The sequence below is a fragment of the Microcebus murinus genome, chromosome X (assembly GCF_040939455.1).
Source record: "Microcebus murinus isolate Inina chromosome X, M.murinus_Inina_mat1.0, whole genome shotgun sequence".
Taxonomy (NCBI): Eukaryota; Metazoa; Chordata; class Mammalia; order Primates; family Cheirogaleidae; genus Microcebus; species Microcebus murinus.
The window spans coordinates 40,438,728-40,582,906 of NC_134136.1; the positions used below are offsets into that span (position 1 = coordinate 40,438,728).

Genomic DNA, 144,179 nt, shown 5'->3' on the forward strand with positions numbered 1-144,179 from the left:
AGCCTACCTTTTGGTGTCTTGCCCATCTGGAGAAAGGTTTCAGCTTTTAATTCGGCTTCCAAGACTTCTGTTGCTGTTTTCAACTAGGGTTGCTGGTGGGGTGGTTCCAGAGCTTGCTGGCATCCCTTTCACAAATCCAGCAGTCCAGCCTTCAAGATATTTGCCTCTATATTGGTAACTGTGCAGATTATGGTTGGCTAGTCACTATCTGCACACACCTCTATTCCCTTCAACATCTGATCAATGATTCCTAACTACCTGCAATTTCCTGCCCTCTCCTAGCTGCCCATGTTGCTTGTCACTATAAGCTGTTCATCCACAATCTGGATTCCCTGACTGCACATTTGCCTGCTTTCCTTTTCACTAAGAAAGCAGATTTGCTCTCCATTGTAGTTGGACTTTCCTATCCACTGACAGATTTCTCCTCCACTCCCTACTGTATTTGGAGTTTCCTGCCCATTTTAGCTGTCCACTTTCTTTCCCAGGATAACACGTTGTTGCCACTATTCTAGACTTCCCTACCCCCTCTGAGAAAAGACTTCCACCACTTCTACCAGAGCTTTCCGCCACCCTGCCACAATATTTTTCTTATACTAGGAGATTCTTTATCATCCTGTCTTTCATCACCAAAATGGCACTTTGAGACAAAAAATAATGCCAGTCGCATCCGCATAGTCTTTTCAATAAATCTGTGGTATATAATGCAGCTTATCGGCCATGTATTTGGTGATGGCATTTGTCCCCCTCTTTCTTCAGACAAGCATTTACTTATATAGATCAGACAACACAAATAACTAGTCTAGAAAGAAACATCACTGTAATTCAGGAAAAGGCTTTTCCCCCCTCTTCCTTCAAATCAGCATTTACTTATAATGATCAGACTCCACAACTAACTTGTCCAGAAACCTGCTTCACTGGAATTAATTTTGGTTTTTGTCCCTCCCCCCTGCAGATAAGCATTTACTTATGAGGGTTAGACTATACAAACTAGTCTAGAAATAATCAGCACTTCATGTAATTTTGAGAGTGGCTTTTTTCTCTCTCCTGCTTCAGAGAAGGGATTATTTATATGGATTAAACCCCTGACTAATTCATCCAGAATCTGATATCGCTATGATTAATTTTGGTGATTTCCCCCTATTTCTTCAAATAAGCATTTACTTCTATGGATGGGACAGCACAGACAACTATTAATAGTAGAGAAACAAACTTTGCTGGATGTTATTTTGGCAATGACTTTTAATCCCTTCCTCCTTCAGATAAGCATTTAAGTATATTAGCCAGACCCCATAGCTCTCTCACTCAGGATTCGATGTCACTGGAATTAATTTCAGTGTTCAGCTACAGCCTAAGCTTTTCCCTGGGCTTTGGTGTTTTGTTTTGTTTTTTTTCTTTTTCTTTTTTTTTTTTTTTTTTTTTGGTCAGTTTCATTGCCCACTCTCAACTGCAAGCCTGACCTTTTTCTAGTCTCTTTCTCATTATTTCCCTTTAACACACCATTTCCCTTCTCTTCCCCATAAGAATTAAAGATTCTTCAACTTACTATCTATAAATTACTTGACTGTCTGGTTTAAAGAACATCTGAGGTATACACACTTTAACATTGGAACTGAATGTACAAAGTCCATATTTAAAAATATAAAGAGAGAGAAAGAGGAAGCAGAAGGAGAGCAAGATAGCTCAAAGAAGCTGGTCCCTTAATGTGGCTTATACTCATAAAAAGCTGAAGAGTGCTAGCTTTGATTGGGAGAGAAAGAAAATCCACAGAATAAGAACAATTGGTCCAGTTGGTCTACTGTCTATCATTTATGATAATAAGTCTCTCCATGTCTTAGTCCATTTGTGCTGTTATAATACCTGAGGCTAGGTAATTTATAAAGAACAAAATGTTATTTTCTCATAGTTCTGGAGCCTGGGAAGTCCAAAATCAAGACACCAGAAGGTTTGGTTGTCTGGTGAGGGCTTCTCTCTCATTCCAAAATGGTGCCTTGTTGCTGCATATTTCGAAGGAGAGGAATGCTATGTTCTCACATGGCAGAAGACAAAAGGGCAAGAGATCCAAACACTGTCTCTTTTACAAGGGTCTAATCCCATTCATGAGGGGAGGAGCCCATACCACTTAATCACCTCTTAAAAGCCCCATCTTTTAATACCATCACATTGGCCATTAAGTTTCAACAGCTGAATTTTAGAGAGAACACATTCAAACCATAGCACTCCCTATCCAGAAACAGCCTCTGATAGGCTCTGCCTTTTATCAATGGCTCTTTTCCAGAAAGTTATGTCTTTATCCCTCCACCCTCAGAGGAACACGGGGGGGGGGGTAGGGAGGGAGGGCTTAATTCAGTTATGCTTCAACCAAACACATCTGACAATCTACCACCATTTACTGCTTCTAGAATGTTCTGTCTTCATGTCCCTACCACTGCAGAAACTCCCAGAGAAAGGGAGTTCTCTACTCAATTCTCCTTCAATCAATCATTTTCTGAGCCTACCCCTGATATTTTCTTTAGACCATACCTTGCAATCTTTTCTGGTTAGGCTTTTCCTTCTCCCATAGCCCAAGTGGTCTAGCCTCCCGTTCAGAATCCTGAGCCCAAACAGTGCCCTGAGAAAAGCTGATTTAGGGGCTGTATCAATGGCAAAAGAGGGCTGCGTTTGGGGGAAGGGATCTTATGGGCACTGTCCAATAGTTGTCCCTCCCCTCAAAACACACTATGGCTGGATACCAGTATGTAAGTTCTGGGGAGTGAGCCATGGTCATAGCTCCTCAGGGGAGCCGCTGAGAAGAGGCATGCCTGAGGCTTGAGCTCTAGTGGCTCTGTCTTCCTGTTTCCTTCACAGCTCCATCAGTTCAGCTCAAGAACTCTGGCCACTCATCCAGACCACATAATATCTTCCCAAAGTGGTACCCTAAAGTAATGTATGAGTAATGATGACTCGTTTTATTGTCTTCCAACAAAACAGTCTTATTCCCAGTGTAAGCAGTGATGCTATTTTCGTTAACCAAAAAGTGGGGCCCATGTTCTGACTTAAGAACTTACAGCCAGAGATTTTGGAGTTGAGGCTACTTTGGGGGAATCCAGGGCTTTGGGTTTCCATTAAGTAGGTCTGGATGAGATTTTGGAGGTAAAATCCCGTTTACCAAAATGAACATAATTCAGTCACCTGGACATTATTAGGTGCCCCAGTGATCAGTGTTGTGCACTATCAGATCAGATCTTCCATTTTCCTTTTCCTTGAGTGAATGGTTCCACCTCTGACATGTTATAAAGGGCACAGAATTTTCCTTAAATGCGAGTACATGTAACAACTGGACAAGCAGGGATTCTTATGACTAAAATGTGTGAATATCAAGTAAAAATGCTCAGGGTGATTATTTACAAGATGTAAAGGTTTGTTTATACACACCAACTGGCAATACATATTGCAAATATTACCAAATAATGTCATGTAGAGGCATGGGTGACAAAAGCTATGAACTGGTAGTCAAGAAACCCAGGCATTACCATTCACTAGGTGTGTCACCTCAAATCGATATAAGATGCTTGAAACAGGTTATCTAAAAATCTTTCCCAGTTCTACAAGGGATCAGAGCCTGAGCCTTTTCACTTTTCAGAATCCTACAGAAATAAGAATAGCAATAATTTGGTACAAAAAAATCTTTCTTTGCCCCATTGGCTCTCTTCAGGTCTAGATCTATCTGGAAATGTACCAAAGGTATCCCAAAGGAGGAAAAACTCCTCTCTTTCTCCAGAGTAAGAAATGTGCTGTGGTCTACACTGTTATATTTACTCAAGTACAAATGTCCACTTTACTCAATAGAACCCATAATGAGGTTCAGGCATTTTTCTATTTTATCCCAAATGAAACATGTACTGGTAAATGTTTACAACTGGCTCTCCAGGGGGAAAATGGGTCATGATTTATAGTATTTACATATTTCCATGGTGTAAAAATCTCCTGCCATGGTTGATTTTATGCCACCTATGTTAGTCTGGTTTTTATTGCTATAACAGAATACCACAGACTGGGTAATTTATGAACAATGGAAGTTTATTTGGCTCACAGTTCTGGAGGCTGAGAAGCCCAAGATTGAGGGGCTACAACTGGTGAGGGCCTTCTTGCAGTGTCATCCTATGGCAGAAGGGTGGAAAGGCACAAGAGCACATGTGTGAGTAAGAAGAGGGCCAAACTCATCCTTAGTCAGAAACTTGCTACCATGATAACAGTATTAATCCATTTATGAAGACAGCGCTCTCATGACTCTCACCTCTTGAAGATCCCACTTCTTAACGCTGTTGCATTGGAGAGTAAGTTTCCAACACATGAACTTTGGGGGACACATTCAAACCATACCACCACAAAAGTGATGTCACTGAATGTGGAGCTGGGAGGATTTGGAGATGCACAGGATTTGCTCTCACAAGATGATGTGAGCTAGCCAGATCTCTGAACAGAAATGTAATCCATCCAAAAGAGAAGAGATAGTTAAAAGGATAATGAGCAAAAGCTTCCAACTGCAAAGGACTGAAGGGCTATCATAAGAGGTGATGTTTACTCATTCTCTATTTCGATACTATACAAAACAAGTGAAATAATCTATTTCAAAGAGATGGGTGATTAGTACAGAACACAGAAATGAGAACCATTCAATTTGGATCCAAATCCTGGTTTGGTCATTACTAATTTGGGCAAGCTGCTTAACCTGTTGGACCTTTAGAATACTTGTCTAGAAAAATTTAACATGATTGCACTTGCAGAGTTCTAAGAACAAAGTCTGGCATACTCAATAAAATATTAGCTCTTATGTTCATCACTATCATCATTATCTTCGTCTGCAGAATTGGTATAACATCCAGCCAACCAGTCTACTTTCCTCAGAAGCTTTGAAAACTGAAATATTGCATGTAAAGTAATTTGTAATCTATAAACACTATTCCAATGTGAGATATTTCCATGATTATTTGCTGACATGAGAGATGCAAGAAAACAGAAAAAGTTCTTAAGGGAAATGTATGGTAACTTTTTCCAGAAAGCTTTAAAAATAAGAGAGAGAGTCTTATTGTATGTGAAGAATTCTGTTAGAGTCATAATCACAGGGGAGTGTATTAGACTTTAGAGATCAACTGATCCAAACCCCTCATCATGTAGATGCGAAAATAGTTGCTGAAAGCTTAAGTAACTTCACTATGAAGTTAGCCATAGAGTAAGGACTAGTATCATTTGACTCACAGTATTCTTTGCATTAAGGGCATAACAATATTGCACTCTACAGTCACTTGCAAGCCCTGCTGTCACAGAGGGATAGTAAATAGCAAAAAGTTCTTAACTTGTATCCCAAGATTAGAAACTAGTAGAAGTTTAGACACAGGTTGAATGCTTAAATGAGTATCAGGATTTAGGATTTACACACATGATTATTTTCTCACAAGATACAGAAATTGAGGGATCTGTGTTAATTTAAGTTCCATTTTTAATTATTCTGGGGTCACTTTGTCAGTTTTTTTCAGAGGCAACAGAAAAGTACCCCAGTCCACCGGGGTCCAAAATGTAATCCTGTCTAAAAAGTCCCATCGCTTCCCTGGTCTTCTTTATTCGTAAAGATAGATAGTTGGACTAGATATTCAATTTTCAGTTTGGAAGGCATTTGTTGAATGCCTATTATGTGACAAATACTGTGCTAGACTCTGGAGATACCAGGAGAAAGTGGATAAGCCCTTATCCCTGTAGAACGAAGGAGTCTAGTGAAGGAAACACATATATAAATTATATTACAAATATAACTGTATGACCATTTGCATGATAATGGCAATATGTACACAGTGCCACAGAGGAGAAAATGACCTGTGGTAAGGAGAAAGGTCTCCAAAAGTAGGTAGTGTTTGAACTAGGTCTTAAAGGGTGCATAGGAGTTTAATAGGTGAAGAATATGAGACAGAGGATTTCAGACAGGAGGAACAGCATTCACAAAGGTAGAGAAGCAATGAAGTGCCTAGTAGCTTCGAGTAACATCAAGAAATTTCAGAATGATCAGAACTGAGTGTTTAGTAATCGTAGCAGTTAGCATTTATTGAGCATTTCATGTGAACCAAGAGCTTTTTTGTAATCAGTATGAAAAATATTTGCTAATGAAAAATTTTGCTTTCTTTGAAATCTGGTGTGTGTTTTACATCTACTCTCCATCTCAGTTCAAACCAGCCACATTTTAGATGCTTAAAATCCACTTGTGATTAGTGACTGCTATATTGGACAACCCAGCTTAAGTGAAATGTTTATATATATATATATATAATGCTTCACGAATTTTTAAGTCATCCTTGTGCAGGGGCCATGCTAATCTTCTCTGTATCATTCCAATTTTAGTATATGTGCTGCTGAAGAGAGCACTAGTGAAATGTTTTGTTGTGCTGTAGTGCTTACAGGGTTTTTGTTATTGTTTTTGTTGTATTGTTTTGTTTTTTTTTCTTCTGTTTCAACAAAATCACAGTTCATCCAAGGTGAGCCTTTGTGGACTCTGAAACCTCAGAAATTCCCTAACTAACCTGTTACGTAGTCTTTAAATTTACTATCCCTTGGGTCAGACCAATTGATCGTTTTCTGGGCAGCTTTCACATTCTTGGGTTTATCTAGTAGACAAGTGAATATGCATATCTTGGGCTCCGGATAGACTTACTAGCAGGAGAGATGCATGATGACTTCTTTAGCAGCACTAGTGGTAGTTGAAACCATGAGAAGTGAGGTCAGGCAGGGAAAATGTGTATATATTGCAGAATGAGAAGACAAGAGGACTGAGAGGCTAAAGGAAGCATCCACACTTTAGGGAAGAGCAAAGGAAGAGAAGTGGTGAAAAAATTACGAGCAGAAACAGGGACAGAGTGGTATGTCAGAAACCAGGAGGGAGAATCTTTCAAGAAAGGAGTAGACAACCATATCAACCACTGTACAGAGATCATGATGATTAAGAAGCCTGCCAGATATATCATTATACAATTCCATAATCAGTTAACTAATGTGTTTTCAAAGATAACAAAGTTAAATTTGTTAATGAAAAGAAAATAAAGATGGTAGAACCTACACGGAACTGCCTACATTAAAACTTTTCATTTTAGCTAAAAGCTCCCTCTTGTGTCCAGAATGGGGATTTTTCTTGACACTTGACAGAAAAGCTTTAAGAACATCATCTGGGGCTGGACGCAGTGGCTCACTGCATCCAGCACTTTAGGAGGCTGAGGTGAAAGGATCTCTTGAGGGTAAGAGCTTGAGGTCAACCTGGGAAACATAGCAAGACCCCTGTCTGTACAATTTTTTTAAAAAAAAATTAGCCAGTCATTGTGCCATGCAACTGCAGGTAGTCCCAGCTACTCAGGAGAGTGAGGCTTGAGCCCAGGAATTTGAGGCTGCAAGGAGCTATGATTGTGCCACTGCACTCCAGCCTGAACAACACAGTGAGACAACCTCATCTCTAAAAAAAATAAAAAAGAACATATACTGATCTATATTATTAATAATATTCATTTTGCCAATAAATGTGTATTAATTTTATAATCAAATAGAATTACAATAGTTAAAAAACAAGACAATGTTTTCCCTCTAGACTTAGGGCTGCTGTAGAAAGAAAATCATCATGTAAACACAAAAATTCCATTGAGTATTTTATACCTTTCTCAAGGGATTGTGAGAGTTTATTGAGAATCAGTGACTTCTGGGAAAGACTGACATGTTTAATAATCAGCTCAGGTAATTCAGATTCACTCTATAGTTTAAAAACTATCTCTCTATGCCCTCAAGCTATCATGTTTCCACTAAAAAGAGAGAAGAAAATGCAGGAGATCTGAAAGGCTCACAGTCCAGACACAGGGAGTAGTGTAGCAATGGAAGGTGCCAGAAGCAAAGCCCTGATTTGTTCCACTGGTGGAAGCCCTGAGGAATCAGGGAAAGAACAGTGTCCTAGGAAGCTGGAGGCCTAAGGGCTAATATCCCAGCTCTGCCTCTAAATGACTGTGTATGTATAATCTTAAAACAAGGCCCTTCCTTTTCTGGACCTCAGATTTTCCTTTGATGGGATCCTTCTATTCCATAATCTAAGAGTCACACTACCAAAGATGCAAGACTATAAAGCAGGTGATGTTTCTCATTCTTTCATCTCACCTGTTTTCAGGGCTATTACTCCCATGAGATCCCAAGGTCCTGGTGCTACCTACCGTAAACTGTAGAGTACCCTCTATTTCAAAACCCTGCGCAAACCAAAAGGAACTCGGACCAACCTCTTCTCCATAGTAAAGTTTACCTGTCAAATAAAGAACAGTTAACAATGCTTACATTTGCAAAAAGAGCTAAGGGTTGCTGTGGAGGAAGTAGAGACCTTTTACTGTATTCCTTTTGTTATGAATGGGTTTTTACCATGTGGGTGTTGTGTGTTTATGTGTGTGTGTGTTTTCATATGTGTGCGTTAAGTAACAACATGCTTTGCCTGTCAATTGGAATCTGTTGCCCTCATAGCAAAACACATTTGAGAAAGTGAGTTCCAAGTGAGACACTACTGGTACCACATAATGATAGAACAATATATATAGCCCAGGAGCATTGTCATTGCTACAGGGGACTCAGATACAAATTTCTTAAGAAAAGGAATTCACTTGATATTTTGGGTCAGATACTATGCTAAGTCCTGGTATGAGAACCTAGGATGAGCTGATTCCAAAGCCTGTCTTTTCTCCATCATATCATGTATTTTCCTTGACCCCACAGTAGGGAATGGAAAGGCTGTGGCTCAAAGAAACATCACTTTCTTATTGAATTCCTGACCAGAGAAAGAGGGAAAGCCACATGATCTAGGTGTGGAAACTGGGGACACTTGTTTCAGGGTTTATCTTTATGTCTTTTTTTCACACTTCATATTTCATTTCTTCTTTTCATATCTTCATCTCTTCATATCTTTCGTTTTCTTTTCCCTCCTATTCTTTTGTCTTATTCTTTCCTTTTTTACCTTTTCTTCCCTTTTCTTCTTATCTCTTCTTTTCCAAAGGGTGTAAAGAAAAATTTCCCTTATCCTCATCTCCTAGAAACAGAGATCGGTAGAATGGCAGTAGCACCAGGAACTTGGTGCTGATGAAAACTGATGTATTGGGTGTGGTAGCCTATAGCCTGGCAAGGGGACAGCAAGATCACCTCAACTGATCAATTAAAGTCTTGCCTTGGATGTGAGCAAAGCTGTGGAGCAGCAAAGAGCAGCAGTTTTGTAGGAGAAGGCAGTAAAGGGTAGGTTATCCAAACATTGACTCAAGTTTTTAAAAATCCTACTCAATAGTATACTAAAAAAAGAGAGAGAGAGAGATGTAGAAAACAAAGGACTCTATCCTCTACTCATGAAAAAAAAAATCAAGGGTCACATTTGGATCAGACTGTTACTCCTAGTCATTGGGAAGCAAATAGCTTCATGGGGTTTAGGACACATCTGGGCATTAACCGTTACGAATACAAAGCACACACACAAAAACAGTGCATGTCAATGACACTGTATATTCTCTTATCTCTTTCTCTGTCCCCTCCTCTCTCTTTTTCTTCCTTCTTCTTCTTCTTCCTTCCCCTCCTCCTCTTCCTTCCTGATATTTTTTCTTTTTGTTCCTCTCTCTCTCTCTCTCTCTCTCTCTCTCTCTCTCTCTCTCTCTCTCTCACACACACACACACACAAACACACACAATCTCTCTCTTTCTCTTTGAGGCAATCCAACCAGAGACCCTTCAGAGATTTCTTATTAATACAATGAAACTGAGAGAAAGCAGAGTGGTTTTGTTCTACCCCATAAAACTCTATGCACAGATCACAACTCGGCATTCACCAGAGAGTTCTCCAACTTCCCCTCTCCCTTAGGAAGGAGAGGATGTAAGCAGCCAGTCAGGTCCGCCTGCTGAACGGAGGCCAAGCGTGGGGGAATGACTGAGTAGCTACTCCTGTGCTGTCAAATGCAGTTTGCCTTGAGAGCCAAACCCACTAAAATGGGGTCTGGAAGCTATCAGAGAAGAAATCTGATGCATGTATGTTTTTACCCATAGTCGTCCATCACCAGGGATTTTTGTGTTTGAGGCATGTTGCAGAGAACTCCGGCAAGCTGCTGTATATCAACTGTGATCAGTTTTTAACATGCTGTAATAATCTAAAGGGAAACAACCCCTAAAACCCACATACCAATATTTTTTTTTCTTTTTCTATTTTGCCCTTTGGTGCCCCCCCCCATTTAAACAGAAACCTGGAAAGTAAGACAAATTGAGCAATCACTATTTTAGAAAGACCAGGCTTACTTACATGTGTCTGTGACCACAGGGTAAAGTGGGCATATTTAGGTAATGATAATGAACTTGAGTAATGCCACTTGAACTGTGTTGGATACCTATTATGTTCTAGGCACTATTTTAACATATATATTTTAACATATATAAAACTTGGTACTTTATATATGTTAAAACTAAGAGGAAAAAGAAATTCTTCCTATCTGTTATGGACTGAATGTTTGTGTGCCCCTAAAATTCATGTGTTGAAACCCTAATCCCCAATGTGATGGCATTTGGAGGGTAGTGGGAGGTAATTAGGTCATGGAGCCCTCATGATGGGATGAGTGCCCTTATAAGAAGAGATATGAGAGAGATAATCTCTCTCTCTGCTATATTAGGACATAGAGAGATGTCAGTCTGCAACCAGAAAAAGACCCCTCACCAGGAAACAAATTGGCCAAGACCTTGATCTTGAACTCCCCAGCCCCCAGAACTATGAGAAATGAATGTTTGTTGTTTAAGCCACCAAGTCTATGGTATTTGTTACAGCAAACCAAGCTGACAAGACACTGGGTCAAAAGAGATATGATACTTCAAAAGCATTTTAGGTTAATGGGATGAAGAAAATAAATACAATTTTCTGCCTAAAGAGACATTCAGTTAAGAGACTCAGAAAGTTTTATTATGAATATTATTGCAAAGCAATTTGCAACAATACTTAGAAAAAGGTACTATATTAGAAGTTGGAAAATATGCAGTCCTAAAATTTGTTACCATTCTCAATCATGTCAGCCACAGAACATTTTTAGAAAGTTTGAACAGAAAAGATTGGGGCTACTATGTTGGGGTTTCTCATTCAATCTCACAGTTCCCAAAAGATATAGTCCAAGGCAAGCGCCAACCATTCCTGGCCTTCTCTTCTGTCCTCCCTTTGAATGCTGACAGTCCTCTGAGTTTTTATGTTCAGCCCTCCTCTGTTCTCATTATACGTCTTCTCTCTAGATGATCTCATCCTCTCTGAAGATTTTTACTGTCATTTATGTGCTGGTGCTTTCCAAATCTAAATCTCCTGCTCAACATCCCTCTGGATCTCTAGATTCATATATCAAAAAATGTCCACCAGACATCTCCACTTGGATGTCCCATAACCATCTGAAACTTGAGATGCCCAAAACTAAACTCATCACTTTTCTCCCAGAATCCATTCTCCATTCTTTTTCTTGGTTGGTAAAACCAAAATTCACTTATCATTAAGGCCAAAAACCTGAGAGTCTTCCTCAACTCGTTTTTCTTTAACCACCATATCAAATCAGTTACCAAGTTCTGTCACTTTTAATTCCCTAATCACTCCCCTCCTCTCTAGCACCCCTGCCTTGCTTAGTCTAGGCACTTATCATCTATAGTATGATTTGTTACAATAACCTCCCATCAGGCTTTCCTGCTTCTGGTCTTGCCTCTTCTAATCTCATCCTTTCCAATACTATCCTCTATGCTGTTACCAGTCTAATAGGTACATCTTTGAGTCTGGTAGGTTGGCTACTGAGTAAATTATTTCAATGGTTCCCTTTCACCTACTAAGTAAGTCCAAACTCCTTGGCATGACATACAAAGGTCCCTTAACCTTGGTGCCCACTTTCCCCTCTATCTCCATCTCTCCTGCTCCTTACCCTTGATGCACTTCCTTCACTAACAATATTGAAATACTCGTAGCACCTCCCACATCCCAGGTTATTGTATACCTATGTCTTCACCGCTGTTATTCCTGCTACTGGAATGACAACCCTATTCCTATCCTTTTTATGCCTGGATAACTCCTCTTTACCCCTCAAAACTTAGTTCCAGGGGTCCCTCTTATGAGTGATATTCGTGAACCCCAACCTACAGCCATGTTTTTTCTCTGTGCTCCTCTAGTGCTCTGTCTGTGTCTCTCTGTCACAGAACATACCACATTGTTTTGTAACTGTTGGTTTGCCTTTAATTTGGGGCCTGCCTTCTGCACTGTATTGTGAGCTCCTTGAGGGGAGAGTAGAGACTACATTGCAACTCCTAAGCAAGTATACGCTATATATTCAATTGATTTTTAATAAAGAAATAAAAGTACTTTACTTTTTAACCCTCCATTTGAATTCATCTATTCCCACTGCTACTATGTTAATACAAACCTTCATTATCTCTCCCTGTATACAGCCTGAACACAGAGCCTTTGATGATTATCTAAAGGACAAAGTCCAAACTCCTTAGTCTGGCATACACAAACTGATCCCAGCCAACCTTCAAGCCTATTTCCTGCCAACACCGCCCCTGGCGACATCCATACTCCAGCTCTGCTCAGCTATCATACATTTGCCTTTGCACATTCTCTGGCCCTCTTGATGAACTCTTATTTATCTTTAAGATCCCACCTTAAATGTGCCTTTCTCTGTGATGCCTTTCCCAAATTTCCCCAGTTAATCACGTCCATCTTTGGATTCCTATTGTACCTGTCTATTATAGTATTTTCTATACTCAATTATAATCATATACTTCTACTCAGTTTCTTCATCTGGAAAATGGGGCATAAAAACAGTATCTATATTATAAGGGAATTGGAAGAACTAAAGGATATAATGTATGCAAATCACACAGCAGAGACAGCACTGAATAAATAGTAGCTGACATCATTTGAGTTCTCAATCTGTGCCAGGCATTTTACATGTAGAAGCTCATTTCACCGTCCTTATATGGGGTAGGTACAACTACTGCCTCCATATTCCAAATGAGGACACAATGACTTGGAGGAGGCTGAAATGACTTAAGGCCACGCACTTGGTTAGTGGAAGATCTGGTTGAACCCACGTGGCCTGATGTCAGAGCCATGCTCTTAACCACTATTCACCTGTGTATACCTTTCTCATTCCTACTAAAGGTGAACTCTCCTAGGACTGGGACTACACCTGCGCTCATTCAAAAGTTAGATTCACAGTCTCTAACTCTCTCAAGTCTGTTCCTGACATGAGATAGGAATGCAGGTTTCCAGCCCACAATCAGCACTTTCTCTCTCCTCCCTCGATTGGTCCCTGCTATTCAGCCACCTTGCCCTAAAACAATGTGCTTTACATTTCTCAGTCCATCTCTTTGTCCCTTTCCACTGCCTCAATGACTTTAATGCATTCTGGATCCATCTGGGGAGGCCTGAGTGTCCTTCAGATGAACAGAATATGTCTCTACACTGCATAAGGGTTTTGATCAATGTTCATTAATTGTTTTGAGCATAGTGTTACAATGATTGCAAACAGAACTGCAAATGCACCATCCAGGCCGCTATTCTGATTAATAAGTCCAGGCCACAATCTGGGACCTACATATTCGAGCTAAATTCTACAAACATCCCAGTATATCCCAAAGATGTTAAATGTTGGTATTGTTTTGCAGTCTTAAAAAAGAGAGTAGCATACAAAGTGACTAGCCAGCAGTAGCTCCAGAATTTCTGTATAGGGAAGCCACACCCACCCTCCTCCCATATATCATTTACTGTTTGTATTTATATTCTCTATATGAAGAGGTTTGGTGGGGCTGGTGAAGATTGAAGGATTTGTCTTGAAGGTGTGTTTGCAGAGCAGACATGCTTTCTGTAAGCTTATTTGGTATACCGATTAATTTCGGCTAATACCCCCTTCCCCAGGCCACATGGCGCTACCACTGAGAATGGCTCATAGTCACATACTGAGTCTTTGATAAAAGATAGATTAGAAGTTTCCATTTCTTGGCTTCATTTGATGGGTTACAGAAAACCTAATTCTACCATCCTTTCCTGATACCTACTAATTTGGGAGAAGATGAAAACCCTTTGCTGGTGAGAAATTCTAATTAAAAAGATAAGAGAGTCAAGCTAGGGAAGGAAGGAGTAGGGAAAGAGTAAGATAGGAGCCAGGAAGAAGGAAATCACACCCACACTGGAGTCAAGACAAAGTTTGTAGTTTCCACTAAGAAACCAGAAATCTCAAAACAGGAAGAAAGAGGTGAGTTGCATTCCAAAAAGCAATCAGCTCACTGACATTTTATTTATTTTTACCTGGGGAAAGCACAGGGAGGGGTGTTCAGCTCCCAGGCTGACCCAGAAGCTGCAGCTGCTATAAAGGAAGTGGGTGTTTGGGGGAGGGGGAGAGGGAACCAGGATGGGGGCCTGGCCTGTTCCTTGCCCCCAACAGAGGCCCTGAGATTCTGAAGGAAGGAACCTGAGACTGTGTGAAGCCCCAGGGACAGGAGATATTTTCCAGCCCAGCAGAAAAGGAAGCCTCTCTCCAAGGACATAAAATCTATCCCAGTCCTGATCTGAAAACCCAGAGGAAACCTTCTCGTGCCCCCTGCCTTTAGATTGCCCTGTTCACTTTGGCCATTTTAAGCACAGATGAAATCAATGGAGTTGCAAAGGAAAAGGAGGAAGAGTACAGGAGATAAAAACAGAAACTGCCAATAAAATATACACAATTAACAGAAAACAAGACTTTCCTGGGCCTTTTCCCTGATTTATAACATCTGGTTTCATTTTTCTTCCCAGAAGAAAAAAAGAAAGGGAGAGAAAAAACAGAGGTGGGGGGGGACAGAGAGAGACAAAGAAAGAGAAGCGAGAGGGAGAGAGAGAGAGAGAAAGGAGAGAGAGAGAAAGAGAAGAGAGAGAAAAAAAGAGAGAGCAAGAGAAAGAAAGAGAAAGAGAGAAAGAAAGAGAAAGAGAGAGAAAGAAAGAAGAGGTGGGGGTTGGTGAATACAGTACATATGTTTTCAACCGAGTCCTTTAAGACATGCTCAGGAAGCTGGGAGTTCAAGCCTTAAGGTGGAACTCTTATCACTGATGGAGTCAGCACCACCCTGTCAGCAGAGTATACAGGACTTTACATGGTCCTGAGCAAGTCATTTCATTCTCCCTCCCAGCTTTTGCCTCAAAAAATGGGTAGTGAGACTTTCAAAAGAAGTAATAAGAGAAAGTACACTGAGAAGTGTAACAATAGCAGTAACAGTTCCTGGAAGCTTTGCTGTGCTTTACTTGCATTTTCTTATTTAATTCCCACAATACCTGATGTGGTAAGTGTTATTATTTCCCCATTTTATAGATGAGAAAACTGGATTACACAGAGGCTGGCTTGTGAAGGTCAATAGCCAGTAATTGGGGGGATTTGAACCCAGCTCTGACTGACTCCAGAGTTTTGAATTCCTAGATTATATAAGGTAAGATTGTTGGTATTATTATTAAATTATACACTTCATGGTTTCCACATTTTTGTCTGGAAGAAATGTTCAATTTGAATATGGTTTACTTCTCTGAGTTTGAGAGATGGGGACTAGGATACTTGTTAAATGGGAATTGAGAGAGGGGGGGGACATTTGATGCCAGGGCTCGAATTCCAAACTTATAGCTGAGGCAAGTGACACCTCCCCATCAGACATTCTGCACTTAGTAATGTCAAGTGTGAAGAAAGCCACCCTCATCACATTCCCTTGAAGGGCTTTGACATTTCCAAACAACACTTCTGTTTCAAATCGAGATCACATTCATTCTGGCTGGTTCAGCCTCCTAACCCAGCTCTCCCATCTCCAAGTCTCCCTTCTATGGATGTCTACTGAGTAGGTTCCAATACTTCTTTTAAAAGAACCTCCCAAAGAAAGAAAAAAAAAGGTGCATGGAGATCTTTCCAGCTGTGAAAGATGTTGCAATATTGGAATGGGCAACTGAAAAGGGGAATTGAATCTGAAAGGCTTTAAGAACAGGAGGATCTCAGAAGCCTGAGCTGGTCAAGGGGTACTCCTGCTAAGAGGCAGAGGAATGGACAAGCTTGCCTTTTAAACTTCCCTCCAACACACTTACTCTGGCCAAGCTGGCTCAGGAGAGCGACCTCAGAGGCTTAGATTGCAAATTCATCTAGCCCAAATACGTCCTCTTAAAAATGAATAAATTTGCATGTTTGGTATGGCTTGAGTGCAGTAATCTTTCTGTATGCCTCTAAGACACATAACTGGTCACCGAAGAGCACCATCTACCAGCTGCTTCCTTCCAACTGCAGCCTCCTAAAATCCAAATCCGCTGGATGTGGTACAGTGGAAAGATTTCTGAAGCCAAGGATGGGATACCTGAGTTCTACTTGTAGTTTTGCCTGTCTCTAGCTGTATGAGCACGAGCAAATCACTTGCCTGTGAGCAAAGGGGGTTAATCCTACTTGCACAGTATACCTCACAGCTGTAGCCTGGGGGCATGGGGAGAGAGACAGGGGTATAAATATAAAGTTCAACAGATAGTTCTACAAGCCACACCTTGACTATGCCTTGTAATATCAAAGGATAAAAAAAGAAAAGCGTTCTGAGAAATTGAAAGTAGTGTTTTAACAAAAGGATGCTAATATTTTTCATTGGCATTTCACATTGCTTTTCAATGAAAGACCTGGATTTCGTCTTTGTCTGTACTGAAATGAGTGAGTCCCCTTCACTTTCTAAATCTTAAACGTATGTGTGAGTGGCTGCTGAGAGAACATAATGATCAGAGGCAGCCACTAGAGGAAAATGTGACCAGCCAGGAAATCACCTTGGAAAGTAAAAATGCAACTCTCTTTTCTGGCTATGGCTTGGCAAGTAAATATAAAAAGGGAGTGAGAGAAGTGAGAGACAAAAACAGATGAAGGAACAGAAGGCAAGAGACAGAGCTGAGACAAAGGGGAGGAAGGCAGGGTGAAGGACAGAGTTGAAGAAATCCAGCTTGGAGTCTTGGGTTTTAACACATCCAGCAGATCCTTGACCCTGAAGCAGACATGGAAGGGATATACAGATTTTTTTTATTTCCTCTGTAAAAAGGACAAAATAAGCATTTGGCTTACATGAAGATAGCTTGTGATTCTTTAGTCATCAATGCTTGCCTTAGTTCAGACACCAAAGGGTGTTTTTCTGCTGTGAACTGACTATATTCCTACTCCAAGCTTTTCCCATTACCTAAGCTTTGGGTCTCTCAAAAAGTATTGAAGTACTGACTGGGGGTAAGGGACTCTGGGAGCAAAGAAGTGGACAGGGATTTAGAACAGATGTGAATTGCATGGGAGGGAAATTCCTGGCCTTCACAAGGATTCACTGAACTTAGGCAGACCTAGCCTTGAATTCTGATTCTGTCAATTACCAGATATGTGACCTTGAACCAGTTGCTGCCTCTCTCCATACCTCATTTGTCTCAGTGCTTCATTTGTTTCCCAGTAATGTAAACATAATAATAGCCTCTGTCTCTTAATGTCATTGGGAGAATTAAATGAGTTAGGGCGAGTAAAAGGCCTGGCACAGAGCTCAAGACATAGTAGTAGGCACTTAATAAATGCTTGACGTTGCTACAATAGTTTGGTACAAGAAAGAGCTGCCCCCTGAGCCATGTTTTGCAGAAATGCCCTGTCTCCTTCACAGTAATTGCTGGAACCAGACTAGCCTGTACCCTCCACACTTTTTTCAAATGCATTCTCAAAATACTGAAGAGATTTTTCTTTTATTAATCTCTCTCCCGCCTTAGTGCCCTCTCCAGCTCTCTCACGCTCTCTCCTGCTCCTCTCTCCCCACACCCCTCATTGCCGCCCATCACCAAAGAAGTCTCCAATGCTCCAAATAGATAAAAGGATGTGGCGGTACACAGGCCCCGCTCCATTTGAAGCTGGATAGACTTGTCCAAAGGGGATGACAATATTCCTTTTGTTTCTCAGATACTAGAATCTCCCATGAATCCTTAAGTGGACATTCCGGCGCCTCTTCAGTCCACTCTTAGCTACTTCAGCCCAGGCTCTCAGGAATCTAACAGTGCCACCTTTAAGGCCTCTCTCACAATTCTGACACCTGCATCCTGGCTCCTATAGAAACTCTTTCCCTCTTCTCAATGTATGTGATGTTGAGAAAACCGTAGGATGAATAGGGAAGGCATAATCATAATGTCAATGGGACTTTAGACATGCAAATGTGTGTCCTGAGCATGGATGAGCTGAACAAAGTGGATGCGAGGGACAGGAATGGACAAGTGCCATCAGAGCCCCAGATGTGCGACGCTGGGAAGAGGGGACCTATAAATGATGAAAGGAAACACAGGGTTATTTAGAAAAATGAGACATTTGAAGGACCCAGTGAGAGGTGTGTAAATGGACGGACAGCATGAGAAACTAGGAGACAGAGGTCTAAGTGTCTGTGAGGAGCATAGATCAGAGAATTCTTGAAAGCCAGAGGGCAGGATAGGAGGAGGCTGGGTGGGAAACTGCTGGCGGCTGGGAACTTTGTGCTCAAAGAACTCTAAGAGAGGAAACTATGGGAGTCTTGTTTGATCAGGCTGCCAGGTACACTGAGGGTAGTTTTAACCTGGGACCAAAGGACCCACCTAGGAATCAGGCCAAAAGGATCTTGCCTCCCACTGATAAGTTAAGCTAGTCTATGAACCTCGGCTTCTCCCATCTGCATAGCCTTTGGACTTTGAATTTCTTCCCACTGTAATAACGTATTTCAAACAGCTAGCTGAAAGTCCGGGCAAACAAGACCAAAAGAGACTGAAAGGACACAGAAAGGGCCCTGGTCTTGCATCTAGCCTACATCAGTGTCTTTTCTCTAACAGTTTGCTCTCCTCTTAACAATGTTTTTCAAACTGTCCTCTCAGAGAACATTGTGTTCTGTGAAAAGTCAGAGTATTCTGCCTCTAAAAATGAAATGATTTTTTCCCGAAAATTTCCAAGGAAAAGCAATAAGTTAAAAGATGGGATGTCCCCCCATAAATTTTGCTGAAACTCTTGGTTCCTGCTCCCATGTGCCTATACTAAAATATAAAAATTAGCATCTGATTTAGTATAGAATAATGTTTATGGATATTTTATGATTAAATATGAATATTTCATGATATTCCACAAAGAACTCTGTGATTTCCTGTACTGTGTCACTGGAACAAGTTTAGATGCTCTAGAATTAAGGATTGAGGTCATTACCTTTATTTTGCCTGATGACTTTCTCGCTTTCATTTTTGCTTCCTTCTAACTCATTCTCCACACAGTAGCAAGCATGATCTTTCAGATATGTCAACTAAAGATCACATCATTTTTCAGCTTTAGCCTCATTAGTGGCCTCCCATTGCCTTTCAGCTGAAACCCAGACTCCTGAGCATGGCCCACAGGCCCTGCATGAGCTGACCCCTGCTTACTTTTCCAACCTCATTTTGTCCCACTGTCCTGCTTGCCCACACATTCCAGCAACACTGGCTTCTCAGTTCCTCAAATACATCAGGCTGGAGTCTATCTCAGTGCACTTTTACATCACGCTGTTCCCTTAGCCTTCAATGTCCTTTCCATCTGTGGTAGGTAGAATTTGGGTCCCATAACCTTTGCCCCCTGATATCACACCTGTAGTCATGTCACATTACATAGCAAGAGAGATTGTGCAGATGTAATTCAGGTTACTAATAAGCTAACCTTAAGATTGAAATATTGTCCTGGATTAGCTAGGCAGGCCCAAAGTAATTACACAAGGCCTTAAAAGCAGAGAGATGCAGCAGAAAGGAGCTCAGAGATATTTGAAGCATGAGAAGGTCTCCAGACACCCTTGCTGGCTTGAAGATGGAAGGGGCCATGTGGAAAATGCAAAAAGGAAATGAGCTTGGAAGTAGACTCTTCCCCAGAGATTCTAGCAAGGAATACAGCTGGCCTACACCTTGATTTTGGCCTTGGAGACCCTAAGCAGGGAATCTACCCTAGCCACACTGTGCCTGGACTGCTGCCCCATGGAAACTGTGAGATAATAAATCAGGGTTCTTTTAATTCACTAAGTTTGTGGTGATTTGTTATGGCAGCAATAGAAAATTAATATACCACCCTTCCCTGTTCATGACTATCTCCTTTCTATCTTTTGGATCTTAGCTTAAATGTTACCGTGTCTGAAAGTCCTACCCTGACCATCCTGCTTGAAATTAGTCTCCTCTCCCCCACCCCCATTATTCTCCTTTTCAGTCCTCTTTGTTCACTTTATGATTCTTACCATAATTTTAGCTATTTTATTTATTTGATGTTTTAACTGTTTTTTGTCAGTCTCTCTCACCAAATTGCCATGAAACAAGGGGCCACATCAGTCTTGTTCTCCATCTTAGCCTCATTGCCAGCACAGTGGATCACATATAATACGTACTTAATAGAAATGTGTTGAATGAATGAATGAATGAATGAAAGTGCCTGACAGAGTAATATTTGCAGTACAACCCACTGGAATGTAAGCTCCATGAGAGCAGGGATTTTTGTTCACTGGGTCATAGAAAAATGAGTGGGATAAGCACTCAATAAATATCTGTTGAATTAATTAATTAATATTTGTTGAGCATCTATTTTGTATCAGGAACTATGTCCTACACTTTACCTACTTTATGTCATTGGATCCTCACAATACCAATTCAAGTTGGGAACTATTATTTTCTCTATTTTACAAATGGTGCTCAGAGTGGTTAAGCACATTGTTTAAGATCACATGGCTAGTAAATGGGAGAGCCAGAATTCAAACCCGGGCCTTTCTGCAAGCCTATGCCTTTCACTGTACCTTACTGCCTTCCAAGTATTAACACAACCCACTACCCTCTGGCCTGATAAAAGCTTTGCAATGGGTAAAAAAAAAAAATTGCACATCTGGGCATTCACATGAAACTGCGTATAATTTTAGGGTATTCATATAGCCTACTGATAAACCTCAGGTTAACTTAAAGTATTCTACCTGCATTAAAGGATGTTCACGCTTTCATAGAAATTAACTGGGTTAGACCAGATGAACTTTGGGTGCCCTTCTAGTTCTTCTATGACGGATATTCTTGAAGATGGAAAAAAAAAAAAAACTTTCAAGATTCAAAGACATTAAGTGCCCATAGCAGACAGGCATTGGGGACAGGCTAGCATTTTAGGGATTAAGCTCTGTCTAGTATCCCCGATGACTGAAAACCATGTAAGTTTCCAGCCCTGGCTGTAACAGTTCTTCTGGTGGTACCTAATCTTCCAAATATTTGTGAAGTCACCAGAGATTTGAAAATAGCATGAAGCTAAAGGCATAAGACAAGTAAGAAAAGCTCTGCACAGAGCTGTGAACTTAGAGATAGGGCAGGCTTCCTAGGCTTCAGCTCCTGTGACTCAGGGTCTGAGAGCTGTGGCAGCTTCCCTTTGGCCAAAAGCCCCCACCCAGCCCTGGCGCTGAAGAACTTGCCGATCTCTCTCAGAGCACTATTTCATCGAAACCAAGTATTTATGTTCCCTCTCAGCTTTGTGTAACACTTGAAATTCCTTCCAGATAAACAACAGGATTGTGGCCAAGAAGGAGCCATGAAAGAAGTTAGAGATAAGACCTAAGGCTTAATTTATGAAGCCAAGTTTCTGAAAATGCTTATATCCCTTAGTGGTCGGGCAGCAGCTGCCAGCTCCTTTCTTCCAGCTTCCCTGCCATCACCCAGGGCTTGCCAGGGTTCTTCTGGTGCCCACAGCCAGGGAATGCCACTCTCCTTTTCCCTGATCTCCAGTCCCTTTCCTCACAGTGAGTCATTATGATAGCCACAGGCTTTCAGGCCCAGCTTCCTGAATCCAACTGAAACTACTCTGGGGCAGACAGCAAGGACAGCATGAACACACTCAGTTCACATGCAAGGCTTGCTTGTTCTTCACTGATATGGCCCACCCTGAAGCCTGTATTCTCTTAAGAATCTGGACACTCTCCAGCTAAATCACCTCCCATTTTCTAAGTGGCCTCCTTGCTCCCCAAAAGCCTTGCCTGGAGTTTCATCTTCCAATCTGCAAGGGGGATAGTATAGTTGCTAAGAGTTCAGGCTCTGGAGCCACACTGTCTAGGGTTAGATTCCACTCTGCCACTTGCTAGCTAAGCATGGGGCCTGTGGCCAGTTACCCAACCTCTTTGGGTCTTTTTCTTCATCTATAGAATGGGGATAAAAATGATAACCCTGAACTCTTGGTGGTATAAGGATTCAAGTTAATACAAGTAAAGTACTTAGAACGTCACCTGTCTCATAGGACCCAATGAATGTTAACTATTAATATTATTCTTTACCTATTCTGGGAGGCAAGGTATCCTTTTGTGTATCCAAAGCGCAAATAGATACCTTGCCTGCTGCTATTTATGTCGTTAGTACGTACTATACAAAAGCAATGTGTGATGGCCCTAACTTGGGGCTTTGCAATGCCGCACTGTGATAATAACAGATAGGACTTACTGAGCATTTGCTATGCTTCAGGTACTGCTCTAAACACTTTACATGCATTATTTTATTTAATCCTCACTAGAAACCTAAGAGGTGGGTACTGTACTCTCCTCACCAAAGCACAGACGGATTACATAACTAGGTAATGTGAAACTTAAGTGAACTTTGTGCAAAGGTTAATTATCATGGCTTGTGGCTATAATAGAATGCCTTGTGGAGAAGACAGAACACTAATTTGAATTTGAGACCCATCATAGAACTAGAATAAGCAGAGGGAATGAGGAAGGAAAATTCCAAGTAGATGAAACCAGGAAAGTAGAAGGTGGAAATGAGTCTTGTGTGTGGAATAAATTGACCTGACTGTTCCAGAGGCCACAGAATGGAGAAGGGTAGGAACTCCAGCTGACAGAATAATCCTTCCCACCTAACAGATGGAACAATTGAGCTTTGGTACTGGAGCAACACTGCTCAGTGACTCAGACCTAGAAGCAGCAATCATTTGGTGTTGACCCTACTCCATCCACTTTAGATGATTATGTTTCTAAATCATCCCTCGAGGCTCCTATCAAAATAGCTCCATGGCCATGTAGTATGCCATCAGTTTCCAAGGTCATGATCTCCACCTCTCAGCTAGGCTATCATTTGTGTCTCCCTTCGTGTACCCCACTGAAATATGGTGAAGTGTATAGATTGGATCAGCAGAATGGGCCTTGTGAGGACTGAGTTAAACTTGGTCCATTCTCTACCTTAGGATTCCAAAGCAATTCAAATCTTCTCCAGAACCTTTCCATAGCCCCATACCTGTCCTCATCTAAAGTTCCTGCTTCACTGTTGACTCTTGGAAAGAACCCTTTAAGAATAATAACATTTATTTTTGCTATAAAAGCTTGTGAATCTCTCAGGCATGTCAGACTATTGGTGGAATCCTGTGGCAGCATATGGAATCAGGAGAGAAGAGTAAGATGAGCTGGGTTTCAAAGGAAGGAGATATAGCCAGAGCAATTTTTTTACAGGCCAGGAAGGGTTAATGGCAACATAGCGTTTTACATTACAAGCAAAACACCAATGAAGACAAAGGCCTCTCCCCTCTCTTCCTTCCTTCCTCCCTCCCTCCCTCCCTCCTTCAAAAATGAGAACACCGCAAACAGAAGGGGAGAATGTCCACTTCCCCATTCCCCCATCTCCCCCCTACCAAACTTGACAATTGGAAGCCCATTCTCTTGGAGTGATGAATCATATCTTGACAGAAATGAGAGGCCAGGCAGGAAATGAGAATTCTGTCTTCTCTCTTGAGCCTGAAATGCGCACCCAGATGTTGCCATGGTAACTCACTGGTACTGGGACTCTGATCTACGCAAGCCAGCACTATGCTTCTCTAGTGACCACTCAGCTCCACCTGCTTTTATGCTTTGTTTCACCTTTCCTGGATGTCAATAACATGCTGGCATCTTCCCAGATCACAGGCTAGTCTGGGAAATGAATGTATCATCAGTAAACACGGGAGGTGGGGGGTGGAGAAGGCTACAACAGGCCTGTAAGATGGAAGACTGGGTTTTATTTGGAGCTCTGCACCGGCAAACTATGTAACTTGGCAAAATGCTTTACCTCTCGTGACCTTGTATTCCCTTTCTAGCATTTGAGGGGGGTGGGCTAGTTGATTTCCAAAGGCTTTTCTCTCCCCAAAATGATTCTGTGCATGTCTTCTTTTTTAACACGCACAGAAATGTCAGTGGTAATTATTTCTAGAGTTGGGGTTCTAAGAATTTTAAAAAGTGGCTGTTTAATGAAAAGCCTATGAAGGAAGTGGAAGAAAGGAAATAAATGGGTTGGGGATGGGTAGAAGACAAATGGTAACTTCATACCTTCCAGTCTGGTGGTAGCTATATTCCATGAGTGCACACTCAAGGTCAAATGTAAGTGAGGAATGGGGCCACCTTTATTCTTCCATCCTTTGTGCCTTCAAGTACCTTCAAGGTAGGTGGCCTCCTCCTAACTTAGTCTCCCAAGTTTCCAGCTGACAGTAGTTCATTCTCACTTTCTTGCCTTTATGTGGACTGCCTTCCCCATCTGAACTCCCTATCATCTACCAACCAAATCCTACATAGGTGTAAAGTCTAGCTCAAGCCCCATCACCTCCATGAAGAATCACTGGATCTCTCTCAGGCTACCGGGACCCCTCATGCTTCTATGGCTCATGGGATGTGTACCTCCTAATTCTTTTCATAGGCTGTTCCCCCATCTTAGCTACTTTTATCTTTATTGTTTTAAATGTACTTTCTTTTAAAAATGTAATTATTTTCATATTGATTTTAAATATGGAGAGAGAAAAAGAAGAAAACCAAAATGGGCCATAAACTCCCCCTTTCTACCTCTGTTGATTTTTTTTTATATATAAAGGTAACACATGGGGGAATGGGGATAGGGGAGATGTTGGTGAAAGGATACAAAATTTCAGTTAGACAGGAGGAATAAGTTTAAGAGATCTGTTGTATAACATGGTGACAGTAGTTAATAACATTGTATTGTATACTTGAAAATTGCTAAGGGTGTAGATTGTAAATGTTCTCACCGCCCTCCCCCCAAGATGGTAAGTATGTGAGGCAATGCACATGTTAATTCACTCGATTTAGCCATGCCATAATGTATACATATTTCAAAACATCATGTTGTACACTATGAATATACATATTTTTTATTTGTCAATTTAAAATTTTTAAATAGAGACAATGCATATGTAAAATTAGAAAATTCTAACTATGGAAAAGTACCAATCCTCTCCCCATTATCCCTAGTCCCTTTCTTAGAGATCACTAGAAAATATTTCATGAGGCATTATCCAGAAAAAAAGAAAACAACATACACCCACATACATATATGTATCTATACTAGGCATAATCCCTTATCCCAAACACTTGATGCCAGAATTATGTTAGAATTCAACATTTTTAGGATTTTAACATGGTGATATAGTGTCTATGACATTCAGTATGTCACTACCTCAGCGGGGTTTGGCATAGCAAAGACATAAATTAGACATGTCCAATATTAATCAAACATACCAGAATTTATAGAGCAAAATGTTTGAATCTTCACTTTATGTTGGATAAATGAATATTATTTATCTGATGAAGACTATAAATAGCCACATGTCATTAGTATCAGGGTTTTTTTTTCCCCAAATGAGTTTGTGCCAGATTTTGAAAAAAAAATTATATTTTCAGGGCTTTTAGGATTAAAATACTGCAGACAAGGGATTGTCTTTATATTCATATTCTCTCTTTCTCTCTTTTTCTCAAACATACACACATACAAAGAGGGTACTATACACACTCTTCCACCCTTGCTTCTCTGTCCCCTAAATAATGTATACTAGCAATGTTTTTGTATCCACCCATGCAGATTCTTTTCAATGTTTCTTATTCTTTTCAATGTTTCTCCCAACACTCCAATATATGACTATGCCAATATTGATTTAGCAAGTCCTCTGTTAGTTGACATTTTGTAATTTATACATTTTTATTTTTTGTCATTTTTGTTCTTTTCTTTCTCTCTTTCTTTTCCTTCTTTTCTTTTTTATTAGAAAGTTGAAGTGAATATCCTTCTTCTCCATATCTCTTCGTGTAATTTTACAAGTATATCTGTAAATGAAATTCTTGCCAGTAGAATTTGGTAACCGTTTTTGTGTTTGGATCTTGTCTTTTCAGAGAGACTACAAGCTCCAAAGTGCACAGTTTATATATTTAAATCCTTTGTATCTACCTTGGAGCTCTGACATATAATAAGTGCTAGTAAATGTTTGCTAAATTAGTAAAAATAATGAAGATGATGAAATTAAATAATGAAAATAAAAGTAATGGGGGTAATGAAAACCTTCATAAAGGCCCTTATATAGATCTTAAAAATCAGACAAAATTATTTAGCAAGAGCTTAAAAATATCATACCATTTGACCCTGCAGTTCCAATTCTAGTTACATTTTTCCTAAGGAAACCATTTAATGTATAAATAGAGATTTATGTATAAAAATATCATTTGGAGCATTATTTATAATAGCAAAACTTTTGAGAATCCCTGAATGGTTAACACTGCTGGTGCTGGGGTGTGGGGTAGGAGAGTGAGGGGAAAATATATACATACATATGCACATATATTTACAATTTACAAAAAGCATGTTTGCAAAAATTTTTAAGGATATGGAGAAAATTTTAAGATCCAGTAAAAAAAGCAAGCTAAAAATCATACATATAATTCTCAACTATGTAAAAGTGTTTTAAGGGCACTGGAATCAAACTAAACTCCAATATGAACCACTGTTTCCACACTGCATCTAGGTGGAAGAATAATAAGGAATGTTTTTTATTTGCTTTTTAGTACTTTTCTATACTATGCATATTACATTTCTACAATGAGTGTGTGTCATTTTGATAATCAGATAGATTTTTTAAGTTAACTAGAAATAAAGGACTCCCATTCCCATCCCCACATAGAGATAGATGAGGAGACACCTTTTGGTACATGCTCAGACCTTACCCTACCTGGTACCATTATGGAGTCTCTAACAAGGTCCCAGGATGTGTTATTAGCTGTAAGATGTGCTCTGACATGTACCATTTTATAAACTCCAGCCCAAGCCAAATCATGTCTTGCTACCTTTCCTCAGAAAGCCTCTTTCTTCCCCTCCTCTACCCCCCACACATCTACCCATCAGACTCATTCTAATTCAGGTCAGTCAAGGTGACTACTTCATTGTTTTGACAGCTTTTCTATTCTTGGTATTGTCCCCATAAGGGTTGGCTGGTCTCCCTCTCAGGTGCCTACCCACTCAAAGTCCCCTAAAACCCAGAGAATAGTCACACCATTTATCAGAAAGAAGAGAGGCCAAGAGGTTAACTAGAGAGTCTGCCTGATTTGGGTCATTGTTTGTCACTAGCTTTCTTTTGCCTGACTGGCTTAAGATAGTTGTCTTTTTCTGGGTTCTTTATTCTTGTCTTGCCTTTGGAACTTTCATGGAGAATAGAGGCTACCTATAAAGTCAGATCCTTTTAGTATCCCACCCCTAGCCACTCAAAATGATGTCCTTAAGCCAGCCTTGCCTTTCTCATAGCCATATGCATATTTTCCCAGCAATTATGCATGATCACATGCCCTAATGGGGAAGGGGGCCTCTGAGCCACATGCTACCTATCCTGTTAAACCCTCTGATTCTCTAGGCCAGGGTCAGCAAACTACAGCCCTTGGGCCAAATGTGCTTGGCAACCTCTTTTTATGTGGTCTATGAGGTAAGAATTTTTTAATGTTTTTTAATGTTTAAAAAAAAATCAAAAGAAGGAAATATTTGGTGATCATGAAAAGTATATAAAATCCAATTAAAGTTTTATTGGAACACAGCCACCCCCATTAGAATACCAATTTGTCTATGACTGCTTTCACACTACTATGGCAGAAGTGAGTAGTTGTGACAAAACTGTATGGTCTGTAAACCTAACATATTTACAATCTGTCCCTTAGCAGAATACATATAGGGACATAGAGCAACAGGGAAGGGTGTGGCAAACTAAAAAGCACATGTCTCTCTAAAGACAGCAACCAGGACTTGCAATCAATCATTCATGATGCAGGCTCAGCTTTGCCAAATCTTCTAAATTTTTAAGAGAAGACAGAAATCCTGATTTTTATGTGAACTCTCCTGGTTTTTATATGTTGACAAATACTGCTCAGGTCAAAAAATCATGTCTGCCCACTACAAGATCACAGCTTCTGTTCTAGGGCTCTGAATATGCAAGGAGCCAGTTCAGACTGGAAGTCAGAGCCACTCATTCCACCATCCTTGCAAACCAAGGGTGCAAGCAAAGAACAATTGAGCTCATTAAAATAACCTGCTCTACTGCAGATGCTGCAGTGTTTGGGGTTGAGGATCAGAAATGAAAAAAAAAAATAAGGAGAAAAGTCCAGCACTTCCCTCTGCTACCATTTCTTATGAGACTTCTCTTGTGGGCTTCAACATTGGTGACCAATCTCTTCCTGCACACCCTCTGGGTTTTTCTCCTCCCTCTCTGGCTGTCCTATTAGCCTGTCTCACTATTTCTTTGTTTGGCTCCTCTTCTGCACTCTTGTATTTTCTCTTTCATTAAACTGGGGTTTCTCTCTTTCCTATTGCCACTCCTTCAGGTACTGGTGGATAAAGAAATCACAGAGGCCCGGCGTGGTGGCTCAGGCCTGTAATCCTAGCACTCTGGGAGGCCGAGGTGGGCGGATTGTTCGAGGTCAGGAGTTCGAAACCAGCCTGAGCAAGAGCGAGACCCCGTCTCTACTATAAATAGAAAGAAATTAATTGGCCAACTAATATATATAGAAAAAATTAGCCGGGCATGTTGGTGCATGCCTGTAGTCCCAGCTACTCAGGAGGCTGAGGCAGCAGGATTGCTTGAGCCCAGGAGTTTGAGGTTGCTGTGAGCTAGGCTGACACCACGGCAGCTCACTGGGCACTCACTCTAGCCTGGGCAACAACAACAAAAAAAGAAATCACAGAATTTGCTCCTGGCTTGGTTGTGCTTGCAACTTCTTCCAGATTTTAGATATGTTTTAGAAAGAGGTGGAAGCCCTACTTAGGCCTCTAGTCTAAGCTATGTAACTTCAATTTTCCTAGGGAGCCATGCATTGGGTTTTCAGCTTTTCTATTAAAGCAATACTTTGTTCACCATTTCACTACTGACCCTCACAAATTTTTCTATACAGAATCTCATGAGGGGAAGGGCTGATTGGCAGGGCAGGATTGCAGCACTCCCAGGTTCTATAGAAAAATGCCATCTAAATACTAGCAAAATTCACCCCAGTTCCTAACAGATACCTTCTCTCCTGGTTCTTTTCTTTCCTTTCAGGCTGTTACATCCCAGGCTCCATTACTAACCCCTCTTCTTGTGCTCACCTTGTAAATGCTGCTGTGACCCAAGGTTCTTTCCTTGCCCCTTTTCTCTTTGCACTCTATGCACTCTTCCTATGCAATCTCAGCCAGTCCTGTGGCTTTAAATACAACATACAGATTGATGAATCCAAAATCTTTATCTTCAGTCTAGCTCTCTCCTGAGCTTCAGACTCATATATCCATCTGCTTACTTGTTATCTCAGCTGGAATGTTGCAAAGGGAGCTCTGATGTAACATGTCCCAAATGAAATGGATTATCTCTACTCCCTCCCCCAACAACCTTCCTCCTGTGTCCTAGTAGTGCATTGCACCACAACCCCTCCCAAGTCACTCAAGCCAGAAACCCAAAATCATCTTAGAGTCCTCTTTCTACCCTCCCCCACTGCAATCAATCACTCACCATATCCTGTGAATGCTACCTCCTAATTATCTCTGAAATCCATTCGCATTGCTAACACTTGCCTCAGTTCAAGCACTCATAATTACTCATTAAAAAAAAAAAAAACACAACTATTGTCACAGCCTGCTGCAAGTCTGACCCCTTTCAATCCATTCTCCAGGCTGCTGCCAGGGTGATTTTCTAAAATGCAAAGCTGGCCACGTCTCTGTCCTGCTTAAAATCTTCTATAACTCTCTAGAGGGTCAAAACCAAATCCCAGTGTGCACAAGTAAGACTCTTGATGACGTGGCTTCTGCCTACCTGCCTTGCTTCTGCTTTGGACACTCTTTCTCAAATATATTCTATCCCAGTTGTCCTGAGCACCTTGCAGTCCTCAACTCCAAACACAACATGCTCTTTTCTGTTCTGTTACATACAGAACTTTTCTTTTCTTTGCTTTTCTTTTCTTTTCTTTTCTTTTCTTTTCTTTTCTTTTCTTTTCTTTTCTTCCTTTTTTTCTTCCACAGAATCTCTCTCTGTCACCTGGGCTAGAGTGCCATGGCATCAGCCTAGCTCACAGCAACCTCAAGCTCCTGGGCGCAAATGATCCTCCTGCCTCAGCCTCCCAAGTAGCTGGGACTACCGGTGTGCACCACCATACCTGGATAATTTTTCTAATTTTAGTAGAGACAGGTCTCACTCTTGCTCAGGCTGGTCTTGAACTCCTGACCTCAAGCGATCCTTCCGCCTCAGCCTCCCAGAGTGCTAGGATTATAGTCGTGAGCCACCGTGCCCAGCCACAAGATGCTATTTCTGATCTTTGTGCCTTTGCCTGGAATGTTCCTGTTTATAACCCCTCCCCCTTACTAATCCTTTAGTATGTCTTGTCAGAGCTTTGCTAGGTGACAAGCTAGCTAGTACCTGATAGACATTCATACTGAGATGTGTGATGATGGCTGCTTCTTTTCATATGAAAGAATAAAACTAGTAATAGCTAATATTTATATAGTGCATACTATGTGACAGATTTTCTTCGAAGTATTTTTTTATATTAACCCATTTAATCCTCATGACAGCTCTATGAGATAGGTACTGTTATTCTCATTTTATAGATGAGGACACTGAATCACTATCACACAGCTCATAAAAGGTAGAGCAGACACAATCTCAGGCATTCTGGCTCCAGAGTACATGTTCTTAATCACTGTTCTCTTGGTGTCACATTGCCTTAATTGTGTCACCAGTTTGTGGAAAGCAATATGAAATAGCAGTTAAGAGTATAGGCTTTTCAGATAGAACTTGTTTCAAATCAAACTTTGCCACTTACTGGCTGTGTGACCTTGAGCAAGTGAATTAACCACTCTTATTCTCAGCTTCCTCCTTTTAAATGAGGATAATTGGTGTAAGGATTAAAGGAGATAATATATATTAAATGCTTATTACAGTACCTGGTACATATTAAGACATTCATAAATTCTACCATTATTTGTTTGTTTGTTTGTTTGTTTTTGTGACAGAGTCTCACTCTGTTGCCAGGGCTAGAGTGCTGTGGCGTCAGCCTAGCTCACAACAACCTCAAACTCCTGGGCTCAAGCAATCCTCTTGCTTCAGCCTCTTGAGTAGCTAGGACTACAGGCATGTGCCACCATGCCCGGCTAATTTTTCATATATATTTTTAGTTGGCCAATTAATTTCTTTCTATTTTTAGTAGATATGGGGTCTCACTCTTGCTCGGGCTGGTTTCTAACTTCTGACCTTGAGCGATCCGCCCGCCTCGGCCTCCCAGAGTTATTTATTGTTATAATGATTAAAAACAGTGACTCTCCAATGGTAGGGATTTCAGATATCAAAGGGAAGGGAATGTAGTAGCACAGTGGTTTAGAAAAGGATTTTGTATCTTAGCTCTGCCTCTTAATAAATGAGTTACTCAATGTCTTTGTGTCTGTTTCTTCGTCTGTAAAATGAGGACAATAGTACTTATTTCTTAGCGTTATTCTGAGACTGAAATGAGTTAATAGATGTAAAACACTCAGAATAGCACCCTTATCTACGGTTTTGTTTTTCACAGTTTCAGTTAGCCACAGTCAACTGTGGTTCAAAAATATTAAATAGGAAATTTCAGAAATAAAAAATTCTGAAGTTTAAATTGCCTTTCTGTGCAGAATGTATTCAGGGAAAAGTTTAAGAAAAAAAAAAGAAAAAAAATTGCCTGCCATTTAGAATGGCATGATAAAATCTCTCGCTGTCCCACTTTGTCCCACCTGGGATGTGAATCCTCCCTTTGTCCAGTGTATCCACACTGCAGACCCCACCTGCCTGTTAGTCACTTATTAGCTGTCTTGATGATCAGCTCGACTGTCATGGTATCACTGTGCTTGTGTTCACATAACCTTTATTTTACTCAATAATGGCCCCAAAGTGCAAGAGTAGTGATGCTAGCCTATTGTTATAATTGTTCTATATTATTATTAGTTATTGTTACTGATCTCGAACTGTGCCTAATTTATAACTTAAACTTTATCATAGTTATGTAGGTATAGGAAAAAACATAGTATATATAGAGTTCTACCTGCAGTTTTAAGCATCTACTGGAGGTCTTGGAATGTATCCCCCTTGGGTAATACTTTACTACATAGCTATTGATTTATGATAACAAAAGACTTCTTTCAGGCCTTTGCCTCTTCTGTCCATGTATATGGTCCACTCTAAATACAACTTTGTTTTGGTAACATCTGTGCCACACTGCTTCTTCTTCTTTTTTTAAGTCACTAGCACTTTTAGAGACAGAGACTTGACTTTTTCACTACAACCTCACCGCCAGCACAGTCTCTGGGGCATAGTCTGATGAATGAATGAATGAATGAATGAATGAATGGGTCTGGATCAAAACATCAATAAGGAAACAAAAGAATTAAAAATTGTATTGAAGTTCTGTGACTGGTATAACATCGGCAGGTGGGACCAATTTTTCTGACCAAACAGTAGAATGGAAAACTGCCTCCTGCTCACTGTGGGGATTCATTAAATATTTAATAAATGACATTTAAACAACAACATGCAAATGGCATATTCCATTTCAATGAGCTCAATGTGCTACCTTATTGTGCTTCATCTGAAAGCAAGCATGACAGATAATTCATTTTCCCTTACATACCAAGCATCAGCCTGAAACAGCTGGTGTTTTTCAAGACATGGCAGCCTGAGGGTCTGCAACTGATCTAACTAAGAAAAGGTGAGGTGGGCTTTTATGCATTTATATCCTCATTTAATTATGGAGACTTTCAAAAACAAGTAAGGGGTTTTGATCCTGACTAAGCATCAGAATAACATGGGGAGTTTATTAAATATGCAGATAGCCAGATCCCATACCACACCAACTTAATAACATCTTCTGGGAATGGAGGCCTAGGAATCTGTATTTTTAGATACTGTGAAAATGACTTTAAACCAATCCCTTAAAGATAGTGAAGGTTGGCCAGTAGTTGTCACTGAACCCTTCCTAGCTTATACCACCCACCTGTCCTGATGTCCTGAACTTTACACATATACTTGAAAATAATGTCTATAGAAAGTAGCTTTGAGCATACCCCAGGGGCATTCATAGCTCAGGTCACATGGACCATAAGAAAGAACAAGGGCCCTGTCATACACAGCATCTGGAAGCCAAATGTTTTCCTAGGCAATTTAGTGAAGCAAGGGTAGCAGGCAGTTTGGCCTGTGCAGGAAGCAGGCCCTAAGCCTGTGGTTTTTCATTCTGTCCTCATGTATTGGCTTGTAAGGTGATATAGTCTCAAGGAACCTCTGTTCCTCTGGATGCCTGGAAATAAATCTGTTCGATGGAGCACAGAATCAGAAGCAGCAATATCAATAATTTAAAAACAAAGGAAAATAAATATATTTTAATTCTTAAATTGACTTTAATTTTTAATTTTATTTCTAGTTCTAGAGAAGTGAGGGGAAAAAAAACCTACTAGAAGAATGTACAGAAACAATCCCATCTGCTACAGAAGGCCTCCACAGAACTTGACCACTAAAAAAAGAAACAGACTGTTCCTTGCTTCAGTAACTGAGCTTCTCATGGATCAATCTAGCCAGCCTTACCACAGAAGATTCAGCAATTCGCTCGGAAATATGGCTTTAGTTTAAAACACAAATGACCCCCCTGCTAAAAAATAGTTGTTGATTCCACCAACCCAACACTGAATTTCAGCAATCCTTGTCTGGGGTACAGGCGCCACTCATTTGCATACCACACAACACTTCGCCCGGGGTTTAGGAGCCTCAAATCAGGTGAGGTTTCTGTTCCTCTTGATTTGTAGCTATTTCCTCCAAGGCTCCTGTGTGCAAGTCTGCATGTGCCTAAAATGTGATGGGAAGTGTCTCAGTCAGCTCAGGCTGCCCTAGCAAATACTACAGACTGGGTGGCTTAAACAACAGAAATTTTCTTATGCTTCTGAAGGTTGAAAAGTCCAAGATCAAAGCCTGCCAGGCAAGGTCAGCCTCCCAGCTGTGTCCCCATGTGGTCTTTCCTTGGTGCATCCTCAGGAGATGGTGGGGGAGAGCTCTTCTTATGAGGCTGCCAGCTCTATCGGATTAAGACCCTACAATTATGACCTCATTTAACTTTACTTACCTCTTAAAAGTCCTATCTACAAATGCAGTCACATTGGGAGTTAGGGCTTCAACATGTAAGTTTGGAAGGGGGGCACACAATTCAATCCATAGCAGGAAGTGTCAAGTAGGTTCACCACGTGCTGGTTACTAACTTGTCTGAATCTGGTGAGACAAAATGGCCACACATGCAACAAGTTGCATGAAGTGGCTTTATTACTTAATGCAGCAAGAGACAACAGAAGCCTAGGATTCATTGTGAGCTGGTCCTCCACAAGGCTCATGACCTTGGAAAGCAGCCCACCCTGGGTTTTATACCTGGGGTCACATGACTCACGGGGTTAAAACATTAAAGGGCATCCTGTTTATAAGGGGGGCTGTTCCAGCCAGCTCCCTCTTATCTCAAGGTGTTTTTTCCCCAAGATATTCTATAGTTATTCTTAAGAACTACAAGAGAAAGAGGAGAACACTGGGTAGATACAGGATTATCCAGAGAATGGTCCTGCAGGAAGGCAGTATAGGAAGACTGAAAACAAACACCCAGGCCAGCCTGCCTTCCAACTTATGGAAAGGTCCAACCAGGAAAGAGAAGCACACATTAGACAAGGGAAAGAGTCACCTGCCAACATGCCAGTCAGTCTGCACTCCCCATGCACCACCTCCCACCCCCACACCCACCCAGTTGTCACCCTCAATGGCTAGAAGTGTATCTTCTGCCAAGGGATGTCTTCTTTAGCCCACATTTCAACAGTACCCCAGCCAGTAGATTTACACTCTATAGGGCTCAATGATCTTCCCTCCAAGAAGGAGAAACGGAAGTTGAATAAATTGGGTGCAAACCATCAGCACGATAAGTAAGAAAAATGAATATTAGCTATGTAGCTCAAGAGCAGAGACATGAAATATCTGTATAATGATGACGATAATTGCATTTGTAGAGCATGGTTTACTTTGACTAAGTATATTCTAGTATGTTATATCCTCTGATCCTCAAAGTAAACCAGGAGTTATTTTTACCATTTGACAGATGAGGAAACACATACAATGAACTATGACAGTACCCACGGTCACAAACCATGTTACACTAAGGTCTTAAAGAATGTCAGCAGCCATCGATATAGTAAGAAGGCCACACTGGCCCTGTGGATGCCAGAAGTGCTCTTATGTATATAGCACCACACAATTTAGTACTGATTTCCTCCAATTACTTTGTATGCATTTATTTGGTCTCCTTGAATAATGAGTTTCTCAAAATCAGGAACCTAAGCTTTTATATTGTTGTATTGCTCAGAAGGCCTACTAGAGGACTGGGCTAAGACAACAAAACTTCTAAAAATACCTAATGTTGCTAATAAAACTCTATAGGTTGCAAAGTGCTCTCACATATTTTATTTCATCTTTATGGAAATCCAAAAATGGCATGTTAGGAAAGGTTGCTTTGTCTTCCAATGCTCATAATGCTTATTTTAATTCTCTTTTAATGTATTCATTATGATACATTTAATGAGAACATACTATTATTTTTATCATTAATAACTAACACTGGTTGAGCACCTACTATGTAGCAGGCATGGAATTAGGCATGAAAATGCTGAGGATACAAAAATAAATCACATGTATTCTTGCTGTCAACGGGGAAAAAAAAGCCAAACTCTGTAAAATAATTTTAAAGAGGTTTACTCTGGGACAAATTTGAGGACCATGACCTGGAGCCACTCCCAAGAAGCCTTGAGAAAGTGGACTAGCTGTGGCTGGGTTACAGTTTGGTTTTATACATTTCAGGGAGACAGAGGTTACAAGTAGTCATAAATCAATACGTGGAAGGCATATGTTGGTTTGACCCAAAAAGGTGGGCTATCTTGAAGTGGGCGGACTTACAGGTTATAAGGTGGGTTTAAACATTCTTTGACTTGTTATTAAAGACATAAAGCTTTGCTTAGAGGCTTGGAATGTTCCAACATAAGGAAATGTTATCAGAGATGAGCCACCAGACATAGATTTGTTGTGTAAATTGAGGACCTACAGGTTTGTCTTACATATCCTTAGGCCTGTTAATGGGTTACAAAAGATGTCCCCAAGAAGGGAGTGGGGCATGATAAGGCATGTCTGACCTCCCTCCTCCTGGCAGGCAATTTAGTTTTAGTATATTCCTTTGGCCACGAGGGCTCCATTCAGTCAGCTAGTGTGGGGGTGAGCCTTAAACTTTTATTTTAGTTCACATTGCAATGAAGCAGTCTTGTGACTAAATAAGTATTGCAGCATGATGAATGCCTAGTAAGTGATTATTGGCCTCTGGATTGTATTTCTCTAATAACAAGGATCTAATCATCCTCTAAGTAGCTCATTCCATTTTTGGAGAGTTCTGATAGGAAGCTCTTTCTCACTCTACATTTCCCTCCCTTTTGCCTCCACCCCTTGCTCATAGATCTTGCCTTGGGACTGACTTGCATAGTGTAGACCTTCCTTTTCACTTGACAATCCTTCAAATATTTGAACGCAGCTATCATCATCAGCCATCCTTTCCTCAGCTTCCCTGTCTCTGCCTCTGCCTACAAGAGGACTCTGTCCTGCCCCAGTTTCCAGAGTAACCAGGGCTTGAGATAGGAGGAGCTCGTGTGGCTGGCCTCAGGCTCCTCCATCCCAAATTCCAACTGCTGGGGCTTTGCATTGGGGCGCTCTCCTTGTTCTGCTAGTTTGTGAATTGCAGCTTCTTTCCCACCTGTGGCCTAGTTTGTAAAATGGTACTTCTGCCTGGAACCCTGGTCTGAGTTTCTGGCCCACTAGCCCAGGTCTCTTTTAAAAAATGCGGCTGTGAAAGGAAGGAGATGAGGCTACATCTTGAGAACCTTGATTAGATGAGGAGGAGTCATCAGGGAGGAGGGGAGAGGTTGCAGACAAGGGAAGGAGGGGCTTGCGGGTGGATGGGCGTGCCTGAGAGGACAAGTAGGGGGTGAGGTCAAGTGCAAAGGTTGGAGGGGTAAAGGTAGATTTTGGTCTGGAAGAAGGGTGCCTTATCCTCAGAGACTGGAGGAAAATGGGAGTTGCGTGAAGCTGTTGCTATTTTGCTGTTGGAGAGGGCTGGAAATTGAGGTTGTTCCTGAGGCAGATTTTGAGCTGGTTGACACCAGCATGGCAATAGCAGCTGTTTACAGATAAACTGCTTTCTGATTGGTTCATGGCTGTGCTTCATCTATTGCTATATATTTTTTAATATGAGCCTCAAGTTCCCAACTGAAAACTCTGCTCTCACATTGAAATGGAAGCTCTATGAGTGAAGGAGGTGAATATTTGCAAGTTGTGTGAAAAGAATACTATGTGTGAAATACTTGCCAAAGGGAACAGGAAACTGGCCAAGGGCAAGTACAGAAGGCCCCAGCTGAAATTGGAGCCTATGAATGTGTAGTGGCACTAATGTGCACATCTTTCTCCAGCAACCACAATAGGCTGGATGCAGTGGATCATGCCTATAATCCTAGCACTTTGGAAGGCTGAGGTGGGAGGATCACTTGAGGCCAGAAGTTCGACAGCAGCCTGAGAAATATAGTCAGATCCTGTCTCTACGAAAAATAGAAAACATTAGCCAGGCATGGTTGTATGCACCTATAGTTTCAGCCACTCAAGAAGGTGAGGTAGAAGGATGGCTTGAGCCCAGGAGTTTGAGGTTGCTGTGAGCTATGATAGCACCACTGCACTCCAGCCTGGGAAACAGAGCAAGACCCTGTCTCAAAAAAAAAAAAAAAAAAAAAAGGAACCACAATAGTTCAGATACAGGAGTGGAGTATGCAGCTGATGGATTAACCATTCATTCATTTACCCAAAAATGTTTATTGAGCACTTACTTTATACCAGGCACTATTCTAAACTCTGGAGATACAATAATAAGTAAAAAATAGACAAGGTCATTTACAATGTCAAAATGGCTGCATAAGTCAACATTTTCCCTTTCATTTTCTTGAAATCATGCAAAAACAACATGGAGGAATCAAACAAACAAACAAACAAACAAAACCCCTATAAGCTCTATATATCTACTAAGGTAGATATGATTTACAGACTCAAAAATACATATACTCCGGGGAGGAAAGGAGGGGTGGAAGGCAATACACATAACCTAAACACTTGTACTCCATAATATGCTGAAATAAAAAATAAATACATGTAGTACCTGCCAAATGTATCTGAGATGGGGAGGAAAGGGAGGAAGGAAAGGGAAGGGAGGAAGAATTAAGAGGAAGTAAAGAGAAGAAGCACAGAGAATGGAGAAAGGACAGCCCAGATCTCAGAAAGCTTTTTTAAAAAGTATGCTCCCTGAAAGTGAGGGGTACACCTGAGGCATAAAAGTTATACCCTAGTTTGCAACAACAGGTCTAAGAAGTGGAATGACTAGAGCAGGGGCAAAGACCCCACAGGACTAGGTTTGGCCTAGAGAGGCTGAAGTGGTGTGATCAACTAAGAACCACACAGAGGAGCCATATTTGTGGTAAGTAGTTTGTCTCTCTGCCTGTGGGGGATAGAATTTTTTTATTCTGTTCAATAAAATATATAGGAGGCCATTGACTTGCACTGAGCTTCTGCACTAGGCCTTGAAAGACCAAACCAAAATGGAATCACCCACACTGAAGTTCCACACCAACAAGAAGAAACTAAGTTGTTTATCTGACGTTCCAAGAAATCAGGAGACAGAGAGAGAGAGAGAGAGAGAGAGAGAGAGAGAGAGAGAGAGAGAGAGAGAGAGAGAGAGAGAGAGAGAGACAGTAGCCAAATCCCCAAACAGGCTAATTTTAGCCAGCATGATAATGAAGTGCCCCCCCACCCCCGCTTTAACCCTTACACGGAAAGTAAGTTTGAAATGACCAATCTGCATTTTTTCTTTTTATATTTTGAGACAAGATCTCTCTCTGACACCTAGGCTGGAGTACAGTGGTCTGGTTATAGCTCACTGTAGCCTCAAACTGTTGGGTTCAAGCTATCCTTCCACCTTGGCCTCTTGAGTAGCTGGGACTATAGGCAAGCATCACCATGCCCAGCTACTTTTTGTTTTTAAGACTTGATTTCATTTTTTGTTCTGAACTCTCTTCATATTTTTTGCTTGTTTTTCTTTTTTTAACTTTTATTTTTATTTCAGAATATTATGGGGGTACAAACGCTTTGATCATATAAATTGCCTTTGCACCACCTGTGTCAAAGCTATAAGCATGCCCATCCCTCAGACAGCACTTGCTGTAGCACCTGTGAGGTGTGAATTTACCCAGCCCTTCCTCCCCCCTTCCCTCCTGCCAGATTCCTAGTGAATATTACTTACTTTTTGTAGTAATGGCATCTCCCCATGTTACCTAGGCTGCTCCTGAACTTCTGGACTCTGTGATCTTTCCACTTTGGCCTCCCAAAATGCTGGTATTACAACCATGAGTCACCATGCCTGGCCTCCAATTTGCTTTTTGTTTCTTGTTTTTGCTTTCTTTAGCCCTTTTCTTTCTATAAATACTCACTGCGCATGTTGCAGAGTGGAGTTCTCTGAACCACTTATGGTTCTGGGGGCTGCCCAATTCCAGAATCATTCTTTGTTCAAATAAACTCTGTTAAATTTATTTTGCCTAAAGTTTTTCTTTTATCAGATCATGAAGAATGGAGGGCTACCCTGGCCTATTTTTAATCAAGCCTCCTGCAAATAGCTGGGCCAGGATAATCCAAATCATTGAAAGATGGATAATTAAAAATGGATTGGCACAGTATTGTCTGCTTTATCAAAGATTAAATGGCTATATGAGGATGGTTTTATATCTGGATTCTCAGTTCTGTTCCACTGGTCTAGGTCTCTGTTATTGTGACATTACCATGCTCTTTTAGTAACTATAGCCTTGTAGCATAGCTTGAAGTCTGGTAAATTGATGCCTCCCAATTTGTTCTTTTTGCTTAAGATTGCTTTGACTATATAAGGTCTTCTCTGGTTCCATGTGAAGCATAGAATTATTTTTTCTAGATCTGCAAGAAATGGTGTTGGTATTTTAATAGGGATTACATTGAATCTTTAGATCACTTTGGGCAGTGTAGACATTTTAACAATGTTGATTCTGCCACCCCAGGAGCATGGCATGGTTTTCCACCTTTTTATACCCTCTGCTATTTCCTTCCTCTGTGTTTCATAGTTCTCTCTGTATAGGTCTTTTACCTTCTTAGTTAAATATATTCCTAGGTATTTGATTTACTTTGTTGCTATTGTGAAGAGTATTGAGCCTTTGATTTGGTTCTCAGTTTGATGGTTATTGGTGTATAGGAATGCTACTGATTTCTGTACATTGATTTTGTAACCTGAGACTTTGCTGATTTTTTTTATCAACTCCAGTAGTCTCATGGAAGAATTTTGGGGGTTTTCTAAATATAAGATCATATCATCAACAAAGAGTGATAGTTTGACCTCTTCTGCCCCCATTTGGATACCCTTGATTTCCTTCTCTTGTCTTATTGCTCTGGCTAGGACTTCCAGCGGTATGTTGAATAAAAGTGGTAATAGAGGACATCCTTGTCTGGTTCCAGTTCTAAGTGGGAATGCTTTCAACTATTCCTCATTCAGTATGATGTTGGCTGTAGGTTTGTCATATATGGCTTTTATCATTTTAGGTAAGTCTCATCTATGCCTATTATGTTAAGCATTCTTATCATAAAAGGGTATTGAATTTTGTTGAATGCTTTTTCTGCATCTGTTGAGAGGATCATATGGTCTTTGTTTTTGCCTCAATTTATGTGGTGAATTACATTTATAGATTTGTATATGTTGAACCATCCCTGCATGTCTGGGATGAACCCTACTTGGTCATCATGGATTATTATTTTTTTTATTTATTTTTTTAAATCAGGATATTATGGGGCTACAAACATTTTGGTTACATTTAATGCATTTGCCTTGTGATGGATTATTTTTTTGAAAAGTGTCTGAATTCAGTTTTCTAGGATTTTGTTGAGAATTTTTGCATCTATATTCATAAGGGATGCTGGTCTGTAGTTTTCTTTTTTGTTGCATCCTTTCCTGGTTTTGGTATAACCAAATGTTGGCTTCATAAAATGTGTTGGGGAGGATTCCTTCCTTCTTGATGTTGTGGAATAATTTCTGCAGAATAGGCACCAGTTCTTCTTTGTAGGTCTGGTAAAATTTGGGTGTGAAACCATCTGGTCCAGGACTTTTCTTTTTAGGAAGGATTTTTATTGCTGCTTCAATTTTGGTACTTTATATTGGTCTGTTCAGGAATTCTATTTATTTCCTGATTGAGCCTAGGGAGGCTGTATATTTCTAAGAATTTGTCCATTTCCTCCAAATTTTCAAGTTTATTTGAATAGAGGTTTTTATAGTATTCAAAGATGATATTTTGTATTTCCATGGTATCAGTTGTAATTTCTCCTGTTTCATTCCTGATTGAACTTATTAGAGTCCTCTATTTTCTGCTTCTCATTAATCTAGCTAGAAGAATGTCAATTTTATTTGTTTTTTCAAAGAACTATCTTTGTTTTATTAATCTTCCATAGAGTTTTTTGTTACTCATTTCATTTATTTGTGCTCTGATCTTTGTTATTTATTTTCCTCTGCTGGGTTTTGCATTGGTTTGCCTATCCTTTTCCAGTTCTTTGAGACAATTCGTTAGATTTTTGATTTGTGATCTTTCTGTCTTTTGGATGCAGGCATTTATGCATATAAATTTTCTTCTCGGGACTGCTTAGCTGTGCCCCACAGATTTTGATAACTTGTGTCTTCTTTATCACTTAATTCAAAGAATCTTTTGATTTCCATCTTAATTTCATCCTTAACACAATAATCATTCTGCATAAGGTTGTTTAGTTGCATGACTTTGTGCAGAGATGAGATTTTCTGTTGGAGTTGATTTCTAATTTTATTCCAGATGCATGGTATAATTTGTATTTTTAAAATTTTTTGAGACTTACTCTATGGCCTAGGATATGGTGAATCTTAGAGAATGTCCCATGAGCTGATGAGAAAAATGTACGTTCAGTTGTTTTGGGGTAGAATGTTCTACAAATGTCAGTCAATCCAATTTGTTCTAGAATTCTGTTTCAGTCCATTGTTTCTTTGTTTATTTTCTGTTTCAAGGATCTGTCCTGTTCTTTCAGAGGGGTGTTGAAGTCCCCAATTACGGTGCTGCCATTTGTCAAGTTGTTTAGATCAAGTAGTATTCGCTTTATGAATCTGGGTGCACCTGAGGTAGGTGTGTAAATATTTAGATTTGTTATGTCTTCTTGTTTAATTGCACCTTTCACCTTTATATAGTGACCATCTTTGTCTTTTATTACTTTTGTTGGTTTGAAGACTAAGTTATCTGAAATCAGAGCTGCCACGCTAGCTTTCTTTTGGCATATGAAATATTGTTTTCCATCCCTTCACCTTGAGTCTGAATGCATGTTTGTAGGTTATATGTGTTTCCTAAAGACAGCAGATACTTGGCTTGTGTATATTTATCTATTCGTGTATGTCTCTTTAGTGGGCCGTTCAAGCCATTCACATTTATTGAAAGAATTGGTAAGTGGGGCGGATTTCTGTTCATCCTGTTGAGTTGAACTTTGTTGCTTTGTTTTCTCTCTTGAGCCATTGTGGTATCTGGCCTTTGATCCTTAGATTTTTGGATGATTTTACACTGGTGAGTGTTGATTGTGCTGATCTGTGTGTCACACTGTTCTGAGTACTTCCTGGAGGGCAGGTCTTGTCTTAATGAATTCCCTGATTCTTTGCTTATCTGAGAAGATTTTTATTTCTCCTTCATATAAGAAATTTAGTTTTGCACGGTACAAGATTCTAGGCTGGGCATTACTCTGTTTCAGAAGAGTGAGAAGGGGACCCCAGTCCCTTCTGGCTTGTAAGGTTTCAGTTGAGAAGTTTGCAGTTAGTCTCATGGGTTTTCCTTTGTAGGTTACCTGCTTCTTTTACCTTACAGCTTGTAAGAGGGCCTCTTTCAGGCTTATTTTGGCCAGTCTGATGACTGTGTGTCGTGGTGTCTTCCTGTTTGCAGTGAATTGGAGAATCTTGACTAATGCAACTATTAACTCCTTCCACTCTCATTTGCCTCCATTATACTTTCTCTCATGTTTGAGATGTAGCAAAGGGAAAGTTGAGTGGGATATATATTTAATTTATGTTTGGTGAGATATGTTTATGTAGTTTTCTGTCCATCCTGTATATAGACAAATCATTGCTAAACCATCTTGGTAAAAGAAAGACTTCCAGAAATACCCTTACTGCTTACTCTGCTGACTCATCCTCCATGGTGATTACAAAGGTACAAAGCCAGAGGTCTCATTACTATATAATTGTTTCTTAGGGTACTTGGTACTGAAAGTATGTGACACTGGAGGAGAAACAAAATTTGAAATGTATGGATTCAGAAGTTAGTCTGTGGGAAATTCTTACACTCATTCTGATGTGCAGAATGGTATGCAGAGTATTGAGGTTTCATTAATGCTTAACTACAGAGGAAATTTCCTTCTGTTAGCAGTATACTCAATAATAAAATGTACACAACTATGCATTGTGTCATTGTATTGTATAATACTTATATTTAGTCTGTGATGTAAATTGCATAAAATATAATTTATTAGAATTCTTGTGCTTGTAGAGTAGAAACCTAAATTAGTTCCACAAGCATTGGGAACATCTGTGTGTAAAGTTGCATGCTTATCTTCCCAACTATCAATAATAATAATAAATTTTGATCAAGCATGCTAGTGGAAAGACTAAATTATCTTTCTATTCTCTTGATAAAAAAATGATATTGTGAAACCATTGCCATATAAAGAAGCAAACAAAGAATATGAAGCCAAAAGCATAGGGAATAAGAACAATGGAGGTATATTTGGCAGTTAATTGGTTAAAAAATAATGTTTTTTATTGTGATGTTTATGGTATTTGTCAGCTTTTAAAAATTTGTACTTGTGATTTCTCATTCTAAAAAAATACTTTAATATCTGGTTGTTTATTCATAATTTTAAAAATTCTTTTTTCCTAAAGAGGTTCTTATAAATTTTCTAAGCTTCAGGACTCACAAAATGTGGATTATGTCAGAGAAAGAAAAAGAGTATTGAAAGATATGCTCCTTTTTTTTCTTTTGGATCTTGTAACTTTGATGCAAAGAGTACGTGTAAGTGTCTATCACACAACTAGTTTCTAACAGGTCACAATAAAGTTATTTCCTTTCCCTTTTTCCTATCTCTGGTTTTTCCCACGGATATCATGGTGGCTCAGCAACTGCCTCACTTCTCCTCTTGACCATGTACTATGACATGACACTTTGCTTTTCCCCTGTCTTGTTTTTGCCAGTTAACCCTACAACTGGATAAATTCAAATTACCATAAACTCAGGGCTTAAAAGAAATGTATGCTCTCCTGTCTCCCCTCTTTTTTAATTTTCTCAGATTTGGGGGAGGGAAATTTATTCTTGTAGACCTGTCTTCTTTGGAAAATGACATGCAGAATAGGAGAATAGAGTAGGTATAGCCAAGATGGGAGAATAAAGGTTCAAGTGCAGATAGAACCAATGGGGGAAAAAAAGAGGCTTGATGAATAAATCTTCAGGTCTATAAAATATTTTCAGTATATTCAGATTTTAAAATGTCTTTCATCTGTGCCGCATAGCCAGTTTTGGATCCATGTAAAAGAATGTATGACCTCAGAGGCAGTATTTAGTCTCATGGACTCATGGAATGTAAGAACTAGAAGGAACATTAGAGATCATAATCCAGTGACCTCATATTACAGAACAGTCATTGGAGGTAAACAAGCTGGCCAAGATCACAAATGTGATTGTGGTTGTCTCAAGGACTATAAACCATGTGAACCAACAACAAAAGTAACCAACAACATACCATGTTTGATCAGAGCAGTAAATCCAACCACTTAAGAGTCATAGTTGGGAGAATAGGCTGCTATTTCACCATAGGTCTTAAAAGTGAATGAAGAAATAACAACGGCCACCCACTGAAGTAAGGGGGAGTGTGACAGCTAATACTAAGACTGGACTGACCCATTTGACTACGTGAAGTTGGGCATCTATTATGTAGCAGAAGAACTGAAGAGAGGAAGGAAAGTTAGATAAATGTCAAGAAATCCTTGGCCAGTTAGCTGCATGCCATGTATCTGAAAATAAAATATAAAAAAAAAAAAAAAAAAAAAAAGAAATCCTTGGCCAGTGTTTCTCAAAGTATGTAGTCTCCCGAGGAGCTACAAAGATCCAGAAATCCTACTACTGGATATATATACAAAGGAAATGAAATCAGTATGTCAATGAGATATCTGCACTCCTGTGATTATTGCAGCACTATCCACAATAGCCAAGACATAGAATCAACCTAAATGCCCATCAGTGGATAAATGGATAAAGAAAATGTGATATATATGCACAATGGAGTATTATTCAACCATAAAAAATGAAATCCAGTCATTTGTGGCAACATAGATGAACCTGGAGGACATCATATTAAGTGAAATAAGCCAGGCACAGAGAGAAAAATATTGCATGATCTCACTCATATATGAGATCTAAAACATTTTTCTCAAAGAAGCAGAGAGTAGAATAGTGGTTGCCAGATCATGGCGAGGGTGGGTTTTTTAAAAAATGATTGATAAATGGATATAAAGCTATAGTTAGATAGAGGGAATAAGTTCTGATGGTTTTTTGCATAGTAGAATGACTAAAGTTAACAATAATGTATATTTCAAAACAGTTAGAAGAGGCTGGGTGCGGTGGCTCATGCCTATAGTCCTAGCACTATGGGAGGCCGAGGTGGGATGATCACTTGAAGCCAGGAGTTGGAGACCAGCCTGAACAAGAGTTAAACCTTTTCTCTACAAAAAATAGAAAAATTAGCCAGGAGAAGTGGTGCGTGCCTGTAGTGCCAGCTACTTGGGAGGCTGAGGCAAGAGGATCACTTGAACCCAAGAGTTTGAGGTTGCAGTGAGCTATGATGACACCACTGCACTGTAGCCTGGGTGACACAGAGAGATCCTGTTTCAAAAGACAAACAAACATAAATAGCTAGACAAGAGGTTTCTGAATCTTTTCATCACAAAGAAATGGTAAATGTTTAAGATGTTAGATATGCTAATTTCCCTGATTTGATCATTACACAATTTTGCATGTGTCAGAACATCACATCGTACCCCTAGACATGTACAATTATTATGTGTCAATTATAAATTTTTTAAAAATTCTCCTGGGTAGTTTGTTAGAATGCAAATTTCTGGGTCTTACTCTAGAACTACAAGATAAACATCTCTGAGGGAAAGTCCAGGGAGTGTGCCAGGGAGTTGATTCCAAGACTGATGGTTTGGAGAAGACATCAAGAAACACTTCTCTAGGTGAATATCAGAGAAAATAATGATGCCATATCATTAATATCCTTTGAGCATAAAGAAAAGAAGATACCCAAAACAAAGCATGGTAATGATTCTGATGAAATAAAAGTCTAACATATCTGCATCCTAGTTCCAAATTATCAACCATAAAACTTTGGGTTAGTTATTAATATTTTACCTCTTCTGATACCATCTTATTCACATTGCAATCAGAAGCTTTTGAAAAAATTGTATTCAGGGGAATGATATGATATAAATTATATTTGCTTATTAATAAAGATTGAAATAAAAAGAGTGGAACAAGAGTGGGCACGACATATCAGTTAATAGGCTATTAAAATAGTCCAGGTGAAGGGTAATAGTGGCTTAGAATAGGTTGTTGGTAGTAGAGTTGGATAGAATCAAATGAGTTTTGAGATTTATTTTGATAGGATCAATAATGGATTTGATATTAGCTCTAAGGGAGTCAAGGATGACTCATGAGTTTCTGACTTGTGATGAATGGTTGAGGTTTTAGGGGGTGTGAATGAATTGCAGGTTCAAGTGATTGAGCTTGAAGCCCAGATAAGGTAGGTCAAGGATAAAAGCCTGGCAGAAAATGGAGGCATAGAGGGACTTGATGGAGGCATCTGTTGGCCATGGGGAGCTACTGAAGGATTTTAATCAGGAGAGTGGCATACTTGATTAGTTTGGTCACAGTGTAGATTGTTTGGCAGGTAATGTCAGAGTAGGTAAACTGGAAGGATGGAAGACTGCGGCCAGAGTGTGTGGTACTGGTGGACATGATATCCATAGTGGAGTAGTGCTGAGTAATAACCAGATCTGAGTTGGCCGTCGACCCAGTGGGCTGAAGTGGAGTGCATGTGGAAGGCAGTGTAGCTGGAGAGGCCAAGGAGCTGATGGGTCAGGATGCTGGTTGGGTCATTTCAGGATAGAGAGACAACTGTGATCCATGGTCCAAAATTATCAGTGCATTTGGGATAGTGACCAAATCAGTAGATAATGGTAAACAAGGAACAGCTGAATGACAGGGACATTAAAGGAGCCAGAGCTTTTTATATGAGTGGAGGAGGAATAATGGCTTGGAACCTAAACTGGGGTACCTTTAAAGACGCTCTTTGGTGTGTGGGTTCTGGGAGAAGGAACCCCTCTGTTTTTGATATCACAGGTTTGTTTAAGGCAGGAGTTTGGGGATCAAATGAAGAAGCTTTATAAGTGGCAAAGCAGAAACACACTGTTATGGTTTTGTTTATTTGTTTGGTGGGTTATATATTTCGGTTCTAGCCATAGCACTTTATTTTTCATTATTAAAAATGTTATGTTTATGCATGCTGAAATATTTATGGATTAAATGCTATGATGTCTGGGATATGCTTCAAAATAATATAGGATTGGTGGGTTGGGGTGATAAATGAAGCAAGATTGACCATGCATTGATAATTTTTGAAGCCCAGTAATGGGTAAATGGAGGTGCTCTATTTTTTGTATATGTTTGAATTTTTTCTTAATACAAAGTTAAAGAAACCACTTCATCTTTATAGATTCTCCTGTTGCTTTGACTGGCATCTTTTTATATTCTCACTTTGTGGGGTTTTCCTAGCTCTTGTCCATGAGGACCACAAAGATAGGTATTTACCCTATTTTACTGATAAACCTCTCTGATCCTATTAAGGAATGGATCCACAGGTAAACACACACATTTAGTGGCAGACATAGCACTAGAACTCCATGCTCTCTTGACTTCTAGACTAGTACCTTCTACCGCCTGATTAAGTTTGTAAGTTTCCATTAGGAGGTTGTTAAAATTCAGAGCAGTTCTCTAGGGCCTTTGCTCTTGGAAAGAGAGTTTTCATTTGATTGCAGATCTGAAAAGTGAGATTGCCTTTGCACATCCATTCCTTCTGCATGGAATTTCATCCCCATCCCTTGGTTTACCAGGTTAACACCTACAGATCCTTCAAAGCTCAACTTAGTTCCTCCCCACTCCCCACCCCCTGTGCCATCCCAATAATCACTCCCTTTTTTGCACTAGTTCTGTATCTTGTTCAAACTTGTGCCATTTCACATATCACAATCAATTGTAAGTGTGTGTATGTATATAGTTTTCCCTAATAAATCAGAATCATGGACTGTATTTTTTTTAAAGTTTGTATTCTAGGGCCTTCCACATAATGGCAACATCTGAAAAGTAGTGACTCGGTAACTCACACATGCTTAAACCCATAGGTACAGACAACTGGCAAATGAAAAAACATGAGGACCAAAATAAATACCCTGGGCTTGGTCAGTTTGTGCATCTAAACAGGTAGTTTTTATGTTGGGGTATGAAATTCTGGTGTTACAGAGAACATTTTTCTTCTTGGAAACTAAGTCCTATCATCCAGGGTTTTTCTCTCAAGTATCAGGGTGATTTGCCAGTCTATATGGAAAGTGTTCCAAGACCAAACCATTTACATTTTTTCCTCCAGTAAAAACCTTCCTGCAGGATAAGATGGAGGTGGAGGAGGTGGGAAGCAGAGGTGCTTTTTCTGCAACGGAGTGAACTCATATAGGATGTACAGATTGATTATCTCAATAGGAAAGATCCACTGGAAGGAAGATGAAGGACCACACAGATACCAGATCTGTTATAATGTTGAATACAACATGATCTCACACACTTTCGAAGGAACACTTGCTTTCTCTTCCCACGAGTGACTGCTCATTAAGAGCTGGGCATAGATACATTTCTGAAAAGAATGCTGTGCAAAGCCTTGTAAGGTGTGGTTAACTTAATACCATCTTCTTTTCCTGAAGAAGAGGGGAGGGCTCACATCCATACAGTTTTCAAAGCATTCATCATAAACATGGAGGGAATAAAGCCCCACTTTAAAAAAAATCAAATTTATAGTTGAATGAATTCTATAGCCCTTCCCATCTCTTTTTTACAACACCCATCAAGTCTATTTCATTGTGAAATGTGTCATTTCAAAGTCCGTGGGGATCCTTTCCTCACCAGTTAGGTTTGGAACACACTGGTAAACAGGAGGCACCAAAAGGGCAGTGTACAGGCAGCCTTAACATTTGCAGTGAAGAGCCAACTTGTTTGTGGTTTTGATTTGCTTTTAATAACAAGCTCCCTCAACCAAAACTGATGAATTGGCATAAGAACAAGGGTACAAAAGGAATATCAAGGGGCCTTCCAAAATGCTAACCAAAGGATGAATTCTTTGCTTTGGGTGGCCATCATTTTATCCCTCGGAACCAGGAGATAAAAAGATGCAAAGCTTTTAATATATGCTGCCTGAGTATATAAAGAGACTGATTAGAGCGTGTGGCCTGTGGTGTTGTCTTAATACTTTATAATCTATAATCACATTCCATACTTCAAGCAAATGCAAATTCTGTTCCTGCTGCCCTTGAAAGGCAATTTTGCTGCATACCGAATTGAAAGTAATCACTGATACAGCACAAATAAGGCCTGTCGGGTAAACACCAAAGCATTTTCCACACGGTATTGCATTTTAAAATAGCTAACTTTATTGTCAGTGAAAAGATAGGCACAAAGTGGATTTAAACCTGCTTAACTTTATTGGAACTAGCTCAGTTGATTACAGAATGGGGTCACAATCATTATGGGACCACATACATTTTAAACCAAAAGCGATTCTTTCTCTAGCCATCTGCCAACCCCAGCTATCCATTTTTATAAACACATGCCATTAATCACAAGGGAGGCCAGAAGGAGGTTGGATGGCTCTGTGTAACCCATCATTGCTACCACAAAAAAATAAACAAACTCCCGACACTTGTCCTACTGATGATGGATGGCACTTGCAAGATATATTTCCAAGGATCGTGGCAGGCTGAAATTGGTGGCAATTAGCCCACAGCTGATGCCTTCCTTTGAAAACATTTTCAGTAAGAATGCACACATTTTAAGTAACATATTCCATATGTGAATGAGTAATTGAGATAACAGGAGACTGTATGGCTAACAGACATGAGAATATAATTTATCAAAGTTAGTGCATATGTATACACTTTAAGCTGCCGCATTATGAGTTGTTTAGGCTTTTCAGACAAAGTAGTTTGCACAATCAGTTTGTTTATTTTCCAATTGTTATACCCACCTAACAGTGTAACAACAAAAGGAGAACATGACGGGTCTCCTGGTATGTTTCCTATGGCAGATGATGGTAGATATTTCAGGTTCCTGCTGTCTTGTCACCCTGAAGCTCAAAAGCAGCACTGAAAGTAAATCCTTCATTAAATCAACAATCAAGATACATAATTTTAAAAGAAAGCTCAACTACCTTTATTTAAAAAAAAAACCTGTTAATAGGAGTTTTATATCAAGTAAAAGTTTGTTCTAATGAAGCTTTCCTGTACATGGGACATTGGGGTACAGCTGAATTAGAAGGTCCTCAGAGATGACCAGGCAGTACAAGTTAAGACAACAAGGTCACCTTCCTGTCCTGAGGTACCAGTAAAATGCATAGATAAGTGGGAGTCTAGAAAGATCCCCCAAATGTTACATCCACACAAGTGAGAAAAGGTGGCTAACTTGAGATTTCTCCCATAAACCTGAATTTTTAAAATGACAACTAGTAGAGGTTTTCTGAAGACTGTATCTATCTCCTCCCTAAGCATAACACACTGACATGGTCTTCTTCCCTCTCTTAGACGTGCAATGTTATTTTAGCAAATTACCTGGGATTGTAAACTGAGCAGAGAGGGATTGCCTCTGGTGTGAGAGGACAGAGGTGTTCTAGAAAGTTCAAAGTAGTACTTAGCCAAGAACTTCTTCCTTTTCCTAAAACACATGAGTCTAAAGAGATGGCTGCCACACGTTGTGGAATGTATGACATTTGTCATCTTACAGAATGTGATTAAAATCATCGCTCCCAGAGTCTGCAAACATTCTGGCAATGAGTTATAACCATGAAAGGAGCAGATGAAAGGTTTATTTTTATTTTTACTTATTTATTTGTATAGAAAGGAGCTCTTTTGAAGTTTGCCACTTGCTGCTTCTACTACTTGAGTTTTTTTTTTTAATTTCTTAACTAAAAGGGTGGTATGAATGAATTATAACACAACTATACTTTTTAATTTCTATTTGGGATTCACTTTGTAACTGAGGACTAATGTGTATGGGGGATGATCACTTTATTATTGAAAATGTGAAAAGACTGGCTGAAAATCACATCACCCTCTGTCTTGTCTCCCCCCCATCCGCACAATAATTCCTTTGGAATATAATTAGGAAAAACACCATTCCTGTACTCACAGAGGAACCCTGTAAGATGATCTGAGACACACGATCTCATCGTGAAAAAAGAAGTGGAGATCGATTTCTTAGGGGGACATTTAATGTGACTAAATGTTGAAATGCGGATAAGGAAAGGAAGAACCTTGCACAAGGCACTACAGGAGAGGCAAGATAGGGGTTCTGAACCCTGGACAGACTATTCAAGCCAGGGACATTTTATAAAATACACATGCCCTGGGCCATGAAGATGCCTTTTCATAAAATGGGCTTTTTTGAAAATAAGGTTTCCCAAAATAAGCATGGTAATTGGCAGAGTAGATAGCTATGCTGTGTGACCTTGAAAAAGTCACTGAACCTCTCCAAGTCTCAGATTCTTCACCACTAAAATGAGGGGGTAGGGCTATACTGCTAAAGTTCCTTCCTGCTACTATGGCTCATGATATATCAGGCCTATTCTTCTATTACTCTGATTTCTAACTAACACATCCCAAACCTCTAACCCCCAACCCTTACCTAACCCCCCCACTCCCCTCACCCTCCCTATACCCCTGAAAACTGACCTTGATGATGCTATCTGTGGATCTGTTACCTTAGTGAAGGGCAGAGAGGTGACACAGGGCAGGGACTTGTGGCAACTGGCATCCCTCTGTGTCCTTGGAGGAAGCCCAATGGCAAAGCTTGGAATCATTGCCTCCTTTGGTCCCCACCCACCACATGCACATTTCCTGCTGCTTCCCAAAGGTATTCCGAGATGGAGTCACAGGCAGTGAGAAGAGGTAGTTGAGGATACTGCTGCAATCAGCCTTTCTCCCAACCCCAACCGTAGCATAGTACTTTGGGCTTCTGATGCTATTCCCTTGGAGGTGATGGTCAAAAATGCCCTTTAAGACATATGCTAAGAATTTGGGAAAACCAAATGAATTATTTCTAAATAGTCACTAGAAATTCAAAGCATTCAACTTATCAACAAAGATGCCTCCTCATTTTGCAAATGATTGGCAACTTGAGACTGGTGACCCAGCCAGTGAATCTGTGCTGTAGAAGAAATAAACACTAAGCCAAGTGGTCTTAGAAAAGACAAGCAAGCTGTGTTCACAGCTACGTGCAGACTTTTAGTACAGCACCTCATGCAACTCTCCATCAAGGCCTCTGATGGCCTAACTCCCTCAGAGAGAGGAAGTTGTGCATCACTCAGTTAATTTATTCTCCTAGCATTTGAAAGCAATATATTAATTATCCCAATGCATAAATTACTCCAGAGCATATATATGAATGTATGAACCTCCAGGAGGGAACCAAAAGAATCCACTTCCAAAGCACCACTGAAATGAAGATAAACACAATCCCTTGGGGCAGGGTAGCTGGGAAATTTGGAGGAAAAATTAGCTCCAGCAACCCTTGTGCACCCCCAAACTCCCAACCTTTGCTCCAGCTTACATAGCTCCTAAACTATTCCCTTTTGTGAGCCTGAGGTGAGAACTTTCTCTGGCTGCTGTCGAGATAATAACTATACAAAACAGCACACATTCAAATTCTCTCCAGCTTCCCACTTCCAAACTACACGTTACACACTGTCTTCCACACATACTGTGCTCTTCAATGAAAAATGATCTGGAATATGGAAATTTTAAACAAATTTAAGCACACTGGACACATCCATGTATAACCACCTGTTAACAGTCTCAGTATTTGTATAAACCCAAACAATATACTTTAGAGCACATTCCGGTTAATCTGTCTTTAGATGTACTTCCTACCTATACCAGAATAGACTGGAGTTCATATGGCATTACTTAAGTAGTCTACTGTTCCAATAAAAAGTCCCTTTAGAAAACACCCCCTCCCCCCAACCCTTGTCCTCACCCTCCACATAAGAACAAACAAAAGGGGAAAATGATTAAAAGCATTCTTGCTGATAAACTGCAGCTCTTGATTTGGCCATTTAGATGAGATATTCCACCATCTCTGCATCAGGCTCTTGTCCCAGGATCTGAATGGGCGCTTTTCTTTCCAGAGTATTGGAGTGGAAAATAGGGCCATCTAAATGGAAATAAGAGGTTAGAAAACACTCAAGGACAAGGCAAAATACTCAAATTTCTAGAGCTAGATAATGTCGGGGCCCTCATGAAGCCAATGGCAAAATGAGACTTGCCTGCTGCCCCCCTCATTTACTTCTGCCAGGAGAATGGCCTCTACTCATGCCTGTTCCCATCTTGGTGGATGAGAAGTCATTTACTGACTCTCTTCTCTTCTCTCCCATTTACAACATGAAAAACTCAGTCCAAATGAGGATACTTCCCGAACAGCAGGCACCAGGAAGTAAATGTGCATTTGAAGGCAGAACCAAGATCCACCTGCTACAAAGAATTCTTACCTGTCTTGTCCGGATTGCAAGTCAAACTTGGTGTAGACAAACGACGTGGTCCAGAACCGGCGGCTGGACTTGCAGGAGCCTCAGCCTGAGCCAAAGCTGGAGTTGGAGGTGGAGCTGGAGTAGAAGCCGCAACCGGAGCTGGAGTTGGAGCCTGAGTCTGAGCCGGAGCAGAAGCCTGAGCTGCTGCTGGAGCTGGAACCGGAACCTGAGCCGGAGCTGGAACCGGAGCCGGAGCAGCTGGAGCAACCTGAACAGCAGCAGCAGGAGCAGGATCAGCAGCAGCAGCAGAGGTAGCAGCTGGAGAAACAGCAGCAGCAATAGCAGCAGCAGTTGCTGGAGACAGGGCAGCAGCGACAGCAGCAACAGCAGCAGCTGGAGCAGTAGCAGCACCAGCAACTGGAGAAGCAGCTACCATGGTGGTGGTGTTGGTGGCAGCGGTGGCAGTATTGGTGGCAGCGGTGGCAGTGATGGCGGCAGCAGTGGCGGCAGCAGCAACTGAAGTAGAAACAGAGATGGGAGCGACAGCTGCAGTTTTGTTCGGTTCCGTTCCACATTCTGTTTGGGTGCTGCAGTCTCGGCTGCCTGTCTTGGAGTGAGCTGAGAGCAGGGGAGTTGAGGGGGGCACAGGCGAGGGTGTGGAAGGGACATAATCAGCACGGTAGTCTCCACCCAGGAGAATACCTACAAATGCAAGAGAGAAAGAAATTAGAAAACAATAGGTCATTCAAATCTGATTACCTGTTTTCCTTTATAGGAGTTTAAAAGAAATGTGAATGGGTCTAAATTCCTTACTTTTGCCTCCAGCAAACCCAGGAATCAGTTTGTCAGCCACCTCACACCTTGGCTAAAAAAGTTTTTTCCAGACTGGGAAAATCCCTTCTGGTCCTCATTATCTTGCTCTTAGCACAAGGTATTAAACCTTTAACTGTCCTGGATATCTTGTTTTGATTTAGTTTTCAAATAGTGATTGAGTTCTCTACCAGAGTTGTCAGAATTCTTCTACTGAGCCCCACTTATAAACCAACAGCATACATTCTCAGACAGCAGGAAAGGATTGAGGAAAGAGGTTTATCAACACAGATGAGTGTGGTAATAATTGTCTGACCAAAGGTTCTGACCATGACCAAGGTCCTCAAAATGCTTACTCTAACCAAAAGATACTGCAAGTGTCAGAGGACCAAGAAAGGAATTAAAAGCAACAAAAAGAGCTAAAATAAAAATATATATAGCTTGCTTCCTCGGGCTCTAAAAATGTGCCTTGTGGTATCCACAATACGTCTGGGGTTTTGATTAGAGGGGAAGAAATGGACAGGAATGGAATGAAAAAGTACATTCTGTTCTCATATCAGAACATTCTGGTAACAAAGCCTATCACCCAGCTCCATTTAACTTAACTAGGACTCTGGGTCCTTCTATTGTAGGGCAGGAAAGAACACAGAAATGCTGGAATTTTGAAAATTTGAATGACACAAAGGCTACATGGGCTTAGGACAAAGACAAAAGGTCCCACATGGCAGAGGCCAAATCTAAGAATGTTTTTAGAGGAAACTGAAATTATCTTCCTTTCCACCCAAATAGAACTCAGGATTCTTGTCCTCTCAGGCCTTGGCTTCAATCAATGTTCTCACCGTGACACTTCACGGTGAGGTGAAGCTCTTGTATATGCAGCTAGGCTCTGAGGAGGGGAAAAACCCAACCTGGTCCATATTCCTGTCTAGAACCTGGACCGTTGCCCCTTTTCCTTACTGCATGGGTAATTATCTCAGGGCTATCTTTGAACATGTGACTATAATCTTCCTTATTACTGTCATTACCTAGGCTCCCCTTCCAGCTCTTGTCGTCTCGCTTCTCTTCCATGATGGGAGTACCAGTCAGGGTGGACGAGTGGGAGAGCAAGCCTGATCCGGCATTGGAAATGGACATCAGAGACTTTGCTGGCCGCATGGATGACAACTGCTCTGTCTTACTCTGCTCCTTCCGGGAACGCTGCTGGAGTACTTTGATCATCGCGTCCTTCTCAATAATCTGGGCATGGAGGGTCTTAATCCTTGGAGACAAAGACAAAGAATATACAAAGACCTTGTTGCTACCTCTGTGTTTTGGTCTTACTGATTAGATGAACTTGAGTTCCCATTATCTTTTTTACTAAGGGATGGTCTAGTTAGTTCTGAGTTGGAAGACAAGGGATAGTGTGTTACAATTAAAAAAAAAAAAAAAAACTCTTTCTGCACACCTAAATGTATACAGCAGAGCATCCAGGAGCTGTTGCTTAAACCTTAGGAAGTCACAGTAGAGTACTGGTGAAAAGAAAGGTTGTATATGAGAAAATGAACCAATGTAGTGAGTGCTATAGTGAAGAATCTGAGTCAATGGAAACAATGCATTCAGTGAAAAGATGAGATCTTCTATGAATGAATTTATAAGAGGCATTAGGTGTTTCACTTCCCAGTGTGAGCGGATGTTCTTTTATTGAGCAATCTGCTGTATCACAGGGTTGAGATGCAGTATGAGAAAGAACATCCCAGAGTGCAAATGCCAACAATTCAGCTCAGAGAGTGGATGGAAAGCAATTAAAAAGGCCAAGGGGACAGCAACCCTACATGGAATTCCACAGCTAGTGGGGATGATAGAGATAAAGGTCATCACATTTCATACACTAATTGGCAGGCTGGCAAGGGTGATGGTGGTGGGGGAAAACTGTGTGATCAGGTTTCCCAGTTGTGAATAAAGATGCTTGCGCCCTTCTAAGTTATCTGGTCTTTATACCAACTTCTCAGATCCATCAGGGTCCAGATCGCCATTTTACCTGCCCTCCATGTCAAGGCAACGCTTATTGGCCATCAGGATTTCTTCTTCCTCCTTCTGGATGCGAGCTTCTAGAGCTGTGTCATAGCTGGTGTTAGGAGAGTGGCTGATGACTGTTGTGTCCCTGGGGAGGAAAAATGGCAGTGATGATGATGACAGGGAAGCCAAATCAATGAATGCTATCTCCTTTCTAAGTCAATGGAGGCTTTTCTGGAAAGTTCTAAGCTGAAATCAATCTCATTCAGAACAATTGGTTCTGGGTGAGTAACTGGTAAGAGCGTCCAAGAAGGGCAGGAGAAGAGTTTATTGACATGGGCTTGGCTGCAAAAGTCAGTGGGGGAAGTGCACAGGCTTGCCTTCAGAACTGGACAGATATCCTTCCAAAATCTTCTGGCAGATAGTCTCCTCAAAGTTTCTAGATCATGGCCAAGCAATAGGAATATGTATATATTTCCACTTTATTCTCATAACAGCCATGAAGGGGGAAAGCCTAGACTTTGAAGGAAGTCAGAGGGTATAGTAAATAGTTTATTGCTACTAGATGAATATTGGTAACTATACCTCAGTGCTAGAAACAAACAATAGGCATGCCAACAGCTAAGATCAGATAGAGCATGTGAGCTGACAAACAGGGCCTTTGAGTCAGTGCCACTCAGTTCCTATCTAATGTACATCTGAAACACGCTAGCACCACATCAATGAGTCTGCCCCAGCTACGTGACTGTTCTCTTGCCAGAGTCCCAACTACATAAGGGACCATCATGTTCCATCTGAAAGTGTCTCAGGCCATTAACTCAAAGACCAATTCATAAGGAAAAGTGTGTGCATGTGTGTGAGAGAAAGAGAGAGAAGAGAGGATATTAGGATTAGGGAGAATACTAATGTAATTATATTGGTCCTAAAGGAAATCAGACAATAGGCCAAGAAAACAATGAACTGGCACAGCTTCATTACACTTTCTAAGAGAATGAGGGTCTGTGGGAGAACTTTAGGCATATTTTCTGCTGGCAGCTAGCTATGTTCTCTTAGGTTTGGGATTGTGACCAGTGCATATGGGAGTGAAGTGGCAAGAGAATGAAGAGGTAGAGAGTTGATGTTAAGGTTGGGGAATTTTGGTGAGCCTCTACAAAACTACTGTTTTTCCAAACACCTGCACCTTATATGCAAGGTTGAAACTATTTATGGGTGTGATGAAATAATTGGAGAACAAAATGGAAAGGAATACAATGGCTCTCATCCTTTGCCAAATTTAAAATCTTTTGCCATCTCAAAATTCTATCATTTCTCTAGTGCCATTCACTTGCTTATAGTCAAACTGGGGATTGAAGAGGGAGCAGCACTTGCACAGTGCTTGAGAGCACAGACTCTGGCTATAGATGACATGGGGGTCAAGTCCCAGCTCCCCAAGTACTCCCCAAGTACACAGAGCCACAAACAAGCTCTATGACCTCACAAAGTCAGTAATCTGCTTTAAGCCTGTCTCCTCATATGCCAAATGAGAACAATAATTGTCCTTTTATCTCATAGGGACTAAAAAAATTAAGCATGTAAAAACATACATTGTGTCAGGCACAGTAAAAGCACTCCACAAAGCTATTATTAAGAGAGAACCACACAGGTGGGAAGAGAATACATCTAAGAGATTCTGACTTGAAAGAATTCTAGCTCTTGGTACAATCCTGGAGGCAATTCCAGCACTGCAGAGTTACGATGTCATGGCCGGGGCTTTAGAGCCAGGCCTCTCAAAAAGTGCATGGTGTTGACGGACACTGGGGACTTGAGCGTACGGTTTGTCACTGGGGGAACTAGTGCTGGCCTGCTGCCACTTTCATTGCATAAAAGACCATTTTGGGGACTCAGAGCCCTGCCAGCTAATTGATATGGACACTGTGAACTCCTCAGGAATGGAGCCTGAAAATGTGGGGCACTTAGTGAATTCCTACAGGGCTGCCAGGACAGCTCTCAGCATCAATCTTCCTTCTAGAAGACCAGGGCTACTAGGCCAATGGCTTAGGCAAAAGCAAGCAAGCACAGTATTTAAAGGAGCAACTTGACCTGCTACCTTCAAATACTCAGAGAATTTCCTTAGGAACATCAAGAAAGATATTTCAGGATAATAGCTAAGAACAAAATCTGCAAACCCCAAACTGAAGATCCCTGAATTTGACACCCTCCATCTCAAATTCTTAAATAAATAGTTTGTCATCTTCTCTTGCCTTCCTTTCTCTAACAAAGTTATCCCCATCACATTGCTCAAACTGCTCTCTATAATGTCACCAATGACATACTAATCACAATATCTAGTGGTCTTTTAAACTTTAGGTCTGTCTTTTCCTATTGGTCACATTCTTTTGTTTATTAAAGATATGAACTCTAAGTAGAGCACAATGTTTGAAATGCCTAGAAGGCTGGAGAGGGGAGAGGCATGGATAAGACTAGTCCCTGAGTGCAGGAATCTTGCAAGGGAAGACCAAAAACTAATTAACTAGTACAGGAGTGAGTTTGGACTGTATTCCAATAGGTACTGAAAATTAGTAGAGTTTTTCGAGGGGAATGAAATAATATGAGCTGTGCTTTAGGAAGACAGCATTATCTCTTGTGTAAATGTGATGGAGAGATTGGAGGAGAGATACATTGGAATCAAGCAGAGCAGTCAGCAAGGTGATTGTAATAATCTCAGTAAGAGATCATGAAAACGTGAACCAGTAAAGTAACAAGGGAAACGGAAACAGGTTGTAGGAGGTAGAACTGATAAACTTGGAGACTATGTCAATCTGGGTGTTAGGGAGAGTGAGGAATGAATGAGAACTTTGTTATTTCTAATTCAAATGCCTAAGAAAGATGGCATACCATTTGCTGTGAAAAGCAACCCAGGAGAGGTTTGTTGGAAAGTGCTGGAATGGGTTTTGATTTTAGGTACACTGAATTGAAAGTTTCTTAAGAATATAGGACAAATTAGGATGGAAAAAAAGAAAAAAATAAAAAACAAAAAAAAAAGAAAGTTTCTTAAGAATAGAGATATGACAATATCCAACAAGTTGTTGAAAATTCTAACTTTAATCTTAGAGATGTTGGAGTTACTATTACAGAGTTAGTATCATTGCTACTATTGCAGAGAAGCTCTAGCAGAAAAGAAGGTAACTTAAGACAGAAGGTAGAATGAGAAGAAAGCAGAGGATGAAGGTAAGAAATGCCTATGATGAAGAAATAGGTAGACATATGTGATGTATGTGAACAGCTTCTATCGTCGGCTTCCCCTTTCTTTACTTCCTTCTTTTCCAGGTTTACTGTGCTCAAAATAAGCATGAAACACTGCACATTCAGAGAAAGGTAACAACTTGATTCAGTAAATGCAAACTAATAAATTACATGGTTGATTGGGTGTGTTATCTTGTTATCCTTTTGTTGTTCTTCAGAAATAAATTCACCATTTGTGAGCTGCCAAAAATCTGCATTGCCAAATTGGGTCTTCTGGGATCAACAGGGACTCCTACTCAGTAGTAATATCCCCTCATCTACATTAAGCATCTAGAGAGGACTCTGGGGATACAATAATATGGAGCCTTAATATAGGGCATATTACTGTGATTATTTATAATATCTCCAAGTGGTTAAATAATAACCTAAAGTAGTGTTTTATTAAATAGCTAATGATCCCTATTTCATAATCTTTGAGCTACACTATATCTAGGAGGCAGCAGAGTATAGCAGCTAAGGTGACAAAAATGTAGATTTAAATCCTGGTTCTGCTATTTAGTAGCTATGTGTGATCTTGGGAAAAGTATTTCATTCCTCTGTGCCTCAGTTTCCTCCTCCATAGAATGGATAATAGTACTAACCTCAGAGTATTTTTAGCAGGGATAAGTAATAAATGTAAAGTGTTTAGCAAAGCACCTTGTATATAGCAAGCACTATGTGTGTTGATAAATAAATAAATTTCCTGTTATCCCTTTGAACAAAAACAAATATTTTAAGTATCAAATAGTCATTTTAAGTATGGCCAAAAATCATCAGTTTGCTCTCTCTCTCTCTCTCTCTGGGTCCTCTTAACTTTTCACTGAGTAAAATTCACCTAAGCATATAACTGACCAATATCACAGGGTTGCTGTTCTGATGTCTAGGTGCATCTTAGAATAAGGGGCAATGCCAGCACTTTCCATGTGTATTAAAATGTCTACTCCTGGACCCATTAAGGCTAAAAATCTAGCTTTTCATACTCTGATCTTGTCTGAAATCATTGCATCGACAGCTTTCCCTTTGACAAGAGGTGCTTTATAAAATCAAAGTGCTGGAAGAGGTATAACTAGATCATTGAATATATCTTCTCACCTGAGAGAAAACACTTGCATATTATTATATGAAAATCTATATTTTATTATACACAATGGCCAAAAACTGGAAATAATCCAAATATCCATCATCAGATGAGCAGATACATAAATCATGGTATATCTGTATCATGGAACACTACTCAGCAAGAAAAAGGAATGAACTATGAATGCATGCATCAACTTGGATGGATCTCAAAATCATTATGCTGAGCATAAGAAGTCAAATGAAAAGAATAAACACAATATGATTCCTTTCATATGACATTCTAGAAAAGAAAGTTATAATTTTATGACAAAAACAGATAAGTCATTGTCTGGGGTCAGGCAGGGTAGGAAAGGATCAAGTTCAAGAGGCATATGGACAATTTAGAGCATGTCCTCTATGTTGACTGTGGTGGTGGCCAGTGTTTATCAAACCATACACTTAAAATAGGCAATTTTTAAAATATGTAACTAATATCTGAACTAAAAAAAAAAAAAAAAAAAACTGTCTTCTACAACTACCACTGATATCACCCAAGCAAGATGTCCTAATTGTGAAACCTGTCATTAACCTATGAGCCTATCAGATTTGGAATATATTAAATTTGAGATTCTTAGAAGAATACACAGAAACCAACCAGGCCATTCAAATGTGGCACTAGATTTAGAGATTTAAGTTATACATTTAGAAATTATCTCCTTCCCGCTTTCATGTCTTCCTTTCTCCTTCCTTCCTTTTCCTTCATTCTTTACTCAAATATATTTGAACACTTTCCATCTGCAGCCAATATCCTTGACACTTAAAAATTATTTTGAAAGCAAGAAAATATAAAGCTTTTTACCATGGAAAAGGGCAAAAGGCAGAACCTTAGTCAATATCTACATTTAAGTTTGGGAGGAGAAAGGGGAAAACAAATGTACAAAAAAACGAATGAAAAGAGAAATTGGAAAGGAAAAGAGAAGCCCACAGGTTCTGAAATAAAGTTTTATGAATGTTACCTCCCAAATTTAAAATCACATGAAGAAAGAAAAGAGAAAAAGGAAATCAATCTCTGTGGCAGAACATAAGAGGCACTATCTTTGGAAATGTATAATCCTACTAATAGAAGGGTCTGGAGGAATTACCTTCTCCAATTCTCTCATTTTATAGAAATTTGAATACAGTCTCTCTCTTTCTCAGTCTCTCCTGTGGGTTGGATCAGTAGCATGCAAAAAAGGCACACAGTCCAGATCAGGAATGTTTACTTGAGGAACTATCAGAAGGTATTCCTACTAGGTGGGAAGTGGCTGCATTTTATCATATTAAATGATAAGCATACACATTTTGCCAAAAACAGTGATTAGATGAAAACTTTCTACATGGTAATTTAAAGGAATTCCACTTAAATTAAATCTACCTTATGGGAGCCCACAGATTCTGAAAATCCATCTGAAAGAAGGTCCCCCTAATACTCAAACCTTTCAAGGGAGGGAAAAAGGAGGGAGGGTAGTTTCTTTATACAAGGCCTTCAGTGACAAATCCTCAGCTTTCCTGCAATTTGTCCTGGAGTCTATTTTGAAGTTAGCACCATGAACCTGAGCTTTCTAACATTTTCTCACACTGTACACTCTCATGAGCTGTATCTTTCTAAGCTTCTGCCCAAAGACGACAAAATTGCCCTGCATCTCTCCACCTCCCAATAATAACAATTTTTTTTTTTTTTTTGCATTGCTGGGGTCTGAACAAGTAAGTGTTGGGTGCAGGTATTTCCTTGGGAACCAGCAGGTAAATTTACACTTAATTCTGCTTCTAATCTGCCTACAAAGCTTGACACTATCCATCTTCTAGCACAGCTGGGGGTTCTGTGCACTCTCTTAGCACACGGGTATGCATGGAGCACGCCTTTCTCAGGAAATAAGGCCAGGTAAGCTTAAGCCCATGAGGACCTCAAAATCAAGCTACAGGCAGCTTCCATCTATTTGAGGTATAGTGGATATCTGGAGAAAAGCAGATCACATTAGAAAGACATAAGATGTCTTCCTGGAGAATTGGGGTTTATTTATAAAGCACCAGTTCAGCTCTTAAGCACTGAACCTCCTACCCCCACATTGATTTGGTAGGAGAAGGACTCAAAAATAAATGTATCCACCGCCCCCTCCACACATATATCCCAACCCAAAGTCTGGCAAGCACTTCCAGGCTCTGCTGGCTTATCATGTTTAGGAGAATGTTAAAAACAATACTGTGGTTTTTAAAATAAAGTTCTGGATACATATCTGGGTGCACTCTGCTGTAGCCCACCTTTGATACCCAACTCCAGACCAAGGCTCTGTTATCCATCCACAACCCAAGCCATCACCTGATTTGAATTTAGTTTTTATTGTTGTTTCTTTCTCTTTTTCTTTCTTTCCTTCTTTCTTTTCTTCCCAACTGATGATTATAAACAACAGCAAGACAGACAAATGGGCTAAGAGGTATTATTTCCTCCAAAGGCCAATCATTACTTTTTATAATATAAAAAGGAGAACAAATAAGAAGCAAAAAATAAAAATCCTCCTGTCACTTTCTCTCCCCTACCAGATGGAATGTGACTGCTTACATGTGATGAGCTCATGCACACAGAGAATGTGGCCTTCAAATATAAACCTTCTCAAAGGGCAGAGATGGGTTCATGTTCAGCACAGCCTCTGGCATACCTTGGATGAACCAGAACTATCAAATGGCAGCAGCCACTCCTGAGTGACATTTAGTTTCTGAGTGGCATTTTTCTGGCAAGGCTTTCACTCCAGTCCTGCAGCTAAACAACCTGCACATGTAGCTGAAAGAATCTGTGGCTGTGGGGAAGAAGGTGTGCAGACATTCAGCTGACCATCTGTAAATATTCTGGCTCCTGAGGAAAGCTAAACTAGGATTCTAATAAGTTTATAAAGCAACTTTCATTTTCACATCCCTACCCCTCTGTCCCCACAGCCATTCAGTCCCTGCATAACTAGATGAAAGAAAACACACATAAGCAGAAATTGGGAAATAAAACCCTAGAATATTAAAGAAAACATTGGAAAATCTACAAAGCAGTGACTTTTCTGTTCTTCTCATTCACACCCACCACGTGGTGGCCCTACCAGCTAACTACTCACCTCTGAGCAGCCACGGTTGCAGCAGCATCCAGAGCGAAATGCCTCATCACATTCTCCTCCAGATACTTCTGCTCCCACTTCGTCATATCAGCTTCCAGGGCCAGGATCCTCTCTTCCTTCTCCCGAAGGAGTTCCATCAGTGCAGCGGCATTGTATTCTGAAACGTTGGTGGGCTGGGAACTGCCCTGGCGCTGTTGGGGTAGATGCCGAGACTCCTCAAGTTAGTGAGAGAAGAACCATGGTGTTCGAGTGCCAGTGGAAGAGCCCCTATTCTTGGAAAGGAATGACTGCCCAACCACTTCCATTTGGATTCTGATTTGGAAAGAAGCAGGGGGATTTCAGATTTCCTGAGGCCACAGGACTTCCTATCTTGGGCTTGAATGTGAGATTCCCTTGTTCAGGAAAGGAGCCTGCCATATCAAATTGTTATGCTGCTCCAAAAGTGGAATAATGGGTTCAAAACTGCCATCTGTCTGTCAGCATAATCTGTGATAGAAGTGGGAATGAAAAAAATCTAGGATTTAGGCTGGGCGAGGTGGCTCACTCCTATAATCCTAGCACTCTGGGAGGCTGAGGTGGATGGATTGCTAAAGGTCAGGAGTTCGAAACCAGCCTAAGCAAGAGCGAGACCCCATCTCTACTAAAAATAAAAAGAAATTAATTGGCCAACTAAAAATATATAGAAAAATTTAGCTGGGCATGGTGGCACAAGCCTGTAGTCCCAGCTACTTGGGAGGCTGAGGCAGAAGGATCGCTTGAGCCCAGGAGATTGAGGTTTCTGTGAGCTAAGCTGACGCCATGGTACTCTAGCCTGGGCAACAGAGCTAGACTCTGTCTCAAAAAAAAAAAAAAATCTAGGATTTAGTTTCTATCTTGCCCTTAACTTGTTTTTATCTTTCGTGACTATGCAATTGGGGTTTGATTTTCTCTCATCTAAAACTGACGAGTAGTATGGTGAGATGATTTCTAAAGACAATTTCCAGTTCTCAAATGTTGAGGATTACTTGTATAGCAGCTTTACTTTTTATAAGGTCTACCGTTTCTGGGGCTCATGTGAAAATAAAAGGTGCAAGATCATAGGCTTAAAGGACCTTTCTGGGATAGGAAGCTAAAGAAACAGACTTTAGATTTACAATGGGGAGGCACTCTGGAGTACGCTCACATGGGGCAAAACATGTAAAGATGAGCAACTGTGTGCCTTTTTTTGTCCATGTCAAATGCCAACTGAAAACTAAGTAACCAGGAATGATCTCATTATCTTTCCTTTTTTTCCCACTTTCATCCTTTAAATTCTCCATACCTGCTGGATTCTGAGGGATTCCAGTTCCCTCTCCAGTCGTGTCCGGAGACGATGCTCCAGCTGCTCACGTTTTTCACACGCCGCCTGGAGCTGTACGAGGGCCTGCTGCATCTTCTCCACCTTATCGACGTATACCTGCTTCTTTTTCAGCTGGGAATCCAGGTTGAGAGGTTTGCAAGATGGAAGGAGAGCGAGCAACAGGGTCAGTCATGCAGCACCCCAAAAATCTAGCCTTGTGTTTAGATCTCTTGTCCTAGAGCCCAGCTCCAAAAAGGAATAGAGGGTGAGAACGTCCTTCCCAATGAGTAGCAGCTGCCTTGTATTTCTCATACAGAAAATGTGAAGAGGGGTAGGAACTGGGAACCCTTTTAAAGATGTTTTCCTCCTTCCCCATCCCTATGTCTTCCCCAAGTCTACTCTCATCCGTACTGTCTGTCTTAGATAGCAGGGTTTTCAGGTGCTTCCTTATGCATGTGCTCACCTCTGGTTGTCTTCATTCTAATCTGAAATATTCTGGGGAAAGGTACATCTTATTTTGGTTATTACAGTAGAGAAATGCTTGAAAGGTGGTGGTGGGTGCTCTCCAGGGAGAAAGGTTTAATTTGGTATGGAAAGGAAGCCCCTTTTATATAGCTTTCTTCTCTTCAAGTGAAGGAAAAAAGGGTGGTCAGCTGTTGAAGGTACAAGGAGACCAGGGCTGTCTTTTTTAATCCGGTGAGCCTAGTAATCCCCCAATATAATCCATCACTGCTCTCCTGGGAAGTTTTTGCTTCTTGGTAGTAAAGTTTTCAGGTAATGGTTCAAAAGTGTTTAGTCTGCACATTGCTCAGCACTGCTCTTCTAGTTCCTCATTAAAAAACCACAAGCTATTTGGGATTCCCACCTCATAAGACTGAATTGGTGACCCTAGGCTGTAGTCTCTCAATTTATATTCTGGGAGCTTCAAAGATCCCTACAGATTCAAACTGATGAATCAAAAGTAAGATGAAGTGAATCAAACTTGATTCTTCCTCTTTGCAAGCCTATAAGTCATATCCGAAAGCAAAAGTAGAAACAGACTGGAAATAAGAATGTGAATTCTTTGTATCCTTATAACTTACAAGCTAAATCCTGGCTCCATAGGGAAGGAATGAGGAGTATCTCAGAGCTCCTTAAAGAATATATACATACTCTCAACACCCAAGAAGAGAGGTAAAACTTCAGCCTTCACACCTAGTTAGCAAATAAGCAGACTATGCTTCTCATAGTGCTTGTGGGGCACCCTCAATGCTAGTTAAATCAATCCATGGACTCTTTCTAAAGCAGAAATTCTAAGTGGGGTATATCTGTCATTATCCTTTGATGGATGCTGAGGTTAGGAATACTTTCACAGTTAAAATTAAAATCTGAAACTATTATTGATAACTTGGTCAGAAAGAAATCCGGGAATTCAAGTCTGACTTTTCAATAATTCCTCAAGCTGTGGAGTCACCTAATAGACAATCACAATGTAAGAATTGGCATACCCTACTAGTATTGCCCATACCCACTTAGCTGGGGTCAAGCTGCAGGACTGACCTGACCCCCATTGAAGAAACCAGGTAACTCTTTGATGATAATGAGTCCAAATCACTGTGCTCCAGAATTTCCAGTCAGACAGCACCGGCATGTAATGGTGAGGAAACAACCCTTGTCTTATAACTGCCCTCTCCTCAATTAGAATTGCTGAATTTTCTCTAAGTGGGAGGAAACCTATCTTGTATTTTCCTACCAGACCTGTGGTATGTTTTGCCTAGATGCCTGGAAAACAAAAACTTTTCAAACACTTTTTATACTTTATTTGCATTTCCTTTCATTCCAGGCCTAGTTCAATCTACCCTTGTAAACCAGTTGAGGTTGAGTCTGAAGCCTAGATGTTTTTATCCATTAGAGCTTCTCCTAGGAAATAAAACAAACCAAAAAATCATCATTCTCTTTCTCTCAGTAAGCTTATATCTTTCTTTCCTGGGGTCTGTGACTATCTGTAACAACACTGACTTGGGCAACCAAACTTTTAAGTTCATGAATACCTCTGCCTTTCTATTTGCTAAGCTTTGAATAATTGGAGGGCAGAAAACATCCTCTATCCTTCACCTTTTGGGTTCTGTAATCCTAGTGAGCTATTTAAAGTTGAATGCATTTATTTGTGAATTGCTCTGAAAACCCTAAGGGAGCAGTACAATGTTAATGCAGAGAATGTTAACTATAATTACTAAGGCTTACAGCAGTTATACTTAAAGGCAATTAAACTTAGATAGCATGCAGTTCTTGCCTTGATAGTAAAGTACTGCAATGTGAGCTCAAAAAACTGAAAAATAAGCAGTCCAGAGACATGTGGATTTCTCCATGGCCTGCCTTTTTTGAGAAAGGAAACATAAATATCCTAGCAAAAGCACCCCTAGCACTAGAAGCCACTGAGCCAGTGCTCTGGCAGGAAAAAGCAATAAAGGTTCAGGGAGTACTCTTGTGTTGGCTGAAGATAGGCATACAGGTCAGGCAAATTCCACAAAGCTGTCCAAAAAAAAAAAAATCCCCATTTTGGTTTGCCAAGGGGATGATTTTCCACAAGATATCAGGACTATTGTGGCTGGCATAATTCTCTACCTCCTTTAAAGGGAGAAAGAGTTTACCCATAAACACCATGAGTAAACTGTACCATTTATGGGTACAGTTTACCCATAAATCACCTAGTAAATACTTACTCTCCAGACAAGTTAGGGTAGAAAAGGACAACTGTTGTATGCAACCAAATGCAAGACCCTACAGATGCAATCAACAAAACTAGCCACCTTCTAAGTTACATACTTTATGTTTTCTGGATCCTATCTACAGCGTAGAAAGAAACAAAGATCTGTATGGTTTATTAACGCCACTATTATCCTGGACTTTATGTGCTTCATTTTTACCTTCATCATGATGAATCATGACATATCTCTATAAGGATCAAATGAGATAACACATGAAGTGCTCAGTACGGTATCTGGCATGAAAAGTACTCAGTGGTGTTTTTTTGGTTTTTTTTTTTTTCTTTTTCAGAGGAAAAGTTAATACCAAGTTATACACGTTCCAGTCCTCTCAACTCTGAACACTCACTCCAGGTATCCTTGACGTGGTTCTCATTCTCTCAGTAACTCTAATGATCACATCAATGTCTAATTACATTAAAAGTATAGCTGTTTTCATGCAGAAAGACATATAACGCTAGGCCTCAAATACTTCATGCAACAGAGCTGCAGATATCTTTATAGGACAAGGCCATTCACTGGAGATACAATTAGAAGCAACCACTGAGTAGCTGCAAAGACACCATATTCTCTCAAAATGACATGGTTGGGGGGGGCACTTCTGTTTTATGAGAAAGAAATATTATATATATGACCAAAGGTACTGTTTAACTAAAGACCTTCAGGCAGAGCTCATATTCTTTTCTCTCTTTCTCTCTCTCTGTCTCTCTCACACACACAGACATATTAGAAATTTCTATTTGACAGCACAAAGGTAAAGGAACAAGGTGGCAATCAGGAAACATGGGTTCTAGTCCTAGTTCTGCTATTCATGGCAACTTGCTTCCCTGTTCTCAGCCTCAGAGTCCCCAGTTGTTTAATAAAAAACAACAGAGGGCAGTTTCAGGAGTCAGCAAACCAAAATGGTCAGCAGTAGATGAAAGCCCATTGATTTACACGTTGTCCATGGTTGCCTTCTAACTACAATGGCAGACTTAAGCAGAAAATAGATTGCCACAGCTTTGTGTGTCTGTGTGCATGTCTATGTCTCGAGTGTCCAGAGAGGTGAAGGTTCATTTAAGAAATTTCCAGGGCCGGGCATGTTGACTCATGCCTGTAATTCTAGCACTCTGGGAGGCTGAGGCGGGAGGATCGCTCAAGGTCAGGAGTTTGAAACCAGCCTGAGCAACAGCAAGACCCTGCCTCTACTAAAAATAGAAAGAAAATTAATTGGCCAACTAAAATATATAGAAAAAATTAGCCGGGCATGGTTGTGCATGCCTGTAATCCCAGCTACTCAGGAGGCTGAGGCAGGAGGATTGCATGAGCCTGGGGGTTTGAGGTTGCTGTGAGCTAGGCTGACGCCATGGCACTCTAGCTTGGGCAACAGAGTGAGACTCTGTCTCAAAAAAAAAAAAAATTCCAAAGCCAAGGTAGTGTTTCAGGTTTTCATGCATAAAATGAGTTTTTAAAATTTATTTCAAGAAAATATGAGAGTATAAACATTTTGGTTACATTTTATCTTTGCCTCTCCCTAGCAAGGGTTAGAGGTATGCCCTTCCCTTCCACAATGCTCAGTTTTAAAAACCATAGTCACTCTAGGTCTAAAGACTAGCACCCATGAGCCCCTAGAAGAAGCCAAGTAAATCCTTCATTTAAACCTAATTTCCCCTGAACATTCAGTGAATGGAGGAAATCATTCCATCCATTTATATTTTCTTACCAAATGCCAATTTTCGAGAAGTTGAAAAATCCCTTCTTCCCTTGCTTTCCCCAATTCTATTTTCTCTTAATGCAGAGCTCTACACCACTTTTACTCTCTGTCTTAATTTTAGATCCACCTTCTTCCTTCCCTACCCCACCCCCACCTCCTGCTGTATACCCCAAGGCCCGAGCTATGGTAGTTTCCTTTTTTGCCTCTATATTGATTATTCTCAACTGGGGGAGATTACCCCCCAGGGGACATTTTAGCAATATGAGACATTTTTGGTTGTCACAGCTAGGGATGGGTTACTACTGGCATCTAGTGGGTAGAAGCCATGGATGCTGGTAAACATCTCATAATACACAGGATAGCACCCCCTATCCCTACTACCACCAAAGAATTATGCAGCCCCAAATGTCTGTAATGCTGAGGTTAAGAAACCTTGCTCAACACTTCAGCACTAATAGAGATCTCCTTCATGCCATACTCTCAACAATTGCTTATATTCATATTTTAATGTTATAATGTTGTCTTCAGGCACAGATTTATAGGTGACTGCAGATTTCTTACTCTGAAACTTAACATGCCCCAGACTGCTTTTACCTTTCCCCAAAATGCTAGTCTTTTGGCAGTTCAGTCATCATCATTTACCCCATTTTTCCAGTATCAGAATCTTGGAATTATTGTTCTTCCATCTTTCCTTTGTCTACCATATCAATCTATCACTATGTCTTAATTTTAACATCTCTCATATTCTTTAATACCCTTATATTTTCATAGCCAACATAATTTAAGCTATAATAATAACCTAACAGATCTTACTTTCAGCTGCCCTCCTGATCTATACACATGCATGCTCATGCATGCACACACACACTCACACGATCAGTCCATCCTACACACAGTTGCTGTAACAGACTTCCTGAAGTAGTACATCATGGCACTGTCTTATTTAAGAACAAAATCAACCTACTGCTAGCACATATGTTCAGCTAGTATTTACTAGGTACCTACTATAACCAAAGCACCTTTACATTTCCTCTCTTACTTCTTTAGACCAGAGCTACTCTCTCTTATCCATATATCAAACCACTTGTGTCTGTTGTCCCATTGTCCCCTGTCCAGCCTAGATATGGCTTTTAAAAATGCCTTTATCAATATAGACTACCACTGCCTTAAAATTCTACCAGGTATACTATACAAATGATTAAATTTTGTATTAGTCGCACCATTTCTTCAACCCTCCTCACCACCAAATCACTAAATTCTCTGTAAATTCTTACTTGAATAATCTTACCTGACCCTGATTGTTTCTTTTCTATATAACTTCTCACTATGTGTACTCTATTAGCAGTCATTTTGTAAGATTTTATTCATGTGTAGATTCATTCATTCATTCATTCATTTAACAGATATTTACTGAATGCTTATTATGTGCCAGGCCCTATTCTATAGCAGGAAGGATGTAAGGAGAAAGAAGGCAAAGTTTCTACCCCATTGGAAGGCAGTATCTCATAAGCCACTTAAGGGCAGGGCCCTTCTATTTCCCTTACATTCTAGTTCTAGTTCACTGGTCAATATATTCTTGATGACCAGTTAATATTAAATAACTAATACATTCAAGAACAAAAATGAGGATAGCATAGCTTAGCTGCAAATATACAAACAACAAACACACACCTTCATAAATTTATATACTTTGCTTGGCCAAGTCAAGATAAGGGTTTCACATTATTCCTAATTAGAGATAAGTTTTTTAAGGGCATTCATAAAATTGAGAGAGGAAACAGCAGGAAGATATCTATTGAAGAATAAAGCAAATACTCTTGAGCTCAATCAATCATATGATTTTCCATTGCACTTCTATAATAATTTGAACCCGTTCCCAAGCATTTGGCAGAGCCCTTAACCCCCTTCTGACTCAGGAAAATCTGATCCCTGCAAATGAATACCACGTGATGGGATCTCTTTCCTCCTTCCAACAACTGTGGGTGTCTTTCAAACTTATTTGTTAAAGGATGGTTATACACAAAATTGTTTCTAGCACCCCTGAAGCTAACCATTTGTTTCAGCCATTTGCAAAGAAATGACTTAATCATTAGCCTTCCCATATATTCACTTGCAGACAAAGCCAGGGTTAAATATTTTGGAATGAAAAGATCTAGATTTTTCCTAAATTTTTCACTGACTATCATCTAATCTGTCTGCACTTTAATTTCTGAATTTGTTGAAGGTAAATAACACTTGCAAGTATTTGGGGGGGGATATAATAATATATTTTTAAATATTTTTAAGGTTTAAAAAATACAGATCGGGAGGTGGAGGGGGCAGGTTATTAATATTAGCTGCTTAACAACCAACATAAACCAACACTCCATCGGTTAAAGGACATTGAATCTAATCGTACAGAACTAACTCCAGTACCTTCATTATGTCTGATTTTCCTCTTCCCTTCTATTGTCTACAACTCCCAACACTCACTATTTCACAAATATCACAACTGAAATATACTTTCTTTGCTCATCTCCTTCATACCACTAGTTATATGTTGCTCCATGAGCTTTTGGTGATTTTAGTTTGATCTGATTTAGCCTTACCCAGGAGACCTAGGATCCAAGGAAGGGTTCATGCTGAAGCAATTTGGTAACACTACCCTGGTATTAGCAAGCTGCTTCTGTCCATTGCCAGGAGGCTGTGGTCCACTGTTGGATATTAAAAGAATTGAAGAGTAAAAAACCACCTCTAAAAATTTGCTACCTTTGGAATAGAGCTCATGTGGTAAAGAAGACTAAAGAGAAATCCACAAGGCTTCCAATTTGGGGATTTCAAAAGCCAAAAATCATAGGAAAGACTGAAAATATTGAGCTCGGAGGGGTCACTCCATCACTATTAGAAGGGGCATAATTCTTTCTTTTTTAACACATTGGGTGGAGCAATACCTACCTCAAAGAAAATACACTGCCATAAATATGGAAAATGTCATCTTCAGATGAAATGCCCTTCATATAAATCAACAATTCACTAGCAGAACACTCTGGAAGATTCCTGGGTGGATACATACTTTATCTGCATCCTATCAACACTCTAAATGAACCCAGAATTCATACCCTCAGATCTTCCATACAAATCTTTTCATAACCACTGTGCGAGATTTACCTTCACCAACAAAATCCCATTGTTTGAAAATTATTTTGGAGTATTAGACATATAAATGTCTATGCCTAATATATCTTCCTCTAACATTGAGAAAGGAGGAAACTGGTTATGGGACTTTGTGGATAGGTGTGATAGAAAATTATGTATCTCTAAAACCAAAAAATACAAATCAAATAAGTATCAAGAGACCTAGAAAGAAGAGAAAATATCAGCCCTTAAGAGAAATGGTAGAAGTGGAGTAAAACGATATGAATTTAGTTTGGCAGAATTGAGTAGAGTAGCCACAAAACTCTGGGAAATGCACTGGGTTCTTCACTAACAGCTACCAATGTGATGTCTAAATTATCACCAGCCACTGCAGTTTAGAAAAGGTTAACGCCTGGACCCCTTCTTGCTGAATCTCTATGGCTTTCATTCTAGCCTAAAGCCAAAGAACAAGGCTCACTGGCTGTCTCTGCCAGCCCTCCCACATTCCTCTCTCTCCCTTCCTGTGCACTCAGCTCAGTAAGCAGCCCACCCGCAGCATCTTCCCTCTTTGATCTTGCCAAGGGCTTTTTCCCACCATCCCTGAAACAATTACCCAAGCGGTTTCCACTCTGGATCATCATAAGACAGCGGCCAGCCAGAAGCCTGGGCTGCCTTGAGCCTTGTGAGAGGATATGCCAGGCATCCGTTGAAACTCTCCAGTGAGGTCAAATTGGTGGGGGGTGGGGAGGCCCTCTTTGAATGGGAGAATACCATGGTAGCTGTAGGACACAGAGCTCTTTTGACTTGGAGTTTAATGAGCCTCCACTTCAATAGGACCTACGTGTCCCGAAAGATAAGGGCAAGGACAGAAAGACACCGTTTACCTCATTCGGCTGCATATGCTGCAGACTGGTTCAAGGTCTGGATCAGAGTGACTCACCAAGAAAATAAGTCTTCTTTTTAGTTAGAGTGCTATTCCCTCCCCAGCGAGATACCTTCTTGGATGTCAGCAGGGCAGGGTTGATGAAAGAATGTGCATTGAACTTGGAAGAGAATGCAAGCTGTGATTGCAGTAGAAGTTCTCTGTAAGCCCGAGGCAACATTTCTGTGTAGTGCTTACAGCACAGTGATTGTAGAGAACCCCAGGCAAGAAACTTAATGAGATTAGAAAGACAGAATGAATTTCAAGAAAAGCATCTAAGTAAGGTCTTTGTAGAGAGGTAAACATAAATAAATGTAAGAGTCCTTGGATCATTAGTTATACTCTTTCCCAACCTCTTGATACAATGAGAACCAGTTACCTGAGTAACCCTGCACTTAGAAAGCTGAGAAAAATACTCCCATGACAAAAAGCCTAATTTGAGAAAGTTTCCCTAAATTCTGATTTGCTAAGTAGGCTAAAAGAGGTTTTCCCTGGAAGAACTTCTAAAGCCGGAGAAAAAAGGAAAGTTCATGGTGCCATTTGTAAGCCATCACTAAATTATCTGTTCATGCAAGACACAGGCTGGTCACTGCCTCACTTGAGCCATCTGAGACAGACAGAGGGATAACTCTTCTATTTGTGAATATCCTTCTTGGTTTAGAAATGTGCACTGATTCTGTGAAGAAATCATAATGAAGAAGCCTTCCTAGATCTGTTCCAGAGCTACCTATTTACCTCAAATACCTCCCTAATGTTCCATACTTAGAAATTTTACCCCAGAAAGAGTGAGGCCTGATGTGGACTGAGTAACAGCAGAGAAGCAAAATTTCAATCAGCAATTCCTATATTTGATGATAAGTGAAAGGTATGTTTCCCTTTGAACAGTACAGGGGAGACGGAACAAACACCATCCAGGAGCAAATCCAGCTCTGATAGGCTGCTAACACAAAAAGGGAAATGAGAACCAGTTTATTTTCCCTGAGATGTGGTCTTGCAAGTCTTTATATGTGCTAGAAGTGATCCAGCTTGAGAGTCTGGAAGACATTACATGGTCTCTGGGATTCTGCTGGGTAGAGGGCGGTGAGCCTGCTCTCCCAGTCAAAGGTTCCACCTCCTTTAGCAAGAGCAACTCAAAATTTCCCAACAATTAGATTCCATATGAAAGTAGAAGTTGGATGAGGACTAAAAATTCAACAATAATTGATGAGTTCATTTGTGATATCTGGCCACTAGATGCCATCATTCCATCCGAGCCCATTATTTAGAACTTTGAATTGTAAAGCTACATATTTGGGGATAGGCCCCTGGAAAACTATTAAAAATATCTGAAACAATTGCCCAGAAAAGCCTCAGAAGTCTGAGGCCAGAAATATATTTCAGGCAACTTTTTCAGAGAGTGCTGTCCTGTGAGAACATGAACATCTTCTCTCTACACTTTTATTATTTTAAGATTAACAACTGGTTATCACTGTGCCCCCAGACACTGCAAATCAAGATGGTTCCAGAGACTTTGTTCCCATTTATCTCCAACTGGCTGGGCCCCCCTCCTGGAGGGGCAGCAGGGCTGTCTATACACCCCAATCTCAAAGCAGTCTGCACAAGCTTCTTATAGTCTTTTGAAAAAAGGGGCCCAATGGGTGAAGCAATTTTTTAAAAAATTACAAGATGCAGAGGTTACTAAATCTGAACAAGTGCCCACATTTTCTTTTTGGGAGTTGAACCAAAGGATGATTCAGACAGGGAGACAAGCAGCAGGATTTAGGGAATGAAGAGTCATGAGATACCAGTTTTATTCCTGGCTCTACCCAAGACTTGACATGTGACCACCAGCAAGCTACTTCTTCTCAGCAGGTCTCTCAGCTTGCCCTTCTCTAAAAGAATCCAATCATACCCTGTCCTGTAATTTTCTTTGGAATTTCCTTGCAAAAATGGGAGGGAAGGAAGGGAATATATGAGGTATAGCAAAATGAATGTGCTAAGCTCCTTAGACCTGGACATGAAGCAAATACAATGTTTCCTCATTTTCTATTCAGCAATTTAGCATAGTTCTGATTTAGACAACCGACGAAGCAGGATTGTAACCTGATTTTATACAACCTGAAGTTTATGCTTAAGTAAGTTGGGCTAAAGGATATCATGGATTAGATGGCATTACCTTCCGGTAAAGTATGAACTGACAACCCAACTCCAACAAGCCTTTTAATATACAAAAAAGAAAGCAGAGGGAATCAGTAAATTAGGAGATCTCCAGGAACTAGACCCATTCTTACTGAGAGAAAGGAAGCAGGCAACGAATGAAGGCAGGAAAGATACACCCAGAATGGCTATTTGGACACTAATATTTTCTTTTGTGTCAAGTTCATAAAGCTTTCAATTTGTTACATTCTTTTCCCTGAAAACAATTCCAATTTTAGAATAGAAGGTAGTGCAATGTGAAGTTGCCTTTACCAAGTTATACTCAGCATAGATTTTTCCTGGAATATACCCATTCTCTAAAATGCAAAACATCTAAGAGTTAGTAGTATTTCAGTGCAATGACAACTGACATCAAAATTAATTAATGACAAGCCAGCTGCAAAGTTCCCTCTATTTCACATGAACACGGTTTAGTGTTGCAATCAAGTCACATCTACATCAAGACTAATCAGATATATATTAATCAACTGCTTAATAGTTTGGGGGCCTTTGTATTTGTAAAGGGAAGACTCCATCTTTTTACACAAATAACTGACAATCTCATCCCACCACATAACTACATGCTAGAAATTAGCCACTAAGAGCCACAGCTCTTGGCCAGTGCATTCTCCTAACAAACCGTAAACTGTCCCTTAGTCCCATTCTGTTTCAGACCTCCCTAGACCAAAATCAACCTGCTAAGCAAGTCAAACAGCAAACAGTAGGGCCATGAGGATTCATTTTTGACTTGAGAATGGACTGACTTCCCACTGAGCATGGGGATAAAACAGCTATTCTGATTTCAGAGTACTTTGGAGTACATCCTTAGAGTACTTTAAACTATCTGGAATCATTTCCTAGTCCTTCCAAAATAAAGCTTTAAAATCACTATAAGGGCATAAATTAACAAAGATACATATTTATACATATACATACATATATATATTATCTATATATACACATATATATTTGTCACAGGCTTAGGGTTGGGTAAGGTATAGAGTAAGAGCATGGAGTGTGGGGGCAGTTAGCTTATTATATGAACGAGCAAATGGAAATTGCTCCTTGACCCCGGTGATTTCCTATTCTGGAGTAAAAGAAAGGAACCTGCAGAGAAGAGAAAAGAAATCAAAGTCCACTCACAACAGTGCATAATCCTATAAGCAGCAAATGGCACCTCCCTGTTGGGGATTATACAGCTGCCAATTCACCAAAATGTGGAGCCCAGTGCCTTTGATTTCCCAGCTCTCCCACCCTCAGGATCATATGCTACCTGAGGAAACCATACCTCTTCTTCCAGTTTCACCACCTTGGCCTGGGCATTGCTCAGAGCCTGGTCTCGGATTTCGATGTGTCGCCTTTGGTCCTCGTTGGTAGAACGGGCAGTGGCCAGCTCCACTTCCAGCTTCTCCTTTTCCCGCTGGCTTTCTTTATCTGTCAGGACATGAACTATCAATACTGCCAGGCTTGAGCCAGCTCAAAGCCTTACCTGAGCAGAGCTGACAAGTCATATCCATTGCTCAACAGCCTACTATTCTAGTGCACAGCTAAGAGAACAAGGATTTAACGAGTACAGTGAACACTATATGGGTGATGGACACACTTATAACCTTGACTCAAACTGTGCAAATGCAATTCATGTAACTAAAACATTTATATCCATGTAATATTCTCAAATAATAATAATAATAAAGAACGAGGCTAGCCAAGATCTGTACTCTATCACTAGCTCTACCACTAACTTGCTATGTAGATCCAGAAAAATCACTTAACAACAATTTAATGGTTGTTGTGCAGAAGCAATGAGAAAGTAGATGTAAAGTTTCATGAAAAGTATTAAGCATTACACAAAGAAGAATGCACACACACACAATCAGAAGAGAAGGTGGGCTTATCTTTTCCATTTTATCTCTTCAAAATGGTCTTGCACTGGCAGAAGGGTAAAGTGAGCTCAAAAAACTTTTTCCCCATTGTTTCTTCATGAAAGTATATTAAATAGATCTACAAATGATATTTAGTAAAATGGATAAAACCTCAAATCCCACACTTTACACACTAATGTTATTTTCTAACTGAGATCAAGTCTATTTGACAATACATACTCTCTAGGAAAAGCCTAACCCAATACTCCCCCTCACCCAACTCATTTTATCTCAGCATCTGCTTCTCTTAGGAACCCAATGTTTTTAAAAAGAGAGTAAGGTAAAACTGGAAACCACACTATGCTTTTTCCTACTCCTTGTCCTGCAGGATAGGCTGGGTGTGGAGGGAGTGCTGGAAAGAACAAGGCAGAGTTAGAGAAAAAACATCAGGATCAGAAGAATATAGGCGGCCAGGCGTGGTGGCTAACGTCTGTAATCCTAGCACTCTGGGAGGCCGAGGCGGGTGGATCGCTCAAGGAAGGAGTTCGAAACCAGCTTGAGCAAGAGCGAGACCCCATCTCTACTAAAACTAGAAAGAAATTAATTGGCCAACTAATATATATATAGAAAAAATTAGCCGGGCATGGTGGTGCATGCCTGTAGTCCCAGCTACTTGGGAGGCTGAGGCAGAAGGATTGCTTGAGCCCAGGAGTTTGAGGTTGCTGTGAGCTAGGCTGACGCCATGGCACTCACTCTAGCCTGGGCAACAAAAGAGACTCTGTCTAAAAAAACAAAAACAAAAACAAAAACAAAAACAGAAGAATACAGGCAGCCATTTTGCCTGAAAAAAATATCCTCTATTTGAGAATCTCCTTTTCTGCTATGTTAGCAGTTAAGTCTACTAGGGTTTGAAAGTTTAGATTTTTTAAAAATAATCTGATATGCCTGTGTCCTTACACAAACACATGTTTATGTGTGTATATATACACGTTAATATATACATACACATATGTATATGTGTATGCACATGTGTATGTGTGTATGCAGATATAATCTATGAGTTTAGAATGAAAGAGCTTAATAGAATGAATAAAAAGCATTCTCAAGTGAAAAAAAATAAAAAAGAAAGAAAAAAAAGAAAGATAATGGTCCTTTCTGGCTTGAGTTTTATAAAGAGCTTAGTTAAGTAGCACCTATATAATAAGAACCCAATAAATATTTGTGGATGGATGTAAGAAGAGTAGAAAAAAAAAAGCACCAGTACGAGACAGTAGAGCAAGGATGTAATTTTGGGTAGAAAGAAGGAACATTATCACAAGTTAGTGTGTGAATAAGTTAATATGGATTGATACGTAGTATCTAAACAGGTTTTACACTTTGGTCCATATACTATTCTTATCTCAGTCTGCCCTCTTAGAGTGTCTATATCTTGTTTCAGTACCCAGAGCTGATCTGAACATTGAAATATTCCACCTGAAGTGATTATCACTGAATCCTGATGAGGTAATTCTCATTCCTCCCAAATGATCACTTAAAGATTCCATTGCTTCCTCTTGTATTTTCCTGGATAGAGCTGGAACCCATTCTAATAAGTGAAGTATCCCAAGAATGGAAAAATAAGCACCACATGTACTCACCAGCAAATTGGTTTCACTGATCAACACCTAAGTAGACATATAGGAATAACATTTATCGGGTGTTGGGCAGATGGGAGGGGGGAGGAGGGGATGGGTATATACACACATAATGAGTGCGGTGCACAACATCTGGGGATTGGACACACTTGAAGCTCTGACTCCAGGGGAAGGAGTGAAAAGGCAACACACGTAACCTAAACATTTGTACCCCCATAATATGCTGAAATGAAAAAAAAAAAGAAGATTCCATTGCTTGGTCCTAGTTTTAGATGTCTGTTACTTAGATGGGTCATTTGTGCTTTCAGCAGGGGGTGAGATAAATGAACCATTATGAAATATGCCAGAACATTCTGTTCTTAACAAGGCCTTCCTTCAAGAGAAACTATTTAACCAGAGCCTAATCTATTGGGGTGTTTTTGCCCCGGAGCCTAACCAACCTGAAGAAAAGGAAATAACCAACTCCAGGTGCTCTAGCCTTCTACTTGAGAGAAGGAAATGCTCAACTGGAGCCCTCTCTAGCCATCCCACAGCACCTAAGGGAGTGAAAAAAACTTGAGACCCATTGGTGAAATTCACAGACCAGAGGCACAGGCTCACGAAAAGACTGAGACATAATTATAGGACTAGAGAGCATTTCCCCCTATACCTTGCCACCACATCCCTAAAGGCCCATTTACCAACGTTCCTCCTACCCCATACATCAGGTCTGCCATTCCACGAAAAAAAAAAAAAATGAACAAGGCATACTAAAAGGCAAAAAACACAGTTTGAAAGGACAGAGGAGCTTGGGCAATAGCAAGACCTTATTTCTACAAAAATTAAAAAAATATATATTAGCTGGGCGTGATGGTGCATGCCTGTAGACCCAGCTACTCAGGAGGCTGAAGTAGGAATTTGAGGTTGCAGTGAGCTATGATGATGCCATTGCCCTCATGTTCAAGAAACAGAGCAAGACTTTCTCAAAAAAAAAAAAAAAGAAAGAAGAGTTCTAGGTTGAGTTGCTAAAAAAAGAAAAAAAAAAGAAAAAGAAAGTTATATATATATATATATATATATATATATATATATATATATATATAAGAAAGGAGAAAGAAAAGAAAGGCCAGAGCAATCATCAGAACCAGACCCAGATAAAGCAGGGATGTTTGAATTATCAACCCGTGAATTTAAAACAAGTAGACACCATGCAAGAACAGGTGAATAATACAAGCAGACAAATGGAAATTTTAGGGGAAAAAATGCTAGAAATTAAAGCAGAGGTAACAATACCATTTTATTTAACCTCAGAATATTTTTTAAGAATCAAATGAGAAAATAGATTTATTTAAGTGAAAGAGCTATTAGAAAGCACAAACACCAAAGGAATTTACTACATAGAGGATAGTGATCATCATCACCATGATTAACGATGAGAAAGAATCTGTAGCCTCATAATATGCCTTTCACTGTGACGCTCTACCTCTGGAGACCTTGAACCTTAAGTTTGTAGGAGAAACTTCAATAGAGAAGCCTCACCTTCTTTTCCACTCTGACTTTATGTTTGGAAAGAAATGAACCATTTGTTGAATACATATTGCATACCAGGTATTGTACTAAGTTAATCCACAGAACAATCATACAAGGAAGATGCTATTTTCCTCTCCATTTTGCATATGAGAGAATAGAGACTCGGAGAGCTTAACTAAATTGCACAAGGTCCCACCATTGGTAAATAAGTAGTGGAGCCCATAGTTAAGCCCAGGTTGTTCTGAACTCTTTCTATTATACCAGACTTCCTTTTCCTAGGGTTGAGTTGGTTTGGTCTCTCTACGATTTCTGGAACACATTCCCCAGAGAGGCTTTGCAAGGGGGCTTTCTTTCTTCCTGCCACAGTTCCAACAATGCAGGGCCCTGTCAATGTCCAAAGACAAAATAAGTTAAGGGGGCCAAGAGCTATGCCCTCTTCCCTGCCTAGTTGGAGGAGTTTACTTTTCCTTACTAGAGCCATTTTTGCCCTGCAGGTAATATAGTTTGATCTACTAAGTTACCACATTTTATAAACCAGTAGCAGAGCTTCTAGGACACCTGAAATACCACCTCCACACAGACAGGAGTACAATCTAGCAGATCCAGGGTAAGAATCCATCTGTTTTGTTTGTTTTGTTTTGTCCTCAGAGGCTGCCACTCTCTTTCTGCCAGTGAACCAGCTTCCAGGGTAACCGTGACACCACAAAAGCAACTTCACGACGATTTACATTAGACACTGATGACACCAGAAAAACAACATTTCTTGCTTTAAGACAATACTAACAGAAGAACTGGAGGTGTAGGGAAATGAAGAAGAAAAAAACCACATTCTAAAGCCAGGGCACAATAGAACAACCCAGAAAGGAGGGGAATACTGTTAAGTAAAGATCAAATAAACTTGTAAAAGCTGACTGGAAGCTGCATGGAATGACTTGAAAGGGTCATTTGGAGGCCCAGCAAAGATGGAAGAGACTGACAAGTCCCCACAAAGCACAACTACAGCCAGACCTACAGTGAGGGAGGCTGGGTGTAGGGGAAACCAACTATGAGCATCTGCAGAAATGAAGGCAGTTCATCTGTTCCCCCCACCCCCCACTAATTCTCCCTGCGGACTCAATCCACTATGAAGTTTTTATTGCTGGTTTTATGATGGCAATTGGAAAGAATTAAGCATTGTCTAGCTGGGTGGAATCCATTAGGGACCGATAAAGAAGAGGATTAATTCATTGTCATGGTCCTAGGAGTATTTCCAGACAAAGAAAACACTATTATGAGGAAGACACAGCTCTGCCCTCCCCTATACCATCTAACTCAACAACCAGTCACTAGTTCAGGCCATAGCAGTGGCTCCCCTCTAGCTACCTGTGCAATCTGCCAATGTGTAGTGACGTGATATAAACCAGGCATTTACCTAAGGGAGCCTGAGGTATAGGTTAGGTATTCCAAACACTAATCATCAATCCTGCATGTTAATTTCAACTCTACTGGAGCCAGCGCATGGAACTTCCTAAGAAAAATCCCTTCACTTTCAACATTAAGGGACCCCATGTTCAGTAAGGCCCTTTACTCAGCTAGCCATGACAACAGCAGGGATTTTAAGGGGCTTCTCTGGTTTAACACAGAAGGAGCCATTTGATGTTACTAGATGTGGCAAGTAGCCTTCTTGGCCTAGGAGGAAAAGAACAGAATCTTCCAACATCATAGGTGACATTCACTCTGCCCTGGCTGTTCTAGAACTATGCAACCTTTTCATGCACTTTGTTCCCATCCACACATTAATACCTGCTTCTGAAGCTTGCAGACTTACTTTTTGCAAAGAGCTGAGAGATGGTTTTTCTGGTGTCCTCTGATCCCTCATACTCCTTCTCTGCAAGCTGCTTGTTGGCAGTCTCTAGGCGCTCTGTGGAATTTAGAGACAATCAACAAGGCCTCAAATTCAAACTTTCAAGCAAATGCTGTTTGCCCTCGAAATACTGACCTTTGGCAAAACAAGCCTGCTTCTTCTTTTTCAACAGAAATTGGTAACACAGACATGGGTTTGCAAATGTGAATCCCATAACAATACTGGACCATGGCAGGGAAAAAGAAGGTAAGTACTTAACAGTCTCACTCCTCACTGCCTAAACCCAAGTGCAGAATTCTAAATTTCAACAAAATAATCTATCCCTGAATATATGATGATAGATTTATTAACCACGAAAAAGAACATCACAGTTATATTGTAAAGTCTTTAAAATCACGCGATGTCAAAGCTAGGTAGAAAGGAACCATAACTCAGGGAGTTGCGCTCCCTGATTTTACAGAAAAGATAACCGAAATCCAAAGATAGAAAACAACATCCCCAAGGTCAGCAGTTTTGAAGGTGTTGAACATGGTTTAAAGTAAGAATGTTTCCCATTGTCTTCAATATTATCAGGGGAATGCAGAAAATAAAAGGAGGGAGTGTGTCCCAGAAATAACAAAGGACATCACTATCTCAAGCTTGCACAGCCAAAAGACATGGCTCTGCAAAATCTGTCAAGGAAGAGAGGCAGCAGCAATTGTAGGAGCGGGCCAGGTGGGTCCAGGAGTCACGGGGGGATCAGCTCATCACTCAAAAGGCCAGTCAGATGCATCCCCCTACTTTGATTAATCAAGCTTGGGACCAAATATCATTACAGTCACAAAAAAACTGGCCTGCTATATATCCAGCCATTTACTGCCCATACCAGTGGTTTGCACAAGCCCAGAGAGCCTAGTCGGAGCCTCCTCAGCCTTAGCCCTCTCTTTCACTACCCTGCAGCTGCTTCAGAAGTGCAAAGACAAGCCCATTGGTTCTCTCACCTCTCAAATCTCTGTTGAAGTCATGCATCCTCCGAATCTCGCCCTCCAGCTTGTTTCTCATGGCTTTCTCCAGGGCCTCTCTTTTGGAGGATGACTTCACAAGGTTCTCATATGCTTCTGAGACACGCTGGATTTCTGTTTCCACCTTAATGAAAAAAAAAAAGGAAAAAGTAAAGATGGTGGTGATGGCAAGGAGGTTGATGAGGAAGATGATCTGAAAACTTACACACAAATTCTCAGTGACAGTTTGTCCCAGGGCTTACAGATGGCCAGGGGACAAACATCACACAGTCAGATGAGAAAAGTTTCAGGGAAGGATGTCCAAGTTCAATCATAAGGTCAGTGATTAACTCACTATGTCATGAGAACTTCTCAGGTTAAAAATATATATATATATTGTTTCTGCCTTCAGAGAAAGTGGTAAGATAGAATAAATTTTATAAATATGGTTATAAATGACTTTAATTTCTGAATAAAAACTATTTTTAATTTTTAAATTACTACTAATAATGTATATAGTATGTAGATAATGTTATTCCAGAGCATTCAAAGGGCTTTCACTTGTTGATTCTAATTTGTCCTGATATCTGCCTAGGCAAGGATACCTCTCCCCATTTTAGCAGAGGAAAAAGTTAAATTGCCTTTCCCAAGAGCAAGTCAGCAACAGAGACAAAACCTAAAAACCTTACACTTCAGCCTCTTGAAGTTACTCAGTTCAATTTAACAAACATTCACCAAGGGCTAAATATTTACAAAAACTATTTAAAGCACTGTAGGGTATGTAAATATGAATGAAAACATTCTCCTTGCCCTCCAGGAGGTTTTAATCTAATCAAATGAAAGACTACAGGGCAAGATACATCTTTAAGAAAAGTAGGCGTAGTGCTATAAAGTACAGGGAAGGAAGAAGTTATTCCTGGTTGGGAGAAGGAGGGAGGAGAACAATTTCTGGGAGGAGGTGGCATTTAGAGTCAAATCCTGAAAGCTGGGTCAGATTTCAATGGGCACAGGTGAAGGGGAGGGTATTCTATTCTGAGTGAGCAAATGCATTCCCAGAATGACTAGTAGTCTAATTTGGCTGGACACTGTGGGGTATACTGAGGGAATCTGGAGAGATATAGCTGCTAAGATAGACTGGAGTCAGATCATAAAAGGGTTTTAATGCCAGGCATTTGGACTTTACCCTGTAGTCAGTGGGAAAACAGTACAGATTTATTTTTAACAGAAATTCATGATTGAAGTTGTACTTTATGACACACCTGCAAATCCTGTAAAATGGGGGAAAAAAAACCCCAAAACTCAAAGAGAAGGGGTATTGCCCTGAATCAGCCAGAATCAGGAAGAAAGACATTAGACACCGGTGTCTTTCTTTAACTAGTATAGCTCCACTGCACATACAATAACCACAGAGATATTTGCATATAATTTGTATAAGACAAATAAACCCCATGGCCTATTAAGCAATTTTCAAATTAAATTTGACTCCTGCAACCACTCTGCATTCCTTCTCAGTTTTTCACTATCCTCCTTGCCAAAGCTCAAGGTACTGTAATGAGGAGAAATCGCAGGACCCCTTTGGGAGACTGGGGGGAAGGTAGAGTTACCAAAGCAGCCAGATTCAACCTGCCCCCATCTCCAAAATTTTGCCAGCGACAGGACTGCCTGCAAACAAATGACGCTTACACCACAGAAAAGAGCAGACTCAAAAGTGTTTTTCTCTCTTCGCAGATGGCACCAAGATAGCAGCACAGAAGGTGAAAACTGGTGAATGGCATTTAGAGACAAGATCTGCAAGGCCTGTGCCTGATGAAGCTTTTGCATGAAATTCAAGCGCTGGGTAGAGAAAATAAACATTTCCATCTGAAAGAGCAGGCTTGGTGTTGGTCTGCTCTGGGCAGCGTTTTGCAGGGCAAGGCTGTCCAGTTCCCCCCTGCAAAATGCCACACCTGGAAGGCAGTCCCTTTCCTCAAGGTTTGCAGACTGCTATTTCAAGATCTTGTACTAATCTTTCCCTTACCCCCTGCACAGATACCATACCCTTCAAAAGGGCAAGGTACACATCTGTCAAGAGGGCCTTCCAGGACAAGACATCACCGAAAGGCATAGCTATTGGTTTGGTCTGGGTGACGCTGGGAGCAGGAGACAGGGACGGTGGTGGTAGATTTCCAGACTTATTCTGTCTACTTATTCCCCTCACAAGCCTTAGACCTTTTCATTTCTTCCAACGCCACCCGGGATCTGCCTTATTCTCCCCATTTTCCTTTTCTTCTCCTACTTCACCTTCCCTTCTACTCCACCTCAGCCCTGGCTCGGCTTCCACTTCAGCCAGCACTCAAGCTGTTCCAGTTACACTTATCTGAGGCATCTTTCCCTGCCTTGGGGAACAAACAATAGCAAAAATCCTATTCTGTTCCTCTTCCTTGTCACCCACCCCATTATCACTCACCCCACCCCCACTCCCCTTCAAAATCGTCCTTTGGCAAAGACGGCCTATGGTAGATCTTGGCTTATCCTTCAGTGACTGCATCAAAGATAGGGCTGGGCCCCCCAGAAGACAAAGTTTGGGGAGGGGTGGTAACTCTTAACCTTATCAGGCAAACCAGATTTCTAGTGTGGTGATATAATTAATTTATTGTACCATTGTGATGGGGAGAGGGATATAGTTCAAATGAGGGCGAGAAAATATAAAATCTGGGTGAAGCCAGGGGGAAACGGATCTCATTTCACCCCAATAAATCCCCATCCAGATTGAGAAAATTGGGGGAGGAGGGAGTCTTTTTGCTACATAAAAATACTTAGCTGATAATAAGCCCTCCTTTCCTTTAGGATCCAGATCTGGTGTTTGACAAATTCTCAGCTTCATTCAGGCCCCTGAAATTTCCACTCCTGTGTCTCCTAAGGACAGAGTTACTGAACAATGCAAGGCAACCTCCCCTCCCTCCCCCACCTTCACTGTCACCTCCCTGAACAGTTCACATTGTAGGGAGATCAAACCACATGAGCTTCACAATGACAAAAGCTGCAAAGAGGCTGCCAAGGCATAACCCTATTCGCCAACAGCCACTGGAAGCCAAGAGCTAAGGTTCCTAGCTTGGGGCACTCAAGAGCTCAAGTCCCAGCTGCAAGAGACAGGAGGGGGCCCAGGGAAGAATGTGAACTGGGGACACACACTCCTTTTTCTATTTCCTCAGCCTAGGGCTGTCACCTGTCACCCAGCTGTGGTGCTAAACCCCTCCTGCTCCCACCCCCCAACATACACCAGAGAAAGAGAGCAGATGTTGAATTTGAGCTGCAGGGAAGGACCAAAGCTAAAAGTGGGGGGTGGGGGTGGGGGCTTGTTGAAAAAGAGTTACTATGAGAACTCCCACTAGGAAAAGTACTCTAAGCCTTTTCCAGAACAAGGCAGGACTGCCTCTAACTTCAGCTCGTGAGAGTTGTCTGGGAACTATGGGGTTTTTTTTTATTTAAGACTTAAATTCATATTTGGGAAAAACTGATCAAGATGACAAGGTTTAAAATGCTGGCAAATCCTTCATCTGCACAGGTATCATCAGCATCCTTGACCTTATGAAGAAGTAACTCTGCCTTCTGGAATTCTAAAACAATCAGTTAAGTTTTCTTTGGGCTATGGTGTCTGGGAAAACCATGCATTTATTTCTCCTCACAAACACGTAAAATGTTACTTCTTTTAGACAGACAGGCAGAAGACTTTTTCCACAGTTTGATCCATATTCGACCTTCAGATGTAAGAATCCTGCAGCCCTGCACGTAAGTAATGCAGGCACTCACAAGTGTAGACTTTTATATGGATATTAAACAAATCCCACAAATAAGACTTAAAGGAGACCCTAGTATGCTAAAATGGAAGCCTCACCTTCTGCAGTCTTGCCACCTTCTCATAGCATCCTTCCAACTCCTGGCGCAAGTTCCGGTTCTCATCTGAGAGGATCTCAACCATCTGCTGGGCTCGGGAAACAATGGCAAAAGGGTCTGCAGGCATGGGCTGATAAGAAGCAGATTGCTGAGCCCGAGGCATAGCTGAATAGGCTTCTCCTGGCTGCTGCGGCTGCTGCTGTTGGTGGTGGTGGTGGTGATGCTGCTGCGGTTGCTGCTGCTGCTGGCTCAGGCCAGGCTGGGAGAGGCGGTAGTGATCCCCCTGGTGAGCCTGATTAGGAAGGAAGTGCTGCTGCGGCCTAGGCAGGTGAGATGAATGGTCCCCTTGGTTTGGAACCAAGGGGTGTTGGGCAGGAGACAATCTAGTGGACGGTGGAGACTGCAGCAAGGGCAAGGAACCCCCAGACGTCAGGGAAGAAGTAGGGCTGTGAGGCTGAGAGTTCCTGGCTGACAACGGCAGTGAGATGTCCTGTGCTGGCCTGTAAAACATGAAGGGCAGGCCTGCAGGTTAGGTTTCCTCCTAAGATACTGGAGGGAGAAGGACACAAGAAAGTGAGATGAGGAGGCTTCCGGTGCCACCAGGGCACTTACAAAATGACAAGCAGACAGGGTTAGACTACGGGATCTCTGCAAAGACCTCTATAACTCTTTCTAGGCCTGACCTTCTATGACTCCAGCTGACAAACAGAGGTGTCATCCCATGGGGGAGAGAACCAGATGACCTCCATGGTCGCTTTGTGAAAATCTAAGTGATACACGCCTGCACCCTCATTGCTCAGGTCTGAGCATTTCAAACAATTTTTCCCCAGGTGATTTCCACCTCATTAGTTTAAACAAAAGCTTTTCTGACATTACGTATGTGGTCCAGCTCACATAAAGATTCCAATTTAGAAAACACGTTCCACTGGCCCAGAAGCAAACAACCAACAGCCATAAAAACCACCCCTCCTCTTGCTATCCACAACTCCCTTTGATAATTCATGCATTCACCAAAAAAATTACTCAAGGACAGGCAGATCCTTATTACATTAGAGGCATCAAATAATTATTGTTGATTCCAGTTATTAATGATTTAATGATGCCCGTTAACAGCAACCATAGCAAGACTTGGAGGAGGTTACATGCAACACTGTCACACTACCTTTTATGTACTGAATCACAAAATGTAAAGACTGAAAAGGTCTTAAAGAAATTATTCAGGCCGGGCGCAGTGGCTCATGCCTGTAATCCTAGCACTCTGGAAGGCCAAGGCGGGTGGATCATTCAAGGTCAGGAGTTCAAAACCAGCCTGAGCAAGAGCGAGACCCCGTCTCTACTAAAAAATAGAAAGAAATTAATTGGTCAACTAAAAATATATAGAAAAAAATTAGCCAGGCATGGTGATGCATGCCTGTAGTCCCAGATACTCGAGAGGCTGAGGCAGAAGGATCACTTAAACTCAGGAGTTTGAGGTTGCTGTGAGCTAGGCTGACGCCACGGCACTCTAGCTTGAGCAACAGAGTGAGACTCTGTCTCAAAAAAAAAAAAAAAAAAAGACAAAAGAAATTATTCAGTACAACTCTATCCTTGAACAGAGGGGAAACCTGAGGCCCAGAGAGGGAAAGTGATCTGCCAAATACTAGACGGAGTTAGTGGTTATACCGGGGTAGAATCTTTCTTCCCTATTCCCATTTTTCTGCCTTTTTCTACTGCCATAATGCATTGATTTCTGCGCATTAATGTTCAGATTCCCTGCCTATTGCATATAGAAAGTTCCAGAAAGTGGACGTTAGTACATTGTTTAATGTGGCTCTCCCATTTTTGTGCTTAATTACCAGGTACAAAATACTAATACCTAGGTACAAATAATTCATACTGAATTACTATTAGGCATTAAGGGAAACAATCAGAGTGTGTGGATGGACCACTTCAACCATCACCACTACCAGAAAGAATATCTGTCAGTGTACACTGAGGACAAACAGTTTGTTCACCCCCAGTCCATGGCAAACTAACCTGCTATGCTCCCATGTCCTGTGGATGCTTGTGTTACAGCTGATATAGCTAAGAGCATGGGATTTGGATCCCAACAGAGAGTTTGGAGACCTTTTCTACTGCTTACTAGCTGTGCAACCTTGCTCAAGTTATTCAATCTGTATGCGCCTGTTTCATTCCTGAAGTTGCGAATGAGTTACAGAAATACTGGGGTCTTCTCATTTTTTAGCTTTAGCTCTATAAGAATTACAAGAGTCTCTTATCTACCTCCCAGTGAGATAGGCTGACCTTGTTAGCTCGTTACTTATAAGATATGCATTTCATCTTTGTGGCAAATTGCATAAAATTTATGGTGGAACTGGGACAAATCACCAGGAGCAATTAACTTTTAACTGGCATTCCAGACGCTAAAGCACATCCCTCCCACACACACTCCAGTTACCTTTATTGTTCATTTATGGATCCCTATAAGAGATTTTCACCATAAGGACTTTACAGCTACAAACTCATTCCAAACACTTGCTCATGGATACCCAATAACCTACATGTTCACAAGAGCCCTCAAACCTGCTCACCCCTGGATTCTGTCCCTCAGCCCCATCTTTGCCTCTGGTGTACCCACATTCTTCTAATTTCATACATTTGTCTTTATAAATAATTGCTGAATATTGAAGAGGGCATGCAAACTATTTGGGCACACCAGAGGAATTTGCATGGTACTCATCATTACAACTGGAAAGTTGCTACCATACAGAATCTTTCTTTCCCAAAGTTCAAAGCACTCCTTCAATCAAAAGCCTGGGAGCTGTTGATAAACGTCTTTAGTGAAGAGTTCCTATTTTCCATTCTATGGATCTTCAGTTTCCTCATAGGCAAAAGACTATGTGCTCTTTTTCCTTGTCTGAGCAAGAACTATTACAGTTTCTACGTATCCCTAGAGTTAAAATATAACATCTTGGGATCTGTTGCAGCTTGTGCATCTCTTGCATAGAAAAACAGGCTTAAATTTCACGTTCTCTAATCCAGCTCTCAAAAGTTAAGGGAAAAATCACTATATTAACCTTCATTCTCATTCCTAGGATTTCGAAGCCCAAGGACTGGGAAGTGTTCTCTTTAAAGACTGAATGTCCAGTTCTGAACTAAGCTTCCTCCCCACAGCTCCCCTAGGCCCCATCAAGCAACCCAGACCTTTCTCTCAAACAGACTCAGCCACTGGCCTCCCTCCTTCTCGGAGGCTGAAAGGCCTCTCGGTGGCCTGGACAGCATACAGCTTCTCAGGGACCTCAGGAAGGAGGTGAACACAAGATCTCCAGAAGGAGGTCTCCTTGCTTAGGTAAGCCCAGGACAAAGATAAGTGGAGACAAGGCAGCTGCCCCTAGGTTCCCCAGGCTGGAAAAAGGAAGCAGATCTCAGTGCACCATGATGTTGGGAAAACCAACGCAGTCCGTCACTGGCAGGTTTGCAAACAAGTAAAGGCTTGGGCAGTCACAAAAGGAGAGAAAGCCCTTCAGCAAAGGAACTCCATCTGGGCTCCAGCATCCGCCCACCACAAGAAAGCAGGATACTATTAACAGTGGGGTGAAGCTCCCCCTGAGAAGAAGGGATTAAAGAACAACAGGGGTGGAGGAGAGTTATGAGGGATGTCAGAGGAAGCAAAAATACACCCAAGATTAAATAATCCTAACAGCAAGAGTAATGATAGTAATAATAAAGGTGGCAGCTGGGTGAGCAGCACACTCTCCAGGTCCTTCCACCACACAGCAGCTTGAATCGCTCCCCACTGACACCTTAACCAGGAACAACAAGCTGCCCACAGACAACAGAATCACATGATCCCATGGAAGCCCTGACCTGCCTCCCTGACTGACTCCTCCCTCCCTTCATCCTGCTCCTACCTGGGCCACTGGGGCTCTGCAGAAAAGGGGACATGGCACACATGCAGGACAGAGGCCAGTGACGAAAATCAGAATCCTCCCCAAAGCCAGGGGAATGGGGTGGGGTGCTCCCTCTCAGAGACAGCATGTGAGGGTAAAAGGGAAAGTAAAAGCCACTCCACCCAACTGACACAGTACCTTCCACCCTGCCACCTCCAAGGCTGGGAGTCCCTGCCCTCCCCAGCCACACACATTTACACATGTGCACACACACACACACACACACACACACAGTCTGCACTCCTGGCCCACACGTGTGCCAGCCTGCACAGGCACACTCTCACCAGAGCAGATGCCACCAACAGCCTGGAACCCCGAATTATGCTCACCACAGAAACTGTGTCTTTCCCAGGCTCTGCAATGGTGAATCTGTGAATCCTGGAGCAGGCTGCAAATTCCTGATGGTTTCTCTTGCACAACCAGCTCTGCTCTGAACTACAGAGTTAGGTCACCCTTAGATTCCACTAAACAAGGATTTCAAGAAACCTCAGATCTGGGCATGATTTCAACAATTGAAAGGAGGTGGCTGCTTTATAAACAGAAATGATTTAATTTTTAAAAGCAGTTGATAAATGTACAAACCCAGGATGCAGAAAAGGCTCAGCACTTAGACAAAGATTCAGAAATTGTAAAATTCTTCAGATTGCTTGGCCTTATTTCTCATCTAGAGTTCTGGGCCTTCAAGATAGTTACTTTTTAAGTGGGGAGGAGGGCATAGGAAAGATGAAGTAATAAAAGGATTATTTATAACATTTTGTTCATTTTAACAGCAAATCTCCAGCATTTCACTGCACCTCTAAAAGCAAACAAAGGTTTGGTTTTTTTCTAACAGTAATTTGTTCAAAGTGCTTGCTTCTCATCCTGATCTGTAATTTGTAGATTAAGAACTAAGAATTTAATATTCTAATTGTTGGTGCTAGCAGCAGTTACTTGGAAAGGTACTCACAAACTGTATAGCTAGTTGGTTAAAGGAAATAAAGGAGAAAAAAAATGTGTCACCACCTAAAAGCAGTACACTTCTGGAAAGCAGTTCAACTACCTCCTCTTGCCAGTCATTTGTCAGTATGTGCTACTCCCTCATGCGAGGCCCTGCAAAAATTTTACAGCCAGAATTTGATTGATGCAGACCCAAACTTCAAATGGAGTATCCTCCCACTAGGGCCATTTTAGGTGTGATTATTCATCAAGCATTATCAAACACTCTGCTCCTCTCTCATAGAAAAAAAAAACTGTCAGAGAGCAAACCTGTGTGCTAAAATACAGCTAAATTTCTCTGGTGGTTTAATCAGTATGTGGAGAAAAAAAAAAACCCTCTTTCGGCTCCTTATTATTTATTTAGGCAGATCAAAGGGCTTTTCCATCTAGCTTCAAACACTGTGGGAGTCATTTCAGATCACAAACAATACTGGTGAATGAGTTCTGAAAATAGCTTTCCCGGGAAGGCGGGCCATGTGCTGAGCCCGGCTTTGGCTTCTGCTCCACACCCCAGCCAGCACACTCCCCTCCCACAAGGCAACAGACGTTAGCCCATCCCAGAGTCTTCCATACTGATAGTAAAGGCAAAACAAAACCCCCCAGCTTCATTGACAGTTTGCTGGGTTGAATGGGTTTCCACGAAGTGAAGCGATCTCGAACAGACCTACCCCTGCCTGGGTCTTCATTTCACTGGGCAGATGGGAATCAGGTTCTTGCTGTCTTTTAAACCTGAATGGCCCTGTCAGTTACCCCATTTCCTGTTCCAAGACACATATCAGAACGTAGGCTCCTGCCCTTTGAAAGCTGCACAGAGGAAGTTGAAAAGGACTAACCCCTTCAACCTGAGTTAAGACAGGGGAAAAAAACTGTAAACTGGCAAAGTTAGGGGCGGAGTCCAAAGTGAATTCCCTCTGGCTACAAAACAGGGCCTGGAGGGGGAAAAAATGAAATGCCAGGAAATGCCAGGTGCCTTCTTTTTACCTTCACCCTACTGCACCCCCTTGACTGCTTTCTCTCCTGAGTCATCCAATGAACTTAAAGCCAAGAGGTTCTTTCCCAAGAGAGCAAGGAGGGGACAGGAGACACAGAGTTAGACATCAAAGAGATCACAGACCTAGTCTGTGGGCTGCATATGGAAGAAGGCCAGCCTAGGTCTAAGGACTTCAAACCCTATGGCCACCCACCATTACCCATGGTCACAGGGCAGGAATATGACACATAACTGCCATCATTGTTGCCCATGGTTTAAGCCTTCTCCCGTCTCACATGCTGAAATACTACTGATCCAAGACCTAGCCCAAACACTAATAGGAACAATGAACAGAATCATGGAATCATAAGGTCTGATGAGTAATGAATGGGACAATGGGCCTCTGAATAATTAAGAGGTATATTTAAGAAGAACTAAATGTATGAAACAGAAGTCATGGGAATATTTTACCATCTGCATTTTAGCATCTGACCAAACCTTTTACAAGACATGATAGGAACTTAACTTAAATGTTTAAAAATGTGACAGGTAAGCAAGCAAGCAACAAACTCTCCACCGAATTAAGACGAAACAGGCCAGACTTCACAAATTGCAATGCAGTACAAGGCAGTAACATTCTGAATCTGCACACATACCTAGTTCCCCCACCATAACATGTGCGTGTTTGTTTAGCGTCCAAAAGAATCATGGTAATTCTGTGGAGAAATGCCAACTGACAGGAAATGCACACATTCGTTTGCAAAAAATAAGCGATGAGAGCTTTATGGAAAAAAAAATATGTGGAAGTGAAAGGCTGCTCCAAACTAATGAAAGTCCAAAATATTTGCTTCTACTTCTCAAAGAAAGGCTTAACAACTCACAAGAAGATAAACACTGACCCTTCCTTCAACATCCTAAGAGACAGTACAGTGAAGAGCTGCTAAAATCAAGACTTGTGCTCCTGTTCATCCCCTAAGCCGTTGAGGCCATGTTCAACCTATGAAGTCAAGGGAATGTTAATACAATGCTAATTATGGCTGAAGAGGCTAGAAAATCAGGTTGGCAGGCAACTTACTGAGCCAGGGGCCAGTCATGCATTGCAGAGTTTGTTATACCAAACACCTGCCCATTCCTTCCCTTAAGATTGCCAACACACAGCAGAAGAAGCTGGTTGGGCATGAGGTCGGGAAATGACAGAAAGGGAACTCTCTTACCTGGCTGCTCCATACTCAGGGGGGTGCTGATACCTCATCAGTTGCCCCTCTGATCTCCCTGGCTGGTTCAGGCGATGCTCGCTATAGAAGTGCCCTGGCTCTTGGGGCTTGCACACTACAGACTGGGGTGGCATGCCCTTGAAGGGATACTCTGGTGGGGGGCCTCGGTGATCCACGCCCTTCAGGCTATGCTGGTTAGGAGGTGGCCCTTGGGCCTTGTAGAATTCACCGGAACTTGTGGGATTCTTGTAGAGGTCATTGGGCTGTGGTGGGGAGAGGGGAGCGCTGGTAACAGGTGGATGGGCCTTAACTCCACTGGTGGCCAGTGACATCTGCATTAGACGTTCACTCAAGGAACGGACATGCCCTTGTTTAAGGTCTCTGAGTCCTTCATCCTGGTGCATCTTCCCAGGATTGAGTCGCTGAACTGATGGACGTCCCTCAGTCCTCATCTTCTGGTTGGTGACTCCGGTGACATAAAAGGCAGCTCCAACACTGGCATGCTGTTGGCCCCGAAAGTACTGGGACTGGACCTTGGCTTCTTCATAGGTCGGGAGTTCTTCATTATTCTGCATTCGAGGGGACAGCTGCTTCTCCATGATGATGTTTTCTGACTGGATTTCTTGCCCCTGGGGTTCTTGTCGAGCAGCATGAGCCACAAGCTGCTGGTGGTGGTCTTGAGGACTCAACACATCATTCTGAGGGCCTGGATTCCCACTGCCACTGGGGAAGGGAGGGCCATTTCCTGTGGCTTGCTGATGTATGGCAAGCAGGTTGCGATTCTCACTAGGATTGCCATAGCGAAGCTGCTCTTGTAGCAGGCGCTGCAATACTGTGGTTCCTCCACTTGGCTGTTCTTCAGAATTTCTCATCTCTATTGCTGGTGGTGCCTTGTGAAGAGAGAGAGAAATTGGGCACCTGGGCTGCCCTTGACCTGGGAAGGGGAAACAGGAAGCTTAACACCCAGTTGACGGATACATCAGTCCTCTAAAGGGGAAGAAAATGAGTTGGGGGTGAGGATTCCATTGCAGAAACAAAGTAGAGAATCTAAAATTAATAGATTAATTGTTGGAGATTCCTGGCTCTAGCATTAATATGATGAGGAATTGGAGGCATCAAAGCTCTATTTTTCCTCTTTCACTTTTAGTGTGAGTTAAATATTCAATCCAGACTTAACTTCTAAGAGGACTGGGGAAACCTGGAACAGTCAATTAGGGTGATCACAATGGGCAATTCTCCAAAGTCCTTATTCACGGGGTTCATCTCTCTGTATATTCTGTTTAAAATAAACATCCAACTCTTATGACTGTGATGGTAGGGGTAGAACAGTGGGGAAAGTTACTCCACAGACAGGATTTGTAATGTGGTTCAGAATGTGAAGGGACCATAAATTGCTAAACAAAACCTAAAATAAATAAAAGGTGAAGAAAGCTTGGCTTGCACCCAATAGAAATGATCCCTGCCTTGATGCAAACTTTTTTCTCTGACCTCATAATACTCTGAAACATATCTTTTTTTAAAAAAAAATCCTTTTATATAGTATCCATTTTGGATGCTCCTTGGCTTAATAAGAGAAGGACTTGGGATAATTATTACTGACAAAGTTTCTCTTTCAGCCATCCGGAAATGGTCATGGAGATTTGTTGTTGTTGGGTGGAAGGAGCTTAAAGGGGAAGCCTCTTTCATTTGAAGTGTGCCTTTGACAACATTTAGCAATTGAAAAATATAAAGGTCATCCTTCTGGAAAGGGTATATGATTGCCATATACCCCCTCCACCACCAATTCTTCTAAAAAAATAATACTGGTTGAGTGAAACATATAACAGTAGTAAGACAACTTAATATTCAAATTCTAATCATACTATTGGTTTACAGAGTAACCCAAACAATTGATTTCTCTTTTCTTGGCTTCTATTTTCTTAACTGAAAAATGAGTGGTAAGTGACCTTTCCCTCTCTTTCTCTCTCTCCCTTCCTCCCCTTCCCTTACTCTCTCTCTCTCTCTTTCTCCTTCTCTACTTTCCCCCACACTGTATAGTGCACACAAACTCATTAGAGACTCAAAAATTCTTTGGACAGCATCTGTCTGCCATGATAAGCATTGAAATTAATATTAATAGTACTGCTCAAGGAATGAAACATTCATTCTAAGGATCCTAAGTAATTAATGGAGAATGGACATGATGTAACACAAAAAGTCACAAAAAAAGGTCAACTTAACCAGCCTCAGGTTTCTCAATGAGAACTCTGGAACCCTGGCTCCTCCAGGCCCTTATTTTTCCATGATATTAAGTGGCCTCCAATCTCTCTGGAAACATGAACCCCTTTCCTTTAGTCATGCAAGGAGTAACCCAGAATATGCATATAGTAGATGGAGAAAGGTCAACTTCTCTTGTTTCTTATTTCTTGATGGTTACTGCTACCTGGCCTCCAGTTGTTCTACTGAGCAGTTTGACTCCACAGTTGACCCTCCAAAGGTCCCTTTAAAATGCCATTCATCATATTATTTGGGAAGTGCACACCAATGGCTGAGCAACCCAGTCCCCTTTCCCTCCCTCCCAGTGCCCCTCTTAGGATTCCTGTATTTGAACTGTCAAATTGGGATTTTTCTGATAAGGCTGACAAACATAACCTACAAATCTTTTTTGGTGCCTAAAACTAAAGAGGTGACTACCAAACCACTTTTCCTCTCTCAAAAAAATGGAAAGAGGAACATGCATGGTATTAAAGCAAAATCACTTCCAAATCCCCTCTGCAAGGCAGGAAAATGCAGACACTGAGCTGCCTTAGACCCTCAAAGAGCATACCACCCCCGCCCAAGCCACACCCACCCCACCCAGCACACGCACAGGCACACACAGGCATAGGCACACACACGTACACATACACATACACACACACACCCGTGGTCCATACCTATTTCTGCTTTCTTTTAGGCTTAAAGCCTTGATCAGGATAGGGAATTCTTGCTTATGAGCAGCTCCAGAAACCGCAACGGCAGATTCCCTCTCCCCTAACACTCAGGTTCAGGGTAAGCGCCGCCAAGAGTTCAACCACTGGTCACTCTGAAATGTTCAGGAGGGGGAGGGAGGGAGAAATAAAAACGTCGTTTCTATTTTGCCACCAATGGCCAGCAGTTAACCAAACCAGTCCTTCCAAGGGAATGATTTGTCCTCCCATGGTGCTTGGCTTTTAAATGAGTGGCAGCGTCCATCTCTACTAGGGAAGAAAAGAAACTTCACTGTCCAGCAAGGCCATGCCAGTATCCAGGTGATGAAAATGTTCAGGTCTGAGACTGGAATGTCTCCGTTCTGGCCTCACAGGTCTAGAAAGCTACTGCTTCCACCCCCAGTTGGAATAATGGATGATGACAAAAGCCATAACCATTGTCACTTTTAGGGTGCAACCTTTAAATTGCTATCAGTAGCAGGGCAGGTTAGCGAGACTCACCGTCCCACATCCCGGAAGGGAAGGCAGTCATCATGAGTTAGGGTTTTGGTCAAAAAAAAGAACACTTGGTGAGGCTTCCAATTTGACTTCCTCAGCCTCAGATGGGCAGAAGGAAAAACAAAACAACTTTTCAACCACGTCATTAAGTATTTATTGCATATCAACTACTCAAGACATTTGCCAACCTCATGCTAGACACAGTGAGGACTACAATGACACCCATAATGTAGTCCCTGCCCTCAAGGAGCTTACGCTCTGATTATGTGATCAGTAGCCTATCCATTCCTGCCGGAGTAGGAAAGTTGACTGCCCTTCTCCACACAGAGCAGCAACCCTTCTCCAAGCAGAAGGTGCCTCCACTTGCTTTCCCAGCACTTCCACAGCCCCAGTGTCTCAGCAAAAGGAAACTACCAAACTCATTATAGAAACTAGGTGCAAATGCCTAATAGATACGGGTTTGAGATTGTCCTCATTTTCTATTTTCTGCCTTGACCCTCTGAAAAGCCCTGCTAGCCCAACCAAAATGGTTCTAAAACTCAAACGTTTGTGTTTAGGTGAGATGCACGTGAACCACATTCCTATCTTCTGTCCCAGCCTATCCACAACTCACTCTTACCACTTAAAGGAAAGGCTTTAATCCACAGCAGAGACTCCATTTGAGGAGCAAGGCAATGTGAAGGAAACACACAAGGATCTCTGTATTTTGGGAGCATGTCCAAGACATTCAAGTTTTTTTAAAAAATCCACAAAACCGCACAGTGATTAATTTAACATTATTTCCTTGCAATGTTGCCAAAAATAAAGTGAACAGATATAGAGTGAACAAACACGGAAATTTGTCTTTCCATCTTGTGTTGGCCCAACATATAATCACGATCAAAAGCAAAATTGTCTCCAATCTGCAAGGTAATTATTTTAGGGTGTCTGCCCTAATTTCAAAGCATAGGAACAATTTCCAGTTGGAATCAAAGCTGGACTGTTAAGAGAGCTATGGTAAATAACCACCGTGCTTCTACTGTCCAATTCTGAAAAACAAAATCGTCTTTTTTTCAAGTGAAACACCAGAAAACAGCCCAAGGCCTTTAAACTTGAGCCTCTGGAGACAAACCACCATACAATTCTTTCCCGGCATTATTTAGATTCTTCATGCCCATTTTGATTGGATTTCTCCTGACACTCAGCTTCTCATTGAGAAAACTACTTGTCCAATGTTGTACTCTCCTTCCCTTAATTTTGCCCTCTCTCCTCCATATCCTTTTTAAAACCCAAATCACTTTCTGTCAACCGGACATAGTTTATTTCCCCACCCCCACCACACCCCCGGCCTTTTTTGTTTCTGTTTAAAAGAGGAAAAGAAATCAGCCTAAGAAAAAAGTTTTACAGAGTCCTCTCCAGTTTACTGACTTTTTTTTTTCCGAAAGAACTATGTTCACCTACATGTCAAGAGTCACATAAGGAGGAAAAGACTACTCCATTTACTTATTAGAGAAAGGAAAGGAAAAGATTCCTTGTCTTATGCGCAAATACTAAAATAGTATGAACTCTGCAACCTTTAATCTGCCCACAGCTTTAATCACACCACTGCCAAGGGTCTGACATCATCTTCAATCAGTAAAATAAGCTTGTTTCTCCTGGACACACAGACTTTCCCTGAGGATATGTGATAGGGCAAGAAAGGATACCCATGGTTCTGTCTTTAAAAATGCAATTTGAATCTGTATATTCAACTCTTCTGTAACAACAACAGGACGGCAAGGCCAAGCTAAATTTTTACTACATTTGCAGTCACTGGCCTCTCCCGGTACACCTGGGAGGTCGAGCCAAAACACATTAGTGAGAGCCCAGATGTTTCCCACGCCACATCCCAGAAAATCAACATTACAAGGTGGCCAGGGCAGACCAAATTCTCACCCTTCAAATAATTTTGCGACATGCCTAGAAGATCTTCTTTCCATCCCTTCTACCTCCTCCTCTCATTCTGCCCCCATCCCTCACTCTACCAACCAGGATGAAGAATCTTAGTCTCGTACATCTCTTTCACTGCTAATTGTGGCCAACTTGTTTCATTCAATTTGGCTCCCAGATAGATGGAAAGGAACCTGTAACTATGTGTATGTATTTGTGCAAAACACACACACACACACAACACGTAACCTCTCACAGAGAGAGGCCCCAGTGAATTTTCATGCCCTCTCGGATGGGTCCACATTGTGGCCAAAGTGTCCTAGAGCAGTGGTCCCCAACCCTTTTGGCACCAGGGACTGATTTCACGGAAGACAATTTTTCCATGGACCTGGGAGGGGGGATGGTTTGGAGATGATTCAAGCACATACATTTATTGTGCAGTCAAACCTCTCTGCTAATGATAATCTGTATTTGCAGCCACTCCCCAGCACTAGCATCACCACCTCACATCATTAGGCATTAGATTCTCATAAGGAGTGTATAACTTCGATTCCTCACATGCACAGTTTACAGTAGGGTTCGAGCTCCTATGAAAATCTGACGCCACTGCTGATCTGACAGGAGGTGGAGCTTATGCAGTGATGTGAGTGATGGGGAGTAGCTGCAAATACAGATGAAGCTTTGGCTTGCTCACCTGCCACTCACCTCCTGGTGTGCAGCCTGGTTCCTAACAGGCCATAGACTGGTACTGGTCAGAGGCCTGGGAGTGTCTTAGAGGACACCTTTCCCAATAGTCTTGCCACCTAGGATACTAATTCGCTTCCTTTGGGAAGTAAGAAACAATGGTCCTTTTGCAGGTTATCCCTAAACTTCCAATGGGTAATGCGTAGGCAGTATAAGCACCATGGTTAAGAGTTTGGGCCTAGAGCCACACTGCTCAAGTTCAAATCTTGGATCTATGGCTTACTAACTGAACTTATATATGTCTCTTGACCTCCCAAACAGCAATTTCATCATCTCATCTCCAAAATAGGGATAACGGTACTTGTACTTCATAGGGTTGTTATAAAGATTAAGGAAGGTAATCCATGTAAGGTGCTAGACACAGAGCCTGGCACATAGTAAGGCATCCATAAGAGTTAGCTATTACTATAATGATTATTTCAAAATAGACTTTTTCTAGAAGACTGGAGCAATTTTATGAAGAAAGGTTTTCTTTTTAAACCTTTATTTGCACCTCATTCTATTTCATGGGGGGAGGGGTCTTTATTTATTTATTTATTTAGAGACAAGGTCTCACTCTCTTGCCCAGGCTAGAGTGCAGTGCCATCATCATAGCTCACTGCAACCTCAAACTTCTGGGCTCAAGGGATCCTCCTGCCTCAGCCTCCTGAGTAGCTGGGACTATAGGCACATGCCACCATGCCCGGCTAATTTTTTCTATTTTTATTGAGGCGGGGTCTTACTCTTGCTCAGGCCGGTCTTGAACTACTGACTGCAAGCAGTCCTCCCACCTCAACCTCCTAGAGTGCTAGGATTACAGGTGTTAGCCATTGTGCCCAGGGTCTTTAGATCATTGAAGGCCAGAACTGGAAAGACTTGAGAGACCACCTAGTGGTCCAACCCCTCTTTCTATAGATGATGATGCCAAGGTCTCAAGGAGTCAGAGCCAGGACCAGAATGAAGGTTTTTTTTTACCTCTTAGGGCAAGAGCCCTTCCACTATAATATATTATCTAGCATTATTAGTTAGAAGATACATAATACATATTTATTAAATAGAAGATTTATTTATTACATAGAAGATACATAATAAATATTTATTAAACCAAACTGACACTGGTTTTAAGAGACTGCAAATCTGATTTAATGTTACCACCAATTTTTCAGTTCTATTGGAAACAAAATATTAATGGCAGGAGGGAAAATCCAAAGAGGTAAGAGGAAGTGTTTAGCTAGAAAATATGGCAGAAGAGCCTTGCAAATTTTCTCCTCTTTAGGCCACGATGTCAGGTAAGTCTGAGAGCAACATGAACCTCCACTGATCAATGTTTCCAGGCCACCTTCCTGTTCTAGGTCTTTTAACATCATACCAGCTTCGCATTTGCTCTTACTTAACTCTAGCACTAGCTTAAGAAATGGCTTAAGGAAAGAGTTGGCCTCATCTCTACTTCTATCTAGATTAGGTTGGAAGATTATTTTAAGAACCACAGAAGGGCCTTGGCATTTCCAAATGCTACCAAGGATCAGTGTGAGAGATCTGTTTCTTAGACGTTAACTCAAATGCTGGGTCAGTTTTGGTCTTAGTTTGACTTTGCTTTGCTGTGAAGCAATTAACTTGAACATGTTAATAGGCAACAAAGGTGATCCACCCTAAAGGGATGTGAGCAATGAAACTACAAGTAGCAGAGAGAATCCCGTCACCAACTTCCTCTACTCCAGGCACACACATCCATTCCAAGGGGAACTAGACCACGCCATCACATCCTATTCCTTATTGGCTCAGGGAAAACATAAGAAATCCATGGAATCAGATTGAGCACATAAAATGAGAAAAGTTTAAGGATATACCCAGAAGCTGTCTGCTTTGCCAATTCTGCTTCCAATGTCAGACCACCCATTTTCATGTTTATTTACACTTTATTTGACAAGTAATATAAGCACAGCATGCCCACATTTATAATAAAGAGAAAAATCATTTATAATCTCAGCACCTCAACCCAAACATTGTTAACATTACAGAATATTTCCTTTAATTTTCCTAGGTATATTTTTTTGTAAAGCAATGAAATATTAATGTACCTATAATTTTGGATCCTGCATTTCACTTTATTATAAGCACTTTCTCCATGTTGTGGCATAACTTCATAATGAACATTGTAATGGCTGCGTAATAGTGCATTAAATGAGTGTATCAACATTCACTCACCCATTTTCCCATTATTAAGACATGTAAATTGATTCCAATTTTGTGCTAGTCTAAATAATGTTACAAAAACATCTTTGTGAGTTAGCCTTTTTCAATATTGTGGACTGTTTCCTAATAATAGAACCCCAGAAGTGAAACTGATGGGTCAAGGAACATGAATGTTTTCAGACAACCCACTAAAAAAATAAAACTAGCAAAATACCAAAGTCCAATGAAATTCATCCCTCATTTAACGAAAAGTTCTCCTGCTCCCATTTTTCCACCAGGGCAGAGCAGGGCTCCTGGGAGGAAAAGAAGCCAAGAGAAGCAGTGTAGTATCCCAGTGGCTTGTGAAATGGCAGAGTGGAATGTAGGCTCCCTTGTGAATCCAGCTTGCATTCACTTGCCCCAAATTGCCAGCCAGCCAAGAAGCTATTTAGTAAAAGCATCAGGTGGGTGAGAACAGGTTCATGGCCTGTAGTGGCTTATATCATCTTTCATTTTTGCCCTTGGAAAGATCTGACAGTCAGCTTGAAGACATTCAGTTCTAGTGACCCAACCTGCTACATTCTGAGAACTGAATTTGTTAGTTTTCAAATCCCAATCTTCAATACATCTTAAAGGGCATGTTGCTGTATAAAACTAAGCATACATGATCAATGAGCCTGTCTGTGTGCCTATTTGCAGCCTCAGTTCAGGTGGCACATTTAAGGTCAGCCCTGTTTAATATTATGTGACTAAGTGGCACTTGTCTTAAATGGGCAATATGTTATAGACAGAGGTTTATTTGCAGACCCAACCATAAAAGTCATCCAGTCCTAAGGCAAGGGAGGCAACAGGCCAGAGATGCCCCCGGATTAGCAAGAACAGATACAATAGGCATTTCTTTTTTTGGTTTCTTAGCCAGAACTCTCAGAAAAAATTCTGCTTGCTACTTCCTCCTGGAAGGTTTTTCTCTAGTCCTTCTCCATCTCTCCCTTGATCCCAGTCTGCTCAATATGGAAAATTAATTATCTATACAACACTTACCACAGGATATTTTCCACAAACATTTATTGAGCACTTACTATAGCCAGACACTGTGCTAGGTAGGCCCTAGGGTGGGGAAAAAAAAGAATAAAAACAGAGCCCAGTCCTTAAGGAGCTCCCCGTCAAACAGAGGAGGCCCAATCCAATGAAAGAAGAGTGGTACAAGCAGATAGCTACAGCAATACAAAGGACTCTGCAAAAAGCTCTGGGTTACCTGAAAAAGCTTCTCAGCGGGGAAAAGAAATCTATGAGCTGAATACAAGACATGGAATTTGGTAGCCAGCTTGACATCAAAGATAGGTTGAGATATATCACTGGGAGTCAGTATACAGATGACAGCAAAGGTCATAAGAGTAAGCCAGACCAGACTAAGAAAGAACAAAACAGAACCCAGGATGAAACTAAGGACGGATGCTTAAAAAAAGTGATCATTCAAGGATCAGACACTTTGCAAATGTGGGAGTGAAAGAAATTCCTTTATTTACCCCCATGACCTTTCCTCCCATATGCCTTCAATGGAAAATGTATACCTTGGAATACACTGCTCCAGGGACAGAAGTCCCCAGCTGCAATGCAAAGAGAAAAGAAGTTAATTCTTTTAGTTCACCTTTTAAATTTCTGAGCACCCAGGCAGAAATCACTGTAAATGGTTGAACCAGAAATGGAAATGGAAGTTGCAACCATAAGATCTTAGAGAGCATGGGGTGGGTGCATGATTTTTTTATTGTATCCATGCCAACACCTAAAACATTAACTGGTACATAAAATGTGCTTGCTAATTGCATACTGAGTGAATGACAATTTCCCAAAGACTTTGCTAGAGACCACAGTAGGAGAAGAAAAGAAATGAAAGACATGGAATAACAGTAATAATAATAATAATAATATTACCTTTAGTTTCTCAGCCTTCCTTCTAAGGAGACAAAAGCTCTTTCACTTCTGTTATCTTATTTGTCCTTCTCAGCAGCTCTGTGCGGAAATAAAGGCAGATGTGATTAATTCCATTTTACAACTAGAGAGAGAAGCTCAAGATAGCTAATGATAATTAATTGGACCAGGATTTCACTGTTGCTCACTGGTTAGGGCCAGGATCAGAACCTAGGTCTTGTGACTTCCTGTCCTGTGCTCGGTTCTAAGATACAACCCTCACAGAATTGCCCCTCCAGTTTTTAAGAGGATGGTTCCCGAGAGAAATTCATTAGGAAAGCAAACTCCTTCAGCACTCTAATAGTATCTTGAGCAAATGAGTGAGCTACACTTAGAAGAAATTATCTAAGACATTTCCCCATACCAACATTGGCATGGCTAAACATAATTCCCAGTGGGGCTCTGCTAACACAATTGGGAGCTCCCTGTTTCACTGCACCCCTTTCAAAGGGAGCCCCATCTGCCTTAAGTCTGGTTTTTATGTACGAGTGGAGCTCAGGTGCTTACTGCAGGTGTGGCATCCAGCAGGTGCATGGATAGGAGCCAGCATTTCATATCTTCATACCAAAGGACCTGAGTCACCCTCCAAAGGCGGAAGGCAGCCCCTCCTTCTGCTGCTACCTTGCAAGCCTGGGGAACCTGTCTTGACTGAGGTGCCCTTGCAAAATAGAAGCTAGATTCTGCCTTCCCAAGAAACACTAGGGTAAGATCAGTTAAACCACAAATCATATAACCCAGCCAACTTTCCCACTCACAGAAACCAGTGCAGGATATGCCACAGGTACAGCATCAAGGAACATAGGTACAGAATGACTGTCCCTACAAGTTATGAGGAAAAGGATGACCATGGCAGACCCATATTTTATATTTAGCCACAGAGCATTTACTCTACTGCAAATGGCCCTGAAACCTTAGGAGCAAGTACTGATCCCCCTAAAAAAGATAGAGTACAGTAGAAGGAACCTGCCAGGAATCCTGCATTCTTGTTCCCACTACAACCCCTCTCCTACAGGTTGCCAAGGAAGAATTGCTTATCCTGGTCACAAAAACACCAGGTTAGAAAATTCATCACATTCCCCTAACGGAAGCCTAACTGGCAGCCTGAGGCAGACAAAATGTTCTTGGGGGTAAAGGGGTCATCAAAATTTTCTTAGCTCCAAAAATTGTTTGCTTTTAAAAAAACAATCTGCCTCCCTCAATATCTCTCTCTCTCTCCCTCTCTCTCTCTCTCTCTCTCTCTCTCTCTCTCTCTCTCTCTCTCTCTCTCTCTCACACACACACACACACACACATACACACACACAACAAAGTGAAAGTAATTGTAGAAGGGAAAAAATCAAATGTTACCTTAATAAAATGGTTTATTGTGATTCGTTATATTTCTCTAATTCATATGGGAAATTCAAATAAGCTTTGGTTTACAGCCTGTGATCCAGAAAGTAAAACTGGCTACCACACTAAAATGTGATCACTGTGTATAAACAGAGTAAAACAAAAATCTGAAATGAAAACCTAAATGTAATAAAGAGGAAATTAGATTTCTTCAAAATAGGCAATCTAAATAATTTTCCCCATCTGTGATTTTTATCTTAGTTTGCTATCACATGGAAAAAAATGTCACTAATTCAATGCAAATCCATGCCCCTTGAAAACAACCAAAATGAATATGGGATGCACTAATTAGCTTCCTAATGGGGAAGGTTTTAATTGAACTATTCTTTAACAACCTTCATCAAAGTTTCCAGGGCAACTTCATAAAAGGATGTCAAACCTGGCCCATATTTTTATTCCTTTAAAAATAATTCTCAATATAGAGAAACACAGAAAGCTGATTTCTCTTCAATGCTGTTAACACTCAGGCCACTACATTTTCTGATGTCAGCAATCCCCTTCCCACAAATATTCCAAGTATGCACCACCGTCATTCTCCTTTCAATTATGTGGTTTCTCTGCTCCTTTACTGATTGAGTCCAGGCCTCTCGGATAATGAGAAGCATGTGCAGGGAAAATATGCTCTTAAAAAACACATACATCAGTTTTATCGGCATTGTAAAGGGAGGGGGGAGCATATCATTTGTCCATATCAAAAGGACCAAAATGTGAAGTTTGCTATGGGATATATAAGGGGGAAAAAAGGATCAGCATTAATGCCTAAAATTGGTGCAGGGGCTGGGGAGACAGTTATTGTGATCTGAAGCAACACCAGTAAGAGTAAGGGAGACTCTCCACCAAATTCACCCTTTCTAGCTAGACCACATTTATATTTAATGTTATCTTAATGTTGCTTTGGGGGGTATTTAAGTTCTGACATACACATGGAAATGAGCCACGAATTGTACAGCAAGCATAAATATTCCATCATTAATAAAAACCAGCTGTCTATAAAACACCACAATGGCTAGGTTTCAGTTACTGGCTATCATCAGTATGTGTCACAAGCAAATAGTCCTCAAAACTTTCTCCTTTAAAACATGGGCACACATGCACACTCAGAGAGAAATTTGCTTTACTCTTTTTAATCTTTTGGAGTTTTGAAGAACTCACTGATCTCCATGGCACATTTCAACTAATGTCTCTTTTTGAAGCTATTTTTCATCACCCTGGCAGATGCTAGAGTCCACTTATTTGCACAACTCAACTTACCACATAGCATAAAAATGTTTAATGTTTTTCCAAAAAGCTGAGAGGGTCAATAATACAAATGTTGGGTCAATCGTAATTACAGTCAGTAAGGCAATGGGGCACCAAAGGGGCACTGTATAAGAGAGCAAAGCTCATTAAAAAGGAACACCTGCTAAGGACCCTATAATAAGCCTGCTTTGCCATCATGCAAACACCTTTCATCCAATGACCTCAAAGCATGTGCCCAATATGAAGCATGCCTAAACACCTCTGTGAAGTATTAATATCCTTGCTTCCCAGAGGGGTAACTAAAGCTTAGAGCAGCTAATTCATTTACCCTTGGTCACATGGCAAGTCAGACAGGGGTTGGGCAGACAAAACCAGATCCTAACTTCAAGTCACACAGGCTAATGATATTTCATGGAGTTGTGGCAAGAGTGAAAGTGACTTTACAAATGTCAAGGCAAGCCTGCAGACTTAAAAGAGTAGATTTTCAAGACCTGTCTTAGGAAATATTGGCAAATATATCCATTTGCATTTTCCCCATGATCACATATTATAAGAAAAATTAAAAGTTCCTATACTTTGCTTGGTGCTTTCTAAATACTAAAAACCCATATCTCCTTTTTCTATTCCAGTTAAGGACATTTAATCTAATGTATGATGAGCCACTTGTTTCCAGGAATGAATCCATCAAATATTGGAGATGATGGACTGGGTGCGGTGGCTCATGCCTGTAATCCTAGCACTTTGGGAGGCTGAAGCAAGAGGTGGGAGGATCAATTGAAGCTAGGAGTTTGCAACCAGCCTGAGCAACATAGCGAGACCCTCTCTGTACAAAAAATAGAAAAAGTATCTGAGTGTGCTGGCATATGCTTGTAATCCCAGCTACTCAGAAGGCTGAGGGAGGAGGATCACTTGAGCCCAGGAGTTTAAGGTTGCTGTTAGCTACGATGATGCCACTGCCCTCATGTTCAAGGAACAGAGCGAGACTCTGTCTCCAAAATAAATAAATAAATAAAAAGAAAACAAATTGGAGATCACATATATACTATACCTTCATTATCAAAGTAAAATTAAAGGACTGTGGAAATGAACTTTTACTACACGGTAAAGGCCTCCAACAAAGAGCCCATTACCTGCAGGCCATTCTGCTATGCATATGTTTTTTTTTTTTTTTAATTGTCTAAAATCCTTAGTTTCCTTGCTATCTTTTAGTGTAATTTAAGCATATTACTTTCAATGGTATGAAACAAGCATATTTGTGCCTTTCTGCTTCTCTCTTCTCATTCTATAGATTTCATAGTGTACCCAAATCTGTACTGTCTTAATATCATGATACAGTGATTTGAGAATCATTGTCAATGAGTTAGACAAAGTAAACCGTAGACACTAGATTTTTTTTTGTTTAAAAGAATGGGAAAGAGATAACAGGAGGTCAAAGGAATAGAATTAACAGCCTTGCTAGATACATACAACAACTCCTGAATCACAGAAACTGTTTAGGGATTACTTATTAAATCCGTTAGTCACTCCTGGCATTAGAGAAACAAAACGTATAAGATTCTTCATGCATACTCAGTCAGGTTCTGACTTCATTCCTCCACACAGGTTTATAAAGCTAAGTCTTAGGTGAGTACTTATTTTAAAGCAACATTGTATATTCCTAACTATGCAAAATTCATGTTAGTACAGGAACAAGGACTTGAAAGAAACTAGAAAAACTAAGGCAGGTGATCAGTTAGGATGATGGAATTCTTGACGGAGTGTTAGACAGGGTCTTAGCTTCTTAATTTGATGTTGCTAAAACATAAAACACAATACATTTATATTGATACATCCTTAAAGGCTCTTCTTTTTTTGACATGATGACTACATGATTGTATTTCTAACAATTTTTGCCCTTCATTCTAGTAGCAATCATTCACATTTACACCAGATATTGAGGCCCAGAAAGAGAATCATAAACTTCTGAAAACTGGCTCTCAAAATTACCCTGTCCAATCCCCACAATTTACTGTGGAGCAAACTTGCCAAGGGTGGTAAACGGAGTTAGAGTTGGGCTAGAGCTCAGGTCCCTCTCACCAATAGGCTCACTAGGCAAGCTTATTGTAGATTCTTAGATTAAAAATGGTATCAGGTGCCACTGTTTACTAAAAACAATTTTCTGGATCCTTGGGTTAGTCAAATACAATAACTGGAAATAAAATCTTGTACCTATATAGGGTGGAGAGTTCCATCCTTAGACTTACTCAAAATCTATGAAATCTGTTTTATTTCCAGAAAGTAATACTAGGTCCCTTCCACAAGCAGTTGTAGGCTAGGGCTAACGTGGCCAGCATTATTCCAAGCAGAATGATTTAGACAATTAACTAACTCCATCCCATATAACAAAAAGATTTCAAAGGCCAAATAATGGCCTTAATTCAAGCAATAATCATTACAACAAATTCTAATGTACTCCTTTATGCAATAAATGTTTCTGAGAAGGCCCAGTTATACTGAATTTTTATATATCAAGTCATAGTTTAAAGGCACTGATTAGGAAAGCTAGCTCTTTCAAAAAAATTGTTGCGGATTCTTTGATAAATCAAATGACCTCCTATATTCTTTCCTTTTTTTTTTTGTTCAGATTGTGTGTCTTATGTGTGGAAGGGGTGACTTCCCTCCTTTCTCTGGGTTAAAAGGGTCAGAAGCCCACCATGGAGGAGAGTAATGCAGTATGGCCAGCCTGTTTAATGCCCCTTCGTTCCTGGGACAAAATTCTAACCTTTGACTCAGGGGTGGGACCCTAGATTTTGGACCAAAGTCCACAAAAGGCAGCAAGTAAGTAAGGCTAAAGACAATACATTATAGTAAAACACCAACAGAAATTCCTAGGGACAGGAAATCAATGGATCACAATTCTAAACAAATTGATTTAGTCCCCAGCTAATTAACTTGTCAAGCAGATCGCTAAACCCACTGAATCCATGAGAGAAAGAGGTGATGTAATAGGAGATTTGGAAACATTTACCCATTTACCATCCTAAAAGGTTCTGCCACGACCACACATACCTCTCTCCACCCCTTTCAGTGGGTTTAAGCTGGGCTTAATGGGTGCAAAGGACAATTTCTACCAGACAGTCCTCAAGAATAGACTGTTCTCATGCATTCCAAATGCTCAGTCTCCATGGAGGAGGCTACCTGGTTGCAAGCATTTCCCAAGAGGGAATATATCCTCTACTGCTTCTCATTGGTAACACTCCCCAACCCCTTCTGTGCGCCCCAAACAAAACAAAACAACTTCTAACCATCCTGAGAACTTCAGGGAACTTTTCTGGGGTAAAGGAAAAGAAACATTGAGAGGGGAACAGGAGAGTGTGAGAAACTCCTCTTGTCTCCAAATGGAAAAAAAAAAAGGCCTCAAAAAGCTGGATCAAAGGAAGAAAGGGGGATGGGGGAGAAGGACTGTTTAATTACAAAGACACCCTTTTAAAGAAGGCGCAGGTCCTGGGAGAGGGCTCTTAGGAGAGGCGTAGAAGCAGATGTACCCACTTAGAATTCTGGCACTCAATGGGACCTCAAGGTCATAGCATCCACTCCTCTGCCTTCTGATCAGACTGTTCTTACAGCATTCTAGAGTCTGATTTGTTCTTTACACAACTTCAGGAAAAGCAACTCTACAGAATATCTTAGGCATTAATCTAATAAATCCTACTTCATAAACCAGAAATGAGATTTTTAATTTCCAAATCCAAAACAGTAGTGAGTATGAATTTTTAAAACTCCCTTTCTAAAATCTTTTAAATAGGTAACCAGATCCACAACTTTCATGTAAAAGTTACTCTACATACAATTGTGGTCAGAGGTTTACTTCATATCTAGACCACAAAGTTAGAAAAAGCACTTTCAATTTTATAGAGCCACAAACTTTTCCAAAGAAAGAAGTAACTTAAAATGAAGTATGATGTAGTGCCAGAAAGTGTCTGTAAATGACATTGGATAAACCCATACAGAATAGTTGGAACCTGAGTTATCATCTGTAAATAGATGCAACTACTCTACAACCACCTGGCTGTTAAAATGTCCCAGGCCAGTTATAAAACGTAGTTTGGTCAGGCCAGCTTTTCCCTCCCAGCTGATCTGAAAACATGATAGCCTTTAAAATTGTCACCCTGTAATGTTCCTTCTCTACCTTCCTGCTTTCCTTTCCCCTATGAAAATTTATCAAAGAAATTATTTTAAAATATAAGTAAATAATTTGTTCCCAAGCAAGCAATGGGTTAGGGGCATTTCAGTAATAGGTCTTTGAATGTCACAAAAGTTCAACATACTTGTCCAATTGAAGATAGGTGGGAGATGGGTGAAAATTTATCCCACATCCAAAATGGCATTTTGAACTATTCTTGGCTACTAAATGAGGGTGCTGAAAGGTCTCAGAAGGCTTCACAAAGGCTGGCCTGAGAAAGAACTTTTCACAAAGCATAGCTCAAGGAGACTTAAATACCCTTAGCCCTTCATCACTGAAGATTATGGTGACTAATTATCTTCCTCTCTGAATGGGAGAAGAGGGTTATATTCATAAAAGTTTTAAACTGCCTCCCAACTTCTACTTTTCATGGTGAGCAGAGAGGAGAACTGAACTAAACAGTCCAAGTTGTTAGAAAATTCTTTCTAAAACATATACTAGACATTGTAAATGCTTGCCACTAACTTTCCCTTTCCTCTCTTATTTAATTGTATTTAGTCCCTTGCTGTAAATTATTATGGTATTATTAGCAATAATTTACCAGGGACTGCTCACAGTCTATAAAGACTGTCATCTTCCCTCCCAGTTTTCTTTCTCTTCATTTTCATATTTATTGTTGAAGTACAAACCTACAAGTGGCCCAGGCTTGGACCCTCAAGACACCTGCTGATCGTGCAAAACTACTTAGTAACATCTTTAGATTCTATAAAAGAGATGGGGCAACCCCCTCCTCACCACCACTACCGCCACCACACACACCCTCCAAAGAGAAGCGCTGTGTTGCAGATTACTCCCAGACTTCAAAACTTCAAGAATTCACAGTCCTCCTCACCTGCTCCCTGCCCCAGGGAATGTGAGCCCCCACCCCAAGCCTTCTTAGGAGAAACCCACCCAGTTATACGAGATAAGCAAGGACATTCATGCTGGGCTAAATGTAGATGTCAGCTTGCCTTGGGTCTTTAGCTCCTTAATGTGATTAATTACCTAGAGACGTACAAGGACTCCAGGAGGCAAAGAAGTAGAAGTACCATCAAGTAGTGGTACCTACTAGCATCTCCTCAATGAAGTAGGACGGGAAAGGAGCGCACTTTAACCGATTTAACTTGCTGCACATCCCAGGAAACTCACTGCCAGCTGCAAAGAAAGTAGAACACCCGGGCATCCCCACATGCATCTAGATTGACGCACTCACGCAGAGGGCACGACCAAGTTCATGCCACCATGGATTCCTAACCCAGTTCCCCGTGAAAAGTAACCACGCGTTTCCTACCCCTGAAGGCAACGAAGACAAGGTGACGACTCTGCTCGCTCAAGTGGCTTCCGTCCCGGGCCGGCGGCCAGGGATGAGCAGGGGGAAAGCCCCAACTCCGGGTTGCTCCCCTCTTTGCTGCTCGGTCCGGGCTCTCCTTGGTGGCAGTGGACAGGCAGGATACCGGGCCGGAGGGTGGAGCAGCGGATGGTCGGAGGCGAGACAAGCTGGAGGTGGTGGTAGTGGGGAGGAGGCGGGGAGAACTAAGAGAAGAGCAGGCGAAAGAGAGCAGAGATGGAGGAGTAATTCGGGGGTCTACCAGTTTAAGCAGCCAGAAAGCTCCTAGGAAGGAAGGGGCGTGACTGCGCTGAAGGCAGCTCCTGGGCAAAGGATGGGAGGTAGGGGAGGAGGACGAATGGGTGGCTTTTCTTCGTGCGGTGAGCGGCTAGGACCGCCCCGGAGCGGGAGGTGGACTAGGGAGAGAGGCGGAGTAAGGGCGGGGAAAGAAGGGCGGGAGCCTGCCTGGAGGGGGGGGGCGCGGAAGAGAGGCGGGGCCGGGGGGCGGGGAAGTTTCAAACAATTGAACGGCGGGGTCCGGGAGCTCAGGCGAAAGCTGGGGACCCTAGCTCTCTCCTTCTTACTAGCGGGCCATGACTCAGTTTACAGTAGCCCCTGGAGTATGCGCAGGGATTGGCTGGGAGGAAGGAAAGGGTTTTGCAGAGACTACAATAATAATCTATGGCTACAGCGTAGGGGAGTCGCGTGGGAGAGCTAGTGCAGCTAGCTCCCCGCCCCACAGCGGGAGGAAGAAAAACAAATCATAGAAATGCTGAAAAGCAGCTTCTACCAAAGCCTGCTTAAAATAATGCAGGAAGGAGCAGCACTCCTTCGTTTTCCTTCCCCTCTTGCTTCCTATTACCAGCATGCCCCCACCCAGGTCACAGCTCTGTAAGACACCCTCCTTTCTTCCTCTGCTCTCACTAGCCACCTCCCTGCTGGTCCCCCCACCCCGTGTCCGGGCCCTCGCCCCACTCCTGGGGGCGGGGGGGAGGGAGATGAGAGGCGGGGGCGTGGCTCCGAGGAGGCTCCGCCTCTAAGGCGGGCTGGGAGTACCGACCTGGGCGGAGCGGTTTCCTGAAGTGTAAGTCCCACCCACCACTCTTTTACAGCTACCCGTTGGCCAGTCCTGGCCTAGGATTCGCTTGCCATTGGTCCCTTGAGTTGCCAATTCGATCCTTTTGTCCCACCGGCCCTCAAAATTAATAAAACTAAACAAGAGGCTATTGTCTAGCTCTCTGTTCTCCCCCAGCTATTGCTGGGAAAAGAAAGATGAGACGCTTTATTTCTCAGTCTCCCAAAAGAGTGCGACAGTGTGTCCGCCGACTCCGGCACACCTTTATGTTGACAGCACTGTCCAGCCCTGCGGGAATAGATAACTTTTCTTCCCCCTTAATTCGTTAAATCAGGAGAGTGGGGAGAGGGGAATGTGCATGAACTGTCAATGTGATGTTCACATTTCCTGGCTGCGAAAAATTGATATTGCTGAAGAACAGGGAGGGTTGAGAACAGCATCCGGGGACATGGCAAATCTACCATTTTACATCTGGGAAAACGAAAGTACAAAGGAAACAGTGTAGGCATAGCAGAATAACAGGGAATTTGGAATCAAGGGAAGAATTTATTAGGGGCCCTGGCATTTATTATCCATTTGTGTGACTTCTGTTAAGGGGCTTAACTTCTCAACCTTAATTTTTCTATCTGTAAATAAAGGCTATAAGACATCCCCTATTAACTTAATGGCACTGATGTGAAAATAAAATGAAATGTATGTAAGAACTATAAACCACAAAGCACTCCATACATGTATGTGTTCCTACTTGAGTATGACACATGTGGAGAGTTTCACATGTGTCTGAGAATCAAATATTCTGCTCATCTGTTTTCAGCATTTAATCCAAGGTTGTGTAGGTTTTGTGGCTTTAAGTCAACTCTTTTCCTACAGTTTTGGGGGTGGATATGAAGTTGGCTCCCTGCAGTTAGAATAATAAATTACCCCTTTTCTAACCAGGGTGGGTGAGATTTCTTTTTTAAACAGTTCTGCAGTTGCACCACGACCTAAATCTATTGTGGTGCTGGTACTGAAAGAGGAAATCATGCTGTGTATCTCCAAAGTGAACTTGAGAAAACAAATATGAGGGAACATTTACCATGGAAACCACCATTCTCTACATATCCATATTTCCTAGAAAACATTTCAAGTGGGAAGAAAGCCTGAATGTAAGGAAAGGCCTTGACAACGCAGAGCTATTATAATGAACTCATGCCAATGAAAGAGTGACATCCAATTCAAGCCTGCCTAATGAGAGCCTTCTGAGGGGACATGGTACCAAGCATTCAAGAGGAAGTGTGATTAAAGGAAACACTATCTCATGGTGAACAGGGTCTTGGAATATAACTGGGTGCAGGAAAGTAGTAGGCAGGTGCCATGTTGCAGAGCGTGCAGCACGCTCTGCTAGGAGCTGTGGAAACATTCAGAAGCAGGAACATGGGCAACATGGATTCTCAGTTATGATTCAGTTGATGTATAAGGTGAGGTTATTTTGGTGATTTTTCATGGGGAAGGTGAGTTTCTGAGTGTTAAAAACATGGAGACACCTGGTTTGTGACTCAAGGGAAGATTATTCCAGCTTTGTTATCTGGAGTAGTGGACAGGAGAGGTAGATAGGGTAAGTATATGCTGGAGGACTACTACTGATCTCAATGACAATGGAATACTTATTAAAATCAACAATGCTGTCAAAATGGAAGAAGTCAAATATGCACATGGTAAAATAAAACAGTACTGAAAGACTACAGTGAAAAGTTCTTCTCTACCATCCTGCTCCCGTAGTCCCTTTCTCTTTATTGACTCTGTCATCTTCCAAATAGACTTTTGTATATTCAAGCATGAGTGTGTGTGTGCCTGTGAGTGTGTGTGTGTGTATAGTCCCTTTTTGTCCTTTACAGGTGGGATCATCGATTACAGCACATCTTGCATATCTTACTGCATTTCTTAACAATGTATCTTAAATAGCCTTTCATCTCAGGGTAACTACAGTTGCCTTATTCTTTTTCATTGTAACGCAGTATTCCATCGTATAGATGTCCCAAAAGTCTTTTACTTATTCCCTTACTAAAAGAAGATTTGTGAGCCAGGCATGGTGATGGACACCTGTAGTCCCAGATACTCTGGAGGATCCTTTGAGCCCAGAAGTTCAAGGCCAGCCTGGGCAACATAGCGAGAGCTTGTCTCTTAAAAAAAAAAAAAAGACATGATGTGGTTTGAGGTCATTTCCTATCTTTTGCCATTACAGAAAATGCTAGAAAAAAAAATCCTGGTAAAAAAAAGATCTGGTGGTTTGCAGGGTGCCTGTCCCCAACCTTGAGGCTGCCCTCAAAAGGCTTTTCTAACATGATTTCCCTACAACTGCTGGAGCCTTCATACAATGGAAATTCTTAAAACACCTAATTCCTTTAACGCTCCCTCCTCAAACCCTGTTTTGGACATGACTCTTCTCCGAATTTTGATGGAGTAGAGTTACCAGAGCTCTGAATTCCTGGTGAATCAGGGCATGTGTGAGTCACTTCTGAACCTGTGGCAAAAACAGGTTTTTTGATACTTCTGTTTAACCCAGACCTTCCAAGAGTTTTCTCCTGCCATGCAAGATTTCCTCTTTGTTTTTACCCTGAAAACCTTTCAGTTTGTTTAAACTGAGTTTGAATTTAAAGCTATGCATTGCCTGCTCTACTTAAAAGGGAGGGGGAGGGGGAGAGGCCAACATCAACAAACATTGATTGAACTGCTATTATGGACAAGACTGAAAAAACAAAGAGGTATGAGACTTGGCTCCTGCCTTCAAGGATATACACATAAAAAGACAACTAACAAGCGTGTGCTAAGTGCCAAATGAATGGTATTGACAGTAAAAGCTGTGGAAGTTAAGAGCGGAGAGTGAAAAACTAGTTTCAGAGAGCAAGTTTATACAGCAAACTATGCCACACACATTTAACTAATCCCCACAGCATCCCTGTGTCTTCGGATCCTGACTATTAAATATAGAAAGCCCTCTGGGGGGATACCAGGAGAATTAACCACTAGCTGTAAAACACCTGTGTAAAGACACTGGGTTGCCCAAGTACTGCACAGTAAGAACTTCCATGCAGTGATATGGAAAAGAGGAGGATCAATTTAAGCTCACAACTCAAGATTTTCCATCCCAAACTGCCTGTCCTGTTTGACCTTTCATTTGTTCATAACGTGCCACTCCTCCTCTAACATGCAATGAAAATCAATATCTGTGTTCTAGAAAATAAAGTCCATTCTTAAAAATATCAAATGTCTGCCTTGAAAACATCATGTGAAATGAAATAAGCTATACACAAAAGGGCAAATATTGAATGATTCCACTTATATGAGGGACCTAGAATAAGTAAATTCATAGAGACAGAAAGTAGAGTAGTGGTGACCAGGGACTGAGGAGAGGGAGAGAGGGAACGGTAAGTTAGTATTTAATGGGTACAGTTTTTGTTTGGAATGATGAAAAAATTTGGAAATAGATGGTGGTGATGGTCGCACAATATTTTGAATGTACTTAAAGCTACTGAATAGTACACTTAAAATATTAATAGTTAAAATGGTAAGTTTTGTTGTGTATATCTTACCACATGCAAAAAAAAGAAAAAGAAATGACCCTTAGGCTTAGTGTCATCAGACAATGCCAGTGATAAGGTCTGCCAAGAAGGAGGAGGCAGGCCCCCACGTAAGGGGCAGCCTGATCACCCACACTGGAGAAGGCAGGCTAATGGGACCAGAACTTCTGATTTTTCAAGAGAAATCAGAATTCAAATATTTTAATGTAAAATCTCCTAGTTTTTAATTTTAGCAACTGATAAATGTCTTAATAAAAAAAAAGCCTGCCCTTTGTGTGCAATATTTTTGTCCAATGTACAGGAAAAGTAGGAGGGAGAATGTGGCTTATATCTACTCCCCAATCCATTGGCTACATTCTCCTTAAAAGAAAGATGACAAAACCATAGCGCTTTGCATTGAACGACATTCTCCCCCACACACCAAGTCCACTGGGAGTGTGAAAATGAGCACATTTTCCTCTAATTGCCTGGTGAACAACTAAATCATTTAAATGCATTTATGAACAAATATAGAGGCAAGCACATATGCTGGGAAAAATAAATCCTAAGGATTTATGTCTCCACACATAACTGTCCCCTTTTATCTCCCCCAAACATACTACAGATATATCAGACAAACACTGAAAAACAGTCTTCTCCAAGATGCATCCTAAAGTCAGGTTTCTCTTTATTCATAAGGATACTCGTCCTGTACATGCAGAAACCAGCTGATCAGAAAATAGCTTTATCTGAACAGGAAAGGAACAAAGAGACACACATGCAATACAAGCATTGAGTTAAATGTTCTTCCTTTTGGATTCCCTCCCTCCCCCTTCCACCCTTCCCAAGCATATAACCACACACACACACACACACACACACACACACACACGCATGCATGCACGTGCACACATGCACACACACGGTCCAGACACAGGAAGTTTGAAGCCTGATCCATGTGTGGAAAACAGCAATGTGGGAATTCAGGAAACAACACCAGAACTGTGCTCCAAGGCCAAGACCTGCTACAGCATTTGGAAGCCAAGTTACTCCTAGGGTACTTGTGGGCCCCAGCATTTTGGAAGTAAATCGGCTGTAGAAAAATAAAGCTGCCTGCAAGTCTATTCCCCAAACACCTCCCAGGGTCCTGTTTGAGTAACCTGGGTTTGCCTCTTCATGATTTATACAGGGCCTCACTTCAGCTTAACTAAATACCATATCTCCCTCAGCAGCTTGAGTTTCTGGAAAGGCCCAGCCTGTCCATACTTCTCAGTAGGGTTTGTTTGCAAAGTCCTAGGTTAGCTGGAGCAAGAGGAAAAGTAGGGAGGCCCAAGGAACACACATCAAAGTCTGTACTCTGAAAGGTGGTGGGCTAACAGGGAGAATATAATTTAGACAATGATAAAAAACAAATCTCTGAAAGCAAGTCAGAGGAAAATCAAATTCCCGAGCCAGTAAGCACGTTAAATGCACAGAGTTAACAGGACTGAAAGGAAGTTCATCCTCTGACTTTACCCTTCGCAAATAAACTCCTGGTTGATTCGGCACTCTCTCTGTTTCTGTAGCTGCCAGAGTGTCTGCAAATTGTTATCCCAGTTGGAGGAGAAGGCGGCTGTGACCTGAGTAGAGATTTATCTTCTCTGGCTCACTGCCTCACTTTAGGAACTCCGGGGAGAAGGCAGGTCAATGCCATTCCGGTGTGATTTAAGACAGGCCCACCTCGCAGGCCCCAATAAGCCTTCTCTTCAGGTCTGCCACTGTCCTGTGAAATTCACACAGGAAAGACCCTTGTTAAAGTGCAAACATGTAACCTGGGAAGGGTTAACTAGTAAGCCATCATCGGTGTGCTCTCTGTGGAAAGGGTGTAGACTTTTGGGGTCAATCAAGCTTGGAATTCCAGTCACTGCTCCATTGCTTACCAGGGAGGTAAATTACTTAACCACCCTGGTCCATGGTTCCCTCATCTGTAAATTGGGGATAATCATTTCTTCATCATAAGGGGTTGCTGTGAGCATTAAATAAAATAACATATTTACAGATCCTATCATGATGTCTGGCATATAGTAGTCCCTTAATACAGTTTCTTTACACTCCTCAATTCACTCTTCTTAGGGCACCCCAGAAGGTAGGACTATGGGTTCGCTTGGTGGCCTATAGGGATTTAAAGCACCTCGAAATAAGGCCCTCAGAATCATCCTTTTCCACTAACCCTGCTCTGGAGTGCAGTGTGGGGCTAAGCCTCTGGGCTTCAGCACTAAAAGGACTTAGTTTCATAGTCTTTGTTCTGTTGGTCAGTAGCTATGCGACTTTAGGCAGATTTTGAACCTCAGTTTCCTCGACTATAAAATAAGAATAATAACAGTACCTATTTCAGAGAGTGGTTGTGAAGATAAAATGACAGCCATATACAAATATTACCTGATATTATTTGTAATATTTTGTATGATGGGCTGATTTAAGAAACTTTTTCTACCAAGCAGTTTCTAAGCTAAAACAATGAATGGTTTTAGTAAGAGGGTTGAAAATCCTTAAGCAAATGACAGCTATGTGTCCCTGGCTTCCTGATTGTGGCTAAGAAATTTTGGGTGGTACTGGGGCAGCTGTAGGCATGTCATCTCCAGGTTTTGGACCTCCTCTCTTCAAGATTCCCACAGTCGTTTGGCAGGATGTGAGTGAAAAGACAGACTCCTGGGTATTGCAGAAGATCTGTATTTATGGAACATGTGCCCTGTGTACGTGGGCCTGGGACACTTGGGTCTGCCCCTGTTTGAATTCCACACTCTTCCCCTGTGTTAGAACCCTTGTACACACCATTCCTTTCGGATACCTCCCTGCGGCCCACTCTCTTTCCACTCTTCACCTCACTTATTCAATGCATCTCTCAGGCTGCCACTTAAATGTCACTTCTTCAGGGATATATTTCCTGAGTTGTAACCTCTACTCCTGTCTCCTGATTATCTTTAAACATTTATATGAATTGTGTATTCTATGTGATAAACTATATTGGAAGTGGTTTTAATATAAAATAATATTAAAAATATTTAATGTGCAAATTATTTAACTTTTTCTCCTAGTCTAGAAAATTATTGGTCTGGGAAGTATCTACATGTTTATCTGCAGTTCTGTGCACCCTGTGGCATCCTCTTGCCTACCCCCCTTAAGGAGTTAGTAATTTTTTAATAGTTATTCCTGCACTAGGTGAGAGCATTGAACTAGATGATCTTCAGGGTTCCTTGCAACTGTTGACTGCTGACAGTTGTCAGAATGCTGACAAGTTTTGTTTTCTGAATGCTAGTGTGGAGAGCTATAGCTGCGGTGGCATCTTCCTGTCTCCCCAGTTCCTTGATCATAGTGCATAATGGGGAGTTTTGAAGTACAACTAGGAAATGTGAGTGTGAACTGTTAAAGGAGAAGGTGGAGTGTTGATTTGGTACTAGCAAATTCAAAAGACAGTGCAGGCATGAGAGCTAGAGAATAAAGTGTGTCCAGTTGGCTCAATGCATTTGATGGAAAAAGGATGGCTCCAGATGACTTAAAACCAGGACTAGATTTACCAAAAATCAGCCTAGTATAATGAAAGAAACCAACAGATTTTGAATCAGATAGAACTGGATTAAAATCCCCACCTTCAATTTGGCTTTGTGACCTTGGATAAATCACTTAACCTCTCAAGTCTCAATTTTCGAATTTATTGGTTGAACAACTGTGTGTTGAGCATCTCTTATGTGTTAAACACTGTTCTCAGGACTTGGGATGCACTGGTGAACAAAATAGGCAAAATTCCTGCCCTTATTGGAGCTTACACTTTGGAGGGATGTGGAAATGGTGGGTAGACAATTAAGGATTTGTGAAGATTCATGATCTTGTCCTTACTGTCCTGCAATATGGTAGGCATTCAATAAATAATAGCTACTATAATTATTAGTATATTTTAATAAAGCAATTACCATCTGTTAAAACTCAGGTGAAACCAGGTAATGTCTATACAAGGGACAATAGGTGGCTTGAACAAAGCACTTGAGATTCTTGCAATATAGTATAATAATAGCAGGTGGCTTGTATGGGTTTTTCCATCCTAAGTACCAGTACTTTTTTCCTACTATGATTTCCTCAATAGCAGTTCCTTCTGAGGTAAAATTCAGCCCAGTGTGGCCCTGAACAGTAGCTTTAACCTCTATTTGGATAAACATTCCTCCTTCATTATCTCCAGGAGATCAAAGAGCATGAATCTGAAATCATGACACTTTCCTACAACCACTCCCATCATGTTCTTACCCAACTGACATTAACCAACCGAACATTTAACATAAATTTCATGTCACACCCCCCTAGCTCCGTAGCCTCCTTTCTAGAAGCAAGGTGTGTTAGAATGGAGGAAGGATTAGATGTTGCTCATAGTTTTTCATGGTTCAAGGTTTCTAGTTTTGCATTTGATTTTATATGATTTGGTTTTGGATTTAAATGCAAACTAGATGGGGCATCAAAAGGGATGATAAATGACTCAAAAAAAAACACGTTCCTCATGAAATACATATTTTCTTCATCTAACAAAGGTCTATGGAGTACTCACTATATGCCAGATATAGTGTGTGCTAGGTGTGGGGCATACAACAGTGAATGAGACACTGTCCATGACATCAGAGGAATGTACAATCTGGCTGTCTAATTGTCTCATTCTTTTTTTTTTTTTTTTTTTGAGACAGAGTCTCACTTTGTTGCCCAGGCTAGAGTGAGTGCCGTGGCGTCAGCCTGGCTCACAGCAACCTCAATCTCCGGGGCTCAGTGATCCTACTGCCTCAGCCTCCCGAGTAGCTGGGACTACAGGCATGCGCCACCATGCCCGGCTAATTTTTTGTATATATATTTTTAGTTGGTCAATTAATTTATTTCTATTTTTTTTGGTAGAGACGGGGTCTCGCTCAGGCTGGTTTTGAACTCCTGACCTTGAGCAATCCGCCCGCCTCGGCCTCCCAAAGTGCTAGGATTACAGGCGTGAGCCACCACGCCCGGCTGTCTCATTCTTGTTATTATTTTATTGCAAGAATCTCACCTGTGGTTAGGTGACTAACTCTGCCTCTTCCCCATTAGGCACCAACCATTTTAAAATGCAATATTTTTAAAACTGCATTTTTTACCATATTGCAGAACAACACAACTATAATTTATGTTTCACACTTTGTGGTTAATTTCACCAAGTGTCATGTTTCATGTACTATCATATTTCTGGCCCTTCAATTACCATTCTTCCCCTCTCCCAGAGGTGCAGAAGGCATTAGATCAGGCTGTTCAGGGAGATAGTGTGCTATAGGCCTGCAGTCCCCAACCCCCAGGCTGTGGACCAGTACTGGTCCATGGCCTGTTAGGAACTAGGCCTTACAGCAGGAGGTGAGCAGTGGGCCAGTAAGCAATGGTTTCAGGATGATTCAAGGACATTACATTTATTGTGCAGCCAAATCTCTCTGCTAATGGTAATCTGTATTTCCAGCCACTCCCCAGTGCTAGCATCACCACCTCAGCTCCATCTCAGATCAGTGGTGGCATTAGATTCTCATAGGAGCACAACCCTACTGTAAACTGCACATACGAGTGATCTAGGTTGTGTGCTCTTTTTGAGAATCTAATGCCTGATGATCTGAGGTGGAGCTGAGGCAGTGATGCTAGCGCTGGGGAGCAGCTGCAAATACAGATTGTCATTAGCAGAGAGATTTGACTGCACAATAAATGTAATGTGCCTAAATCATCCTGAAACCATGACCCTCAGCCCCTGGTCTGGGGAAAAATTATCTTCCATGAAACCAGTCCGTGATGCCAAAAAAGATGGGGACTGCTGCTATAGGCTAACTGCACATGCCCTCCCTAACTTCTTCCCTTGCCCTAGGTTTTAGTTCTGGTCCTAGTTCCTGTATATCAGAATACTTATCACATTGTTTTCTAGCAATTTATGATCTGTACTGCCAACCAGATTGTATGTTCCTCTGAGGTCATGGACAGTGTCTCTTTCGCTGCCATATGTCCCACACCTAGCACACACCGTATCTGGCATGCAGTGGGTACTCCATAGACCTTTGTTAGTTGAAGGAAACTTATTTCATGAAGCAGTTTTTTGTGTAAATGAGTCGTTTATCATCCCTTTTGACATCTAGTTTGTGTTTAAATCCAAAATCAAAGATATTTTTCTCAGCAACTGTAGGCACTGAGCAGGCAAAATCATTGCTCTGGAATATTCCCTCTGCCTCAGATAGAAAACCCTCCAAGCTATCCCAAATGCTATCTCAGTGGCTTTCTCAGATTACCCTTAACATTTTTGTAAACTGAACTCTGTTTCCTTGGAACAAACTCTGGATTCAGAACTGTATCGGTTTCAAAGTCTTTTCAACTCATGGCCCTGTAAAAGCCTTATGTTTTTCCTGACTCTATGGTCCTTATCTTCCAATTGTTCATTTGCATCCCAACCCCCTCCAGCTGCCAAGTGGGTGACCTCTCCCAAGAATATTCTTCTTTGCCATTCATTTCCCATTTTGATGTAAAAGTAGCATTGGATTTATAGTCCTGAGATACCACTGTGGTGCTGCAATTTACAAGCTGTGCAAACTTGGACAAGGATCGTAACCCTTCTGAGCCTCAATTTCCTCATCTGTAAAAACTGAGAAAATAATTGCTGTCATGTCATGGCACCACAAGGGCTTGTTGCAAGCACCAGGTCAAACAAAGGCTGTGAAAACACCTTGGAAACTGAAATAGATGGTTATTTTCAGGACACCTGTAGTTGGTGTGGTTACCACCCACACTAACCCTGCCTCCCCCTCAATTAGGCACCAAGCATTAATTCAGTCTTAAAACACTCTAGCCTTGGGCTATATCAGTGGGTGGGGGAAGCATTGTTCTTCCTATCTTCTTGACAAGTTGATCTTGGCTTAAGACTTGTTGCCCTCAGGTCTTTTCAGTCAGTATCTGGGGGGAGCCACTCCCTTGGTTTCTCAAAAGCTTTTTGTCAGGTGCGCTTTAGATATCATGTAGCTTCTACCTTCAGCCTGCTTTGTCCTCTCCAGTGAAAAGTGGTTCTTGTGGGGGAAGGGGTAAAGGGAACTTTTCCAACCTCTTCCTCCCTTGCACAGAACTCACAGGGTCCCCAGACTCCAATTTTTCAGGTATAATTTCTTTACATCCATCAGTGTGTACTGTAGAAGATATTATAGACTGATCCCAGGCAGGTAAGTTACATTTTGCAGAGATTTCACTTATTCCCAAAGTGCAGTGTCAGGTGATTGGTAATTACAAAACACAGGACTTCCCCCACCTTTGTGGTCAAAAAACACCCTCCACGTTTGCCTGTCTCCTTGACCCCAGCTTCCAGACTGCATTCAAGTCGGTTCTGAAACCTCCTTAGGGAGTTCCCAAGCTTTAATTTGGCCAGATGCTCAGTGTCCTGCTCAAATCACACTCACCATTTATTTTAATTTTTTTGCTTTGAATAGCTTTTGCACAGACCGTTAGATTCACTCAAACCTGCCTCCTCTCCAGCTAGCTCTTCCTGTAGAAAATAGTTGCCTTATTGCAGGCTGAGGAGCCCTGGTTAGTTAGTGTCAGGCTTTGTCTTTTCTTCAGTCAGAAACCTCTTCACATTTACCTTAGAGGGCTTCCACCGCTGATTTTGCATGGTTGATCATCTTACTACAATAAGTGCTCAATTAGTATTTTTTTTTTTTTTTTGAGACAGAGTCTTGCTTTGTTGCCCTTGCTTGCCGGCAAATGTGCAGCATCATCGTAGCTCACAGCAACCTCAAAATCCTGGGCTCAAGCAACCCTCTTGCCTCAGCCTCCTGAGTAGCTAGGACTACAGGTGCATGTCACCACACTCAGCTTTTTTTTTTTTTTTTAATTTGTTGTAGAGATTGGGTCTCACTCTTGCTCAGGCTGGTCTCTAACTCTTGACCTCAAGTGATCCTCCCACCTCAGCCTCTCAGAGTGCTAGGATTACAGGAGTGAGCTACCACACCCAGCCAAGTATTCTTCAAGTCGAAATGCAATTGGAATTTGCACAATCACCATCTTCTAGCAAAGCTGAGCAAACTATTGTTCATTGGTGGCTGCTTTCTGTGTAACTCCAGCTAAGATTTTTTTTTTTTTACAACTTTAAAGAGTTGTTAAAAAATGAAGATTATGGGATAGAGACTATAGGCATGTAGCCCACAAGGCCTAAAATATTTACTGTCTGGCCCATTACAGGAAAAGTTTTCTGACTTCTAGAGTTTTCCTCAGTATCTATTAAATAAAAACAGTTTGAAGCAGTTTTGACCCCATCACCTTCTCTTCCAAGGTTACAGGAAATTTTTGACTTATTTATTACTCCATTTTACCGTCTCAATCTATCTCTTACATTCAATTTCCAGTCTAGCCATGAAGAGTTTAAAAGGTTTCTGTTCTACCTCCTGAAGTCACATTTCATTTCTTTCCCAGGGAATAAAACTAACTTCCTTCGCTAAGACCAGTTCCCTGCTCCCTCACCTCCTGCCTCTAATTAATATCTTTTTTGCTTTGCTGGACACTTTGGAAAGTGAGAGCTCCTTGCTCATTTTCACAGAGTCTCAGAAAAATGGTCAGGGTAATTTGAAGACAGAGCAGATGTTAAATATGTGGAGATTTTTGTGGACGACTAAACCGTGGAGACACCTGAAATCCCCCTGCAAATGGAGACTAACTCTGTTTCACCCACAAGGTGATTTATTTCCATAGCTCTTTGGAAGAAGGCAGGATCAGTTTACTAGGGCTCAGCTTACTCAGCAGAAGGGCTAATCTCCCCTGTTAAAATGTATTTTCTGCCAAATTTAATCTAGCTCTCATTGGTTTTCCTTGTGCACTACCTTCATAGTTACAGAGGGTGGGCCACACCTAAAGAATGTTGCCAAATTCAAACAAAGAACATTAGCAGTTAGGCTAAACACAAATACTTACTGAAGGACTATTAGATACCTTAGCATGTGATCAGTGCCTTGTAGGGTACAAAAAAGTTGAAACTTGGACCAGCCTCCGAAAACCCCAGTGTAGCTAGAGAGACAAAATGCTTCAATAACTATGCAAAGGGTTCTATGATACAACCCACATGAGTGAATAGTCTCAATTTTAAATAGACTGTCTTGATTGTCCCATAGCACATATATATATTTCAAATTGTCATTTTATTCTGAATATATGGTTACTGTAACCATGCCTTCTGTAATACAGAAGGGAAGGGAGAGATTGTTATGAGCTTTGATTAGCAAAGAAGGTACATCGTGAGTGTTCAATGAAGATCTTTTGAATGACTGTAGAAGAGAGTTTGGGGAAAGCTTTCCAAGCTTATGGAATAATAGCATTAGCAAAGGTTTATAATTTAGAAATGTCTGGCTTGTTTGCAGTACAAGTCAGCAGACTGGCTTGGTTGCAACAGACAGTTTGCGTAGAGGTTAGGTAAGTTAATTTCAGCTGTGTAAGGTAGGACCAAATTTTTGAGAAACGTCAATGCCAGCTGTAACAATTGGAACTTGTTCATTTGGAGGTTTTGGAGACCTATGAAAGTGGTATTTTACCAAGAGTAACCTGGTGGTGGTACAAAATGGTTTACAGGGTGTATAAACAGGAGGCAAGGAAGACTTTACAGAGCTTTAAGAACAAAGAAGTCCAAAGCCAGAAGTATACAACCTCTTATTCATTCTGTGCAGTTCTCCTTGCTGCATACTTGCCATTTAGCTAGGGAGCAAGACTGCGAATACCAAATTTGACTTTCCTGGGTCTTTTACCACCTCCTGAAGAATACCTTAACCACTGCATACACCATGTTTCTCAACCAAATCCATAGACCTGTGCTTGGTGCAGAGCAGCTACGCTGGATTTGGAGGGCACATTCAGCAGGTGGCAAGCCCATGAAAGTGTTTCAAAGAAGTTTCTGTCCCTTAAAAATGCCTCCTTCAACTGCTTTTGAGGATTCAGAAGCCAAAGACGTTTCATGGCCTCAAAGAACAAGACGGGAACATGTTGACTGATGATTTCAAAATCAATACCACCTGCCAGATCTCTTATGCCATCCATGTATCAAACAGTCTGCTGGAACTCCATGAATGTTTGATAGGTATTTCAAATTAAAATGTATAAAATCAGTCAGGCAGAGTGGCACACTTGTAGCTCCAGTTACTTGGGAGGCTGAGGTGTGAGGATTGCTTGAGTTCAGGAGTTCTGGGCTGTAGTGTGCTATGCTTATCTGGTGTCTACACTAACTTCATCATTGGTATGATGACCTTCTGGGGGTGGGAGGCCGTCGGGTTGCCTAAGGAGGAGTGAACCAGCCCAGGTAGGAAATGGAACAGATAAAAAATTCCTGTGCTGATCATCGTGGTATTACACCTGTGTATAGCCACTGCACTCCAGCCTAGGCATCATAGCACCTCTTTAAAAAAGTATAAAAAATCATCAGTCTCTGTCTCTACCTTCTGCCTCTGCCTATATCCCTCATCTCCATGAATGACACCACTATCTACCTAATTGCCTAATTATCCAAGAAGATCACAAATCATAGTAGAGCTACAAAAATCTTCCTTCTTCCTCACCACCCATATCCAGTCATTCACTAAAATATCTCAAATTTCGTTTCCATTCCCACTGCCATTGTCTTACTTTTAGGCCCTCATGACCTCTGGTTTCCCCAGCCCTGTGTCTTTTTTCCATCTCACTTTCAAGTTCCTGGTTCACACCACAGAAAGAAGCATCCTGTTAAAACACAAATCTAATCTTGCCACTCTTCTATGTATCAAGGCTTCAATAGTGCCTCATATTCCTTTCAAGATAGTACCCAAACTCCTAAGCTTTGCTCACAAGCCTTCTAGCTTATCTCTATCTTCTTCCCAACTCATGCCTTGCATTCCATTCACACAGAAGAGTACTCTTTCCTTAAATGCCTGCTTATGTCCCAGTGCCTTTGCATATATTGCACTCTTTCCTCTCTCTCTCTCTCTCTGGAAATCTTTACTTCTTTATTTACTCCTTGAGAAATCTTTCCTCAACTCTCCTAGTGTGCATTGAATGTTCTTATGTGGCCTGTATGGTATGTTAGTCATATTTTCAATATAAAACTAATCACATTTTACTATATTGTAATGGTCTGTTTCTCTCTCCTAATAGAAAGTGAGTTCTTTGAGGGAAAGGGTCCATGTCTTTTTTCTGTCAATGATATCCACCTACATATAGTATAATACATCCTTCAAAGTATTTGTAAGTGGAATAGATGAATGAGTGAATTTGAACATATTCACAGTGACATATAAAAGTCCAATACCCGATCCCTCTGGAGTGCAGCAAGTTTGATAGGTACACAGCAAAGAAAGCATGAAAGTGGCAGAGGATCTAAAGTTTAGAGAAGAAGTGAACATATGGAATGTTAAGGGATGCCATGAGCAGAGAAGAAAAAATGTCACACATAAGGTCCCACTAAAACTGCCCATCAATGGAGAGGGCAAGGCTTGGCAATATAAGAAGCTCTACTCCAATAGAGAAAGAGTCCAGCCTAACAAGGGGAAACAACTGACTTCCTGAGAGGCTAGAGTTTAACAGGAGGCTGGAGGTTAATAGGAGGCTACTGCTTACCTAGGGGGAAATAGACATTGCTTATAGAAGGAAAAAGATTTATAGACTTTTGGTCATAAGAAAGCATTTAAATGAAAGCATCATTAACCACCTTCCATTTCCCCTCATCCTGAATGACTCAATGAGAGTTCTTTAGATAATCTCTGAGATAGTCTGGCCTTGAGGCACTGACTACATAATATGATTTGATGGGAAATAGATTTTAACTTTCTACATGGCATGGACATGTACTCATTTCTGCATCATTCCATAAGGCTCAAGGCAGCCTCTTGCACATAGGAGGCATTCCTTTTATCTGTAACATGTCAAATGAGGCAGTGTGGTATAGATGAAAGAATATTGGACTAGAAATCAGAGAGACATGGAGAACTTGTTCTAACTTTGACACATTCCTGCTGCCTGCCCATGAGCAAGTCACTTTTGTTCTGTGGCCCTCAGTTTCTTTTTCCTTAAAATGAAGATGTTAATATCTACTTCACAAGATTGCTGGAGAAGAATCCAATAAGCACTGTGAAAGAAAATGTGTGGCACAATCGAGGAAAGAGTATATGCTCAATACATGTCAGCTGGAACTGAATATATGAACATGACAGGGTATAGGACCCCTGCCCCAAAGGATTCATCCACTGCAGGTCAGCCCATTGTTAGAGCTAGATTCCTTTTGTTTGGAGAGCTTTTTGGTTTCTAATATATCTTGCTTTAAAAATAAACTACTACTTTCAGGGGGTCACACCTCAAGCTGACACCTTGATATTAGTACCTTGGCAAGCTAAGTTATCACAGTGAGCCAAAGCCAGAATGTGAAAAGGCGGGTGTGGAGCAAGATGGCACACCAGAGACACCAGCTGCCAGAGTGCCTCAGTAAGAAGGAAAAGTTTTAGATGAAAGAGAAAAAATGAACAGATCAACATGAATCAGATGTGAGTCTGAAGGAAGGATGTCAGACCCACCCTGAGACTCCATGGGAAGAAGTTGTAGAACAGAACAAGAAAGAGCAAGATATCGGCAAAGATCAACCCCCGCAGGGCTTCGAGTCCAACAAGAAGGATAGATGGGGTGGTTACTCCCTCCCTCGCATCTCTGACAGTCGGTGAGTTCTTGAGCTGCTGGAGAGACTTTCTGCCCACACAAGCCCACAATCTGTTGACACTAGTGAGCTGGGAGCTTCTTGTGGACAGGGCACCAGGCTCCCAGCCTGCCCCCTCCCCCCAAGGGTACTTCCTGCTTCACAGACCTGAACTGGGACAACAGGAGCCACATTGCTTCTCTACACACCGTGGGCCTTTGTCCTCCCCAGGGGGATTCGATTCCTCAGGTTTCATCTTGCTTCTTCCCACACAGACATTTCTCAACTTTGGCCCAGACTGCAGGAGCCACAGGGGTGCAGTGGGTTCTGGGTGATCTGTGTGACTCCAAAGTCTCGACATTCTGGGCAGACTGCCTCCTGGAGAGAGGGTCGGAGACAACTGGAGTGATAGCACTCTTCCATACAGACTCTTTTACTTCCCTTCCCCTCCCCCACTCATAGCTGCTGAGAGAGAGAATTGAGCCACTACACTGAGGCATCCACAGAGTGTGTGGCTCAGGCCTTTCTTCTTGGCGTCCTGCAGCAAACTGAGGGGTGCTTAGACTAGGAGCTACCTGCTTTCCAGCCCTCCCTAGTGCTGCTTGGCCAGAGGCTCAATCAGAGCAGGGCATGCCCAGAGGTGGAGGGACATCCATACAGCCCAGGCACCCTATGGGTGACTCGGGACCAGCACACTTCTCCCTGGCATGGTCAGGGATTGATCTTCTTAGTCTTGGGAGGTGAGGGAACCTGTGTGGCCAGATCTGGTGGGAGAGTACAGTGTGGATCCTAGCTGCAGTGTGCTCGCAGGGTACCCCTTACCCCCCAGGAGGGCTGCACTCTCAGCTCAGGCCAGGATCCTGGGTGGGGAACCTCCCAGCCTACAGCACAGTCATGGAGAAGCTCAGCTGATTTGAGCTCCTGCCTGCTGGTAGATGCCAGGGGAAGACCATGGAACAGAGGAGGGGGTGGAGGAGCAAGGCCCACTGCAGACTGCCAGATTGTGAATCTCAGGTGGCCCCACCTCCACAAGCAGACTTTCTGGTTGGGTGAGGCCACTTCAGGCCCTCCCTGGCGGCTTTCCTCAGAAGCTGGGAGCAGACCTTCGACCCTTGCCAAAACAGCTACCTTGCCAGCTTTTGTAGAGCCTGATGGCAAGCTCATTCAACTCAGCCCTGCCCAGCCACACTCCCCCACCTGCCTCTGCTGTGGCAGAGAATAAGGACTCACCTGGAATTTCTAGAGCCCCATCCACCACCTGGAGCATTCAAGTGCTTCTCCTGAGGGACTAGAGCCAGTCACACGTCCCCAAAACATCACTGCAGCTTGTTCCTTCTGGCAAGCACCACCTACTGAAAAGGAGGTCAATGTGCATGCCCTTTACAGCATTTACTGACTCAGTTTTACAGGGTGGGAGGTGGTCCAAGCAATGGCCATTTGGTGGAGTGCTCACCCCTCCCCACAGAAAAACTAACTATTTGATAAGGGTGGAAGGATCTCAGCCTGGGGCCTCAGCATACAGGTATTTAACCCCTCTCCTGTGAATAGCCCTCCCAGTTTGGAGAGCTTGCCCTAAGCCTCCTAGCAGCGGCTCCCCCTAGTGGCCAGAACAGCAATTTCTGAGCCCTGCTGAGGCTTTGCAAAGCCCTTCAGGTTTCTGCAATCTAGCTAAGATTTGTCTTGTTCCTCTCCCCACCTCAGGGGGAGTGGAGATCAAGAAAACCCCTTGATGCTACAGGGTCCCTCCTAAAGCTTGGAGCATTTGTATGCCCCATCAGGAGGACCAGAGCTTACCATGGGCACAAAAGACCATCTTGGCAGCTGGCTCTTCCACACAAGTATCAATCAATGATGGGAACAACCACATAGCTAAGCATAGTGCTTCCTAACTCAAACAAACAGGGAGTGGCTGATTTGTACTCATAAGTACCACCCACCATCACTGAGATTAAGCTGGGAGACATAACTCACTACACACTGTTGGAAAGAGGGGATAACAGAAGGTCAGAGATAGCCTGAGAGATATAAAAAAAAGCTGCTAGAACACCACATGAGCAATCAGCACTCCTCTCCCTGGCATGCTCAGAGATTGATCTTTGTGGACCTGGAGACAGGCCCATGAGCCAGGCCTAGTACCCGTCTTTACTGAGAGACCAGATAAGAAGGAATCAGTGAAAGAACCCCAGAAGCATGAAAACTCAGACTGAAAAGACATCTACAACAGAAAACAACAACTTCTTACCAATGGATACCAAAAAAAAAAAAAGATTGAAATGACAGATGAAGAATTTTAAATATAGATCATAAGGAAGCTCAATGAATTACAAGAAGAAAGAGAAACCCAACACAAAGAAACCACAAAAAGATGCAGGAAATGAGTGAAAAATTCACTAAAGAAATTGAATTATTAAAAAAAATCAAACAGAACTTCTAGAAATGAAAGTTCCTTCAAGGAAATGTAAAACACAGTGGAAAGCCTTAAGAATAGAATAAATCAGGCAGAAGAATCTCAGAACTTGAAGACAACATCTATGAGTTAAACAAGTCAGTCAAAGAGAAAATACTGAGAAATAAGGGGAGTGAATAAAACCTTAAGATATATGGGATTATGTAAAAAGGCCTAACATAAGAATCATAAGCATCCCTCAGGGTGAAAAAGAAAATACACAATGGTCAGAAAACCTACTTGAGAGAATAATTGAGGAAAATTTCCCTAGTCTTGCTAGAAATCTAAATATCCAGGTGCAGGATAAAGGTAAAGGACCCCTGGGAGATTCATCATAGGAAGATAATCACCATGACACATAGTCGTCACACTGGCCAAAATAAACATGAAAGAGGCACTCCTACAAGCCATAGGCAAAAACAACAGGTAACCTACAAAGGAAAACCTGCCAGACTAACTGCAGAATTCTCAACTGAGATCTTACAAGCCAGAGGGGACTGGGATCCCATTCTCAGCCTTCTCAAACAGAATAAAGGCCAGCCTAGAGTTTTGAGTCCTGAAAAACTCAGTTTTTTATGAGGGAAAAATAAAGACTTTCTCAAAAATGCAAACACTGAGGGAATTTGTCATGACCAGAGCCACCCTGCAGGAAGTACTCAGAACTGCATTATGCATGGATCAGCATAATAGTCTCCCACTAGTGTAAAATCACCCAAAGCTAAAGCTAAGAGCCCATATACCATAATGGGTCAAGAGGTAAAACAAAGCAGTAAAGTTCTACTTAACAGGATGAACAGAAAGCCACCCCACTTATCAATTATTTCAATAAATGTGAATGGCTTGAATTTCCCACTGAAGAGACATGGGCTGGCTGAATGGATAAAAAAAATACAAGCTAAATATCTGCTGTCTCCAGGAAACACATTTAAATCACAAGGACTTATTCAGACTCAAGCTCAACAGATGGAAAACAATATTCCATGCAAAAGGAAACCAAAAGAAAGATGGTGTAGCCATTCTCACATCTGATAACATAGACTTCAAATCAGCAAAAGTAAAGAAAGACAAAGATGGTCATTATATAATGGTGAAAGGAACAATTCAACAAGAAGACATAACAATCATAAATATTTATGCACCTAACATAGGTGCACCCACATTCATAAAGTAGACTCTACTTGATCTAAACAAAAGGATAAACAGCACTATTGTAATATCTGGGTACTTTATCACCCCATGGACAGAATGGGACATATCCCCCAAGCAGAAAATAAGCAAAGAAATGATGGACTTAAACAGAACTCTAGAACAAATGGGCCTAATAGACATTCACAGAAAATTGTTCCCCAGAACCACTGAATATGTGTTCTTCTCATCAGCTTATAGAACATTCTCTAAGACTGAACATATCCTAGTCCACAGAACATGTCTCAACAAATTTAAAAAAAAAATAGAAATTTTACTATATATCTTCTCAGACCACAGTAGAATAAAATTAGAAATCAATTCCAACAGAAACTTTCAACTCTAGACAAAGTCATGGAAATTATACAACCTACTGCTGAATGATTATTGGGTCAAGGACAAAATTAAGATGGAAATCAAAAGATTCTTCAAACTAAATGACAAAGAGACATAAGTTATCAAAATCTGTGAGATTCAGAAAAAGCAGTCATAAGAGGAAAATTCATAGACATAAAGGCCTACATCTAAAAGACAGAAATATCACAAATCAACAATCCAATGAATTAGCTCAAGGAATTGGAAAAGAAAGAGCAAACCAATCCTAAACCCAGCAGAAGGAAAGAAATAACTAAGGTCAGAACAGGACTAAGTGAAATTGATAAAAATGAATTATACAGAAGATTAATGAAACACAAAGTTGATTCTTTGAAAAGATAAACAAAATATACAGGTCTCTAGCTACATTAACCAGAAACAGATAAGAAAGGACTCTAATAAGCTCAATCAGAAATGAAAAAGGAGATATCACAACTGATACCCCAGAAATACACAATATCATTTCTGAATATTATAAAAATCTCTATGCACATGAACTTGAGAATGTTGAGGACAAATTCTTGGAATTTTTCCAACCTCCCTAGGCTCTTTCAGGAAGAAATAGAACTCATAAACAGACTAATATCAAGTAAGGAAATTGAAGCAGCAATAAAATATCTCCCAACAAAAATAAGATGATTTCACAGCTGAATTTTACTAGACCTACAAAGAACTGGTAACTATATTGCAGAAATTATTTCATAACATAGAGAAGGAAGGAATCCTCTCCAACTCATTCTTCAAAGCCAATATCATCTTGATACCAAAGCCAGAAAGGACATGACAAAAAAAGAAAACTACAGACCAATATCCCTTATGAAAATAGATACAAAATTTCTCAATAACATCTTAGCAAACAGAATTCAGCTGCACATAAAAAAAAAAAAATTCCACCATGACTAGGTGGGCTTCATCTCAGAGAGCAAGGATAGTTCAACATATGCAAATCTAGAAATGTGATTCACCACATAAATAGAAGCAAAAGCAAAGACCACATGATCCTCTCAATAGACACAGAAAAAGCATTTGACAAAATTCAGCACCCTTTTATAAGAGCTCTTAACAAAATAGGCATAGATGGAACATGCCTCAGAATAATAAAAAACATATATACAAACCTACAGTCAACATCATACTGAATGGAGAAAAATTGAGAGCATTCCCACTTAGAACTAGAACCAGACAAGGTTGCCCACTGTCACCACTTCTATTCAACATAGTGCTGGAAGTCCTAGCCAGAGCAATCAGGCAAGAGAAGGAAATCAAGGCTATCCAAATGGAGAAAGAAGAGGTCAAGCTATCGCTCTTTGCTGATGGTATGATCTTATATCTAGAAAAGACCAAAGATTCTGCTAAGAGGCACCTGGTGTTGATAAATTCAGTAAAGTCTCAGGTTACAAAATCAATGTACAGAAATAAGTAGCATTCCTATACACCAAGAACAGTCAAGCTGAGGATCAAATCAAAGACTCAATAGCTTTCACAATAGCAACAAAGAAAAAAATATCTAGTAATATATTTAACCAAGGAGGGAAAGACTACAGGGAGAACTATGAAACACTGAGGAAGGAAATCACAGAGGATGTAAACAAATGGAAAAACATATCATGGTCATGGATTGACAGAATCAACATTGCTAAAATGTCTATACTGCACAAAGTAATTTACAGATGCAATGCAATCCCCATTAAAAGACCAACGTCATTTTCTGTGGATCAAGAAAAAATAATTCTACTCTTCATATTGAACCAGAAAAGACCTCGAATAGCCGTAGCAATCTTAAACAAAAAGAACAAGTTGGGAGGCATCAATTTACCAGACTTTAAGCTATACTACAAGGCTGTAGTCACCAAAACAGCATGATATTGGTACAAAAACAGAGACGTAGACCAATGCATCAGAGCAAAGAACCCAGATATAAGACTATCTTCATAATGCCATCTGATCTTTGACAAAATAGGCAAAAACATACACTGGGGAAAAGAATTCCTACTCAATAAATGATGCTGGAAAAACTGGATAGCCATATGTAGAAGAATGAAACAGGATCTGTAACTTTTATCACTCACAAAAATTAATTTATGATGGATAATAGCCTTAAGCCTAAGGCATGAAACTATAAGAATTCTAGAAGAAAATGTTGGAAAAATTCTTATAGATATTGGCCTAGCCAAAGAATTTATGAAGAAGACCCCAAAGGCAATCACAGCAACAACAAAAATAAATAAATGGGACCTGATCAAATTAAAAAGCTTCTGCAGAGCCAAGGAAACAATCAATAGAGTGAATAGACAACCTACAGAATGGGAGAAAATACTTACATGCTACACATCTGATTAAGGGCTAATAACCAGAATCTAGAAAGAACTCAAGTGATTCAGTCAGAAAACATCAAATAATCCCATTAAAAAGTGCACAAAAGACATGAACAGAAGCTTCTCAAAAGAAGATAATGACCAATAAACATATGAGAAAATGCTCAACATCTCTAGGCATCAGGGAAATGCAAATCAAAACCACAATGACAGGCCGGGCGCGGTGGCTCACACCTGTAATCCTAGCACTCTGGGAGGCCGAGGCGGGCGGATTGCTCGAGGTCAAGAGTTCGAAACCAGCCTGAGCAAGAGCGAGACCCCGTCTCTACTATAAATAGAAAGAAATTAATTGGCCAACTAATATATATAGAAAAAAATTAGCCGGGCATGATGGCGCATGCCTGTAGTCCCAGCTACTTGGGAGGCTGAGGCAGAAGGATTGCTTGAGCCCAGGAGTTTGAGGTTGCTGTGAGCTAGGCTGATGCCACGGCACTCACTTTAGCCTAGGCAACAAAGTGAGACTCTGTCTCAAAACAAACAAACAAACAAACAAACAAACAAACAAACAAAAACCCCACAATGACATACCACCTAACTCCAGTGAGAATGTCTTTTATCCAAGAGTCCCAAAACAACAGATGCTGGCGTGGATGCAGAGAGAAAGGAACACTTGTACAACTGTTGGTGGGACTGCAAACTAGTGCAACTTTTATTGAAAGTGGTATGGAGATACCTCAAAGAAATAAAAGCAGATCTACCATTTGATCTGGCAATCCCACTACTGGGTATTTACCCAAAGGAAAAAAGTACACTTTATAAAAGAGACACTTGCACTCGAATATTTATAGCAGCAAAATTCACAATGGCAAAGATGTGGAAACAACCTATGTGCCCATCAATACATGAGTAGATTAATAAAATGTGATATATGTATACTATGGAGTATTGCTCAGCCATAAAAATGAATTAATACCTTTTGCAACAACCTGGATGGAACTAGAGACCATCCTTTTAAGTGAAGTACTGCAAGAATGGCAAAACAAGCACCACATGTACTCACTAGTAAATTGGAACCAATAGATCAACACCCATGTGCACATATGGTAGTAAAATTCATTGGAAATAAAGCGGGAGGAAGGGATGGATAAATTACACCTAATGGTTACAATGCACACTATCTGGGTGATGAACACACTTTCAACTTTGACTCAAACTGTACAAAATTAATTCATGTAACTAAAACATTTGTACTCCTATAATATTCTGAAATTTAAAATAAAATAATGTGAAAAGGACCCAAAATAAGAAGTGCCTTACTAGGGTATTTTGGAGGAGAGAAGATAGAGCATGATAGAAAATGGGGTCTCAAATAGTGAATGTGGGAGTGAAATAAACACAAATACCAGCTACCTCATCAATTTGCCAAGGGCTTCCCGTGGTAGCAGTAAGGGTCCAAGCAATAATTCCCAGGCTCTGTTACTGAGGTAAACATTTAATTGGCCTTAGATATGCACCCACCACACACACAGGCCATAATCCTTGAGGTGAAGGCCTCATATTGTGATATAAAATAAACTATGTATTTTATTAAAATTTGGGAATGAAACAGTGCCACAGTGTGGTCCCTGCACAGAGTTTCATAAAGTGTATGAAGCGCTACTCATTTTAGAGTAGGGCAAATGTCATTGGGAATATGGCTTCACCAGGAAACATATGGGTGAGAAATACAAGCAGACCTGAAATCTCCCTTTCCCCTTCCCCATTCCCCTTTCTTTGGCCACCCTAGAGGAGAAGGAACTGTGTGAATGACTGTGCTCTTGGAATGACTGTGATCCTGGAGAAATCTGGTCTTTAAAGCATGTACTCTACATATTTGAGCAAATAAGACAAAAAATAGATATGGTTGCTGGTCACAGGATAGACAAAGGCATTTTTAGGGACCTAGAATTGGCCTAATTCATCATATAAAACTGAAGCTTGCTTTAAAGCAAGAAAAGGGCCTGTCTTATCTTTGTATTTACTCAGAACTTATAATGGTGTCGGCACATAGTATTAATACTTATTCAGTAAATATCTCCCAGATATACAAATAAGGGCTCATATTAGTTTCCTAGGGCTTCTCTAAGAAAGTAACACAAACTAGGTATCTTAAAACCGCAGAAATTTATTTTCTAACAGTTCTGGAAGCCAGAAGTCTAAAATCGAAGGTACTGGCAGGGCCACGCTCCCTCTGAATCTTCTAGGAAAGGATCTTCCCTTGCCTTTTATAGTTTCCAGTAGCCCCAGACATTCGTTGGTTTGTGAGAAAATACCTCCAAAATCTCTGCCTCCATCTTCACTTGGCTATCTTCCTTCTGTGTGTCTCCACATGGTGTTCTCCTCTCTGTGTCTCTTTCTGTTTCTTTTCCTCTTTTTAGAATGACATTAGCCATATTTAGATTAGGGCTCACACCAGTGACCTCATCTTAACTTGATTATATCTATAAAGACCCTATTTCCAAAATAGGTCACATTCACAGGTACTGGGCATTAGAATTCCAACATATCTTTTTAGTGACATAATTCAACCCCAGGGCCCAAATAAGCCTAGATCCCTAACAGCATTTTTTGGTTATTAAGTTGGGGGAACATAATCTTTCTCTAGACCTAGCTTCAGGGCTTGATCTCTACTATCATGGTCAAGTTCTAATTTTTTCTCCCTAACTTTCTTTGTACAATCTTTTTTGCATGGCTGTGTTTTCAATATCTTAATTTACTTGGACAAATGGTATGCCCACCCTCATTGTGTAAACTTTGCTTACTTTCTTTTTTAAAGTGCTCTTTGTTCAAATTCTTTCAGTGTGACTATGTTTATTTTCTCTGGTTTGCAAATATTGATGGTGGGAGAAAGGAGGGCTCCTGAGGAAGCAGGAAGGACTGAAATGCTGATGAAGTTCAGGGAAAATGTTCCAACCCTATCCCTCAATTTGCTAGGCCTGGCTGGTATGGCTGTGCTCCTTGAGATTCAGCTATATCTCTTCCCACATCAGGGCCTCCTTTCCCCTAGTTCAATACCTAGCTACTAGTCTACCTGAGTGTCTGGTTCCTGATTAGTAAGTGATAAAGTGGGATAAGAGCAGGATTTCTCTACCTAGGCTCCACAGACTAACTGAAATCTATAAAATTGTGAATGAATATGTGTGTTTGTATTAGTTTACTGTGGCTGCTGCAACAAATTACCACAAACTTGGTGTCTTAAAACAACAAAAATTTATTCTCTCACAGTTCTGGATGCCGGAAGTCAGAAATGTGTCAGCAGGGTCAAGCTTCTTCCATAGTCTCTAGGGGAACATCTTTCCCTTGCCTCTTCCAGCTTCTGGTAGCTGCCAGCATCCCTTGGTCTGTGACCATATCACTCCAGTCTCCACTTCGATCTTCACATTGCCTCTGCCTTTTCTATCTCTTCTCTGTGTTTCCTAGACAGACACTTGCTATGTGATTCAGGACCCACCTGGATAATCCAAGATGATCTCCTCATCTCAAGATCCTTAATTTAATTACATCTATAAAAGCTTTTTTTCTCAAAATAAGGTCACATCCATATGTTCTGGGGATTAGGACATGAACATATCTTTTTGGGAGACACCATTCAACCCACTACAGTGTTGTTTATTCTGAACAGGAAGAAGACATGTCTATCCATTTTTATCAGATTCCGAAAGGTCTGTGATACAAATAAATATTAAGAACCAATGATCATTAAACTCCTTTTAAGTTCAACATTATATGACTCTGTAATTGGTGACGCAAATGTGACTTGGTCTTGCATGTAAGAGGTACTCAGTAAATTTTGGTACATTTGATTGGGCATTGGAAATATAATAATATCAATATCTAACATTATTTAACACTTGCCATGTGCTAAACACTGTTCCAGATGTTTTATGTGTATCAACTGATTTAATTCTCATAACAACCTAATGGAGTAACATTACCAACCCTATTTTTCATGAAAAAAGCTGAGATGCAGAGACATTAGGTAACTAAGGTTATTCAGTCAATTGTTGGCCGCGCAAGGATTCTAATTCAGCCAGTCTGGTTTCAAAGCCTATATTCTTAACTGCTATACTTTGTATAATAAAATAACTGTTTCAATTTAAAAATTAATGGTACATCCTTTATCATAAAAGACAAAGAACTACTGTGGAAATGTCCCAGATTAATTGGGGTTAAAGAGGCATGGCAAGTAAATGAAATACCTTATCCTAGACTGAATCCAGTATGAGAAGAGGACAATACATTATAGAGGGCATTATCGAGCCAATTGACAAAACTAGAAAAAAGATGGTAGATTACATAGAATATTGTACTAATGTTGATACTACTGAAGTTGTTAACCATACTGTGGTATGTAAGAAAATATCCTTATAGCTAGGAAATATGCACCAAAGCAGTTAGGGGCAATGGGCCATGATATGTGCAACTTACAACCAATAGTTCAGAAATTTTGGCAGAATAGGTAGATAAAAATGATAAAGCAAATGGGATAAAATATTAATAATGGATTATCTGGGTAAAGGATATGTGAGTATTCTTTTTTTTTCCCTACCCAACACACTTCCACCTCAGACGGAGCGCTGAGTTTCTAAAGGATAATTATACCGTGTGATGTCATGATGGATGGCCTCTTTCCAATGGCCTAATGGCTTATCTTCTGGGACAGAGAGTTAGCAGAGATAGCAGGCTGTGAACTGTTGTCACCATTTGATGAGGGGCAGAAGGAGATCATAGGCTTATTTTTGCTGTTCTAACTCATGCAGGAGTGCAGGGCCTGAGGAGTAACTCAGGTTGAATCTCCACAATCCTTCTAGGAGGGAACCATTGAATGCATAATTAAAGCATCGAGCACACAGTGGCTGTTGGCTTTGATGGTAGACAAAGTCCACTCACTGAGTATTCTTTATACTATTTTAGTCTTACATTTTTCTGTTTGAAATTATTTCCAAATAAAAAGCCAGTTTTTAAAAAATGTATGGAACATTCTTTGCAGAGCTGGATGGCTCCTTTTTGTTAAAACATTTATATTTTATGCTAAATATGCAAATAACATATTTTGGAATTATTCAAATCTGCTAACATTTATTCAGCACTTATTATGTACTAGGGATGGTAACATATATTGTCTTGTTTTATAATCTCCCAAACACTAAAATGGGATTTACTACCAATCTCATTTTTGTGGTGAAGAAACTGAGATTCAGAAAGGCTCCCTGACTTGTTTAAAGTCACAGGACCATTAGGTGGATAGAACTGGGATTTGAACTCAGCTCTTCTGACTCCAGGTTTCTTTTTTTCTTTTTCTTTTTTTTTTTTTCTTTTTTTTTTTTTGAGACAGAGTCTCACTCTGTTGCTGGGGCTAGAGTGCCATGGCATCAGCCTAGCCCAGCAACCTCAAACTCTTGGGCTCAAGAGATCCTTCTGCCTCAGCCTCCCAAGTAGCTGGGACTACAGGCATGCACCACCATGCCTGGCTAAGTTTTTCTATTTTTGTTAGAGACGGGGGTCTCGCTCTTGCTCAGTCTGGTCTCGAACTCCTGAGCTCAAATGATCTATCTGCCTCGGCCTCCCAGAGTGCTAGGATTACAGGCGTGAGCCACCATGCCTGGCCCAACTCCAGGATTCTTGCTCTTTACAAGACCCACAGCTGCCTTCAGTTACAAATGGTCTATTTTAATATTTCTGAACAGAGAGATCTTTATTGTTAGCCTGACTTTCTGACCCAGTGGTTAGAAGGTCACTGGGAAGGTTTTCTCCTTCCTCAATTCTCTGGCTGCACTAGAGATTTACAGCCTTGGGCCTTGAGGAGCCAAAAAGGGACTAAACAACGTTTCTATCTTTCTTTGCAAAACTGAATTAGCATTTCCACATGAACAGGAAATGTTGAATTGTTAATAGACTCCCTTGGGTTTATTATATACAGTTCATCTACATGTTTTGGCTATACCCAGGAGGTATTCAAGACAAGCACCCCCATCTGAAAATGATGTCCTGTTTTCTTTCAGTCTGTCTACTGACTAAAGCAGAGAATATTAAGCATACTGCCTAATTTTATTATATTACAACATGATACAAACATGTAAAGTTAGTTTCATGTTGATTGAAGCATCTTTTATGATTGGATGGACATAAACCAGTCCATATATTTATTGAATGTCTATAATGTTCATAGTGCTGTACTAGATACAGTGGCGGGCATATGGTAGATATAGGCTATTTCCCCAAATACATACAACTAATTTCAAAAATGAGGTATGAGCAGAAAATATTACTACAATATAAGGCAATACTTAGGAAATGATTGTACAGGCAAAAAGTGCTATTAGTGGCCAGAGGGGAGATAATCACTGTGGTCTGTTTCTTAGGGAAAGCTACCTCTTGAATGAACTGGACCTTGAAGGACAAGTAAGATTTGCGTAGGCAGAGGAAAGGCATTCCAGGAGATGGTCCTGAAGTTGGGAAGGTGTAGGTTTCATGAGGTGGTATTGAATCAGATTGTAAAGAGTCTTGGAGTTGGTCAGTGGAGAGTTGTTAAAGATTTTTCAGCCAGTAAGTTACATAATAAAAGCAGTGTTTGTAGATGTCCTGGCATTAGTGAATAGAAAGAAATAAGCATGGGTTCTCAACTTTGGCTGCACATTCAGATCAACTAGGGAGCTTTACAAAATACTGATGTCTGGCTCCTAATGCAGAGGTTCTGATTTAATGGTATGGGATATAGTTTGGGCCTTAGGATTTTAAGAAGATCCCCAGGTATTGTTAATATTCAGCAAAGTTTGAGAACCACTGCAGTGGAGGAAGGAGAGATACTAG

At 41.1% G+C, this 144,179-nt stretch overlaps 1 protein-coding gene and 1 non-coding gene across 4 annotated transcripts; both read right to left on the reverse strand.

Moving 5' to 3' along the window:
• Positions 1–6,283: 6,283 nt before the first annotated feature.
• Positions 6,284–6,390, reverse strand: LOC142866026 (U6 spliceosomal RNA). Its single transcript, XR_012916099.1, has one exon. It is a non-coding gene; the product is annotated as a U6 spliceosomal RNA (small nuclear RNA).
• Positions 6,391–50,225: 43,835 nt separating this feature from the next.
• AMOT (angiomotin) lies at positions 50,226–114,108 on the reverse strand. Of its 3 annotated transcripts, XM_012749588.2 has the most exons (14): positions 113,684–114,108; positions 105,525–105,602; positions 98,259–98,407; positions 95,344–96,277; positions 88,257–88,755; positions 84,383–84,527; positions 83,367–83,459; positions 77,843–77,988; positions 65,889–66,038; positions 64,589–64,779; positions 57,160–57,282; positions 56,168–56,400; positions 54,354–55,034; positions 50,226–54,019 (listed from the first exon to the last, which is right to left on the reverse strand). In XM_012749588.2, the coding sequence occupies exons 4-14, from the start codon at positions 96,213–96,215 to the stop codon at positions 53,922–53,924; spliced, it is 3,231 nt and encodes a 1,076-aa protein (XP_012605042.1). In that variant the 5' UTR covers positions 96,216–96,277; positions 98,259–98,407; positions 105,525–105,602; positions 113,684–114,108; the 3' UTR covers positions 50,226–53,921. The 3 variants fall into 3 exon arrangements, with proteins under 3 accessions (XP_012605042.1, XP_012605051.1, XP_012605062.1); XM_012749597.2 differs by lacking the exon at positions 98,259–98,407; XM_012749608.3 differs by lacking the exons at positions 95,344–96,277; positions 98,259–98,407; positions 105,525–105,602; positions 113,684–114,108 and adding an exon at positions 92,514–92,618.
• Positions 114,109–144,179: the final 30,071 nt, after the last annotated feature.

What these genes read in the sequence shown, in the direction of transcription:
- AMOT (XM_012749597.2), bottom strand. Translation starts at nt 96,215, where the DNA reads ATGAGAAATTCTGAAGAACAGCCAAGTGGAGGAACCACAGTATTGCAG. An exon ending in AGGTGGCAAGACTGCAGAAG is followed by an intron (nt 84,528 to 88,256) that starts GTGAGGCTTCCA and finishes TTTTTCATTAAG; the next exon opens with GTGGAAACAGAAATCCAGCG. An exon ending in CTCTCAGCTCTTTGCAAAAA is followed by an intron (nt 77,989 to 83,366) that starts GTAAGTCTGCAA and finishes ATGTCCTGACAG; the next exon opens with ATAAAGAAAGCCAGCGGGAA.